The sequence below is a fragment of the Thalia democratica genome, chromosome 2 (assembly GCF_965202585.1).
Source record: "Thalia democratica chromosome 2, ktThaDemo2.hap1.1, whole genome shotgun sequence".
In the NCBI taxonomy this organism is placed as follows: domain Eukaryota; kingdom Metazoa; phylum Chordata; class Thaliacea; order Salpida; family Salpidae; genus Thalia; species Thalia democratica.
The window spans coordinates 1,277,066-1,421,244 of NC_139166.1; the positions used below are offsets into that span (position 1 = coordinate 1,277,066).

The 144,179-nt window shown below is 23.5% G+C and overlaps 3 protein-coding genes across 5 annotated transcripts in view; 1 reads left to right on the forward strand and 2 right to left on the reverse strand.

The window, feature by feature from the left end:
- LOC145829759 (uncharacterized) overlaps positions 1–2,242 on the forward strand; it is a 9,696-nt gene extending 7,454 nt beyond the window's left edge. Inside the window, exon 4 of the mRNA XM_082937628.1 lies at positions 2,045–2,242. Coding sequence (XP_082793754.1) covers positions 2,045–2,178 — 134 coding nt within the window. The 3' untranslated portion in view covers positions 2,179–2,242. The remainder of the gene's footprint in view (positions 1–2,044) is intronic.
- Positions 2,243–9,390: 7,148 nt separating this feature from the next.
- On the reverse strand, positions 9,391–24,945 carry LOC145829377 (uncharacterized). The gene is made up of 19 exons (XM_082937146.1): positions 24,814–24,945; positions 24,451–24,545; positions 23,967–24,175; positions 22,484–22,568; positions 22,106–22,214; positions 20,947–21,043; positions 19,720–19,856; positions 19,154–19,282; positions 18,261–18,372; positions 17,068–17,537; positions 15,992–16,375; positions 15,633–15,746; positions 13,630–13,737; positions 12,883–12,959; positions 12,442–12,672; positions 11,953–12,055; positions 11,085–11,307; positions 10,574–10,701; positions 9,391–9,715 (listed from the first exon to the last, which is right to left on the reverse strand). The coding sequence occupies exons 1-19, from the start codon at positions 24,835–24,837 to the stop codon at positions 9,614–9,616; spliced, it is 2,937 nt and encodes a 978-aa protein (XP_082793272.1). The 5' UTR covers positions 24,838–24,945; the 3' UTR covers positions 9,391–9,613.
- A 27,081-nt stretch (positions 24,946–52,026) lies between these two features.
- On the reverse strand, positions 52,027–111,542 carry LOC145830209 (uncharacterized). 3 transcript variants are annotated; one of them, XM_082938133.1, is made up of 46 exons: positions 111,405–111,542; positions 106,700–106,777; positions 103,477–103,542; positions 98,808–98,956; positions 94,619–94,727; positions 91,733–91,945; positions 89,798–89,905; positions 86,813–86,892; positions 84,522–84,582; positions 84,180–84,257; positions 81,542–81,637; positions 80,120–80,248; positions 78,723–78,812; positions 77,821–77,946; positions 77,114–77,226; positions 76,053–76,154; positions 75,383–75,452; positions 74,777–74,836; positions 72,869–73,024; positions 72,233–72,295; positions 71,303–71,416; positions 70,356–70,510; positions 68,912–69,041; positions 68,538–68,600; positions 66,957–67,076; positions 66,597–66,679; positions 65,591–65,876; positions 64,340–64,627; positions 63,911–64,081; positions 60,114–60,304; positions 59,489–59,587; positions 59,115–59,256; positions 58,730–58,864; positions 58,131–58,255; positions 57,758–57,866; positions 56,994–57,120; positions 56,726–56,823; positions 56,502–56,582; positions 56,062–56,259; positions 55,410–55,580; positions 54,012–54,158; positions 53,552–53,629; positions 53,418–53,495; positions 52,918–52,981; positions 52,628–52,692; positions 52,027–52,297 (listed from the first exon to the last, which is right to left on the reverse strand). In XM_082938133.1, exons 1-45 carry the CDS (start codon positions 111,510–111,512, stop codon positions 52,637–52,639), a joined length of 5,364 nt encoding a protein of 1,787 aa, XP_082794259.1. In that variant the 5' UTR covers positions 111,513–111,542; the 3' UTR covers positions 52,027–52,297; positions 52,628–52,636. The 3 variants fall into 3 exon arrangements, with proteins under 3 accessions (XP_082794259.1, XP_082794258.1, XP_082794260.1); XM_082938132.1 differs by having other exon boundaries at positions 66,957–67,082; XM_082938134.1 differs by lacking the exon at positions 91,733–91,945 and having other exon boundaries at positions 66,957–67,082.
- Between the last annotated feature and the right edge of the window lie 32,637 nt (positions 111,543–144,179).

The following is a 144,179-nucleotide window of genomic DNA, read 5'->3' on the forward strand; positions in this document are numbered from 1 at the left end:
ATTGAAAATTTAGGCAAAAAAAACTGGAATTTCTTATAAGTTCTAGTATAACATCCTTTACTTTGTCTTTATGGATAAGTGCGTACTTAAGGCGTGATGCGTACCAAAAAAAGTGCGTACTTAAGTGGTAGTATACTGTATATTGTTTGTGACAGTTTGTGCTTGTGAAAATTGATAAATGTAATTAATGACTTGAACTTTGATTTTAATTAAATTCAACAGCCAACATTGAATTTGCGAAAACTTCGATGTTGTACGGATTTATTAATTTTAATTAAATTCAACAGCCAACATTGAATTTGCGAAAACCTCGATGTTGTACGGATTTATTAATTTTAATTAAATTCAACAGCCAACATTGAATTTGCGAAAACCTCGATGTTGTACGGATTTATTAATTTTAATTAAATTCAACAGCCAACATTGAATTTGCGAAAACCTCGATGTTGTACGGATTTATTAATTTTAATTAAATTCAACAGCCAACATTGAATTTGCGAAAACGTCGATGTTGTACGGATTTATTAATTTTAATTAAATTCAACAGCCAACATTGAATTTGCGAAAACTTCGATGTTGTACGGATTTATTAATTTTAATTAAATTCAACAGCCAACATTGAATTTGCGAAAACCTCGATGTTGTACGGATTTATTAATTTTAATTAAATTCAACAGCCAACATTGAATTTACGAAAACCTCGATGTTGTACGGATTTATTAATTTTAATTAAATTCAACAGCCAACATTGAATTTGCGAAAACCTCCATGTTGTACGGATTTATTAATTTTAATTAAATTCAACAGCCAACATTGAATTTGCGAAAACCTCGATGTTGTACGGATTTATTAATTTTAATTAAATTCAACAGCCAACATTGAATTTGCGAAAACCTCGATGTTGTACGGATTTATTAATTTTAATTAAATTCAACAGCCAACATTGAATTTGCGAAAACTTCGATGTTGTACGGATTTATTAATTTTAATTAAATATTCAACAGCCAACATTGAATTTGCGAAAACCTCGATGTTGTACGGATTTATTAATTTTAATTAAATTCAACAGCCAACATTGAATTTGCGAAAACCTCGATGTTGTACGGATTTATTAATTTTAATTAAATTCAACAGCCAACATTGAATTTGCGAAAACGTCGATGTTGTACGGATTTATTAATTTTAATTAAATTCAACAGCCAACATTGAATTTGCGAAAACCTCGATGTTGTACGGATTTATTAATTTTAATTAAATTCAACAGCCAACATTGAATTTGCGAAAACCTCGATGTTGTACGGATTTATTAATTTTAATTAAATTCAACAGCCAACATTGAATTTGCGAAAACCTCGATGTTGTACGGATTTATTAATTTTAATTAAATTCAACAGCCAACATTGAATTTGCGAAAACCTCGATGTTGTACGGATTTATTAATTTTAATTAAATTCAACAGCCAACATTGAATTTGCGAAAACTTCGATGTTGTACGGATTTATTAATTTTAATTAAATTCAACAGCCAACATTGAATTTGCGAAAACCTCGATGTTGTACGGATTTATTAATTTTAATTAAATTCAACAGCCAACATTGAATTTGCGAAAACCTCGATGTTGTACGGATTTATTAATTTTAATTAAATTCAACAGCCAACATTGAATTTGCGAAAACGTCGATGTTGTACGGATTTATTAATTTTAATTAAATTCAACAGCCAACATTGAATTTGCGAAAACTTCGATGTTGTACGGATTTATTAATTTTAATTAAATTCAACAGCCAACATTGAATTTGCGAAAACCTCGATGTTGTACGGATTTATTAATTTTAATTAAATTCAACAGCCAACATTGAATTTACGAAAACCTCGATGTTGTACGGATTTATTAATTTTAATTAAATTCAACAGCCAACATTGAATTTGCGAAAACCTCGATGTTGTACGGATTTATTAATTTTAATTAAATTCAACAGCCAACATTGAATTTGCGAAAACCTCGATGTTGTACGGATTTATTAATTTTAATTAAATTCAACAGCCAACATTGAATTTGCGAAAACCTCGATGTTGTACGGATTCAGTGAGGAGAACCCCGGAGTTGTGGTCGACGGAAAAGTGGTCAGCCAAGAAGAAGCGGCCAAATTGCAAGCATCCGCAGCAGAATGTGAATAAATATATTTTTCAATTAACGTGTTTTTCGATAAATCTTCTAGTTCAATAAATTAAATTAAAACGTTTCAAGTTGATTACCAAGTAAATAAAGTGTTTAATTTATGTTTCGTGAATAAATTTCACTTTTAATAACACTTATTGCTTAAATTTGCCTTAAATATCTTTCGGGTTGTTTTTAATAAAAAATCAAGTTTTTTCAGTAAAAGTAACTTTTTTTTTAAATACTAACTCTTTAGACGAGTAAGAAATTATAAGAGTAAATAAGTGTATACAACTGAAATTTTTAATTCCCTAGCTGTATGGTTGTAGTCTGCTTTAGCTTATTATTTTATATCTGAAATTATTCTGTTAAATGTTAAAATTTCTCTTAATAACGAGGATTATAATCACTATATACTTACAAATACAGTAGTGGAGCTTATACAGCTTAAGAGTAATGAAATCCAGTATTTTTTTTAGAAAACAAACTTTTAAAAAGCTTTTAATATTTCGAAGTTAATAGAAAATCTAGCTTTTAGCATTAAACAGGGTTGCCACTTAACCTGGAATTTGACAATTTATGCTAAAATAACCTGGAAAAACCTGGAATTTGAGAAATTTTGAAAAAAACCTGGAAATTTGAATAATTTTAACATTTTCAGTTGTAAATTTTGATTTGACACAAAAAATCTATCATATAGTTAAGATTTTTTGTCATCATCAAAAAATTTATTTATTAAAAAACACATTTAAAGTAACTCTACAGTATCTTTTCAATGCTTTTATTCTATTTAACACAGTTTCTTTTATAGAAATTAACTTAAAACTAAAAATAGACCAAAAATGTGTACTTTTAAAAACCTGGAAGAAATTTGGAAAACCTGGAAAAAAATTTGAAAAAATTAGTGGCAACCCTGATTAAAGCTATTAGCAGGGTTCATAAGTGGTAGGCCAAACTTTTTTTTAGCAAAATTCTAGTTTTTCTAAAATATTTTTTCTATAAAAAGTTGAGGTCGAGGATAAGTTTTTTTGATCGGATGATTAAGTTGTGAATTTCCTTAATGCATGAAGTTAGTTTTTTATAGCTTAAATTTTTATAAAAAATCAGTGCCACCAAAATAAAACCTGGAATTTAAAACAATTTGTTCAAGTAAAATGATGAAATTTTGATTAGACAAAAAAATCCCATCATATACAATAGTTGTTTTTTAGTATTTATAATTTTATAAAAAGAATAAGTAGCATTTTAGTGTCCCTATAATATTTATATATCATTTAATACTTACAGTTTTCTTCACCTTATATTTAAATTTATACTAAAACTTACATAAAAGTTTGTTCTTTCAAAAAGTCTGGAAATTATAAAGAAAAACCTTTGATGATAGAAACATTAGTTTTTATCAGTACAAATACCTGAAAGTTTCTAAAAGCTAGTTGGATAACATGTTTTTTTTTCAGTAAATTTTGAACTTATGTTCAATAAGAATTCGGGTTTGTAGGCAATATGTTAGTACAAATGCTTGAAAACTTCTAAAAGTTTGTGAATATTTTTGTTTTTAGTAGATTTAGATAACTTTTTCACACCGGGGTTGCCACATGGTCAGGAAAAGTTCGGAAATATTAAAAAAAAAAAAGACAAAAGTCAGGATAAAATGGGGGTTTTGACAATAAGTCAGTAAATTTGTTAAAAATTAAAAAAAAAAAACAGATTTTGTCAGTTTAAGTTCACAAAATTCCTTATTTTCAAAAGCTTACAAATGTTTAAAATTCTTTCAAGTCAGAAAAAAACTCCAAAACTTTCCTAGAAAACAACAAAACTATTTAATACCAATGCCTTCATCTGGTATGAATTAGTAAAATATCCTTTAGAAAACTTCAAAATTAATCTATTAACATATTTAACAAGTACCCTACTTGAACAAGCAGATTTTGTATGCTTTTTAGTATTGATGATCTGTAGCAAGGACACTTCCATAGTGAAACTGTGATATAAACACAACAGTTTATCTAGCATAATTTTAGAATTAAAGTGTTTTTTGTTTAAGTAAATAATTGAGTTCTTTATAATTAAGCAGTTAGTTGAGTATTTTATGTAACAAACAGATGTGTACAGTTTGTTATTAGTTTAAGGTTTTAATTACAAAAGTTTGTTATTTGTGGTTTTGTTTATTTAGATACATTTATGTAAGGAAATTCTAAAAAATTGTGTTCTTTATTGTTTTAAGGTAGGGGTCGGCAAACTGCGGCCCTCATAGCCAAAATCTGCGGCCCGCGAGGTACTTTTTAGCTTAAAACAATTTTTTATAAAGCATTAAAAGCAAAATGTTTTGCTATAAAAACTTACAATTGGGCTCTTAATTTGATAGTAATTTTTAATTGGTGCTATTTTACTATTTGTTTTGTAATACATTGGTCTAAAAATTTATTTTTTTACTAACTACAATGATAATTTTTAAAAAATTGCGGCCCTCGAAAACTTTAATTGTAAAAAGTGCGGCCCGCGAGTTACAAAATGCTGCCGACCCATGTTTTAATGTTTCAACTGTAGAAGTTCGTTATTGTTTTAAGATTTTAGTTGTAAAAGTTCATACTAATTGAAGAATTTAATTTTAAAAGTTCCTTATATGTCGTTTCGTTTATTTAGATACATTAGCGCTAGGAATGCTAAAACAGTTATGTCTTTTTTCAGACAAGCTGTGTTTATAAGGTATAATACAAGTATTTTGCTGATAGAGCTGTTTATTGCAAATACATCAATCATACACAGATGGTTCAAGTGATGTAATGAAAGTTTGATGATTAAATTCAGCAAAAAAACTGTTGTTTTAACCTGTATTAAGATTAGATTGAAAGTTTTATATAGTTTCAGGTGTTAGATTATGTATTTTAGAATAAGTTTAAATTAAGAGTTTGATTTAGAAAAGTCAGGAAAACTTTGGTACAAAGTCAGGAAATTTTTTCTCAGCTTGGTCTGTGCCAACCATGCTCACAAGCCATGTACTTTAAACTGACGCGTTCGAAATTTTTGCTCATAGGTAAATATATTTGTTAGTGAAAGGGAATTATAACTAAGTTGATAGTTGAAGATATTTGAAAAATTTGAGCTTCAACTCTGGAAATAAAATATTTCTGAGACAGTTACATAACAATTCAAGTTCCAATATATTTTCTAGGGCACATATTTAATTAAACATAATTAACAGAAAAATTTACGAAAACGTTTTGTTATTAGTAGACTACACAGTTACAGCTAGTAACTTTATTTTGTTTTGTTAAAATATAAACTGGGCGTCGACCAATAAAGGCAGATAAGTTGCATTCTAAAATTTTGCATACGAATCCTCTGCTATAAATCTAAATTTGATGTTCAATATTCGGTATTGTTAACATCCTTTCAAAAAATTTGTTTTCATCGAATTCGAGAAACTTTTGTTTAATTAGATTAAAGTAGAAGGTGTTAATCATATGCTCGATGTACATATAAAAAATAATACACCAAGAACCTCTTAAAAGCTACAAAAGCAGTAAGTATTATTTTAATAGTAAATCAAAGCGAGTGTGTTTAGCAAACCTATTAAATGTAAAAATAGAACAGAATATATTAAATCTACACAATCAAAACAGTTATAATATGAATATTAGCAAAGTTGTAACTATTAATAGAAATAGTAACTAATTATAAAAACTGTGGAAGTATTAAAGACAATAAACTGTCGATACTAAGTAAACCAAACCTACATTAAAAATGAGTTTGAAATACATCACCGAAAGAATAGTTTTAACCGAAGCTAACGAACACAAGTCTTTAAGTCATGTGTCCGCAAATGATCTTAGTTGCAACTTGAAGCCTCCGATTTACTTCTATAATTAAATGTAATTTGTTAATAAGGAAACAGTTATTAAAAAAAAAGTTTACAAAAAGTGCTCTTTTTTTTTTTGCTTGGGAATAAACTGTGTTTTTAATGTTTGTTTTATTAAATCATCTCTTATATAAAATTTAATTAAAGTTTAAGTAATCATGCAGAACTTCAAAAAATTATAATTGTAAACCTTCTTGTTTGTTTCTCATTAAAAACTTTGACTGCTGCCTTACATTTTTGAAATACAACTATTTGTCCCAACTAAAAGTATACTTAAGTTGGTTTATAATATCTTAATACTTATATAGTTTTTATACGCTTAATATAAAATGAACACGGATTTTAATGTTATGTATATTGGAAGAACTTTAAATGTGCTAAAAACTTAACCTTGAAATAAATAGGTTCTACCGTTTAGTTTGAGCAATGCTTTCAAAACTAACTAAATACCTTAAAGTTTAAACAAATCAGTCGAAGCAGAAAAACAAGATTTACTTTAATTTACTTTAATTTACTTCTTTTGTTTTACTTTTTTACCGTCTGTAACTTCAAAATCTTTTAAATCTGTCCTGGACAGGACGTTAAAAGGTATCCAAGTGGTGTGCGACTCGATAACCGGAAGGTTTTTTCGTGCAGCAGGTTTTAGGACCAAAAATTTTGAGCGCTTTTATTTGTCGTTCAATAAACAATATACTATAGCAAATACTTAAACTATTTCAAAATCCACAAGTTCTTTAACTAATAACTAAATGAAAAGCAGCATATATACAAGTTTAACTTGCTGCACAAAAATATTCAACATTATTACTACGTCGCAAAATATATAAAATTTTCAATTCTAAATATCTGCTAAAAATTTCTAATAAATTAAAGCTTTTCTGAGGGTTATATGAAAAAAGAAATGTCTCATATATAAAACAGCTGTAAAAAACTGTCGTTTGTTATATAATTATACACATATATTGGCTTAAAATCAAAATTCGGTAGGTTTGTAACAAAAGCTCGTTATATATATATGCAGTTAAATAAGCTTGTTATAAATTAATATAGCTTTAAGTATTAAATTATTATTGTTTGTTGAACGATAAAAAAGCGCTCAAAAAGTTTAGTCTAAGGACCTGGTGTACAAAGGAACCTTTCGGTTATCGAGTCGTACACCATATGAATGTAAAAAGTTGTAGTTTATTCACCAAAACTATTATACATTCACGTATAACTTTATAATTTATTATATTACAATTGTTACTAAAATATTTATTACAGCTAGTTTCAAATTGTTTTAAGATCAAATGTGATTTAGTGGTTTTTTAAGTTAAAAAGCTTTATAAGCTACAATAAAAAGCAGGTAGGCAAGTTACTACTATCACATAAGAGATTACCTAAATAAAAAAGATATGAATACTAGCAAGTTAAAATAAATTATAATACAATAACCTTGAAATGATAGTTTCTTTTAAAAAGATTAAAATACAAAAAAAAAACTCTACTTTTGTACTGATAACTTACAGAAGTTAAAAATGAATCACAACTGGTGACTTATCTGTACCTAGTTAATGTTCTACCTACAAAACATATTTATAATAAACTAATAATTTACAATAGTAGTTAGTTTAGATAAAAATTACCAGTTATAAACGAATTACTTTCATTATCTAAAAAAATACAGCTATAGAGTTGCTTGAATATTTATTTTTATACTAACAAGCAGTATAAAAAATAGTTTAAAAAAAAAACTATCAGTAACAAATAACTATTGTTTACAGTTTTCTGTGTATTGGTAAAATTTAAGTTACACAAATTAATAAAATATTGTTTTTTAAACTTATGAAATAAAGAACAATATAAGAAGAATCATTTATAAACAAAGAGTTATTGTGTTGTGTTTTTTATAATTGTTGTTTTTAGTAAGTGTTAAGAAACTAATTTATTAATTCTTTAACTATAAACTAAAGAAGGTTACATGACAATTCAAATTCGGACAACTCAAGTTCCGACGATTCAAATTAAAAAAAAAAATTTAAAATCTATATCTCAATAAGTATTACAAGTTTGAAAAAAATAAAAAATACGTATGTAGATCTTATTAATATCTACAAGCTACTTTTTTTTTTGCAAAATTTAAAACATTTTCAAGATATTTAAAAAATAACTATGTTTTTTACTTTATTTAAACCATATCTCAAAAATTATTTAATGTTTTGCAAAAAGAAAAAAATGGCTTGTAGATATTAATATGATCTACATAGGTATTTTTAATATTTGACATATATAAATTATTTTTTTATTTGTCACTGTTTCAATTTTTTTTTAAGAATTCGAATTGTCCGAGTTTGAATAGTCGTGCACCCACTATAGAAAGAAGGCAAAATTTCTATGAAAATAATCTATAATTATGAAAATTACCCAAACCTATTATAAGCTGAATTTTATAACAACACACTCAAAAATAATAGTATAAATAGAGTTTTAGTTAGTAATAAATAATAATTTTATGTGCTATGATAAATTTTCATCTATAGAATTTATCAGTTTTCAATGTTTTATGACAAATAACAGAAAAAATTTTAAGATTAGCACCATGTGTAAATTGTTCAATTATTATTTTCTTCATTTTTATTTAGTCAATTGCTAAATTATTAAGTCAACTTACTAAATAGCTTGTATTTAAGATTATTTGTTATAAAACTTTATTTAACTAATGCTTGCAAATTGTTATAACGTATAAAAAACTTTATTTAACTAATGCTTGCAAATTTTTATAACGTAGAAAAAAACTTTGTTTATTTCAGCATAATGAGTTTTTTTTTTATTCAAAACTTATTACTATGTAGAAATCTGACAGCAAAATGGCTAATTAAAAATTTAGTTAATCGAAAACCCTATTATTAGTTGTACAAGAAAATTTTAAAACTAGTTTAGATAAAGTTCGTAAAAAATTATATTTTTTCATGCTAGAATGTTGTGTTAAAAAATAACTAATACATTAAAATAAGCTTGAAAACTTTTGTTTCTTATAATATTTTCTTTATGTTTTTTCATTAAATGTAATATTTATATACCAATGACAATAAATACCTACAATTATATTTGTAATTTTATGACAATTAAAATCTTTATTCAAAAAGTGTTGCGATATCTTTTACACAAATTAGTTTCTTACGTAAAAAAAATACATACAATTATAAATTAAAAATGTATAAACAAACAAGACTTAATTTAAAAAGTTATTTACTCAAAAAGTAACAACAAAATGACACGTAAGATTTATTTCAAAACAATAAGTTTTCATGTTTGTTAAAATAACAGTGATTACGAAAATATAAAACTTATATTCATACTTTATCACAAGTGATATTTTTAAAACAGTCTACAATTTAATACTTTAAGCTACATAAAATCACAGCTCTTACAAATATGCAATAAAAACTTTAAAACAAAAGTACATTGTTTTCAAACTTTAAGTAATTTGTTACTAAAAAACTTTTAGGACGAAAAATTAAAAGCATACCTAAAAAATTGAGTATTTTTGCATAGATTGTCCTAAAATATACAAAAGTAAAACATTTTATTTAAACTGATTGTAATCTAGATTAGTTTTACATGTAAATTCTATTGTTCATTCGCATATTATTTATTTTTAAATTTTTCTTTTTGTAACTTCTCTCTGCATAAGGAGATTCTGGTTTCGTGTAATTTACCTGAAAAAAGTATTTTATTTAAACTAATTTTTACAAGTTTAACCGTTGACAGTAAAGTTTGTTTTTAAAGTAACAATTTTTGTTTAACTTAATGAATTAACTTTATTAAATCAGTGTAACACTTTTAAAATTAGTTTATTTTTACAAAACTATAATTTTGTATAGATGCTTTTAATTCAATTGCGCCTTTGGGTTTTTTATAAAATGTTTGATAACATTGTTACTTAAAAGCTCTGAAGATCATTTTATTAAAAACAGTGTCAGCCAAAGTAAAAATAGTTGAATAAAATTTTGATAATTAAGCACTTATGTATTGAGGACTCTAACTCATACAGTTTTCTAAATTATGTAAGCTTTTATGACTATACTATAAATTGAAGTTATATAACAAAGCTAAATAGGAAAAACAAAATAAAAGTAAATCACAAGTTTTATACAAACACTACCAACAAAATAATTCTTTTTGTAAGTATGAACTAAATAAAACAAACTAGTTTTTTTAAAAATTACTGTTGACATTGTTTATCATATTTTTGGAACTTAAAAGTAAAACAAAAAAAAATATTAGACTTTCTTTTTTAAGCTGTAAAAAAGTTTTGAAATTCAATGTAATGTAGAAGTGTTTCATATAATGTGCGTACAAAACTTTATTTATTTCAATTATTTATTTCAGATATAAAAAGAAATTATGTAAAAGTTGCACATAACCCTCTAATTCATAAGTTATGAAAATTTATTTCTATTTACATAAAAGCTTTTTTTTTAAATCATAACATTTGTGTTGTACTCAAACTTATATAGTTTGAAAAACAATGCATTATACAACACAAAGTTAGTAAAATCATTAAAATTTCAAACTTTATTATTTTGGGGTACGTAGCTTGGGTTCCCATCCAAATTATTTTCTATTTGCTGTAATCTTGAGTTCAAGTTCTCCAAAGACTTCAAAAGTTTTTGTTCTTCTATCGAAAGAGCCGACGGATTCACTATTAAAAAAATACTGCTTAAAAACTTGCTTTAGTCTTTTTATTTAAATATACTACTTAAAAAACAACTTTTTAGTTATTCTTAGACAAAATTTCATTAATAAAAAAAAAAAAAAAAACTTTTACAATATTTAGAATTTAGCAATAAAACTTGATGAAATCATTTTGTTGTGGTTTGAATTAATCTAAAGGTAAAATAGTTTAGATTTATTGCGTCTAAAACTAGAAGTTTTGAAAAAAAATGCAGCATCTGAAATTTTAGCTGGAATTGTTAGCATAAGAAGCAATTCTTTTTTTATACAATCGTTCAAATGCAAATATTACTGATACGTTTCACCATGTAAAACTCACACGTGGTGCATATGAGTAAAACTAAAACTCACACGTGGTGCCCATCTTTTTTGCGTGGTGGGATTTTTGCTGGATTGATTTGAGAACTTGCAAAATTTCATCCTCATTCAAATCCTCCTCTGCCAGTTGCTCAGCCAATAGAAACGACTGATTGGCGGACACTTGGTTGGTGTCTTGGCTGAACGTCCTGGGACTAGGGGTGGGCATGGTATGACTTGACTTTACTCCTGGGTAAGTTTTGAAACTTGGGGCCATCTTAAATATAAATATAATGATAGATTAACACTGTTATTGTTATTAAGTTAAAAAACTTGATTAATATGTGTTAAACTTTATATTTATAAATAACTACATAAGCTAAACTTAAATCTGCAAAACAATATTTTGAATTTTGTTTGTATAGTAAATGTACTATCAATTAAATCATGAATGGTTTTCTATACAGATTGATTTCGATATAAAAGCTTTATTAATTTTATTAAAGTGCTAAAGTGATTTTACCAGTTTGTAACAATAAAACCATTCTATAATTTAAAGCAGGGTTTCCCAAAGTGGGCCATTACAAAAATTTAGGGGTCCATGAGCAGTAAAGGGGCCACAGGGAAGCCAAAAAGCTATAATTTCAAACTTACGCTTGATATTCTGGAGTTGATGATGAAGAGCAAAAAAAAAGGTCGTAAGAATTTTTAATGGTAGCTTTTTGAGAAATCTTGTTGGAGGAGGCCATAGGTTTTTTAATTTCTTTAAAGGGGGCCTTTTGAAAAAAAGTTTGGGAAACCCTGCTTTAAAGTATAAAATGGTTTTATTGTTATAAACTAGTTACAGATAAATATGCTGACAGTATTTTTTTAGATACACAAACTCTTTTTACTGTAATTAATTAATATTGTTAAAACTTACATGGTCATTATTGTATGCAGTAGAAATAAATTTTCTATGTTTTCTTTGTTGCAAAAGTGCCTGATGTCTCAAGTAAAAATTTGAAGATGAATCTGATTGTCTTCTGTTTATTGATTAAAAAGTTTAAGATTAAATAAAAATAAGTAACTTTAGATAACTTTGTGCACAATACTTGTAGAAAAAACTATTTTCAAGTATCTCAGATACAAGTTTATTCATATATGAGTTTATAAATATCAAGAATACTAAATACAGCTGAGTTCAAAAACTAATTGATATCGCTGCTTTTTATTTTTGCTAACTAAACACCCTTATATAATTGGGATGGGTAATTTCTACATTGGGAGAAATTCATTTAAAGTTTCTCCTTAAACCAGCCAATCGCAGTTCAAAATAAATTCAAAATAATTAAATGTTTTTTACGCAAAATTTTTGCTTAGATAGAATTAAACTATATATAAGTGGAAACAACACATTAAACAAACCCACCTGACATTCATGGGGGCTGAATTGAAAGCGGCACTCTGAGGCCTCATGACAATCCTGCGGCCCCTGTGGACTGGTCTCTGGTACGTGCCCCTGTCGCTGTTTGGTGGACCAACTGGTTTAGACAGCAATCCTCCATCTATGGACACTATGGAAGGTTTGGACTGGGCTGATGTCCAAGCTCCATTGTACCTCGGGACGCGACTGACCCGGGCCGAAGGTTGTATGCTTGATCTGGACAAATATTTCAGATAAATAAATTATCTCATGTTTATAACTATTTAGATTTTGTCCACAAACTAAACATTCCATTAAAGTAACTTGAGCAAAGATACTTCAAAAAATAATCTTAATTTGATTCTGGAAACATATAACTAATAAACTATGCTATACCATTCTAAAGAAATTTATACACATTTCACACAGATTCTCATACAAACTCACTTGTAATTATCATTGTAATTTTTAGTTGGTTTTCGTTCTTCATTCTTTTTAGGTCTTCTCTGTATAACTGCTCTGACCTAAAAAAATCGGGTAAAAGTAGTTTGTGTTAAAAAAATACATTAAATTTTTCTTATTTTGTTATTGAATGTACAATACACACTGAAAGCATACAAGCATTCTAAACATTGGACTCTTTTCAAGACTGTTAGTGATAAGAACAAAAATATATTAAAAGAAAAATCAGATCACATAATAAATTAAACAAAGCGTAAAAATGAAAAGTTAACGGTCAATAGCTTTTTAATTAAAAAAGAAAGTTATAGTAAACTAAAAAATTCTTTTAATAAAGCAAAGTTTATAAAAAAGGACAATTTTTTTAATGGACAGCTATTTGACTGGGTACTAATTTTCGACTAGTTTTTTAGTTTACTTTGGTTTTAATATATTAAAAAAATTATGTGTTTAGAATGTTACTTTTATTATTTGTGTATGTTTTTCATATGAAATTAAATTATAATCTATTTGTTTTAAAAAATTTTTAATTTTAGTTTTTGTACTACTTTAAACGTTTTATTACAGTTTTTTTAACTAATAAATCTCAAAAAGCATTAAAAATATTTATCAAATTAGTAGCTTTCATCTGATAATTTTTTAATTTCATTTTAAATAAACTTGTATTTTATTTTGGCTAAAAACAAAGTTTCTTTTATGTTGTTAAATTTTTAAAAATCGCAATTGAATTCTAACATTTTCCCAGAGCTGGTTAATTTCCTGATCTGTTGGAGTTCTTGTTAGAATGTTTTCTGAAATTTTTTCAGGTCTTTTCTCTTCAGATGAAACAACAGTAACAGTTGTCTGTTCAAATAATTTAGTTTTATTATTTAAAAATGTCAGAATAAAACATTATTTATGTGATATAAAACGTTCGACTCTAAAACTTGAAGAAAATCAAATCTTTTTTAGTTAGTAATTATTAATTATTAAACTTTCCACTATGAATAAAAGTAATTTATTCAGGGTTCGTGCGCGAATTTTTTTTTCATTTAGCCTGACTGAGACCAATTTAGCCTGACATTTTTTTAAAGTAAGAAAAACCTCTTTTAGAAGTCATTTTAGGTTTTGGGAGGTCTTGATAAGTACTATTGTGATCTCCGACTTCAACCAGCTTTATCTCAAAAATAGTTTGAGCTTTAAAAATCTGCAAAAAGCAACTCATAGCTTAATTACAACTCAATAAAATAAGACTAAATTGTGAAAAAGGTGATTAACCCCCCTGTGCCATTTACATAACAAATTAAGTGATAAGTTTTAAAATAAGTGTTATATCTAATCGATTACTAGTGTAAAAATTTAATATAAATTACTAAACACATTTGTTCAACTTAATTTAGCACCAAGTAAAAACATTATAACCAGAAGATTTATAATAAAACAATATGCATTGTCGTGTTTTATTAAAATTTAAAATGAAACGCTTACACGAGTATAAAATAAGTAAAAAATGTTTATTATAGTATTTTGACTAATACTTAACATTGATACATAATTATAAATCTTAAACTCTAAATAAATACAGTGATTGTTAATGTCGTATCAGATTTAAAAAGCTTTCACTTAAATTAAAATGAAACTTTAATATTTTGTTCTTGCAAAGAAAATTGAATTTTACCTAATATTTGTACTCCCACATAACTTAGTACTTATATCTTAAAGCTAAGTTTTAGTGTTGTGAATATCTCTGATAACTTTAAATAAACAGTAAAATATATGAATAAACTGCTAAGAGTTTTAATTTGAAAAGTATATGGTATAAATCCTTTAAATTAGAAATTAAAATAGTTCAACCAACTAAGCTCTGAAAAACATAGCTGATGTAAACAAATTCAAACAAACAGCTAAGTTGTTGAACTAAACTGTAATGTTTAAACTGTATTTGTTTTATGAATTTTCATAATTATGATGTATATAATCTACTCAAAACCAAATAATGAAGATTCTGAAATATTTTTAAAGATTTAACAAAAGGTTTCAAGCATTTATTTTTACAAATACTGACTGATTTTGTCTTTAATAACTTAATCTATATTTAGAAATATTCTCACATCTCCATTTGATCTTAAAAGATTTCTCAATTTCTTTTATCAAAAGTTTTTAAGCATTTGAACTGAGAAAAACTGAGGTTCTCAAGTTTTTAAATAAAAAAACAGATTTAGCCTGACGTTTTTCAATTTTTTTCAAAAAAACTGATTTAGCCTGACTTAGCCTGATTTAGCCTGACGCGCATGAACCCTGTTTATTTAAGCATAAGATATAATTTGTAGAAAGTTGTTTAAAGTATTAAATATATGTTAATTCGTACATAATAAGTAGTATAATAGTTTTTTGCAAAATTAAAAAAATTGAACAATAATCAGTTTTCCATCACAATGCTACTTTTACAAAACTAAATAACAAATAAAATTATTGTTCAATGACATTAAAATACATTATGATCGCATTTCAAATCTAAAACAATACATTTATGTACTAATAAAATGATAAATTGTACGTATCGTAAAATATTATTTATTTAATTTATAAATACTTTCCAATTCTTTCTTAAACAAAACTGACTATTAATTGTACCTGGAAGTAAAAACGATGAAAGTATTTAAATACTTTCAAAGTTTATCAAAAGTAGAACAAGTCTGTTCGAATGCTACTGCTTCGATTTTTTTGAAGTCAAAAAAAATACAAGTAATAAAACAAACATGATTTCCACTTTTTTCTAGAGTGACAACATCTTGATTTCCATTTGATTTTAAATTTTCCAAACCAACTTTTTCGCTATTTGAATTTGATGACCACGCAATTTTTATGTCATCCTAAAAAGTGAAATTCAACAAAGTTATACTAAAAGTATTTTATTTTTGATAAGTTAATACAATTTAAGTAATAATCAATAAATTTGGATACCAAAAAGCTCAATAACAATAAAAAATATATATTACGAGTCTGTGTAAATTATTTTATCAAAGTTTTTCAATAAAACTATAAATCTTCAAAACATACGTAAACTTTTAACTCGTAGTTTTATTTAAAAACTTAACATATTTTTCCAACAACAAACCTTGACGGGGTTGTCGATTGAGTAGTGAACTGCTTCAGACGACGAAAGTTTCGATGACAAAACGCTATGCTGTGCCATTTCAACTTTCGTGTTCGACTCTTTTGTCGTCACGCCGCCGCCCCTGCTGTTCTGAAACTTCTTGTTTTTTGTGCTGGCTCTCTTCAAAGGGGAATTACCCTTCTTCCTGCCACCTTTCCCGTCCTTCAGGTCCTGGGGCTTGCTGTCTGGCGCCTGCGGCCCGTTCAGGTTGACCGCCGACTTGTTTTTGTTGAGGTCCAGCCTCGTTCCGTCGTCATACTGAATTTCGTTCCACTTGACAGATTTCGATGACGTCATGTCCCCGCAACTTTGCTCCACCATCCCAATTCCGTCCTTCCAACGCGGCTATTTCGTGTCAAGTTAGGACATTAAAAAACACTTATTACATCACAAACAGTTGTTGTACGTAAAAAGTATTAATTTATAAAATACATTATACAACTAGTTTTAGTGAAGTAGTTACTTCGAAAGTTATTATTTACTAACGCTGTACTAATTCTAAATCAATTGTTTCAATTTTGACAAATGACTTACTTTTTATATTAATATTAAGATAAGTCTCATAGTCAGTTAACAAACTTGGTATAATAACTTTAGTTACTGATATACTTAAATTTAGGGTAACAGTTTTTCAATTGATTATTTTTTTTGGGTTGTAAAATATAATGTTAATATCAATTAATTGCTTATGTATATTGTATAGATAAATTTTTTTCTGTGAAAATTAAAATTAGGTTAATGTTTAATTTTTTTTTGCAACTTCATAAAATATAAAGAGTTCATTCGTAGTAGTCTTAAAATGCTTAAAAGTTAAATTAATAAAATAACTGAAGTATCCAAGGGGTTAAAGATTTTGTTTAAAAATAATTTAATATTCAAATAAAAGGAGCTTGAGATATATATACATATATAAATTTAAAAAAGGTTTTATCATCTACATATTTTATTAAACAAACTATTTTGTACATGTTATTAACAGCTTTCTCAATAAAAAAAATCAAGTATTTACAAACTAAGACAAGTATTAATTTAAAAACTTGAGATCTAGGTTCCGAGTTGTGTCTTCCGAACCTTCCTACTTGGACCTGTTTTATCGGGTACTTCGAAACTTTCTTCAGGATTCCTTTTATTTTCCTTACAGGTTCCACCTGATTTTCTTCTGGATTTGCGATACCGGCCGAGGGAACCAACATACTTTTGGGAGGGTCCAGAATATTTTCCACCCAGCTCTTTTCAGGTATTTTCATCGCCCACGGTTCGAGAATTTTTATTTTGGTGGCCTGGGTCGAGTTGGGTCTCGGTGTTGTTTTTATGGCGCTTCTGGGGCGGTAAGACTTGAAGTGGACCTGGTTGTCGAAGGTGACTTTTTTCTCAGTTGAAGTATCACTTGTTGAAACGTCGCTTGTCAGTTGCTTGTTGTTGTTATTGTTGGTAGTTTCAGAAGGTTGAAAATTTTCAGGAGACCTGAAAGATGTGGTGCTTCCATGCAATGAATCTTCCTCAAAACCTAAAAATACACCAAAATGACTTTAAATATAGTTTCAGACCCTGATTTTAGTTAAGAAATTAATTATAACTTACCTAATTTAATTATAATTTCACTTACTGTCACTTTATTTAGATAATAATTGGGGACTTACTTCAATATAAATATATAGTATACACCAGGGTTTCCTAAAGTGGGCCATTACAGAAATTTAGGGGGCCAGCGGTTATAAATTGAAACTTACTAAATACTCTGGAGTTGATGATGAAGAGCAAAAAGAAAAGTTTTTAGGAGGCGTTAAGAGCAGTTGTATGAGAAATTTTGTTGGAGGAGCGGGTCATAGCTTTTTAATTTCTTTAAAGGAGGCCTTTTTAAAAAATTTTTGGGAAACCCTGGTATACATTAACAATTTTAGATTTTATTTCGTTATTTAAAAGAATTATAACTTTTATATAACTTGTATTTATTCTTAAACTTGATTTTTCAAATACTATTTTTAATACTTAACAGAAATAACTTAAACATGTTTATGCCTATAGTTTTAATTAATTTTATTGCTAATATACGAACTGAGCTATTTGACTTAAACTAATTTATCTTCAAAAAATATTTAAGTTCATTCGTCAGCCTTACAATTTTTTTTGAAAAAAATCTCTATAGTTAGTGTTCAACAAACTATTTACAACAAGAGTAAGCATTTTAAATAGGTTAAAAAAATTACATATTTGTATAGTGCATATTTACCTGCACTAGAATCAGTTGCATATGAATTAGGTTGGCAGCCGTCGATAGAATCACATAATTCTATTTTGTTTTGAGAAAATGAGTCACTTTGTAACTCCTTTACTGTTGACTCCTGCAAATAAGTATTTTTAGAATACTTATCATATATTTTGAAGAGTGTTTATAAATTAGCAATGTGTATAACTTGAAGATGTAACTTTGAAAGTATGAAACTACACAGAATTTTTATCTTAGGTTTAAAAATATTAAATAACTTATTTAAAAACTTAAAACAACTTTTGCAACATTTGATGATTACCTATGCTGTTTTAAAAAACAACTTAATGTAAAATCAGTTTTTTAAAACTAAATTTTTAAGCTAAAACTACTCAGAATTCATGGTAAGAAATAAAATGTTATTACCAATAAAAGGTATATGAAATAAATTGTGTAACTTATACAAACTTTAATTTAAACAATGACTTAAAGACTTTTAATGTTCCTGTATACCATTTAAATAAATAATTTAATTTTTTTTCTATCAAAAAACACAATGGATTTGGATAAAAATCTAAGTATTAAAAAAGTAAGTCTAATACACAATTTTTATGAAGATTGATTTCAATACGTAATACAAATGAGTATTTTTTGAATAAAATTAAAACAATTTTTTACAGCAGATAACTTTACAAGCAACAATCATTGATATCATAATTGTATATTTGTAAAAAAACTAATATCATTTTGTTTCATGCATTTTTTTTACTTTAAGTTCTAAATTTTAAACAAACGAAATATCAAATTTAATAAAAATTACTAACTAGAGCTGTAAAAAATTTTCAGATTATAATTATTTTTTGTTATACAAACATTTTTTACAGTTATAAATCAATTTACAATAATGTTTATCTAACCTCGCTTATAGTAGTACTTTGAGTACTTGAAATTTGAAAGCTATTATCAGGTGATACGTTTTCAGTGGATATTGTACTGTTATCATTCTGACTTATTCTATTTCCAGTCGGAATACTTCTTTGTATTGTCTGATAAATAGAACTTATACTATGGATAAAATGTTACTATTCAAGCATTAGAGTTATTCAAAAAAAAACTAAAAGATTTTTACATTGATTTTTTGTTCATTTAATTTTATTTAATTAGATTTTAAAAAGGAAAAAAAAACTGTTATAAATAAATACTAAACATAGTGTGTTAAACAAATATATAATATTTTTAGTATGCGAACAAAAACTTGAAAAATATACAAAAGGCTACAAATTTTTATATTCTGTCATAAAAAGGGTACATTTTTGATGAATTGAAAAATATAATTTTTCATTAACTTAATGAACTTTTTTTGTTATGCTAAAACTAATTTATGTGTACTCAATTTAAAATACTGTAGTAATAACTGTCATGTTCACTTATATTGATTAAAATAATTTCCAATGAAAGTAAAATTTACACCACAAAAACAAACATTGTTTTGGTTTCTGATAAATAATTGTCCATTCTGAAGGAGCATTTGATTTCTTCTGTTTACATTTGGTGATGAAAACTCATTTTTTGTTGGTTGTGTTTCAACCTGCTCTTTATTTGAAGTTAGAACTCTCTGGTCTGTAAAAATAGTTTAAATTAAAATCTATATAAGCATATTTACAAAAAACACTCATATATTACAGTTTACTTTTTAGTGGTACATTTATTGATTCAAGTTTTAAGGACATAGGAGGGTCCAACTTATTTTTACAAGTTGGTATTATTTTGTAGATTTTTACCTAATTACAAGATAAAGTTCAAAAATTAAAAAAAAAATTAACATTTCAAAATAAAAGAATCAAATTTGATGAATTCAAAAGGTTTTGTATGGAAGGTGCAAACTATAAACAATAAAGACTATTTATTTAAACAAATTTTCTTCTTATTTTTAAACCAATTTTCCAAGTTTTACAGTTTTGTTTCAATTAACTATTAAAAATATTAATTGTATAAATTTAAAAAAAAGAGGATATTTGTTTTGAAGCATTAGTCAATAGATTCAATTTATTTAAATTTAGCACTTGAATGCCAAGTATACTGTTAAGGAACTTTAAGTGTCCAGGTAAAAAGCAAAAAAGTACGTAGAGTTTTAGTAAATTTTTAATTCCTAAAAATTTTTTAAAACACACGTCCATACATTTGTATTGTAAAATTTTAACAAAACTCACTATATCTTAAAAAAGTTTATTTGAATTATTATAATCTATAAAAGCATACTATTTAATCATGTCAGCTTTTATATAAGAGTCAGTGATAACTCCTATTAAAAAACCCTACCTCCCCTAAGGTCTTAAGTTCAAACATTCATAGATGCTTGATACTAAATTTATATTTTAGTCATTTGTAAAATATTTTTCAAAACTGACTCCGGCTTTGATCGGCTATATCTCAAAAATTATTTAGAATTTTTTAAATCTGTAAAAAGTATCTGTAAATCGGTAACATGTAGCTTAGTAAAACTATATAAAATAAGATCAAACTGTGAAAAAAGATTTCCCCCCTATGCCCTTAATTTAAGTTATTTAAAAACTTCATAGCTGATACTCAAATGTAAGCATTTAAAGTTAGCTTTAAGATATTAACCACTATAACAACTAAAAACATAACAAACAAAATAAGCAGTAACATATTTAAAGATGTAAATATTATATTAGTATATTAGACTAACGATAATCTCTCAAGTTCTGATTTATTCCATTGAATGGGTAGCTAATTGTTTCAAACTTATTTTTACTTTCATTTCTCTTTAGTTCATTTTTGAATTCCTAAAAGATGTTTGAATTTATTACAAACGAACTATCAAATAACAGTTTAAAATCAATTTTTTTAGAACCAAATATGTTTCATAAGGCTAAAAATTCAATTTAGCCATAAGTTTAAATATACAGAAAAATGTGAATATATTTAATATTTGATTTTAAAACAATAAAAATCAAAAATGTAGGAGGTACAAACACTTATTTTAAAAACTAGCAATCGATTTCATAGTACTTGTATAAAAATAAACGAAATATAGTTTCTCTGATAATAACATAAAGTTTTCAATCAGTTTTTGAAACTTAAAAAGTATTTTATATAAATATATGAAAGAATTTTTTTTTACACCAATTTAGGAAATTAAAAACATTTGTATTTTTTCACTAAGTTTTCATGGCTTAAATGAATTTTTGTAAATATTATTTAAAAAGTTAATTAAAAATTTTAAAACATATATATAATATTAATCTGCTTTTTTACCCAAAAACATATATATAATACCAAAAGTAAAATAGGTTTAAAAATGTAGTAACTTAACAAAAATAAAACAACTTTTTTTAATTTTTGCTACTTACAAAAGACTCCATTCAAAAATATTTAACTCTACGTTCAAAAGATTCTACCACAACGTTTGCTTAAAAATAGTAGAAGATTTATTTTTAACTATTTAGTTTATTACTACTATATGTGTTACTATATAACAGAACATAAAATAGGAATATTTACTAATATTTCAGGAACTTTTTCGAGATTTTTTTCAAGCTATTAAAGTATATGGCAGCTAAAATATATTAAATTTACAAAACACGTTAACATTCTGTAAATATAAGATGTACCTCCTATGGCTTAAAATTCTAGCTTAGACTAACAAAAATTATGTGTAACCATCAACTACAGAAAAACTTACTGAATTATTGTGCTATAACAATTTAGTGTGCTTAGAAAACATTATTAGATACAATTTAAATTTTCTCTATAGCTCTCCTATTAAACTTGTAAGCAATTACAATAAATTAAAGTCTACCGAAACTAACAGTTAAAACTATAATTACAAAACAAAATAAACGAACTTGTTTAGTTTTTAGTTTATGTTGTTCAAGTAACATCATTTGTTGTCGTTTTAATTTTATTCCTTCTGGCTTATTTTTTGTATTTTTAATTGCGGAATACTTATTTGTTCTGCAATTAATAAAAATGTTTCACTAAATTCAAATAAAAAAGTTATTAAGAATTTTTTTTTCAATTTCGATTTAACCTAACCAATTATAAAATTGTAGTAAGTGAGACTGATTGTTTTATTCAAAAATTAAACAAAATATATATTCTATAGGTTTTGTAGAGGTCATAGTTGTTGTTTTAATCTATACTACAAACAACAATATTTTTAAAGTATATTTTTCAAAGTATTGTTTTATAACTAAACATGATTATTTATGTTAATAACAAACTTTGATGGCAGCCCGTAATTAATATTTGTGTTTCCGCTTCTAAGTTGGGATAAAATATTGTCCAAAGAAGGCATTCCATGAGCACCTTTGAATACATACTAGTTAGAAAATTATTGACAAATAACAAGTATAATGATATATTTTGTAGCTTTAAGAACTAACTTAATGATAATAATTGTAATATTTTAAGTTTAGTGATGTAATTAATTGTTTTTGGATAGTTTGATTTTGGTACTGGTTTTAACTAAAAAAATTAAACATAAGTCACGTCAGGCGAGAGCAACATGTCACGAAAGACTAAAAAGGTTTATTTTTAATGACGACGTTAAGCCGAAAGGTGATCAGTCATCTATCCAAAAGCACCTCCTCAACAACCCTGTTTGTGCTGAGAACTACCTGGATAGTAAGTTCGAAAATCTATCCCAAGCTAGAAACACCTACCATCTCTCAGTTCTAGAATCTTTGTTTATTAGAACTTGCGAGCCAAAAATTTGCAAACCAAGAGATTTTTACAATTTAAAACTTTATAAAAAGCGTGTTTTTAGTAGTATTATTGTTGTCGTTTTTGTCGTATTTTGTAATGTGCTTTTTATTTAATTTAGTTGCAGGTAAAAATTCTACAATTTTAAATGTTTTTGTTTTCGCAATTTTGTCTTATTAATTACTTCAAATTAGCTTAGTAGAACTCAATTCTAATTTAAACTTTTAAAAAAGACTTTTATACTTTATGACATAACTATTTTTAGCTATACTTTTCAAATTCATTATATATAATTAAAATTACACTATAATATTAATAGTTTTTAGCAATATTATTCTGAGGATGCGCTAAACAAAATTAATTAATAAACTTTTTTTTGAAAATGAGTGACTTATGTTTAAATTTTTTAATTAATTGTTTGTACTACATTTATGTAGAGTTTCTTACAATGAAAAATAGTAGCAAAAAAATCATTTAAGTTTATACATTTATTATATTTAAACCGTTTTACACATAACTTACAATACAATTGCATTTCTTTTATGTTTAACATTAGTTAACGTATTGGGTTATAAGCAATTAATAGATATTATTAACAAATTCGAAATACAAAACAGTGTTTTGTTCTTTATGGCCCTTCAGTTGTAATTTAAAAGTTATTTAATTAGAATAAAAATATATTTTTCTATTCAATATACTCTACTTAAATAAGGTTTGATTTCTACAAGGAAAATCTGTTAATAAAATCTTAATAATTTGTCTCCTTATAAATTGAGAACTTTTATTGTTTTTTTAGAACTCAGAATGTAATGTCATAAAACAATTTACCAAACAAATTGATTTAAAATAATTAAAAAAACTAGTACAAAATATTGAAAGTTTTTATTGATTAATATAATTTTTAATTATAAAGTCAAGTATGTTTTAAACATAAACCTAATTTAAATATTTCTAAAACTAAATATTTGTTATACTGAATTTGAACTTGTAACTGTTACAAACTTAATGATCTTGTGTTTCTCTTTATGTTTGGAGAAGAATTTCTTGAAGAGGTGTTTCTGGGAGACGAGCTTCTTGTTCTAGATGGGGAGAGATGAGCTCTCTGGTATTTCTCTGTTGCTTCCGATTGCTTCTGTCTTCTCCTGCTCAGTTCCATGCTTATTTTTCTCTGCTCCCTCTCAGCTGCTTGCTTCTTTCTAGCTTCCAATGCTCTGAATTAATAAGTTTTAAAAACCTAAACACATAAAATATTAATGATATATATAAATAAAACTAAACCAATATTATTTATCATTTTAAACTTTTATATTAACAACTGGGTTTTCTAATCATAAAACTTAATAATCTATTCAAATAACTTAAAATTAATAAGTACTCTTAAACTTAAATACTATTTAAAACTTGGTAATGAAATAACTTAGTGTTTATTTTTTGTATTTAATAATTTGAACATCTTAAAAATTAAAAAATGTAAATGAAAACAAACTTTCTTCTTTTGTTAGTTTCAGCAGACAACTTTCTTGCCCTATCCCTCTCTTTACGACGCTTTTCCACATCATCTTGAGTTACGTACTTTTTAGCCTTTATTTTTAAAATATACTTTTATAAAAGAAATTAAGAATGTTTAGGAAGGAATAAAAAAAAATTTAATTGTTCAGGTTAAAAAAAAACATATAAAAAGTATCATTTTTACATCTTAAAACATTTCCATTTCATAAATAACATGTTTAAGATTACTCTTTAAATTTATACAAAATTAAACTTTTCTAATTTAATTTTTCAGTAATTAAAAACTATTCTAGAGTATTCATTAGTTGGAGTTTTTTATGTAAAAAATAAAATTACAAACCTGATATATATCATTTATAGTCATTATTATTCACCAGGTCAACTCTTCTGAGCTGTTAGCATGTAATTGCCAGGCTTGTTGAATAAAAAAAACCCTACAAGGTAGACATTACATTTCTCAAACATAAAACATCTGCTAAACACAGAAAGCTTAAAACTTATCTGTTTTAAAATTAGTACTTGCAGTTATGCAAATTTTATCAAATTACTTTACTTAATGGTACAAAACTGTTAAAGCTGTTTTGTAAGAGCTTAAAGAATTAATTAATTTTAACATTTCTAAATTACTCATAATTCATATTTTACAGTATTAGCATAAAACTATACATTAATTAATAACTTAGACCCTAAATTTAAAAAAAAAAACATAATTGAAAAACATAGAAAAAATATCTCATGTTTTTGTAAAATCAATACTTTATCAAATCTACAAGACATGACTTCAAAAACATAAAAAGGAATACATAATGTAAAAACTACACAAATTTAAATCAACATTTTAATAACATAAAGGGGTTATCACCTTTTAGTCTTATTTTATTGAATTTTAACTAAGCTACAAGTTGCTTTTACAAAATAGTTTTTGAGATATAGCAGGTCAAAGTTGGAGACTACAATAGGTTCTTTATAGGGGGCAAAAACTAAAACGGCAAATAACTAGAAATCACTAAAAATTTATCTTATCCTACGTTTTTTGAGATAACTTCCTCAAACCTTTAGGAAATGTTCCTTGCAATATTTAGAAAATTCTGTCAGAACAAAATTTAGAACAATATTAAAAATATGAATTTTATAAAAAAAAACAAAAAAAAAAGACAGTTGTTTTGTTCATTTTTTTATAATTTTTTTCTATAACATTATTAACACTTCCTGCAAATTTGAGGTAGTTAACTCAAAAAACGTAAGAGAAGATAGATTTTTAGTGAAATAGTTTTTTTTTGCCGTTTTAGTTTGTGCACCCCATAAGGAACCTACTGTTGCCTCCGACTTTGACTTTCTACATCTCAAAAAATATCATTTATATAAAGACTAACTTTTGCTCCTTTTTATATGAACTTTTTAGAATAAAATATTATATATTTTAAAATACAAATTTCATATATTTTTCAAATGGTAAAAAAAAACATTATTCTCATACAATACTCTTTGCAACAATAAACATATTTAGGGCAATAGAAAGCTTTTTAAATACTACATAAATTTTACCTGCAACATCTAAAAAAAAACTCTCTTTTAAATAAACAAAAATCTCAAGTGTCATTCCGTTTGGAGAACTTTCATAAGGTTAAAATCTTGTCATTAAAAAACCACAAAGCATGAGAAAATCATGTAGCTCAAATCCCAAAGCAAGTTTTCACAGGAGCTACAAATAAAAATTCACACTAACAATCCAACAATGTGATTACAAATTGTTGTTTGTTTAAAAAAGATCTTTCTGAAAAATAAAAAAGTAGCCTGGATTTATAAGAAACTTTTAAAATAAAGTATAAACAGCCAAAAACTTTTAAAAGTTGTATTAAATTAAGATTTAAAACTAAAAATAGTCATAATGATTACAAATCCGTTATGTCCTGGACAAGAAGTTCTGCGGTGTGAGATTTTTTTGTGCACCAGGTCCTAGGACCAAACATTTTGAGTGTTTTTGTCATTTAATAATCATTATATATATATAAAATATAAATTGAAATGATATCCAAAAGGAAAATACAATTTCAAAAATAATGTTGGTTTTAGAGTAATAAAAATTAGTCTGATATTTTTAGGAAAATTAAGTCTAATCGTAGTTGTGCATATATCTTCACAAAAGCCTAAGTTTTTCAAAAACAATTAAAACAAATTAAGTTAGCTTGTATTTTCCTAAAATTTAACACTAGCCCTAGTTAGTCTGAAAGTATGGCAACCTTATACAGAGATTAAATGCAATAGAGGTATAATTTTTAAATAGTTTATAAAACAAATTAAAATATAACTAAATATATAAGGAAAATAAAGATAAAAATTAGTAAGCAGGAAAAATATAAATGCTCATAAATATGGTAAATGGATTGGTGTGGAGAAAGCCTCACACCATATAGAAAGTAAACAATTTTGATCATTTTTAAATTAAAGCAGTAATAAAAATGAAACTTTAGGATCACTAAAAAATTAAACTGTTTTTTTAAAATAATAAAATTTGTTCCACAAGAAAAAAAGGTATGCACTATTTTTAAACCCATTTCTGCCAAAGTTAGTCATGGAAACCATAGGCACCACACAATATCCCTTAGATTTTGATTTTTACGATCATGTGCAATCACAACTTTCTTGTTGCCCTTTCTAGAATCACAAAATCTATATAGTCTAGTGAAATAGAACAACAATAATAATAATAAATAATTAGAAATAAGTAGCATTAGATACTTAAAACTATTATATATTATTATAATAAAATAATTATAAAATTTTTGTTCATAGCAAAACTTAGGATTTCTAAAATTAACATCAACAAAACAAAAACAAAGAACTAAAATGTGTTCACTCACAACTATGGTTGATGGACTGGTGTGTAGTCAACCTTTTGGTCATTAATCTATACACCAATTGCTTATTTTATTTTTGTATATATGTCAACCATTGGGTTTTGATCTTGCAACACTCAACTCATAAAGTTTTTAAATCAATCATTAGATTACACCATTTAACAAATTCAATGTTAAAAACCAAATAATAAAAAACTTGAAGATTTTTTTTATATCTTAACAAACAGAATACACACAATTTTTTGAAAAAAGTAAGTATAAACTTTTTAAAATCTTTTTTAAAAGAAAATATTAATACTTTTTTATTTTTGCTTTAACTTTTCAAAAGTAGCTTTTTAATCAATGTAACAGTTATATTGATAATTATGAAAAAAAAAGTAATGTTAAACTACCAACTACTAACTACTAACTTCTATCACCAAACAACACCACTTTATTTGTTTTAATTGACTTGTGTAAATAATATTAAAATAATATTATTAAATTTTATTTAAGTCAGCTGTTGAGTGTAACTTAAGTAAACAAGCTTTCCTAGCAACACACTTGTTCAAAAATCTCAAGTGTAGTTTTCTACAAGATGAGCTATTGTAGTGCACAAGCAGCTTGTAAACTTTCTTAATTTTTTAACCAAAGTCCGAAATAAAGTTATTCAAGCATAAATGTATTTTAAAATTTCTCTTTCCCATAATTTAATTTTAAGTTTTTTTATCATTTAACGTATCATACATTTAAAAAATATAAAATATGTAAAATATTATAAATAAGACTTTATTAGTATTTTAATGCTAAAGTTTTCAACCTTTTCGCAAAAAGTAAATTTTAGTTTTTATACATTAGTTTACAGCTATAAAATTTGCAGTTTATCAAAAAAAAAACAATAAAAGTTTTTAATTATTAAATACTTTTAATTTTTTTTCCTTGAGAAAATAGTTTTCAACTGTTAAAATCTATAATTTACCTGTTTTTAAAAAAACTATTAAAAGTTAACAAGACTTAGGTTCTACTTTTCGACTAGTTTTTAGTAAGAGTGATTTACAATGGTAATTTAATAAATTTAAGTATTCGCACTTGTTAGTTTCTTATATATTTTTTCGTTAAAACTTATTGTGAGTTTTCATTTCTATAGAACTTAAGTTATGACCGTTTAATTTTGTTTTGCTCATTAAAATTTTTAATCAAGTGTGGTGTACGACTGGATGATCGAGGTCTGAGAGGTCTTTTCGTACAGTACACTTTGGTTATTAGACCAAAAAGGTTTTAAGCTTTTTCGTTATTTCACCCAATGAATTTAATTTAGTTACACTAACTTTTTATAACATCTGTTTTATATATTTTCAATTTTTTACAAACGTTTTATTGAAACTTAACAAATTTACTAATCTATTTTAAAAAACAAAAAGAAGTCATACTTACATTTCAAGTGTTTTTAAATTAATATAAAAAGTTTTAAAAAAATTACATAAATAATATAAATACAAGATAATTATAAGACTGGTTAAAAAATCAAGGATGTACATTGTAAACAATATAAAATTAATTTTAAGTTTAAATCAAAGTATATAGTTTATTAACTTACAAAAATAGAATAAAATATTTAGTCCTAGGACCTGGTGCACGAAAAAACTTCTGCCTCTGCAGTTCTGCTTATTAGGTCGCAAACCAATAGGATACCTTATAATGTCTTGTTTAGGACATATGCAATTAATACTTGAAGCTTATTTTGTCTTTATCAACATTAAAGTAAATGTTTAACGTTATAGAGATTGTTTTAGTTATAGTAATGCCAATTTTTATTGTTATTATAAATATATGTTATTATTTATTTCTCGTTATCACAAATATTTAGTACTAGAAAAGTAATAATTGAATTAAAATTTATTTTTTGACAAAAAAAAAAGATTTGGTCCAAGGACCTGATATACAAAAAATCTTTCGTTAATCCATTCAAAAACCACAGATCGAGCTTAATGTCTTGTCAAGGAACTAATCAAGGAACTAAATCAAGGACTAATGTTTTTAAATTGTTAAAGTAACTTTGATCTCGTAAACTTTAAGATTGAATTTATGTAAAAACTAATATAACAAAAAGACGTCTAAAAGTATTTTGTTCCGTCTTAAAAAAATTCGATAAATAATTGTATGTCATTGCTATGGTAAATCTTAGGTAGAGCTTAATTCTACGAGTTAGTTAAAATTTTAACATATTTACTTTATGTAATGAATACATGTTAAGCTAAACATAAACTGAAGTACTAATTTTATATTTAAAAATCATTTGTACATGTTTTTGCGTTGGTAATTTAGGTAGATAAGTATTATTTTTAATTTTAACAGCATTATTTTATTTTAGCAAAGAAATATTTTAAAGTAAAAAAATGAAATAAAAACATTTGGTTTTCGTTTAACTTTATGTCCAAAACTTTGCATACAAAAATTACAACACTGTTAAGTTTTATAGTTTCTCTCTTGTAGGATATTCAGTTTTTTAATTTAGTTAGTTAGTTTACGTGTCTACTTCGTATTAAAAGTTTAATTATTAATATTAATGTATAGGTCAAATTAGTATTATTTTTTACGTTAATGATATTTTTTTTTCTCGAATCTTTTTGACCAATTAATAAAGTTTAAAAACTTTACAATGTTTTATATATTTTCGATATTCTAAGACTTATTTTTAAAACTGTACTGTCCTGGACAAGACGTTAAAAGGTATCATTGGTGTGCGAATCGGTAACCAAAAGGTTCTTTCTTCACAAGGTATCAGGAGTAAGGTTAAGAGTACACAAAAATTTTATGTGTCTTTTTGTAATTCAATAAACTATAACTATTAATACCAGACAAAAGTTCAATAAAACAAACTCTACAATGTAAAAACAAACTAGCACTAAACAAATTTACTTTCTACTTCTTTGAAAACTATAGCAAACCAAAATTAAAATAGATGAACAATTGTAATTAATTTTATAGTGCATTTATAAATAACATAAGTAGCTGATACTATTTAAAACGATTCCTAAACATCTTTATTTATATACAAAATTGTTTTAACTTTCTTGAAGTAGAGTTTATACTTGTTGTTTTAGTTACAGATCTTTATTTAACTAAATAAGTAATCTTTTATTTTGTTTGTTTTAACGTTTTTAATTAATCCATCAATGCCTTTGGAAAATATATAAAATGTAAAAAAAAAATTTTGGTTTAATAATTGTTTACAAAATTTAATTCGTTAAGTCCTTTATCAATTATTATTTAATGTTTACAAAAAAAAAACTAAAACATTCAAATTTATAGTTTGATCTTTAAACTAATAAGTTTATACCTAAAATAAGTTTAAATGTCTTGAAGTTGAAAAAGTAACTTGTTTGTTTTTTAAATATCCTATGTGATTATTTTTTAGTTGAATTTGTTGTAATGATAATTTAGTTTAAGAGATATTTAATTCAATACTAAACTTTTTTAAACTTCAAGTTTCAAGCTTTAAAGTGTAATGTGTAACTGAAAAATAAACTTAATTATTTCTTTGTAAATGAATATATTACATTTTGTACCAGGGTTGCTACATGCTAAAGTTGCTATGACACTTGAACACTGTATACTTAGAAAACGTTAGTTTTTGTAAACTTTAACAGTTTAGATCCAGAAATTTTTATTCAGACTTTAATATAAAATGGCGATCTGTTCCGTTTAACAACGCATTTTTATTAAAAATATCTCGGATGCTATTGTTGTTGATCTTGCGGTAAAGTTCATTGTTTATTATTAACATATTATATAAAAAAGCTATTTATGTGTTGTTAAATACCACACACTTGTTTAATTTTTTTTTCTTTTCAAAAATTTTTTAAAAGTTTAATCTACATCTTATTATAGAAACTATTTATTTAAAACTGATATTAAAGAACTTTAAAACACATAATTTTATTGCTTAAAAATTAAGCAGCTAAGACTAAAAGTTTAACTAAAAATATTAAAGTTATAACGGAAGACTTTTTTTTACTAAAAATTAAAAGGCTTATGAAGTAGTAAAGATAGTCAAACAAAAATTAGGTTGTGTTCTAGAATTTAAAAAACTATATTTTCACTGTATTGAGTATCGACTTAAAAAAATCATACTAAATATGCCTATTAATAAAAACAACTATGAAGAAGTCTTTATAACCAGCTGTATTATATTATCAAAATAAAATAAGTTTAACAAACTTAAAAAAAAATAAATTTACATTTTAAGGTCGTTAAGTTAACTTTGTATGTTTAAAATAACAACTAATATCAAATAAGATTAACTTTATATTGAATAAAAAATAATTAGTATAAAGATGTAATATAGTTGTGTAGTTTCCAGATAAGCGTATTTGTTAAATTGTTTATTGAACGACAAAAAGCGCTTAAAAGATTTAGTTCTATGAGCTGGTGTACAAAAAACCCCTGTAAATATAAACCTTGTGCATGCTATAAAATTTTGAGTTTTTTATCTTTTATGACTTTGATATAGTTTTATGTATTAATTTAGTTTTACTGGTTAGATATCTATTAAATATACAAGTTTTAAGAATTTTTTAATAATAAAAAGAAATCCAGTCTCAACTCAAACTCTACCCCCTGCAAAGATAATCGATAAAATTTACAAAAAAAAAAATATTACGAGTTTAGACAGTAACTAAGTTTAACCACTGAACGAAATATCAAAATGTGATTCATAAAAAACAGAATCTAATCTATTGAATATAAATCGCAATTTGAAAATCTGTATAGCAGTTAAACTTAATATTTCTCTGAATTTATAATAAATACGTTTTAGTATATGAACATTTAGAGTGAATCAATTTATTTATAATTTTTTTATGTATGTTATTAATTTTCGTTCATTAGAAAGGTACAGTAGGTCCTTAGACCAACCTCTTCGAACGCTTTTCTTTTATTTTTAAATAACCAATGGTAATCTCTGATTAAAGTAAGCCCTGGTTGTTAGTTTTACGTAAGAATATGGTTTAAAACAAATACTGTTTTTGAGTATTTTTGAATTTAAATTTTCATAACAATCACCTCATAGTGATGACAGTAGTAGCTTGGTCTTTGGGCCTCAATGATGGTTATCAAATGTACTACAATTGTAATTGAACTATTTAACTAAATAAAAAACAAGTTGTTCAATTATCTATTTAACTTTAAATTTTCTATAGAACTATTATAGTAATACAAAGTTTAATCACCTAAATTAAACCATAACCAAAGTTAGACAAAATAAATTCTATTGTGATGTTCAAGTAAATTAAAAGTATGTATGATGATAACTATGTTCATATTAATTTGTAAAACTTTTTTATAAAGCTAATATTTTGCTTTCTATAAAGTTGCTCTTGTTTTTTAGGGCATACATGGTAAAGTGGTAGAGTATTTTTTTACAAAGATTTACAATTGCTCTGTTATGAAAGCTTGAAGTGTAAATTGTAAACTGGATATTATAGAACAAAAATTTTTTTAAACGTTTGAGATTAAGTTAATTTTATAAATATTTTTGATACTAACCTTAAATGGATTGCAAATATTTACTTTTTAGTTGCTAATTTTCTCAGAAATGGGAAAAAATTACTTAAAATATATCTTCATTATTTTTGAGCATTTGGTCTCAAATTTTCAGGAAATGTTTGTTTTAAATCGAAAAAACAATTAATTCATACTGTAAAAGTTTGAAAATAAATTCTTAAAACTATAGAACTTTTTCTTTGCCTTTTTGAGGCTATAAGGGGGCAAGGCACAGTTTTTACATGTTAATTTTATATTAAATATCTTTAACTTAACTACCATTTGCTTTTGACCTTTTTATAAAGTTAGAATTATTTTTAAGGATATGAGGGTACAAAGTCAAAGAGTTCAATAGGTTCATTATAAAAGGACCAAAGTAAAAGGCAAAAAAAAACTGTTTCATTAAAAATCTATCTTCTACAGTTTTAAAGCAATAGTTCTGAAACTTTCTCAGTTTAATTTTAACTTAGAATAAATTAAATCATAATTTAAACTTAGAATTAAGAATAAACAATTCTAATGAAGGAATTTAAAAATTTTTGAGTAAAGCTTTAAAAACTCTCTGAGTTTAGCAATGTAACATCAAAACCCAGGGCTGACTCATATACAAAACAAAAACAAATTCTATTTTGGTCCTAAGGCTCTTAAACTTAAGTGTTTGTAGTCTTTACATTAGGATTTTTTTATTATGCAAGAAACATTTCTTAGAAAATTGAGATTAGTTGATTGAAAAATTAGGAAAATATATTTTTAGTAAATTTTTCAAAATTCCAAGATGGGTAATGAAAAATTACCCTATCATACAATTTATAGGAAACTTCTTATACAACTGACTATATCTCAAAAATTATTTATTTTATATTCTGTAAAAAGTATCTTATAACATATAATTTAAGCTTTCATCTAATGGCAAGTATCAAAGAGTTGTCAAAAACCTCAAATGAGCTGTAATTTCAGAAATACCAAAAAAAAAAAACCTTGAATTTTGAACACAATTTACTAAAAAGCCTCAAATTTCAAACAATTTATTTATGAAAAATAATGAAGTTTAGATAAGATAAGAAAAATATACCATAAACAATATTTTTCTTCTCTTATTTTTTGATTTTATTTATTACAAAACACATTTAAAATAACAGTACAGTATCCATTAAATATTTTTATCTTTATATAGGGCATAGGGGGTGGGGGGTCCTGCATTCTTTTTACAAAAATTAACAATAGAATTAAAAAAATCACTTTAAATAAGTTTAAAAATCACTAAAAATCTATCTTCTCCTTCATTTTTAAGATATTGACCATAAATTTTCAAGAAATGTTCCTTGCATTAAAAGAAAAAATCCAATTGTAACAATATAGAATAAATTTTTTATAACCAAAATAATTAAAAAAAATTATTATTTATTTTTGTAAAGGAAAAAATATTTTTACTTGAAATTAAAAAAAATCCTACAATAGTGTCGTTTATTTTGAAGTTAAGAACAAACTGAGATTAGAAAGATTGCTTAACAATTGTGAGAAGAATTATATTTTTAATAAAGTAGTCTTTATTTGCTGTTTTAACTTTGCCTTACCATAAGGATCCTAGTAAGCTCTCCTACTTTGTCTCCTCATATCTCAAAAACTAGTTTTCAATAAAAGAATCAGTAAAAAGTATCTGTTAGCTAAGTTAAAGATCTTTAAAACAAGATCAACATGTAAAAAAAGTTCCTTGTTCCCCTATGCCCTTTACCTAGTTTTATACCTTAAACTTAATGTTTTACTGAAAATTGACGAAAGAAACTTGTACTTTCAAAAACCTGGAAGAAATTCAGAAAACCTGGAAAATATTTCCAAACAATCTTTGGCAACACTGATATTAGTTTCAGTAAAAATGATGTTGAACCCTCTTTGGCCATAATTTTTTCCTTTCATGAAAACCTATTAACACTCCAATATTTTACCCTTGCATCTTAAAAACTATTTATCTTTGAAAAGGTGATAAAACTGCTAGCTAGCTAAGTACATCTTTTAAATGAGCTCAACTACTAAAATTGTGCCTTACCCCTTATTTATACCCTCAAGTTTCTGAGCTTTGCTATAAATAAGTAACATGTAATAAGGAACTGAAAAACTTTGTAAATAGAGATATACACCTCACTAACAAGATTTAAATCAATTTATATAAAAAAAAGTAAGCTAGTAATGTTGTTGTACAGACATCCACTAAAAAACAAATAAAGAAATATTGAAACTTTTGATAACTATAGTTTTTTTTGCACATTAAAAAATTTCTAATGTATTTAAATAATGTAATAAAAAAGTCTAATACTTATAAAAAACTACAGAATTAAAGTACATTAGTAATATTTTATGGAGGCAGTAGTCTTTTAGGTTTGTCAAAACCTTAGCTAGTTTTATCTATGTTTTTTTTTGTGGTTTAACATAGTTTTAAATGCATAACACTTAGAAACAGCTTCTGTATGTTGTTACAACAAATATTTTGTTCTGTATCTCAAGTTAGGGAGGTTCAAAATTAAATGTGATTTGTAATTTACAATTTTGACAAATTTCTTTGCAAAACAACACTAAAATATTATTCAATATTTGAAGAAAGTTGATTATTTATCTTGAAGTTTTTTTTGTTTCTTGCTAACTTAACTTTGGTATTGTATAATAAAGCTTTTGGACAAGCTAGTGTTAAGGGCATAGGGGGGGGGGTAAACACCCTTTTTTGGTTTTTGATCTTATTTTATATAGTTTTTACTAAGCTACAAGATGCCTTTTACAGATTTAAAAAAATCAAAATAGTTTTTGAGATATAGCCGGTCAAAGTCAAAGCCGACAATAGGATCCTTATTGGAGGCGCAAACTAAAACGGCAAAAATAGACTATTTCACTAAAAATCTATCTTCTCCTACGTTTTTTGAGATAACTACCTCAAACTTTCAGGAAATGTTCCTTGATATATTTAGAAAATTCTGTTGGAAGGAATTTTTAAAAAAAGAAAAAACAAAAATTTTATATAAAAAATAAACAAAAAAAACAGTTTTTTTTTTGTTATAAAATTTTTATTTTTTAATTTTTTTAAATTCTGTTCCGACAGAATTTTCTAAATACTGCAAGGAACATATCCTGAAAATTTGAGGTAGTTATCTCAAAAAACGTAGGAGGAGATAGATTTTTAGTGATTTCTAGTTATTTGGCGTTTTAGTTTGCGCCTCCCATAAGGATTCTATTGTTGCCTCTGACTTTGACCGGCTATATCTTAAAAATTATTTTGAATTTTTCAAATCTGTAAAAAGCATCTTGTAGCTTAGTAAAAACTATATAAAATAAGATCAAAAACCAAAAAAGGGTGTTTACCCCCCCCCATGCCCTTAAATTGATTATGAAGCTTTAAAATTAAACTAGATAATAAACAGTCATTTAAAAAGCTAATGATCTTAAATCAAGAAACATAGGTGTGAAATATGCTTAAAATAGTTTTTATGCACTGATAATGAAGATTTTTAATTCTGACCCTAGTTGCAACTTATTAATTCATGTTTAATTTTCAGTGTACTAATTTAACATAGTTCATTCTAGAACTTGGACAAATATTTAATTTTGTTTGACAAAAGTTTTAAGCTTTGTGTATTTACAGAGCATTTTTAAAATCCAAAATAAGTGCCTAATAATAGAAAAAAAATATTGTATTTTATCTATTTTGAAATCTTAGTTTTAAAAAGATTTCTAAATCTGTACATATCTTAAAACCAAGTCAAGGTTGTTATCAATTTTTTTTATTAAGGTTATGTGTTAAAAAAATAGTATTTTAATTTTTATGTTTTATTATAATCAAAAGTTTTTGATTTTTAACTGTTAATTTTACAATAGTTCTAAAATTTTAAAACTTTTAAAGATCTTAACTCATTGACAAGGAAGATAATATCACTTCAAATACTTAAGATTTAATTTTCATTACAATGTTTCACTCAAAAAACAAGAAATCATTATTTAATAATAAAATCAATTCAAATAGAGTCATACAGTAAAAGTATATAAATTAAAATGATTAGAATTTTACAGAAATCTTATTGATTAATATCAACTAAATTGATAAATGTAGTCAAAAGAGGAGAAATGTGAGAAGATTTTATTATACACTGCTGATAAGATGAGCTGAAAATAATACCAAAGAGAACTGATGATCAACAACTTACTACTATACTACAGGTTAAAATTTTTAGTGTGATTTACCATTATGACTAGTTTTAATTATAACTATCGTAAAAAAGTTTACACTTTTAGCAACTTCCTAACAGCATTTTTATGATCATTTTTCATGTATAATTACTAACATTATAAATTATTTCCAATTGTGTAAATTGATTCTTATAATTTTGGTGCTACTTGTTGTAGCACTGATATTGACAGCATTTTATAAGTTGTTTGCAGACCAAGTTGTTATAAATAATTGTTGTCATCAATATTATAATCACTACTATTTTGTTTATTTAAATCAAAAGTGTGATAAAATAAATTATAAAAATCAATAGTAATAACTAATTTTTAAATTAAGAGTCTCAAAACTAGAAGTATTTTTAAATCTTTTACAGGAATTTTACAGTTTTTAAAATTTTATTTATTAAGGGCTGAGGGGGTAAGCCATGTTTTTTACAAACTGATCTTATTTATAGAGTTTTTACTAAGCTTCAAGTTGCTTTTTACTGTTTAAAAAAATTGAATTAGTTTTTGAGATATGACCAGTAAAAGTTGGGCCGCAAAATAGGTATTAATGGTAAAAGAAAACTAAAGCAGCAAAAGCACTGAATTTTATTTAAAATTTGTCTCCTCCTACATTTTTCAAGCAATCTTCTTTAAACTTTCACAGTCTAACCCTTATACAATAATAAAAAGCATTACTTTAGACTAAAAATTTTTAAAAGAATAAATTTTATAATTTTAAATGTTATTAAAATTAATAAGTAGAATTTTTTTTCTTATAATAAAAGGTAAGTTTCCTGAAAATTTGAAGAAGATTGCTTGTAAAATAAAGAAGGAGATATCTTTTTACGGATTTTTTGAATTCCTAAAAATACTGACCCCAAATTTGCGGTCCATACGCTTGTATCACAAACTTTTTTCAAAGTATCAGGGTTGCCACACACTCAGGGAACTCAGGGAACTCAGGGAATTTTCAAACTGTAGAAAATCTCAGGGAAACTCAGGGAATCTCAGGGAAACTCAGGGAATTTTGGCATTTTTCTTTTAACTCAGGGAAACTCAGGGAAGTTTTGATTTTTTCTCTAAATTTCAGGGAAGTTTTTGAAAATCTCAGGGAAATTTTTTTCTAGATCTAGAATGAGGTTTAGTTAATCCAGTTTCAAATATTTTGTTCAAAAGTAGTAATTTTTATTATTTAAGTGGTTATTTAGAATTATTTTAGCCTTGCCGCTAGTTCTTCAATATTCTTAGTATTAACATTGTAGTTTTTTTAAGTTTTAAATTTATATTTACTTAAGTAAAATCAAACAGTTTAGAGAAATGAAAGTTGTTGTTAACTATTCATTATTATATGTATGCATTTAAGTGAGTTCTTCATGTGAAATTATTATTATAGTATAATTTAATTTTGTCAATTAAAATGTCAAACAAATTAAACTTTATTCTTTTATGTAGAAAGTTAACTAACAAGTTTACACAAAGTTGTGCAAAAATTTAGTTTTTAATTTTTAATTGGTTTAAACCTTTAAAGATTGAGTTTTTGAAAACATATTATTCATAAATTTAATGCAGAAGCATACACATACAACCTTCCTTTTATTATTAAAGAAGAAAAATGAGAATGAGGTATTAATAACTTGTGTTAGAAAAGAAAATTTTTTTTTAAGATTTGAAAAATACTCAGGGAAATTTAAGGTTACTCAGGGAAATTTTTGGTCACTCAGGGAAGATTTTTTGGCTCAAAGAGTGGCAACCCTGAAGTATAAAATGTTACAAAAGGAAATGATATTTTTGAATTCTATAACAAATGACTTGTAGTTTGTACTTCTAAAAGCTTTCATTTAAAAGCTGAACTTATTTTTTATAAAATAAAGTGTTGGACTCCCTATGCCCTTAAACAAACCTTAACTATCAGGGTTACCCAAAATCTGTAAACCTGGAAAAGCCTGGAATTTTAGAAGTTTTGAAAAAAAAACTCAAATTTTAAACAAAATCACTGAAAAACCTAGAGTTTTTAACAATTTTAATATGTTCAGTTGTAAAAAATTGATTTAACTCAAAAAATCTATCATATAGATAATTTTTTTTTGTCATCATCAGAAATTTTTTTATTAAAAAACACATTTAAAGTAGCTTTACAGTATCTTTTCAATGTTTTTATACTATTTAACACAGTTTCTTACCTTAAACTTAACTTTAATAGACCCATAATTTAAACTTAAAATAGACCCAAAAATGTGTACTTTTAAAAACCCAGAGAAAATTATGAAAACCCGGAAAAAATTTGGCAAAAACATTTGGCAACCCTGAATTATGTAAAAATAAAGAATTATATTTCACTATAAGCTCATTTAGTTAAAATCATTAGTGTTAATTTGAAATTTATTTTTGTTGATTATATTTGCTGGGTTGCCACAAAGTCAGGAAAAAAAGGGGGGTTTTTGCAAAAAAGTCAGGAAAAATCAGGAAATTTGATATGAACATGCTCTTGATAAGAAAGTTTATTATCACTAAAATGCATCTTGAAAAATTTTATTTCCTAAAAAATTTTGCTTATGTAGTTCATCTTTTTTTCAGGGTCTAATTGAATTTTTAAATTATATTATATTTTTCAAGTCTATGATCATGTATTTTTGAATTGATTTTAGTTAAAAATTTGATTTAGAAAAGTCAGGAATTTTTTTTCAGCTCAATCTGTGCAGGGTAGCCATAAAACCTGGAATTTGACTATTTAGTTAAAGTTTTATATTAAAGCTATAAGTTGCTTTTTAGATCTTTTTGATATTCAAACTAACTTATATGATACAGCTACATACTGACATCAACAATCACTGTATTTATTTAGAGTTTAGGATTTATAATTATGTATCAGTTTTAGGTATAAGTCAAAATACTATAACAAACATTTTTTACTTATTTTTATACTTGTGTAAGCCTTTCATTTTAAATGTTAATAAAACACGACAATGCACGTTGTTTCACTATGAATTTTCTGCTTATAATGTTTTTATTTAGTTCTTAATTAAATTGAACAATTGTTTAGTAATATATATTAATTCTTTACACTTGTAATAGGTTAGATATAACACTTATTTTATAACTTATCACTGAAATTGTTATGTTAAGGGCATAGGGGGTAAATCACCCCTATTCACAATTTAGTCTTATTTTATTGAGTAACTGAGCTATGAGTTGCTTTTTGCAGATTTTTAAAGCTCAAAATATTTTTTGAGATAAAGCCGGTTGAAGTTGGAGACTACAATACAACTAATCAAGACCCCCCAATGCCCAAAATGACTTCTAAAGGGATTTTCCTTACTTTGAAAAAATGTCAGGCTAAATCGGTCTCAATCAGGCTAAATGAAAAAACTTCCGCGCACGAACCATGTTTTATGTGCATTGAAAATTTGTAGATTTTTTGAACAATATTTTGACCACTTTTAGATATTATAAGATACTTTCCGAAAATTTAGGTTATTTATCTGAGAAAACGTAGGAGATTGAAATTTAGTGAAATTATTTATTTTTTGCCTTTTAAGTTTGTGCCTTCCATAAAGAGCCTATTGAAATTTCTAAGTTAAATTGCTTATGCTATGATAGTTTCTTTAAAATTTTTAAAAGTTAAAAAATAACCGGTAGCTTTGTTATTTTTTTTAAATAAAAGATATTTTATCTCTCCTATACCCCTAAAACGTTTTCCTTAGGCTAAATTAAACTATAGTATTAATTTATAGAATTAAACTTTTGTAAATTTATTTTATTTAGTTTGAAATCTTTTTGTTTATTTTTTTATATAAATTAGAGTTGGTAATAAATTAAAAAAAAATCATTGCTTAAATACGTAAATTCAAGTTGTAGTTGTCATTAATAAACAGTTTCTATGCTTTAAACAAAAGTAAATATGTTTAAAAATTTAAATGATAACAAATTCTACTTATTACATATTTAAAATATCAAAATTATTTTTATGTATATAAAAATTATTATCTAATTTAAAACACAATCAGAATTTTTAGGCATTTTACATATATCATGTATAACTCAAATTATTTAATATAAAACAAGCAGGAACTAAATGCTAGATGATATTTAGTTGTTTGGCTCAATATATAAAATATAATAAAATATGTTAAATGATAAAAATTTCAATGAATTAACAAATAATTTACTGGTAACTTAGTTATGATAGTTAATTATAAATATATTTTATGTGTTTAGTTTTTTATTTTAATACAACTTATACAAACAAATTTATTCACAGAAGTCAAAAAATACTCTGAAGACAACTCCCCAAACACAACTAGCAGTTTGAAAAAGTTCAACAATTGATGATTTCTTCAAGTTTTAGTAAATTACTTTTATTGTTGACTTCTTATGTTTAACAACTAATAGCTAATTGTAGTTAATGTTTTGTGTTTTATTGTTTATATGTACTGTTATTGTTTGTTGTTATTGTTTGTTTTGTCTTGTTAACCTTATTGTGTGATGTCTGTATTATTAGTTTATCTTAAATATTTGTGTACTTTAGGAAAGCAATCAGTCAATACATAGTATTTACTAACTTTTAACAAAACTTAAATATTATTATATACAATCATCACTTTGTAGATGATGTTGTATGAAAAGTAAAGCTTTATCAAGAAGATTATTCGATTTTAATGAAAAATTTAAAATAAAATGCTGAGTAAAGATAATTTAACTTTAGATTTAAAGTAAGAGTTTAATTTAGTTTAGTATTATTTATATGACATATTAAATAACTTCGTTTTAAATTTATTTCTATCTTTTTCATTGCATACTGTTATATAAAATAATAAGTTGAAAAATACAATACTAACTTGGTTATATACTTTTGTGAAAATTTATTTTTATAACAATAGTTTTGTAATAGAATGTGTACTTTTAAGCTTTTAATTAGTAAAATGATTAAATTCTCAAAAGGATATGTACTACTAGAAAAATGTATAAACTTGCCAGATAAATTTCCTTATTGCTTTTAAATTGCTTATTTTGAAGAGTTTTGTTCTACTGCTTATTGAAATCCTTGTGTAGATTTAGTCTATGTTTATTATCACAAGGATAACTATTTGTTATCGTATTCATACGTACAAGACAGAATGAAATACTAATAATGATAAATTTCTTTAAATAAAAAATCCCATTTACAAACCAACAATTCCATTGCATTTTAATTTATTTTGTTAAATTTTTCATCTATTATAAAACATAATTTCAGGTATAACCCACCAACTTCATCAAATGTATAAAACAGTACACACATGATCTTAAATTTCTTGTAATTTCTATTTAAACATAGTTAAAAAACTTAATTAGCCATTTAAACCAATTTATGTAGTTCCTAATTAGTTTGTCTAAAAACTTTATAAAATGAAATTAATTTGCAAAACCAAGTTATCTAAAAGTAATAATCTAATACTTTTAAATATGACAACTATATAAAGGGTGTCTTCAGTAAAATGAAACTTAAAATTTCGTACTTTAAAGAGTTAAATCTTATTAAACAATTTTAAATTTTGTTTGTATTTCTATATGCAGCTTAGAAACATTTAATAAGTTTCTAATTAGTGAGCAAAGTATAGTACATTAATTTTTAAATAATAATTTTTATAATTTGTTGCAAAATAAATAGATTAAATAGAAATAACAAGTTTTCAGATATTTAAATATTAATCATAATTATTTTAAGACAATGTTAATAATTTAGCAAAACAATTAGGTTTAATGCAAACTTTTTATTTTAGTTATGATTAATATTGCAGTTAGTGGATAGCAGTCCAGAGTAATAATAATCATGACAAAAATATCAAGTTTTCAAACATATAAATGTTAATAATAATTAATTTAAGAAAATGTTTATAAATAAATTAGTTGCAAAACAATTAGGTTTAATGCAAACTTTTTATTTTAGTTATGATTAATATTGCAGTTAGTGGATAGCAGTCCAGAGTAATAATAATCATGACAAAAATATCAAGTTTTCAAACATATAAATGTTAATAATAATTAATTTAAGAAAATGTTTATAAATAAATTAGTTGCGAAACAATTAGATTTAATGCAAACTTTTTATTTTAGTTATGATTAATATTGCAGTTAGTGGATAGCAGTCCAGAGTAATAATAATCATGACAAAAATGTCAAGTTTTCAAACATATAAATGTTAATAATAATTAATTTAAGAAAATGTTTATAAATAAATTAGTTGCGAAACAATTAGATTTAATGCAAACTTTTTATTTTAGTTATGATTAATATTGCAGTTAGTGGATAGCAGTCCAGAGTAATAATAATCATGACAAAAATGTCAAGTTTTCAAACATATAAATGTTAATAATAATTAATTTAAGAAAATGTTTATAAATAAATTAGTTGCAAAACAATTAGGTTTAATGCAAACTTTTTATTTTAGTTATGATTAATATTGCAGTTAGTGGATAGCAGTCCAGAGTAATAATAATCATGACAAAAATATCAAGTTTTATTGTTTATAAAATGTTCATAGCTCAGAAATGTAATTTTGAAACAAAATTAAGGCATTGTTATGAATCTAAAGGTTAAGGATATGTAAATTAATTAAAAGTCATAATCTTTAAAAAAATATTGAAGTTTGGCAATAATAATAGTTTCAATGTCAATTCATTAAATATTGGTATGTTAGGCAATGAATTATTTCGAAAATTAAGTATAAATTAATCTATTGCTGTTTTATTTTTTGAAAAAAATGTTGTAAGCTTATATTAGAATCTAATATTTTCTTCTTAATTTATTACACCCTTTGTAATATAACTAGATTATAGTCTCAAATTAGGATTATCTGCTAGTAATTTAGTTACACTTTAGTCATTCATTCTGATCAAGTACATTTGATTATCAGCTTTATTTTTTTGCAAATTTTCATTGTATATTTTTACTTTTGTAGTTATACTAGTAAATAACTAGCTAATTTTTAACTGTTGTTAAAAGTCATTATTTAAAAATAGTTATGTAACAGAGTGTGTAGTTAAAAATTATAAATGTATTTAGTAAAGCTTCTAATTAAAAAAAAAATCCTCAACAGAATATACTTTTGCACTTAAGTAGGGAAAAGTATATACTTGTCAGATAATTTAACTTTCAAATGATTGAGAATAGTTTTAATAAGTATTAACTGGTTGAAAAAGAGATGCTTTTTTTATGCTGAATGTTCTAAGGCTGCAAATGGAAATATTTAACAAAATTAAATTATTTTGTTAATGCTTTCAAGTATGAAGATTCGAATTATCCGTTTACTGGAGACACCCTTAAAAAAGTAAAACTTTCAATTTTCATGCTTGAATGTATTAGCTAGTACTAAAAAATATTTTAACAAAATATTTTCATGTGCAATCTTGAAAATTTAGTGTTGTAAACACTGTTTTTTAACCATTGTTTTAAAAAAACTTTTTGTTTTAGTTTAAATGTGTTTTGTTGCAAAACTAGCTGATTACAACAAAAACTTGATACTGAAACATAATAAGATTGCAGTCCAAAGTCATAACAATTAAACTAAAATATCAAGTTTTACTGTAATCAACTGTTTATAGCTTAGAATAATAGATGTTTCGAAGCTAAATGTAAAAAATCTTAAGGTTAAGATTTGTTGTTGAGAAGCTGAAATTCATGATCTTTAAAGACAGAAAATTTTAGTTTTGTCTCGCCTTATGTTCTGTTAGTGAAGCTATTTTAAGATTAATCGACAAAACTTTGATGTATAGTTAATAATATACACTAAAAAACTATTTTTCTTATCAAGAAAAACAAATTGAAGCCGTCGCAGTTTTTTGATGCAAGCTTGTATTAGCCTATAATATTTTCTAAATTGTGCGTGAAGTTTTTCTCAATAAGTATAATAGTTTCTGTGAATTCACAAGATAAAAGTCTCAGCCTTACGATTATCTACTAGAAATATAATTAAACTTCATCATTAATTCTATTCAATGTACATTTGATTATCAGCTTTACAAGCATTGTAAGTTTTCATGGGATTGTAATATCATTGTAGTTTGAAATCTGAATAAATTGTCATACAACAAAGTTGACAAACGTTATTATAAAAATAATTAATGTGTAAAAATATAAAAATAGCTTAACTTAAAACTTATTAGCTTACATTTTATTAATTTCTTGTTGTGATAAATACAAAAAGAAAATTTAGCTACATGGAAGCTTTATGTATACAAGTTTTAATGATACGTTCAGTCATACCTGTCAAAACTCCTAACTTCTGCTTGACTGGATTAAAAGATGTCCACAGTACATTTAGTTCGGGTATGATGGGCGTTTTAACAGACTTAGTATACATAAAGCTTCCATGTAGATGAAAAAGCTTCAGATTGCATTAAAATTTAAAATTTTTTATCCTTAAAGTTACTAGTACATTCATGATTTGCCGAGTAAGTGTTGACAAGAAAATATTTATTCTGATAACTTGATCCAGCTTATGAGTATTTCTGACACATTCTGATCAACCCGCAAGCGGAACCATTGAGACGTCTTTCCACCTAATCACTACCACTTATAGGTGATATTAGTTTTTTCTTTAGTAGAAGAAAAGTCTTGTTAAATCCACTTAGGGGTCGATTACACTAAATCATTCTTAAACACACAGAGCAAAAACCTGTTATACTTCCCAGAAGATTTCTTACAATAATCATTAGAAACATTACCAAGGTAAGGAAGTTTTAGGAACAATTAAGAGCCAATGACTTTTAACGCTATTTAAGTCCTTTTTATCGTTTTTATTTTTGATATTAATATACCTGGATAACCAACAGAAAATGTTTTGAAATATTTACAAAATTAAATTTTCTACTCGTCATCAAGATAGCAGGTAGAACATAGAATGGTGAAACGCCAAACCATACAATATTTTCCCTGCTATCTTGAAAAATACTTAATAAAACTTTCCTTTCTCTTAGTCATCCAGGTAACTTGATAATACAATTATTACGAGAACAAGAATTCAAACAGCATAACAATGATTGGCTCTCAAACTAATCAGTTTAACTAAAACTTCCTTGTTATTAAGTTTTTTAAGAAAATTCCTGAGAAGTGAACCAGGTTTTTGCTCTGTACTCTAAAGAACTATTTTGTACACTTCCTATATGATTTTATGCTCTAGGTGTCACCTTGTTATAGTAATGATAAATATTTCTTAAACTAAACTACTACTAACATGTGGTATTTGTTACTTTTCTAAACTAATGTTGCTAGACGGCTTTTAGTGTTAGAATTATCTTAATTTGTTTATTTAACTGAAGCAATTTAAAAATCTTTGCTTATTAGTTAGCCAAGAAACTGAAATATGCCTTAGATCGTAGTTTATGAACATTTTTAAGATAAACTGCTAGCTATTACATCTAAGTAAAAATAAATCTCTAAAGTGTGTTCATTCTTATTTACAGCCTTGTTCTAATATCTAAAAAGAAAACAAATTTTTAGATTCAATACTTGTTTGTTGGGTTAAAGCTATTTTAGTATAATTACAAAATTCGATAACTTGGGTAATTTGATAAAAAAGTTGGCTAAACATATTTCCACTATTTGTACAAAAGGTAGTTAGTTCTATTGAAATAAAACTTAAGTATACATATAATTAACTTGCTACAGTGCTCAAAGTTTCATGTTATGAATTACAGTTCCATAGTTTAAAGAAGCGCTTACTTATTTTTTATAACGTTTAAAAATAATATTCGGTGCAATCATTTCATAAGACAGGGTTGTCACTTTACCTGGAATCCTGAAAAAATCTGGAATTTGACAATTTAGGCAAAAAAACCTGGAATTTATAAATTTTGAAAAAAAATCTGAAAATTTTAAGAATATTAACATGTTCAGTAGTAAAATTTTGGTTTGAATCAAAACATTTATCATATAGATAAAAAGATTTTGTCATCACCAAAAAATTTTTTATTAAAAAAAGTAGCTTCACAGTATCTTTTCAATCTTTTTATACTGTTGAACACAGTTTTTTACCTAAAATTTAACTTTACACTAAAAATAGACATAACAATGTGAACTTTTAAAAACCTGGAAGAAAATTTCAAAAACCTGGAAAAGTTTTTGAAAAAATGTGTGGCAGCCCTGATAAGATTATCCATGTATAAAGATTCAAACTTTACTAAACTTCATTTTTTATTAAAAAGTTTTATAAATAACATTTACTTAAAATTTTGATTAACTTAATATTGCTGACAGTAGCAGCTTAAAATTCTAAATAAAAGTTTATAAGAATTATATCTTTATAATTAAAGTTATATGATAATACAGTAAACTACTTTTCTAAAAGAGTTAGCACTCTTTTCAGTTATTACTCTACAGCATAGTTTCCCAAACTTTTTTGCAAATGACCCCTATTTAAAGAAAATAAAACTAAACTTCATTAACTACCATAAAAAACACCCCAGACCTTTTTTTGCTCTCCATCTGCAACTCAAGAATATCTAAAGTAAGTTTCAAATTATGACCTCATGGCCCCCTGTGGCTCCTTTACTGCTCGTGAACCCCTGAGTATCTTTTATGGCCCCCAAAGGGGCCACTTGTCCCACAGATTTAAGTTATAAAACATTTATTAAAATAATGAACATAAAATATTTATTATTACTTTTACCAGAATTAAAAAGCCTCGAGTTTTGATCAAAAATCACTAAAAAACTTGAAATTTAAAACGAAAATCACTAAAAAACTTAAAAAATTCCTGGTAGTTTAAATAATTTTTACATGTAAGATGATTAAATATTAATTAGATTTAAAACATCTGCTCTAATAATAACTCCTAACAATAACTTTTTGTTGTAAATTTTAGAGTCTTAATTATATTAAAACACATTTAAAGTCACACTGCAGTGTCTTTTAATGTTGTTGCACTATTTTAGACAATTTTTTTATTTTAAATTAAACTTGAACTAAAAATATAAAATAAATTTGTAGCTTTAAAACCTGTAAAATTTTTAAAATAAGTTTTAGCAACCTTGTTTTATGTTAAATGTAGTTATACGCTAAGTTAGAATTAAAGTAACTAAAATTAAGGCCGTTAAACAAAATAATAGAAAGGTTAATATTGTTTGTAATTTATCTGCATATTACATTTAGACTTTAATTGATTAACGATTAAATTTGTTTTATTAAACTATGTAGAAGATCCTCAATTACAATAAATCTTTTATTCAGATATTATAACTAGTACTAATCTTGAAACACAGTGTAAGTTTAATTTTACTTTTTTTTTTGAATATTTGATACATTGAAAGTTATGAAACAGTATAAACTTGTTCATAATTTCAAATAATAAAACATAACAATCTAAATTAAAGAAATTAAGCAGAACCCTAAGAAAGACCTATAATGGTTTTAGCTAAATTATTTTATAAAATAACAGTGTTTAAAAAGATAGAAAAGTTCTAAATAAAGAATTGGCCTGTTTAGTGAATTTGAAATATTATTAGTATTTTAAATTATTAAAAAGATTTAATTAGCAAATAAATAGTTGTGCAGAAAGAAATCCATTATAAATTATCATTCAGTTATGAAATCGTTAAAAATCTAAAACATTTACCTTCTAAAATTATAAGGAGCTATAACGGAAGAATTTACTTAAGTTTTTCATCATAAACTTGACAATTTTATTTTCAATAAGTTAGCTGCAATATAACAAAAGCTGTAAAACCTACTTTTGTTATTTATGCAGTTTGTTTTGAATTTGTATATATTACATCTAAAAAGTATACTCGAGCATACTTAGTTATAAGCTAAAAAGTTTGACTTAAATATTTATCAAAATAATTGATCTTAGAACTCGGTGTACGAAAAAACCTTCGAGTTATCACAACATACACAGTTTAATGTTTTGTCCAGTACGAAATGATTTAATAATTGTTTTGATAAAATCTTTAAAAAAAAAAATTGTGTGGTATGTAAATTGTTTAGTAGTACTAACCATCAATTGTTAAAAAAAGTATTTGTGCCAGTATTTATAAAGGGACTTAAATAATCGTTTCTACAGAAAAATTATATGCTTAACAACTTTTTCGTGCTAATCTCTTAAAAACTTAATGCTGTAAAAATGTTAACCATAACTGTCTGATTTACTCTTGTGATATCTTAAGTTAGAAGTTTTTTTTATATAAAATGACAATATATAAAGTGACAATGTTTTATTTAAATAAACTATATTTTACTCTTAATGTTATAGCAAACAAAACAATGTTTCACTATTATACCAAATTATAAGAAACCATCAGTTGTTGAAATAATTCTGAAAAAATTGAATACATAAATGAATTTTGCCTTATAAAAAAATTAAATGACAAAGAGTGAAACCCTGTTTTGTGTGTAATAATCTATGAGAATAAAGTCTTATTCGTCTCCTTAGAGATACTTAAGTTGAGAACTTTAATGTTTTTTAGTTTAAGAAATTATAAATGTGTCGTGAATTTGTATCTATTTTCAAAATGTAGTAACATTTAGCAAGATAGTTTACCATACGCATAATGAATCAAATTTTGACCAAACTAAATTTTAAACAATATATAGTTTTTTTTTAAATAGAATTATTGAACGACAAAAATACGGTCAAAATATTTGGTCCTAGGACCTGGTGCACGAAAAATCTTTCGGTTATCAAGTCGCACACCACTTGGATACCTTTTAACGTAATTAGGACAAGTAAACTAGTCTTCTTATTTTTGTGTCTTAGAGTTTTTAATGCACTAAAAAAGGTGTGCTTACTGTGAAAGTCTTCAGAGTTTTAATAATAACTCCTTCATTTTAAAATAATATATCTGACAATTTCCTTAAACAAATATTTTGCAATCTTGAAGAAACGATGATGGCATATAATATATTTAGACAAAGTTGAAATTTAAAAAAGACAAACACTTTTATTTTAGTTTTCGAACTCAAGATGTAACTATGACGAATTTCGGGCTTTTTGGTCATTAAAAAACATTCCTTGCGTTTGCTTTATTTAGTATTAAAGTTATATATTAAAAAAAGCCAAAGTATAATCTTAATAAACAAACTTTTATTTTTTTTAAAATTAAACAAATTTTGAAATAAATAATTATTAGATATATAATTTTGCTATTTAGTAGAAACATAATTCATACTTTGATTATACTGTTTAGATAGCATTTACAGTTGTTTAGTATTTATTCAACTTATATTAGTACAATTTAAGTAACAAAAGCAAATTTTATACTTGTTTTGCTTTTTAAAAGTTAATAGAAAATTAAAAAAAAACAAACTTAATGACAAAAATTATTTTCGTTATCTAATCAAGGCACTCGGGTCAAGTGAAACTTTTTTGAATTTAAGTAATTGCTCGTGCGCAAATTAAAAAAAATTTAGCATGATATTTTACAATTTTGACCGATTTAGCCTAATGTTCACGTTCCTCTCATGTATTTGTTTTGAGAACGCACTTATCATAAAATAGCAGTTTGAGTGCGCATTTCTAGTAAGCATGTTTTGAAAAGTACGCATTTATGTTATTTTAGTACGCATCTTTTGTTAGTTACAAGTTTTTGAACCGAGATAAAAAAAAATCTGCCAGTATTCTTTTTTATTAAGACTAAAAATTCTTAGTTACAAACTCTCTGTTAAGTAGCTGCTGTGTTCAGAATGTGTTAGTCTTGTAAATAACTTCAATAAATTTTAATAAACAGATAGTTAATAGTTGAACGGATTATTGATAATCTGCTATGATTTTTAGTCTATAGTGTATTTGGTATTGAGTTTCTAATTTAGGAAATGTAACAGTTAAACTATCTAAGCTTTAAAAAACATAGCTGATGTAAACAAATTCAAACCAACAGCTAAGTTGTTTTAACTCAACTGTTAGGTTACATGCCTATTCAAATTAGGTCAATTCAAATTCTTAAAGTTTGTTTAACTAAGATATATCTCTAAATTTAAACTTAAGTTGAGAAACATAAAAATAAGCACCTAGATCTGATTGAAAATAATATGATTATAAAAAAAAAAAAATACTCTTACAATAAAGGTTTTATTAAGAGAACACTAAGTTTTTATTTTGAAGTTATATATCTGGACAAATAGTTAGAACATGAAAAAAAAAATCAAGCTGAGGTCTGATTATTATAATCATGATGGAAAAAATATTCAAAAAGAAAAAAAAATAATTGAGTTTTGCTTTAAAAATAAGAATTTGAATAGTCGGGATTTAAACTGTCCGAATTTGAATCGTTGTGCTACCCAACTGTAATGTTTAAACTGTGTAATTCTTAATAAACTTTCATAATTATGACGTATACAATCTACTCAAAACAAGATTAAATACTTAAATTACTATTAGAAACTCAAATAGTTTCAAGCATTTGTTTTAACAAATACTGACTGATTTTGTCTTTAATAACTAAATTTATATTTAAAAATAAATTCACATCTCAATTTGATCTTAAAAAAAATATCTCAATTTTTTTTTCTCAAAAATTTTCTAGCATTTGAACTGAGATTCTCAAATTTTTAAATAAAAAAACTGATTTAGCCTGATGTTTTTCAACATTTTCCAAAAAAAAGATTTAGCCTGATGTTTTCCAACTTAAAAAAAAAAAACTGATTTAGCCTGATGCGCTCGAATCCTGGAATATTCTTAGTTATAAAAACTTTATTGTAAATTTACATTATTAGAAAAAAAAAAACTAACCATTTTAAAATATTATATTATTTGAGTAATTGCTTAGATACAAACACGAAAACTTAATTAAAGACAAAATAAAATAAAAATACTTTGTTATAAAGTAGTACTTTTAAAATACTTGAAAATTAATTTTGAAACTTGGGTCAACTATGTTCCAGTAAACTATTCATTCAGCATAGTATTAAAAAAAAAAAAAAACATATGTTTAACTTTTATTCACTTAAATAAACGATATGATTTGCTAAAAATCACATATAAAATAATAATATAAGTGTGTAGTAAAAAAAAGTGTCAGTTTATAAAATATTTTGAAAGTTGATGAACACAAACTAAATAAATGTACTGGTACAAAATAAAAACATTACTTGTAATGAAAATAATAAACAAGAAAGTTTAAGCACCGTAATATTACGTGTAAAAGTTTTTTTGAAGTATTAACAAAAATGATTAAATTTATTCATTGGAAGTTTTTAGCACAAAAATGTACCTGATTATTAAAAAAAGTAAAAAAAAAAATCCATAATTTGATAGAAGTTGTTTTCAAGCTCGTAATAGATCTGAAAAAATATTTTTAATATTTAAAAACATTGTGTCGTTGTTATAACAAACATAACTTAAAGATAAATAAGTTCTTTTTAATTATACGTTCATTTTAACTTTAATATGTGCATTAAAATCAAACTAAAGTATTTTGTTGCTTATCTATTGAAAAAAAATTCAAGCTTGTTAACTTTAACACAAAATAATTCAAACATTTATTGTTCTCTAAGCAATACATAATTTTTATACAATATGTTCAATGAAAATGCTTTCAATTTATTATTTTTTTCATGTATAAGTTACCAGATAGCAAACCTGTTTAGGAAAGTAAAATAAATAAAACAAACCAAACATAATTAAAGATTCATTTTAGAAGGTAAATTGTGATGACTTTTTGATTTCTGAAAATTTTCTGAAAAAAATATTTTTAAACAACCTACTTATTTTTTAAATAAACTTTTTAATGCAAATTTTCTTTAAAATTATTGTTGAGCTTAATACTGATGTTTTTTTTTCAAAAGTATTGTAAATTAAGTTCAAGAAAATTTTTAAGAAAACAAATATTCAAAACACTATGTAAGGTCATGATATTACGTTTAATGATATATATTTTCTAATTTATACAAATATATCTAACCAGACTTTTCAGCAGTTGAAACTTTATATTCAGAAATTCTTTGCTTCAATTTCATACTTGCTTCCTTTTAATTAAAAAAAACAATTATTTTAAATAAATGTTATTTAGTTGATTTAATCATTATTGTTGGTAGTACTGTACAGATCTCAATGCATAACTTTAAAAATTTAACTAAACTATTAAAAAATTAAGATTAAGTAAAGTTACACATCAAAATAAGTTAAATGGTTAAATGCAAAATGTTTAGATTAAACAATTACAACTTTTAAACACAAGTAATTAAAAAAAAACAAGCACTTATAGCTAATCTAAGTTTAAATCTGCTTTTAAAGTGAATTAATGGTATAGAAAAAGTGCTTATTTTGAATTAGAGTGGATTTTATCAATTGTTCAAAAACAAACTTTTCAAATTGTACTTATGCCTTTTAAACAAAACTAGTGTTAATTAATAGTAAATTTTTTAAATATAATTAATATTAAATTGACGTCTAAAAACGAACTTGGTTTAATTCTTTTTTCAGCATGGAATTTGTTTTTTCAAGAAATTTAACTTCACAATTCTTAACTCGTAGTTGCGACTGAAATAAAACAAAATTAAGTTATGTCAAATAAAAATAACTTAAATTAAACAAACTTGTAAATGGAAAATTTGATCTTGGGAATTTTTGTCATCAGAATTTTCATGCAAAGATTGTTCTACTGTTTCTTGATCCTATTATTAAATAAATTGTTTGAACATCTTGAAAATGTAGTTGAAGAATGATTTAATTATTTATTAAAAAAAAATATATATATAAGTAAAAACAATTAAAACATTAGACTGAGTTTTCTTTATGTAATAATTTATTGTTGTTTAAATTTCGTATGTTTTTTGGTTAGTATAATTTTTACTTTTATAAACTTAAGTATTTGATTAAAAATCTTTTTTTTCAAACTTTTTTACAACGGTTTTGTGTGTAATAACAAACTTTTAGAAACTAGAGAAAAATCAAGTTTAAAAAACTAGAAATAGTTAAAATCATTTTTATTATTCAAAAATACAGTTTGTGGTAGAAATACAAAGAAAATGTTAATAATTTGTATTTTGTAACAACCTTGTAAATGATATGTAGTTCGTTTATTCTGTTTTCAAGCGATTCAACTTGAGATTTGTAAGAGTTTAATTCAAAATTCAATTTTATTTCCTTTTCTTCGCGTTTGTTTATTTCAACAACTTTCTTTCGGAGTTGTTCAGATAAAACCTGTCATGAAAACACAGTAGATTTATTATTATATAGATACAATAAATATGAACGCGTTATTCAACTATATAGCAGAATGTAACATAAAGTAAACTTAACCAACACTCTGTTTAAAATATAATTAACAAACTATTCTGTGATACTAGTTATAGTTATAGTGTAAAACCATAAAAATATTTAACAGTTTGTATTTTACTTGTTCTGGACTTAGTCTGTAATAACAATTAAAATTATATTAAAATAAATACAAACTTCAATTTCATTGTTTTCTAATTCATCAGGTTTTTCAATTTATTTATTTTTATTTTATTGTGCAATGTTGGACTCAGGCATCAAAACCTGAGCCACTTGAACAGGACACACAAAAAGAGAAAAAGAAAATAAACTTACATTCAAAACTTTAAGATAAATTATATATATATATATATACAAACATAATTTAAATGAAAACACAAAGTTAAACACAATATGATAAACAAATGAACTAAATTAAAAATTCAATTCAAAAAATTCAAACTTATATATTACTTAGTACACACAGTAAAGAAGTTTGTCTAAAATCATCGCTTATAAAACAAAATTCATAACTACAAAATAAATAAGTAAACTAATAGTTTGTAGGGGGGAGGCGTAAGGAAACGAATATTTTTTCTTTTGTTTATAGTGGAAAATTAGTAAATTTTACTGGTAATTTTCCACTATAAACAATAGAAAAATATTAATTTATTGTAATAATAATAATTAAAATATTAGATACAAACTTCAATTTCACTGTTTTCTAATTCATCAGGTTTTTCAATTTATTGTAATAATAATAATTAAAATATTAGATACAAACTTCAATTTCACTGTTTTCTAATTCATCAGGTTTTTCAATTTATTGTAATAATAATAATTAAATTATATTAAAATAAATACAAACTTCAATTTCACTGTTTTCTAATTCATCAGGTTTTTCAATTTATTGTAATAATAATAATCAAATTATATTAAAATAAATACAAACTTCAATTTCACTGTTTTCTAATTCATCAGGTTTTTCAATTTATTGTAATAATAATAATTAAAATAATAATAAATAAATACAAACTTCAATTTCACTGTTTTCTAATTCATCAGGTTTTTCAATTTATTGTAATAATAATAATTAAAATAATAATAAATAAATACAAACTTCAATTTCACTGTTTTCTAATTCATCAGGTTTTTCAATTTATTGTATTAATAATAATTAAAATATTAGATACAAACTTCAATTTCACTGTTTTCCAATTCATCAGGTTTCCCAACTTTCGAGTCATAATGTTGCTTCATAATTTTCATTGCGACTTGCGTGTCTATTTTATCATTTTCTAAAATTTCTTCGTGCTCAAGATTCAGTTTGTTTATTGTTTCTTTGTGAATTCGCTCCAATTCTTCTATCTATTGAAAATATAAAAGTTTGGTAAAAATAAATTAAATGTGTTTTAAAAATAGACTGCTGACAATTTTGTACTTTTAAAATCTTAATAGTACCATCTGATACTCTTCCATCTGATATAAATAACCAGATTTTTATTGGTATTCAAGTAAATATAAAAGTTTTTACAGTATTTTATATTAATTTACATTTTTTGAAACTGTTTTTATAATAATTTCCTAACGAGTATACATATATGGAATGTTTATGAAAAATTTTAAAGAATAAAAGTAATTAATAATGCACATAACTAAGCGCTTTCATTTAGAAACAAATAATTTAAACAAATTTTTTAACGAATATTAAAAACAATTTAAAACACGTTTTCAATACTTAAGCAAAAATTTAAATGTTATTAGCTTTACAACAAAAATTGGTGTCTTAAACTAAGTATAACAGTTAACTTAGTAATACTTTGAAAAAAATCATCTAATAAATTTTAACTTGTTCCTGGTAATAGTTTTCAAGTTTCAAGTAGTTTTCATTCTCCATTTTTTCTATATTTTTCCAATCGTGTTTTTCCAGTTCTTTTTGTTTTTCATTTAATTTGCTGTTTAATTCTTCAACTTGCTTTTGTAATAACTCTTTTGTTTCTTTCTCTTTTTGTTGCTTCATTTTCAGTTTTGTATTTTCTTCCTCCAACTAAAAAACAAAATTAAAAATTATGAATTTTTATAAGTTTTTTTTCTCAATAAAATAGTACAAAACCAAATAAAGTTTTTACTTGTAGATAACAAACACTATAGTTTTTAATAAATCTTCGAAAAGCAATATCAGTTCATAAAAGTTAAATTTAAAAAATAAAACTTTAGGTTCAATTGTGTTTTATTTCATTTAACAAAAGCAAATTTGTACATTTTTATTAAAATAAATAAAATTTTTACCTGAGATTTCAAAGTGCTTGCTAGTTCTTGAATTTTACTTTTGTGAGAAGCTTCCAACTCTTTAATTTGTTGTTTCAATTTCTAAACAATTTAATGAAGTGTTGCTATTTCTTACTAACTAGTCATTAAAGTAAAATTAAACACTTTTGTTTATTTAATAAGATACTGGAAAATACAACAAATTGGAGAAACAAATAAAAAACAAAATTTATTCATTAACATACTTTTTCGAAATTTTCTTTTAATGTTTTTTCGTTTTTGTTTAATTGTTTTTGAAGGCAAGTCTTTTCCATTTTGATTTCATCTAATTCTTGAAGGTGACCTAAAATCAATTTAACTGAATAAAATTCCACAAAGCAATTAAAAAAAAATAGATATAAAATAAAAAATTTAAACTTTTAAAAACATTTAAACAAAATAATAAGATAAAAGACTCAGAAGATAAGTTTAACAAATATTTATTTAGTTATGGTTCAGAATAAAAAAACAAACTTTTGTTCAAAAGCTTAATTTCTTTCATATGTTGATCACTTAACAGTTGTTTTTGTTTATTTAATTCAATTGTCAGTTTTTTATTTTGTTCTTCTTCTTTTGACTTAAGCTTTTTGTCGCTTGATTTCTGTTTTGAAACATAAAAAAAATTCTAAATTTAAAATAAGAAACATTTTTTCAACTTAATAACTTTTATTTTTCATTATTATAAGCATTATTTATAATTATTCAAACTTTATATTTACAGGTTTGCCAAAAGGTTTTTTTAACTTTTTGTAGATTTTCTAAATTTTTCTCAGGTTTTTGAAAATACGAGTTTGTTTGTCCATTTTTAGCATAAAACATGGTTTAATGTAAAAAATTGTCTTAAAAAGTATAAAAGTGAAAAAATACAGTACTCTTTTATAAATGAGTTTTATGATAATAGTAATCTTAAAATCTAAAAGATACAAAAAAATCGTTTTTGATATAATTTTTGTAACTAATTAGAATTTTATCATTTTCTATGTAAAATTGGTTAAAATTCCAGATTTTTAGTGATTTTTATTTAAAACTACAATTCTTTTTTAATTTTTCAAACTCAAGGTATTTTGGCTACCCTGATAGAATAAAATAGAATTAATTGATCATGAAAGTTAAAAGTTAAATAATATCATACGTATTTTCTTTAAATTGGTCATTTGGATTTATTAATTTGCACTATCAAAAAACTTAAAATTTAAAAAATATAACAGGAAAACTTAACTTATTTTAATATTACTTACCTTAAGTTGTTCGATTTCATTTTTGTGTTTGTTAGTTAGTTTGTTCATTTGTGAATTTAATTTGTCAAATTTTCCTTTGTAACTTTTGTCTAGACCCAAACTATTTTTCCTGTTATTTTTTTTAAGTTGCACATAAAAATTCTAAAAATAGCCACAGTATAATTTTTTTCATATTTTTGTTAGCAAATAAAAGCTAATTATAAAGTAATATGGTTTAAAAATAAAATTCTATGTTTAATTAATTATAAAGTAAAAATGTTTAACTTAACTTTAAAAAATTATTAATCAAATTCATAGGTATATAAAATAAAACATGAATAAACTTGAATAATTGAAATAGTTGATCTATTAATTTTAATTATTTGCAACCAACTTATATTCGTCTATTTGAAGCTGAAGCCTTTTTTGCTCATCTAGTAAACATTTTTCTTTTTCGTTAAATTCATTTTCAGCAATTTCAATTGTTTCTTGTAGCTTCAGTTTAATTTCATTATCTTTCTGCAATTATTAAAAAGCATCGAGTTTTGTTTTGGATTAATAAATATTTAAATGTATTCAAACATTATTATAGCTTTATGAAAGATTTTAAACTTTAGAACAGCTATAATATAAAAATAAGTTTTAGCTATTTTAACAATAAATCTCAATAAAAAAATATTGAAGCTAGCAATGATTAAATTTATTTGTACCTTTACAAATCTTAAACAAAAAATTATAAACTTGAAAAATATTTTGAAAACTTGAAAAATAATACACTACAATGAATTAAAAGGTTTAATATATACTTTTCACTAAACTATTAGGTATTATACTAACTTTTTTCAAAATTACTCAAAAAAAAAATTCAATTATAACAAAATAAAACCACAAAAATAATACAAATAGTAAGATATTTATTCCAACATTAAATTTATAGCAAATATTCTAACAGATTAAATGGTATTATTAACAAAATTATATACAAAAACTAACTTTTGCTAGTAAATTTTTTAGTTCAAATTTTTCTTTTTTGATATCTTCAATATGAGATTGTAAATTTTTGTAATCCTCTAATATATTTGTTTTTTCAGTTTCACAATTATCTACCCTTTTCTTGTATGTTTCAATCTATTAATATGATAAATATTAAATCAAATTGTTATTAAGATACGTAAAGACAACAAATAAAAAAATGTATTCAAATAATCATTTTTTTCGCCAAAAAAGTTTTCAGATCAAACTAAAAAAAGTCATTTTTACGCCTTTTTTAATAATATATTCAATAAAAGGTATTTTAAATCGTTGGAAATACTATGTTTAAGATATTTTCATTAAAATATTAACCCTAATATTTTAAATTATAACAAAAAATAACAACTTCTTTAATTTTTTTCTCAATATTTTCTTCCAAAAGACTGCATTTAGTTTTTAGATTTTTATTTTCTTCAAAACTTTTTTCAAATTCTTTTCTCAAATCCAATTTGATTTCTGCCAGTCTTTTTTCGTAGTCTTGTTTTAAACTGAAAGTAATTAGAAATTAAAATACTAAATAAAACAAAGTTAATAAAAGCACCAAACAAAAAACTAAACAGTTAAACTAAAAAATAAAAGTAAAAATAACGTTAGCTGATTCTTATATGTTCTTAAGTAATTTTTTTCAAATGAAAATGCAATATGTGAAAATAATTATGTTAATACTTTATGAAGCTGAAAATTGTTTAAATTTATTTTATATATTTATTTAATATTTACCAATGCGATACATAAGAAATTTGTGATTGGAAAATAGTTTCCATGGAAATCGTCATCAGAAGTTCCTTGCTTATTACGTCATCATTTGTACGCGTCATCCTAAAATTTTATTTAATAGCTTAATAATATAAACTTTACAAACAACTTTAAATGTTTAAATTTTAACTAACTTGTTAAGTTAAAAAATACAATATTGTAACTCAATGGGTTAGCAAAAACTGCCCTTAATGTATCCTGATTTTTATGAAATCATTAAAAAAACTTTTACAAACTCAAATTCTTAAAAAAAAGGTTATAATACAAGAAAATTTTGAAACTAAATCTTATTCCAAATCTACTAAAAAACTGGTCTGAAACTTTTAGAATTCTTAAAACTATCATAATCAAAAAAAAAAAAAACTATCCTGAGTCAGCCTGAGTTCAAAAAACAAATTCAAAATATCTTAAGTTAAACTGAGTCATCAAGAGATTTTCAAAAGTTTAAAAATATCCTGAAAGTATGTTAACACAAAAAACTTTATTAAAACTATTATCTTTTACTTGTTTGCTTAAAATAAAGAATAAATAAACAAAATTACACTACAATAAACAAAAAATTTAAAGCGTTTATTAAAATAAAACATACAAATTAATCTGATTGAAGTCTTCAACTATCAACTGAGTATTTTTTTCAACTATTTCCTTCAAACTGATGTCACATTTCAAATCTTTTGATATGTTCAACAGAAACTCGGATTCTTTCAAAAGGTTTTCTTCAATTTTCGAGTTTTCATCTGAAATTGTCGATTGAGCTCCGTGCAGTGAACCGTAATCGACCTAAATAAATAATTATTATTAAAAATATAAATAAATTAATAAAAGTCATTTAATACGAGTTGATATATTACAGGTTGCCAAAAGTTTTCTGAATTCGTATCAGGTTATTGAAATTGCAAGAAGAAATAAAAGATACTGTTAAAGTACTCTAAATTTGTTTTGAAATAAATACAATTATAAATGAGACAAGAAAAACTATTTTATATGATATATTTCTGGTTTAAAATCAAAATTTTATTATTATAAACATTATTATTATTTTACATGTAAAAATTGTTTAAAATTTCTGTTTTTTTTTTTGCCTAAATTGTCAAATTCCAGGATTTTTACAAACCTGTCTATTATTTTTGCAACTCAATTAAACATTTAAGATCTCGTTGTCTATTTAAAATATTAGATATACACTTATTATGTATATTTTTATTTAAGTATATCAGGTAAACATTTTAAGCCAGTTTAGAAAATTGTTAGTTTGAATTCAATTTTAATTTTATATGTTATTTAATAAATAAATTATGTTAACAACTTTATAAATTACAAATAAATAAAATATCAAATATCAAATAATTAATTTGCACGTTTGATTAGTAAAATAAAGCAAACTGTAATTTGTTTTTAAACTGAAAAAAAAAACTTTCAGAACTTTTAAAAGCAAATATTTGATTAAAAAACGAGTTTTTCTATAACTAACTGGATAATCTAATAGAAAAGTATAGTTTTAAACTACTTTAAAGCACAAATATCATTAAATAAACAACTAATTTAGACTTAAGCAAAACTCATTAAACAAAGTAGCTAATTCCATTAATTACATAAACGTAAGTAGAATTATATGTAATATGTAATACTTAATGTAGTCTAAACTTAGACCTAAAACTATAAAATTCAATAGTTAATTACAAAAAATTCAACTTTAATTAAAAGTTTAATTAAATGATTATTATTAGTTTTGATATAACTTTTTCATTCCACTTTTGTAACGTCAATAACATAAAATAATAAAACGCAAGTTTATTTATTTATTATTTTAGATTTTATATCATTTTAATTTTATAGAAATTACTATATTACTAATTGTTTTGATTAAAAAAGTTTTTAGTACTTAAAAAAACTTAATACTAATTTGCACTGCTAAAAAACTTGTAAAAAATCCAATTTTTTAAAATCAGCTGTTTCAATTTAAAATAAACTTTATATATGCAATATTTGTTTAAACATTTTTTATTTATCTAAAAAGGGTAACTAAAATAAGAAAAAGATAAGCAGCTTTAAATAACTATTTGAAAATTAAAAAAAAAGTTTTATATACACGTTGAATATAAATGAATAAACAATTTAACAGAAAACTGGTTGTAAAAATATTAGTCAAAGTTTTTGTTAAGTTTAATATACTATACTTGTTAAAAAGTATATAAAAAAAAGAAAACATTAACGTAATAAAAAATAATTTAATTCCTATTGTTATAAAGTCTACTTACAGTAGACTGCAAATATGGTCTAAAAAACATGTACAATTTAATGAAAGAAAATAACCGATCTATGTCTGTAATATAAATACTAAACTTTTCAAAACAAAGTACAAACATTCATTGTGACGTCAGTAGAGCAGTTACATGCACAGATTATTTAACATTTGTTTTTTTTGCAAATTAAAAACTAGTTTATACTTTAACAAATTTAGTTTTAAGATATTTTATTACTTTGTTGCTTTTTTTTTAATTTACCTACAGTTTAGTAAGTTATTAAATTAATAACTAAAACCTTAATTTTTTGTAACTAGGATAGTTTTAAATTGAATTATTCCTTCAAAACAAACTACTATACATTATAAAAATAAAAACACAACAGTAAGTTACAAAATTTAATAATCAACTTGTGAATATTTAAAACTAGTAGTGTATCTCAATACTTTTTTAGAAATCGTTAATTTAAAGCTTTTAACTCTTAATTTAATTTTAATAAAATGTTTAACTAATATGCTCTTACAGAGCCTATTCTAAAAAAAATAATTTTTGGTTTTAATGGGTTTTATGAAACAATAAGCATCTTAATTTATAAAAAAAAATGTATTGTTTTCATTTTATATACAGTGCAATGATAAAAATGACAACTAAATAGTTAAGTTAGACAAAATTAAAGTGTTATAAAATAAAAGTTGATTTTGAACTAATAAACTTTAGACTTTAAAGAATTTACAACTAAAAATAAGTATTAACTAATTTGATGTAGATTATAATTTTTATAATGTTAAACCCTTTGTTTTGAACAATTTAATTTAAACTTATAAACAAAAGGAGTTATAACAAATATAAAAATATTAGTATACTACTTTGTACATCAGTTTGCATTTAAATACATCATCACTTGTTATTATCATGAAATTTTAATAAATATTAAATACTTAACTTTAATTAAGCAATTCAAAAGTTTAATAATATTAAAGTCTTGTTCAGATGGTAAATTAACAACACATGGTTTTATAAAAATAACAAATAAAAAACAGTTTCTTGGTGAAATGTACTTGCCGACAACAACTAGTATTTGTATTTATTTGTATGTTAAGAAAGTAACTGGTTTACATTTTATTAATATTTCTTTATTAACAATTGTTTTTTATTAAAAATTAACTTAATATAAATACTTCCACCAGTATTCACCTTACATTCATAATTATTACGTTTTAAATTTGTTTCAAGCATTTTGTATATATTTTTAATCAACTTTACTTTAGTATTGTGCTTATATATTTATTTGCACACCCAGGGTTGCCAATCTTTGAGTCAAAAAACTGCCCTGTGTGACCTAAAACTGACCTGAGTTATCCTGTGTTTTTTTTTGAAAAAAAAAAATTAAAAGGAATGTTGTATGTGTATGCTTCTGCATTAGATGTTCACTTAAATTATGAGAAATACTGTTTTCCAAGATTAGACAATAATAATCTAGACTAATATTATAGTTTTTTTTTACTGAAAAAGTACTTATAAGTTATAAAAAACAACCTTATCTATGATACAGGGACGTATAAAAAAGTATAATTTTACTAAACTATGTAAGTGAATAAAACTATAAAGTACATTGAAATTCACTAATAATGAATAGTAAAACTTTATTATCTCTATACTGTTTCTGTTTAATACAAACTCAAATAATGATAAATAATAATTTTAGATTAAAAAAAAAATTAAAATGTTATTTCCAAGAACAGTCAAGAATTAGCCGCCAGAATAAAAAAGTTAAATAAGAGTTTCAAAATATATAACAATAATGTTCTTGAACAAAATTGGTTAAATGAAATAACAAAATATTTAAACTAGATCAACTAAATCTCATTCCAGATTTAGAAAAAAAAAATTTCTAGGATTAATTTTTTTTAAATTATCTTGAGACTTTGAAAAAATCAACACAGACCTGAGTCATTCTGAGTTATAAAAAAAAGTCAAAATAGGCTGAGTTATTCTAAGAATTTCAAAATATCCTGAGTTTCCCTGAGTGTGTGGAAACCCTGCATACTACAATAAAAAAATATTTATATTTATTAAGTCAAACTGTTTTCAAATAAATGAACACATTACTAATTATTTTATAAAAATACATTTTATAACAAACATGATAATTGTTTTTCTTCTTGTAATTTTCAACATATTTGCAAACATCTCCAATATCTTGCGACTTCCTAATAAGGTCAACTAGTAAGTCGTATCTGTCTTCTGATTGGTTCAAACTTTCACGTGATTTTTTCAAATCTTCGTTCAACTGTTTGACTCGGTCGTTGTAAATCTGAAGTCAATTTTATTTACAACTAAATAAATAATTCAAAAACAAATGCTACTATCAAAAAAATGTGATAAATAGCAATTTATATCACATTTAACTCTATTTAATTTAACAATAGTTTTAATTTAAAAAAAAAGCTTAAACTTCTGAAACAACACCTCTTAAATTTTAAGCAATTATACAATGAGTATATAAATAATAATAACTAACATATTTTATTTGTTTAGTTTATTTTTCTATAAATCAAACAAATATTCAAACTTGCAAAATGTATGCGAGTTGAGATCTCACCGCCAACTTTTCGGCTATTTCGTCAAATTTCGAAATATTTTCACCGCTAGTAGGAGCCACCGAGCACTTGACGGATTCTAATTGGTTGGAAATGGAAGCAGACAGCCTCAACCTCGATGCTAATTGGTCGCATTTTCTCTTCAGCAAGTTGTCGTTTTTGTTGTTTTCTACCGGCAAAGTGGATGCAGGGTTCGTTTTGTTTTTGTTCGTTTTCAAACTTCTCGCCATTTCTTTGATTAAAACTGCCTGAGTGCTGATCTGAAAACATAATTTTGATTTAATTTGTTTTAATATTTGATTTAATATATTTTAATTTTGATTTAATATGATTTAATTTTGATTTAATATGTTTTAATTTTGATTTAATATGTTTTAATTTTGATTTAATATGTTTTAATATTTGATTTAATATATTTTAATTTAATATGTATTAATTTCAATTAGGTGTTTATTGAGTACTAATCTGGTGCAGGGAATTAAATTTTTGCTTTAATATGTTATTACAATTTGTTTTGTCATCAATAATATGTTAATAATTTAATCAAACATTAATATGTTGCAGGGAATTTAATTCAAAACAAATTGCCACTCTTTGAGTTAAAAACCTGCCCTGAGTGATCAAAACTGCCCTGAGTTTTTCAAAAAAAAAAAGGACTTTAGGGATTTTGAAAAAATCCGGGTTTTCCCAGTGTTTTAGTGATGTTGTCCGAAATTCTAGGTTTTTTGGTTGAACAAACTTTTTTGCAAATAGTTTTTGACTCAAAATCAAAAGTCCAAGAAAAAACAAATAGCTCTAAAAATACAAAATAATAAACAGGGTGGCCACTGGTTTTTCAGAAATTTCCTCCAGGTTTTTTAAAGTTATTGTTTTTGGGTCTATTTTTAGTATAAAATAAACTTTAAGGTTAAAACTATGTTAAATAGTACAAAAACATTAAAAAGATGTAAAGCTAATTAAAATGTGTTTTTTTATAAAAACATTTTTTGATGATAGCAAGAATTTTTAGTTATATGACATATTTTTTGTGTCGAATCAAAACTTTACTACTGAACATGTTAAAAGTTGTTTATAATTCTAGATTTTTTAGTGATTTTTTCTTAAAAATTCAAGTTTTTCCAGGATTCAGCGGCCACCCTGAATAGAACAAATAGTTATAAAAGTATAATAAAAAATATACAAACTTTTTTAGCAAATAATTTAATTATAAAAAATATACAAACTTTTTTAGCAAATAGTTTTTCACTCAAGCTCAATTTCCCATCTCCGTCATTTTCTTCGGTGAAAATTTCCCGGAAATTTTTCAAATCTACAAACTCGCCGACGTCGTCCGATAATGACGTCACAACGCCTTCCACGTCGTCGTGCTGCTGTGACGTCATAGTGACAAGTTTGCCGATGACGTCACCGACAATGCGAGCCTCCTCGCAGTTGTGACGTAATAATGGGGTTATTTTTGTGAGCAACGAAGCGTGGCAAGCTCGAAAAAATTCCCATTTGTCACGTGACCTTGAAATTGGAATATTGTGTTGATTTAATTTAAATTTTGTTCAACTTGTTGAAAAACTATTAATTTCCTTGTAATGTTATACTTGTTTGATAAAAAAAATTATAAATTTCAGTTTTTGAAACTTTGATGATTTTAGTATTTAAGCAACTATTCACGTTTTAGTAATCAATTTATTATCAACTTTCTGGTTTTAAATCTCAGATGCAATTTGTCTTTAATTTTTTTATTAGTTTATTTGTTCACTTATTGTTGGCATATTTTAATAATTTTATATTTTTTCATCTATTTATTTAGAATTTATTAATTTCAGCTTTTTTTGTGATCTAAAATATGGACTAAAAATATGTTTAGTAAAAATACAATTTATTTTATCGGGTGAGCTAGTTTTTTATTTATCTAAAATAAATGTTAATTGAGTTTAACACATTAATTTTTCTGTAAAAAACAAGTTATTTGATGTTAATAAAAAAAATAAATCAAAATATTATCTCACTGTGTGGTGAAAAGGTGGTAGGTCACAATAAATTAATAATATATATCAATACAATCTCATAAAACTTAACCCCAAACCCTATAAATATAATTTTCGATTCGTGAAGCCTTAACATAAAAACATTCGTTTATATAAACTTTCAAATATTCAAGTAATGATGTAAATGTATCAAGATAAAATTTAATTCAACCAAGTAAAAACAGTAATTTTGTTAAATATGACAAACTTTTTCTGATAATTTTTGAATTGATGCTTCACTTTAGCAATTGCTTCATTATTTCTTTCTATTTCTTTTTCGGCTTCAGAAATCTGAATAACACGTTTTAATTAAAATTTGTAAAGCTTTAATTAAAAAAAAAGAAAAAGTTGACTGTCAAAATACCTAATAAGTTCAAATAAATAAAAGTATTTTGTTTGAAGAGTACTTAAATTTGTTTAAAAAACTAAAAAAAATCTGTTACTATTACCCTATTTAGTTTTATAGTATTAAACACAAAAACTTTACCAAACAAACTGTTAAAAAACATTTAGAATAAACAATACAACATCAAAAAAATTATCAATTAAAAAAAAATAATAAACAAACTTTAGAAAATGCAGTTGTTTTTTCAATTTTTTTATCAGAACTGTCAGAAGCATTCCTTCTTGCGTTTATTATTATTTTTTCATTATTAGACATTTCTGCCTCTAACTCATTTAGTTGGTCCTGTAACTATTTTGATTAAAATTTATAATTTATTTAATTGTAAATATATTGATTAAAAGTTTAGTATAACTATTTTGTGACTTAAAATAAAAAGACAAAAAAAAAACAAATAAAACAGCGAATTTAGAAATTTCGATTGAAAAAAATCATTACAAACTCAAGGTTTTATTTTAAACAACTTTCATCTTTACTAAATATAAAGTTTTGTTTCAGTAGGTTATAAATGAAAATATTAAAAATCTTAAACTGCTTCTTCATAGTAACTACTTCAAAAAAAACAAGACAAAACTCATAACAGTGATTTTATAAAAACTTTTTATCAAAATACCAATAAAACAAAGCTTATCAAAAAAAAGTAAGTAATAGTTAAAATTTTAAAATTATTTAAGAAATTTTCAAATGCAGTCTTTCAAACATTAAACAAATAATTTTTTAGCCCAAAAAGTTTAAAGTTTGAGTATGTCTAAAAATATTGTTTCGTTTAAAGATAAAAACATTGTAACATTTTTAATTAAATATTTTTGAATTTACACCGAAGTGTTTCAACTGATTTAAAGATAATTGTTATTCAACTTAATAAAATAATAATACTTCAGAATAAACCATTATTAGCGTAAACATTTTGTGAAAATTCAATTAAAATAGTAACTATAATTTTGTTTTATAGCAATAATCTAACTCTAAAATATTAAAGATTAATTGTAAAATACACTACTTTTTATCTCAGCATAAAATAAACCTAATGCTAAAGTTAAACCGCATAGAATTAAAATTCAAACCGCATCAAATTGAAATTTATTATGTATCTTCCGAATTAAATTTATGAGAAAATATTTTGTGTTCTTATTTGGAATTGTTCAATATAAGGTGACCTAATTACAACTTGAACGAAAAATTTATTGTTTAAAATCTAAAATTATTAGACAGTATTTTAGACATACTTAAACTCATGTCTGAGCTTTAATTTGAGTTGTATTCTAACAAATAAAAGTTTTACTGCATTTAAAATATACATAAATTATTTTTAATTTACTTGTAGACAACTTATCTATTGTAGACATAAACAAAAAGTGTTATGAAGTATATTTATATTTAACTTTCATTTGAAGTCGGAAATTTTACAAATGTTATAAATTTATAATATTCAAGTCTTGTTTTATGCTAGTTTTATTATGATTACAATTTTTTTGATTAAATAAAGGAAAATAAATAATAAATTTGTATAAAGTTCAAAATTTAATATAAATTTAATCAATTGGCTTAGTCATAAGCATCATAACTTAAAGTTCTTCAAATATTTTTAAATTACAAGTTAATAATATTAAGTACAGATATAAACAAGAGTGTACTTTATGATAAAATAAGTTACATGTTATTTGTAGTAGAAGCATAAACCATATTAATATACATACAAATTTCATAAATATTAAAAATCAGTTTTAAATTAAATATAAAACCAACTTTGAACGTTGAATTAGTTTCCGGTTGGGTGGTTTTGTTGTTTTCTGAAGAAATCTTGCCTTGCTAAAAATAAATAATATAATGTAATTACAAAACTTTTAATTTAATTTGAACTAGTTTCATTAAAATGTTAAATGTTATATAGTCAAAAATGTTTTAATTTCATACACTGTTTTAATATATTTTGTAAAAACACACATTAAATATTTTATGATTCTTTTTTGTATTAAGACTGTTTGAAAAAATATGTTTGTTTCAAAAGTATTAGATTTTTGAAAGCAAAAAGTTTAATTAATCAAGATAAAAAAAAATTCTAGCTCTTAAAAAAAACACTAAATAAAAGTTATAATAGTTAGAATAAAAAAAAAAATAACTTGTATGATTTTATTTTTCAAAGATTTTATTTCTTGTTCATATTCCAATTTCATTATTTTGCTTTTATTTTCAGTTTCTTTTAATTTTTTGTTTTTCTCATCTAATTTCTTTTCCATTTGAAGTAAGTGACTAAAAAATTATTTATTAAAAATTACAAATAAATATTCAATAAATATTTATAATTTGTAAACATTAAACACTAAAAAATATTTTTCTAACTTCAAAAATTTTAATTTAAATTTACAGCAGTAATATTTATTATAAACATTAATAAAGAAAAAAACTGTTAAAAACAATTAGTTGTTTAATGGTAAAACATTGAACCGTATAGATAATTTTTCAAAACTATGATTAAAAACTTTATAACATCTGTTTATTAAGGGTATGGGGGTGAAGCACTTTTTTACATGTTGTTCTTACTTTATAAAAAGTAGATTATTTTTCAAATTTTGGTCATAAACTTCTTAAATTTAAATTTTACTTGAATTGTTACAAAAAGATTTTATGTATTAATGCAAGGAAAGCTTTCTGAATTTTGAGATTGGTTGACAAAAAATAAAGGGTAGAATCAACTTTTAGTACACAGATTTAGAATTTTTCAAAATTCGGAAAAAATCGGCAATAATAAATATTTTCTCAATAAGATTTATACAATTATTTAGCATATAGTAAGAAACATGACAACTGTAAATATAAAAATATTAACTTGTTGCTTTAAAACTTTGAAAAAATATTGAATTAGAAGAACTGTTAGTTTAAAAACACTAAAAATATAAAAACAACTTAACAAATATTCAACAATTTATATTTTTAAAACAAATACAAAAATTGACAAAATTTAAATTTTCAAAACTAAAAAAACTGCTACTTATAAGTTTATTAATTTATGTAAACTTAGCATGCTCAAATAAAAAATCAGGTATACTATCAAAATCAACCGCTTTCAAAATTCACCATATTTTATAAAATGTCAATTTTATTTTTTAATATACTTTATATATTTTTTGGATTAAAATTTTTTTTTTAATTTTCACTATCACTGAAACCCCTAACCTCGATCGGTAAGCTGATAAAAATATTGTATCAATTGATCGAATTTGACTGGGCGGATTTTGAACATGTCCCAAAAATTAAACCGTAAATAAACATTTTTAACTTGCAAAGATTATGTTTCAAAGTTAAAATGCTATAAATGCTTATAATGCTAACTAAAAACCACATTATTACATTCATATCAAAAAATATATACTGTACGTATATAACAGCTCAAAAAACATTTAGTTTTAATTTTCAACAAAAAAACAAATGTCGAAACTTTAATGTAATAATTTGTTAAAATATTCAAGAAGAATTACCAACAAAATTTGAAACAAACCAGAAAAGTTTAATTCACTATTATTTATTTCAATCTAAACCAGTTTACGAGTGTTCAAAATAACCAACTTATCTTGTTGATTTTCAAATGACCGCTTGCTGGCTTCTAATTGGTCGTAGGAATTGTAACTTGATGGTAATTGGTCGTTGGAATATTTACTTGATTGTGATTGGTCAAATTCTTTCTGCTGATTTCGAAAACTGATTGTCAGATCACTAATCTCCTGAAAAAAAAAGTATATATATTGTAATATCATCTATTTGAAATTATATGTTCTGTAAAATTACATTATGGAATAAAAAATAAAAATTACATATTTTTTAGTATTACTTATTGGATTAAAAACAAAAATTATACACTTTATAAGAAAACTGATGTCCTGAAATAATCAAATTTGAAAAAATCAGAGTTTTAAGTAAAAATAAATATTTTGTATTCTACTTTAAATCAGAAATTTGCACATACAAGATAATAAACTAATATTAAACGTAATGACAACTAATAAAAACAACAATATTAATTTATAAATATTACATAAAAAGTAATTAATAAAAACGATTAATATAACTACATACTTTAATTGAGATTATTATATTACTTCAGTTTCTGAGACAAAAAATAATTAGCGTGTATATATATCATTAATATTTTAATTTATTTAAGTTTCCTAATGTCATAATTTAACAACTTATAATAATTTTATAATATATTTATATCTTAAAAAATCGTACTTATATTATATACTGCAAAAATTATATAAGTATCAAAATTTATCATCAGAAAAATTTTTTTTTCTATACAACTTTTACACTACAAAATAGTAATATATAATTCAAAAAATAAAGTTTTTATAAAATTTTAAAACGTGTAAAAATACATATTAATAGTTTAACTTGTAATAAACAATATTGTTTTTATAATAAAAAAAATATACAATCTATAAATTTACCTTATTTAATTTAGAATTTCAACAAGTAAATTTACATAATATTTTATATATAATCTAACAATTTACCTTATTTAATTTAGAATTTTCAACAAGTAATTCATTATAATCAAGCAAATTTCCATTCATGGACTCTGTATAATCAGATCCAATAATTTCTTTCAAGTTTTCTTCGTCTGTAGACTACAATAATATATTTAGTAAATTAAATTACATATATAAGAAATATAAATTGTAACTATCAAAAAATAGCAATATTGTTAAAATTTCCAATAATAAGTCTCTCATAAATTATAGTCAACAATTTAGGTAAGTTAAAAAAAGTTTTAGGGCTAAAAAGTAGATAGTTTAGTTCAAGAAAAAAAAAAACTAAAAACACTTTATTTGATAATAATTATATAGATAGAAGTATATAATAATAAAATTTTTTATTTAAAAATTTAAAATAAATTTAAACCTAAATAAATAAATTTTATTCAATAAAATAGATAACTGAAATGTACTTTTAACTGGGTTGCCACTCGTTTTTTCAAAATTTTCTCCAGGTTTTTAAAAGTTCACATATTTGGGTCTATTTTTAGTTTAAGATAAAAACTGTGTTAAGTACTATAAAAAACATTAAAAAGATACTGTAAAGCTTCTTTAAATGTGTCTTTTAATAAAAATTTTTTGATTATGACAAAAATTTTTAGCTATATGATGGATTTTTTATGTCAAATCGAAATTTTACTACTGAACATGCTGAAATTGTTTTAAATTCCAGGTTTTTCTAGTGATTTTGTTCCAAATTCCAGTTTTTTTTTGCCTAAATTGTTAAATTCCAGGTTTTTCTAGGTTTCCAGGTAAAGTTGTAACCCTATTTAAAGTTTTAAAAACAATAAGTTAGTTCTACTTAAAAACAAGTTAAATAAAAACTTGTAGTAAAGGTTTAAATGTTGAATTTAAGTTTTATTTTAAATTTAACTAAACAATACTTTAAAAAAAATTATTTAAACTTACAGAGTAGATATCAAAAGAAGATTTTGAATTCGAATTTTCTATTTGCTCTTTCAATAAGTTTATCTGTAAAAAAATAAAATTTAAATTACAAAAATACTTTTTTGAAATAACATTTTAAAAAGTCAATGTAAAGAATAATATAAATTAAATTTTAAACTTGTTTTCAACACTATAACAAAACTTTATTTAGCTATTATATATTAAAAGTGTAAACATTTGATAAAAGTCCAAAAAAACTTTGATAATTTTTGTTAGAATTACTAATTAAATTAAAAACGGTTAAAAAAAATTAATTAAGGGATTAAAGTAGAAAGAGTTACTGTTTAGTATAAAAACTTATGAGCTTCAATAAAGTATGAGAAAACTAATTTTTTATACTAAAATTCATTATCTATAGTCAGACAGAAAAAAAAAAATTAGTTAAAAACAAATTAAAAAGTAAAACAACCAGCTAAATTAGTTATCAAATAAGTAGTTTTCTTTTAAAGAAAGTATCTAAATAAATATACTTAAATATAAATCAACACAACCCTTTGATAATATTTATAGTTAACAAAATTAATTTTATATAACTATAAAAAAAGTTATAGTACTTTGAATAAATTAAATCTAAAACACAAATAATTAAACACATACTTCTTGTTGAAGCGATGCAACAGAATACGATTCTCGTTTATCCGTTTGGATATTTTCGATTTTCCGCCAATTATTATCCAGATTGTCGAAGTTATCCGGAAAGTTTTCGGCCGATTTCATTAAATTTGACTGCCTACTTGACATTCGATTGTAAATCTGTTTATTTATTTTAATATATTTATTTATTTCATTAAATTTGACTGCCTACTTGACATTCGATTGTAAATCTGTTTATTTCTTTTAATTAATTTATTTATTTTACTAAATTGGAATTTTTACTCGACATTCAGTTATAAATACTTTTAATTAATTTAATTACTTTTAATATATATATGTAGACTGTATTGTGACATCATATTGTATATCTGTGAATGTTATGCTGGACTTTAACTTATGTACACCAAAAATAATGGAAGAAAAATTTAATTAGGTGTTTGTCTATTATGAAAAGAAGATTAGTATCTAAAGAACTTTAAAAAGATGAAATAATGAAAATAACAGAGCTTTTAGTAAAAAGTGCAAACCCAATGAAATTTATGGAGATTAAAAAAAAATGAAAAACCAATTTTTAAGAACAATCTGGCCTGCAGAAAATATAATTCAACTATCCTTTAAAATAAAAGAGTTTAAGAGAAACTGTTTCATATTGAAATAAAATGTTAACAAATACTTCGGCAGTTTATAAGTTTGTATACCCAAGTTATCTGAATACCAAATATATTGGAGAAACAGAGTGGCGACAGTTAGAACGAAATACTACACCAACAAATAGTACAGTATTTGCTCATATTTAAAACTGTAACTTTTGTCAAAATTGTGATAAAACTTTTAACTCTTTTGATGTAATAGAACTTGCTAAAAATCACAGTAACTTATTATCAATTGAAGCAACAATAAATAAAAGGTTTTAGCATATCTTAATTGCAAACTTAATCCTGATAAGGTTCAAAATTTACACTTAAAATTTTATAACAACCCAAATTTTCTTAAAATCATTCTTGCATCGTTATCCATAATTTATTGATTGTCAATTTTTTGTTTAATTTTTATGATTAATTAATCAATTTTGTGAGTATTTAGTATGTTTTGCAAAGAAGACTAGATTAATTTTGAAAATAGTGATCAATATAAGTTATGATATGAAAAAATGGTTTTATTTGCAATTAAAAGGTACCTTAACACATTTAAAAGTCTTCAAATACCTATGATTTTGGCATTCTAGTTAAATATTCATTAAATAAACTTTATTATCTTAAAAATTATTAAACTTAAACTGACATTATAACTTAACTCAAGTCAAAAGATTAAACTAACAAAATAAGATAACAAATTTGAAAAATTTATTTAAACTGATTAAACCTTTGATGAACTTAAGATTTTAAACAAACAAAAAATGTTTACTTTTCTGATACTTTGTAAAATATTCAATAACTTAATCTTTTCATGTTACTCGAATAAATATTTGCATTAATTACGGACATAAAAAGCGCTTAAGATCATTATGATTATTTTTAAATGGCAAACCACTTAAAATATCTTAACACTAAGGTTTTTGTAAACAGAAAAAAAACATCTTATCTGATACAATCAAATATTTTTTAATAAATAAACGTTAGTAGCTTCTAGTTAAGTGAGAAATAGTTTTTCTGTATGATTTTTGTAGACAATATTATTCAACTTACAAATTTATATCGTATATAATATTTTGTAATAAATATTCCTACTTAAAATAATTTAAGTAAATATGTTTCTAATTACAAATCTAAATCATATTTTAAGTTTAACATATAGAGAAATGTTAATAAACAAAAAACTTTGAATAAACACAAATTATACAAAAACAGATAAAAACTTTACAATTTTATTTTGTTTAAACTAATATGTTAATAAACAAACAAAATTTCTCACATTTTCTTCAGGCTCTACTGATTTATAATTTTCTTTTCTTTGGTTAACCTTTACTTCATTCTGTAAAACAATAATTATATATTTAACTAAGTACTTTTAGCTTCTTTTATAGAAATTCAATGCTTTTGAAAGTTATTTTAAAACAAAATATTTTTTTTAACTTAAAAAAATATATTGTCAACATAAACAAACTGTATAAACTTTTTTTTATTTTATCTTATAACAACAACTAAAATAAAAAACGAGTTTTTAAGTTAAACGAAAAAGTTTCACGTTTGTTTTTTTTAAACTTGAAACTTCTTAGTATTGTTTTTACTAATAATCAAATTTATTTTCTTTGAAATAAAAATAAGTTAATTAGAAATTAAAGTACAACATAATACATAATAAAGATTATCTAAAATATATAATATAATTAAATTATCTAAAGGAGCTTTTATAAATTTATTTAATTAATCAATTAACTAAAAAACTCTTACAAAAACTATTAAACTAAGTTTTATTAAAACGTTAGTTAAAACAGAAAAACTAACTTTATCATCAAATAATTTGTAATTTAATTATAACTTTATATTTTGTTGTAGTTATTAAAATGTATAAACTAACTTTATTGTCAAATATTTTATTGTTTTGATTTGACAATTTCTTCTTTTCATTTGCATCTCTAATCGGTTTTCTGTTGAAATTTTGTTTTTATTAAACTGCTTAATTACTGTATAAAATTGAAACTTACAACAAATTTGTTTTAAAATATACAAAAATAACATTAAGCTGAAAATTTATTTAAACTTGTTATTAAATATTCTTATCACATTTGTATTTTTAATTGTATATTACAGTTATATTAAAAGTTTAATTTAAGCGAGCAACTTTTTCTAAAAAACATCTGGCGACTTATAAAAAGATGGAGACCTAAGTTACAAAAAATGTTGTAGATAGAACATTAATTAAGCTTTAAAATTTCAATATTAAAAATGTATAACTTTTTTTTTTTCAAAATCCGTTCAAAAAGTATGTTATAGTTTGTATGAAACATATAAAATATTGATTCATATCTGTTTCAATTTTGATGCTTTATTATCTTCGAAGTATATTGTATTCGCGCGAAAAATAAGTATTTAAGAACTATGACGTAACAATCTACCGATCACGTAAGGTACAATCAACTTTATGACTTCATAAAACTATTCTGTTTCGAACATACAACTAATATCGCGTTTAAATACAAACAAACATTATGACGTCACATAAACCAATATTATGACGTCACACCCACCTGAGTTCAGAGAAGTCAAGAGTCCTGCTTCTCCCTTCCTTTCTCCTTTCTCTGATCCTCGCCTTTCTCCTCTGAGATCTTTCAGAAGTCGACATCTGATCTCTGAAAATATAATAATCAAATTAATTATTATAATAAAAATTTAACCAAATTAATTATTAGTTTAATTATTATATTAATAAATATTTAACCAAATTAATTATTATATAAATAAATATTTAACCAAATTAATTATTATATTAATAAATATTTATACAATTTAATTATTATATTAATAAATATTTAACCAAATTAATTATTATATTAATAAATATTTAACCAAATTAGTTATTATATTAATAAATATTTAACCAAATTAATTATTATATTAATACTCTCTGATCTAGAAACAGTTTATTCTCCAGAAAAAATATCAATTCCCTAAGAAAACAATACAAATGAACTAAATTGCTTTACTGATAATAATTTTACATTTAAAAATTATAGTAAGATTTTTCCCTGAGAATTTAATAAGTTGTATCAAGATTCAGTGATTAAAACAATATTGTCATTGTAAAATAAAAGTGTCTTCAAGTCTTCAAAATAAAAAGACTGTTCGTTTGATAACTAAAGTCTATACGGTTCTATCCGAACAATACAAGTTATTTCTTTAGATTAAAACAACTCTTTGTTTTTTATTCATCAAGCTTTTTAAACCATGTTATTATAATTAGCATTGTAAGAAAGTTTTTGTAACTATTGATAACCAATTGTAACATACAGTATACGTATACAGAAATTACTTTTTTCAATTTTATTTTACACAAACGTTTTCAAAATAACAACCACAAATTTTGAGTAACTTATTTTTGAAATACAAATATTTTGTTTTTCAAAAACTTTGTTTCCAGTCACTATTGAAGTTATATCTAATTTAAATAACTAATTACTTTTTATTTTATGGCTTTAAGACATATAAAAACTTTCGGTTGATAATAAAGTTTATATGGTCTGCTTATCAACTTGAAATAAATCTCACAATTTATTTCAACTCTAAACATACACAAATTTATTCCCCATACCTGCTATCTTCTTTTGTATTTGAATGATTGTTTTTATCTTCTTTTTTGTTATTCGGACTCGTAACTCTGCTCCTTCTAGACGATGTTGTCACTTCATCGGTGGACGAATCTTTCTGCATAATAATATAAAAAACATTTAAATAATTTTTTTTTATTTATGCTAAGATTCTGTTTTATTAAAAAAATAAATTTGTTACTTATATTTGTTTTCTCCGTTTTCTACTAAATTATAAAACAAAATTTAAATTTTTGTAAAAAATATATAAAAGAAAAAAACAAATATTTTTTAGACAGTTATTTGAATATTAGTAGGACATTTTTTACAAAAAGTGTACTATAAAAGTAGATATAACACTAAAAAAATATTCTAAAATTGGTTATTAAAAATTAAACTCATTAAGCATTCAATATCAAAGTCATATTTTTTAAGACTTCAAGTTGTTTTAAAACTTAAACAAATCCGTATGTTGCCCAGTTAGCTTATAAATTAGTATTTGATTAGTAAGTAAATCTATATTAAGTTAGTTATTTATATCAAATAAAAACCTAGCTTAATAGCGCGTATTGTAAAAGTTGACAAAGTAAAGGTTTGTTTTTAATTAAAAAATGGTATCTACAAAATGTGGAAATTGTTTATTAGTATTTACGTACTTAACAAAACAAGTATACATACTAATTTATAATTTATCAAACAACTGAAAACAAACTTTATTTTTAATTTCATCTTCAATATAAGAAGTCGTCATAATTTCGCAACTCCTCGATATAACGTTCATCCAGTTTTGACGGATAAAAGAGGTAGTTGCAATTAACTTGTAAGTTGCTTTCAATGTCTGGATAATTCGTTTTTTATTTTTTACTCAACTAATTTAAACTATTAACAAAATATATTGTTGCTTTAACTGCTGAGTTGCTTTTAATAAATTATATTTTTTGAAATATAACTATAAAATAAAACTAATAAAAAATAAACTACCAGTTACAAACAAGATAGTTAACTAAAAAGATAAATGTTTATAAATATTATAATATACTTTTGAAAAGTAATAAATTAAAGTATTCAGTTATGCATAATTACTGAAACCTTTTATTACTAAGTACTGTATAAGCTATTACAGTTAATTTGATATATTATATAAAAAAATATTCAAAATATTTTCGGTTTATATACAATTTATTAAACATTAATGAAAACTTATCTTAATTCAAATTCCTTATATTTAGATATTACAACATTTAATAAATAATAGGAATACTTACACTTAATTGAATGTGTTTATGTAATCTCAGTTTATCTAATGTCTAATAATTATAAATTTTACCTAAAACTAATTTGAATGTGTTATACTAAGTTTATTTAGTTTTTATTAACTATTAGTTTAAAACAAAACTTACGTTTTTTAAAATTAATGTCTTATATTAAATTTATGTAATATTCATCAAATTTTAATATAAAACAAACTAACATTTATTTGAAAACCATGTCTTATATTAAATTTATGTAATATTTATCAAATTTTAATTTAAACAAACTAACATTTATTTGAAAACCATGTCTTATATTAAACTTGTGTAATATTTATCAAATTTTAATTTAAAACAAACTAACATTTATTTGAAAACCGTGTCTTATAGCGACTTCTGTCTCCTCAACATTTTTAAACTCGGAAAGATCTATTTGCCCAACTGGGTTAGAGGGCTGAAAATATTTATTTCAAAATAACAAAGTGTTTATACAAAACATCAACTTGTTAATTGTTAAAGTTCGATATACATATTTGGCAATTTGTCTCGTATTTTTAATACAAACTTGAAATCTATCTAAAACTATAATGATAAAGGGAATCCATAACTTTATTTTTTACAGAAATAAAATTGGCTCTTGATTATAAGCTTTAAGTATGAATTACAAGTCGTTTTTATAGAATATTTAAAATCAATTAATTTTAAGAATATGGTAATTTTTGTTAAAAGTTTCCGAAACAAATGTATGGCTGCAATTTTTTTATTGTCAATTTTCTGAAAAATTTATTTAACTAAAAATATATCTACTTTTTTTTTGAGCTAGAAATCTCAAAATTTTAGGGAGTGTATTTGCAGTATTTAGAAAATGGTATCAGAATAAAAATAAAAAATCAAAATAACTAAAATACGAAAAAAAGTGTTTTATTTAAAAAGTAATAATTTAGTACAAAGTTCAATGATTCTATTTTTACAGATTTACTAGGTTTTATAAAGATTAGACTAAGAAAGCTTTAAAATTATTGCTTGAACAAATCTTGTAAGAAAGATAGACTTTAGTGAAATACTCTGTTTTTGCTTTTATAGTTTGTGCCTTAATAAGAAACCTAAAAAAACTCATAAACTTTGATTGTTTATATCTTTTAAGTGTTTAAAATAAAATAAAAACAAAAAAAAAGACTGATACTTTAGTACTTTATTAATATTAAAGACAAAAAAGGTGTCTTACCCCCTCTATGCCCTCAAGTTTTTGCAAAAAAGTTTAAAAACAAAACTAATACTCAATTATTTGTGTTTGTAACTAAATTTTTTTGAAGATATATTTTTTTTCTTATATATATCCCTATCATACATATAGACTTTATCCTAATATATTTATACATTATAGCTACATAGTCATAAAAGTAACATTACGTTCATTGTGTTATAACTTTAAAAAGTTTTAATATACTTAATTTTAAAACCATAAGCAACTTATTAAAGTTGTGAGTTTTCGTTTATTCTTTAAAACTTAATTATTCCATCACAAACATCAAAACTTAAGTCGCAAAAATTCAAACTGTACGACAAAACATTTAAATACTTTAACTGAACCAATTAAGCTAGTACAAAATTTTTATTTTATAAATAATTTTTCAAACATGTGGTTTACACGTTTTGTAATGTTGTGACAAATTAATTTCTACGTTTGAATTAAATATTTTAAACAAACATTATTTTTATGAAATGTCCTATTTAATAATTGCTAATATTATTCAAACTAACATCGTTTTCGCAGGAACTGAAATCTTTGTAATACTTCAAAATATTGTTTCCCAGCACAAACCAGTATTTTGTCAAATTATTTTCTTCAACCAAATAAAGTTGCCCGCTTTTCGTGCTTGTCAGTTCAGGCTGTTTGTACATTTATTATTTGAAGTAAAAGTGTATTTTATTTACAACTTCTTCTGATATTCTTCTAAATAAAATGTTAAGTTAAACTTTAAACCAGGGATTATAATTCTAAACTATTTTTAACATTGAATTATAGTTTTAAACTTTAAATATGCCCTGAATAAAATAAATATTACATTACAAAAATTACAACATTGTTAAAATGTTTTAAGGTAATGTTTTGTCGACAGGTAATTATTCAAAAACACTTTTATTTTGAAATATGGAAACAATTATTTTACGAGAATTCAACTATATTTTGAGGCTAAAAATATTTAAAAGTTCATCATAATTTTTAATCAAATCAGCTAAGGCAGTTAATATTTATAAGATTGAACAAATATAAGCTAAAAATTTGTTCGTCTATTAAGTTTAAAGTTTGTTTGAGCTAAAATCAGTACTTTAATTTCATCTAAATTATTTTATTATTTTCTAAGCAATTTATTTAGTTATAAATTAGTTTAAAGCTTAACATTGAAATATTAATCACTAAACTGTAAAATAATCTTATAAGTATCGAAGCAGCTAAATTCTATTCATACTTTTAAAGGGTGCTCGAAAAACTCAATACAATTGATAAGAGGTTCTTGTTACAAAAATTTACTGGTAGAAACAATTGCTACTGAATTTCGAAAAAAAAAAAATTTTTGTATGTATTTTTTTGACACAAATTATTTTAAGTACTTTATAACTTTTAATGCAAAAGAAACGTATAGTTTTTGTTTTCAATAATGCACTTAAAGATTAAACATAAATAAACATTAAAACACATATATTTTTTGTTACAAACACTTTACCAGATAAACTGTTTGCTATTGTAATAATTTTGTTTTGCAATGGAAAAAATCACAGAATAATAAGATCGATAATTCATTTATTACTTGATGTATTTATAATAAATTATTCATTAGAGTAAACTTATTAACTTAACTAACAAAGTTCATTTTAAAAGCTGAAGATTTCAAACTTTTTTATTAAAATAAAAAAATTAAAACTAACAAAGTTCATTTTAAAAGCTGAAGATTTCAAAGTTTTTTATTAAATTAAATAAATTAAAACTAACAAAATTCATTTTAAAAGCTGAAAATTTCAAACTTTTTTATTAAAATACATAAATTAAAACTAACAAAGTTCATTTTAAAAGCTGAAGATTTCAAAGTTTTTTATTAAAATAAATAAATTAAAACTAACAAAGTTTATTTTAAAAGCTGAAGAACTCAAACTTTTTTATTAAAATAAATAAACAAAACTAACAAAGTTCATTTTAAAAGCGGGGGGCTCCAAACTCTTAGCTCTTCTTGAAACTGCTGAATTTCTTCCGCGGTTCGACTTTCTTGTGGACTGCGTTCCCTTTAATATAACTTTAATAAAAATATAGAATAATAAATTATAAGAAAAATTCGTTTAGTAGTTTACATATTTAAGTAAAACAATCATTTATCAAGTTAAATTGTTTATTATTATCAGCTTAAAACTATATTTTTCCTTTTTAATATTATTTTAATATAAATAATTTATTTTGGATAGAATACTTAATTAAGAAAAAGTAAAAATATAATAAGTAAAGTATCTTTTGTTGGTTATAACTTGAAAAGATTTACTAAAGCCACCCTGAAATTGAAGTGCAAAAACTAGTATAGTTAGTTAATTTTTAATGATAGTAATTTATTTAATTAAATATAAAAGTTGGTTGTTACAAGAAATAAAAGAATAAATTTCATATTACAAGCAACTTTGAGAAATATTTATGTACTTTCATCTTCTAAAATTGAATGGCAACTTAATATTAAAAAAAAATAAATGGTTAAATAAACATGTTTATTAAAATAAATCCTAGTTTTATGTAAACTTAAACTTTTATAACTTTCAAATTTATATATAAAAGCAAAAATACTTTCTTTGTAACTATAATATTTAGATATTTTCTTTTATATACAAACACTTATTCTACAGTGCATCAATATAAGATAAAAGAAAGTCATTTTGAAATTAAAATGAACGCTGTAAATATCTCAAGATATTGTTTTTTATAAAATATTATTTATGAACATCGCTAGTGAAAAACAATAAGAAACTTCGACAATATTGCATATTAATATGTTCTATTATTTCATATTGGCGACTGTTTTGTTCATCAACTTGTAATAATTAAACATAAACAATATACTTTTAAGTAATAAACATTTACCAACATATCATATCTATTTAGGCTGTCTATAACTTTAGGACAGCGAAAATCAGTTAACTGAAAGTATCAGTGCACAAAAATAGTTGTTTTTACATTTATTTGTGTTATAGTTTTTCTAATTTATAATGAATGTGTTTTATATATTAGCAAAATTTTAATAAATACATTCAGAATACAAAAAAATGTTTCACTCTAGGTTCTTTATAGGTGGTCATTTAATAATTATACCTAAAAATATGCATTTAAACAAATAAATTGAAGATATTTTGAATCAAAAATAAAACAAAAGGCTATATTGTTATTATAATCTTGATGATTTGTCTTCTTATACGATTATAAGTTGAGAACTTACGGTTTGATTTAGAAGCAATTACAATACTATGTTTTTCTGTACAAGTTTTGTACTGTTGTTGAACTAAAAACTTGTATTTAAAATGTAACTAAAAGTTTTAACTACAGACGTATTTAAATTTAATGCTTACATGTTACAAAATTAAATAAATAATGAAAGCTTACTACCTTTTACGTACTTTTTAGCAAAAGAATAAATAGTTTACACTTACATCACTGTTAATATAAATTCTATATTATATTTAACAAATAATAATTCTAACCACTTGCTGAAATCTAGCGTTGTTTATAATTGATTTAAATTCTATTTATGTTTCCTGAAGAGATTTAAACTACATATGTACAGTTTTTGTAAAATAAATTATAACATGATGTTTTATTATTTGGTAGACATTATTTATTATGTTCATTAGATTGTAGTCAAGTTATTTTTTAGGAAAATTATTTAAGTTTTTTAATAAGGAAACTAAACTTTGGTATTCAAAATAAATCAAAAAACATATTCGAATTAAAGTTAAAACACTTTTACCTTTTATAAAGTTTATTTTACTCTTATGTCACACAAACATTTTAAATATGATAATACATCCTATACTTAAAGTGGAAATATAAGCTAACTTATTCAAAAAATATATATAAGACATCATTCCAATCATTATCAGCTTACATTTATTTTAATAAATTTTAATTAAATACTTTGTAAAAGAAGTTTATGTGCTTATATATTTTAAACACTGTATATTCTTATCTTCTAATTACAAATAGAAATTTTCTGTTTATATAAACTAAAGCATTCTACTTTATCTATTTTGATTCTGATAAAAATCTAAACTGTTTCCCTCTAGTAGCATGTTTTTTATGTGTATTTCAGTAGTTTACTATTTTTTTACATGTTTTCTACTAGTAGAATACCTTTATTCAATATAATTACTAGTATTGCCAAAGAAATTTAGTAAATTTTCTCCAAGTTTTCTGAAGTTTTTTCCAGGTATTTGAAAGTACAAGGTTTTAGTCAATTTTTAGTTTAAAATTGAATTCCAGGTATTAAAAAGCATAAAAACATTGAAAGAATACTGCAGTGTAACTTTAAATGTGTATAACAATTTAAAACATCTAAAAAACACAATTTTTTGTATGTATATGACATATTTTTTATATCTAGTCGAAGTTCTGTTTTTTTTTTGCATTTAAAAATAGTTTAAAACTTCAAGTTGTTCATGTTTTCTAAAAAATTTTCAAATTCCCAGTTTTTCCAGGTTTTAAGTCAGCCCTTTTAAATATAAATTTAATACTTTTTACCTGTTTTATACTCGTTAAACTCCTGTTTATTTAAAACAATATATTTTTTTCTACCTGTTTTCTGCTTGTAGAATTCCTGTTTATGTTTCTCCCTCTTTTTTGTTCTTCTTTATTAACATTATCGTTTTCTTTCTGTTTACATTTGTTTAACTATTAGTAAATAAAATACATTAAAAAGTTAAACACTAAACATTTGTATTGTTTTGCGAAAATAAAAACCGAAAAAAAAATTCTAACTCCATGACATAAAGTTTTGATTAATTCATATTTATTTGGTTCTTTAGAATTGATAATTTTCAAAAATTTATTTTTTAATGGTATTCTTAAATAAATTTACCAGTTTATTTTCTTCATTTATGTTAATTATTAAATAAATTTTATTTATTATTTTTATACCTGTTCATTTTCTTCGATTGTTTTAATTTTGTTCGTGGAATCGTTGAATGAATTGTTTGATCTGAAAGTTAAAAAAAGAATTGAAAATAAAATAATTTAATTATAAAAAAAAATGTTCTAATAACAAATGGGGTGAAAAAATATAAAAACAAACCAAAATTAAATTTTAATAAATGATGGTTATATTTATTTTAAAACTTAGATTAATATTTTTAAACATTTAGAAATGAAAAATAGCTAAAAATGAAAAGTTAAAAAATATTTTTTATTTAATTTTATCCATATGTATAGGTTGTAATTAAATAATCTTCAAACAATTTTTTTTTCAATATGTTTATACACTTTTATGTTTATATAATAAAAAATATATAACATTTATGTCATAAAACTGTGCTAATACCTATTTGGTCTAATTTTTTACAGAAATTCAATTAACTTTATAGGTTTGAGTGTATTGAACAATCTAAGCTAGTCTAAACGTTTTTTAAAGTAAAAATTTCAAACATAGTCCAAGTAATAAGCACGTTGAAAAAGATTTCTAAAACTAAAAACTTCTTAAGAATACATATAATATTAAAGACTTGAAATCTACTTAAATAAAAAAACTAATAGCAGAACTCTGCAACTAAATACTTGATTAATCAACTTCAAAGCCAACTAAACTAAAACAACAAATTATCTCTTTCAAAAACTTCAAAGAAACTTCGAAGATAATTTGTTTGCTTTCGTTAAAATATAAAAGAAGAGTAAAATAAAATTCAAACTTATCTTAAAGTGGGATTAAATTGAATAAATTTTTTTAAACAAATTCTTAATCAGCAATATAATTTCGATTTTATGCGTATATATAAAATTCCTTGAACTGTGTACGCAGTAATTTTTTATGTAACAAAATAAAACTTTATACACAGTAAAAAAAAATTGTTTTGAAAGTTTTTATTTTGTTTTGAAAATAAAAAACCAAATGTTCATGAAATTTTCCACAAAATATTTTTAAATCATATGTACGAATAAATTCCAAAGAATCTTTTTCTCATAAAACTTTTTTTTTTGATTTAAATAAGCTTGTAAAATAAAACAGTATTCTATTCAGTTTTAAGATCATATTTTATGTTTTAATAACTAGAAATGAATTGAAGTTGTACAATTATAAACGTTTTGTAAAAAAATATGCAAGTTATTTAAACATTGTTAAAAAATAAAAATAAATTATTACTTAAAACACATTCTACTAGTTTTTTTTTTAGTTTCGATTTAACTTTGATAAAATTTCAAATAAATACTGTTCTTATGATGAAATTTTTTGATAAATATTTTAAATAAATTTGTTTGTAGTTATGTTATATATATATATATTATTTACAATGTCTCTAAATACTTATTTTTTAACTTTTTATTATTTCTGTAAGTGTTAGTTTTGTTTAATTTATACAGACATTTTAAAAATAAATTATTTTATGTTTATTAATTTAATACAAACTATTCCTAAAGTTTGTTTTACTTTTAAATTGTTCAAATATTACTAATAATAAATAAAAAAAAATATTTTTAATAACAATTAAACCTGAAACTTCTTTTACTTTTTACTTGTTCAAATAATTTTTATAATAAATAAACAAATTAATAAATATTATTATACATTAATACCTGAAACTTCTTTTACTTTTAACTTGTTCAAATGATTTAAATAACAAATAAACAAATAAATATATATTATTAAACATTAATACCTGAATTTTTTTTTACTTTTAACTTGTTCGAATAATTTCAATAAAAAATAAATATATATTTTATTAAATTTAAAACCTGAAACATCTTCTACTTTTTACTTGTTAGAATAATTTCAATAACAAAAAAACAAATATATATATTTTATTAAATATTAAATCTGAAACTTCTTCTACTTTTAATTTGTTCAAATAATTTTAATAAATACATATTTTATTAAACATTAAAACCTGAAACTTTTTCTACTTTTAATTTGCTCAAATGATTATAATAACAAATAAACAAATAAATATATATTTTATGAAACATTAGTTCCTGAAACTTCTACTACTTTTTATTTGTTCGAATAATTTCAATAACAAATAAACAAATAAATATATTTTATTGAATTTTATACCTGAAACTTCTTCTACTTTTAATTTGTTCAAACGATTTCAATAACAAATAAACAAATATCTATATATTTTATTAAACATTAATACCTGAAACTTCTTCTACTTTTTACTTGTTCGAATAATTTTATAACAAACAAACAAATAAATATATTTATTAAATATTAAAACCTGAAACTTCTTCTACTTTTAATTTGATCAAACGAGCTTTCATTTAGTGAACTGCTGAAGACGGAAACTGGAGTGGAACTCTGCAAAAACAAAATATTTTATGTGCAAATAAATAATGTTATATAGTAAAATAAGTATTTTTTTAATATAATATGGCATGTATTCTTATCAATAACTGGAAACATGTTTGTAATTGTGTATTGAAAAAAATCTAGATATAAAGTATACCAATAAAACTATTTTTTTAAACTTAAGTTTACATATGTATTAAAAATAAATTAAAAACGTAGTTTATGGTAACTCAACGAATTATGACATAAAGTTGAAATTTTTGTTTCTAATTCATTTTTTACAGAAAGACAGATAAGCCCTACACCGGGGTCCAAAACAAATCCAATCAGCAACTGTTTCAGACAAAGCTATACTAAAAACTACAAATACAAAAAAGCTATAAAATAGCCTCAAAATAGTTGTCTAATGAAACAATGACCAAACATACTAATTGCAAAGCTTCGTCCTTTATTTAGAACATTTTCAATGCAAAAATACGGCTGTAAAAACAAAAATTAAAACAAAATAAATATATATAAACTTTTGATTTAGTAACAGATTTAGTAACAGTTACACAATTGTTTTTTTCAAAAATACTTATCTTTTGATAAAAAATTTTTAATTATACTAAAATACCATAATCACACATAGATATTTTATTGAAAAATTGTTAAGTAACACATTCTACTAAACTTCCTAAAGAACTGTTTATAAAACATCATATTTAATTTAAAACTAACACAAAAAATCGTTGTAAACATAGTAAAAAAAAAACCATAAAAGGAAACGAAATGAACTACTGAACCCAGTACAAATATAAATTAAATTTTGTGGCTTACATTGACAACTTTTTTAATTATATTTACAATGTTTAAACCACACAAGTTGATGTATTAAATTTACATGTGAAAATTGTAATTTCATTTGTGAATATTTAAATTTCATTTGTGAATACTGTTTTTTTTATTCGGATTATGGTTTGGGAAAAAGGTTTCAAATAAAACAATAAGTGTGTATATTTTGCTTTGTTTAGTTTAGGTTTTTAAGTTAAAATATTAACATCTTTGTTCAACTTAAACAAAACAAGTTTTAATTAGTTAAAATTAAATAAACAGAAATGTATTATTTAAACATACAAAATACACAAAAAACTTTAACATGTGAAAATTGTAACACTTATTAAGACAATACTTTATAAAAGTATTTTAATGCAATACAAAATTATAAAGTTGCTATAAAGTATTTGAAAAACCGAATTTTAAAGTTAATGTTTTTTTTATTCTAGTTTAATTTAGTCTAAATAAAATTATTATTTTTTTGCAACTTATAACTTATTTTTTAAATCTAATTGTATAAACAGAAAAAAGTCTATTAAAAAATATAATTATCAATCTCTGATCATTTAATTCTATGGTGAACTATAAAATAGGTAAAATTAAGAGATAACGTAAAATTTATTTAAGTTTTAAACTACTTGTGTATTTTACATCAAAAGTTCTGTTTTTTCTTTCAATAATTACACTAGTTAAAAAATTTTTAAAAAGAATATATTTTTTTATATGCCAAAAACAGTTTTGACCTTTAGTTTATTCTTAATTAGCCTTAATCCTTATTTTTAAAACAGTCTAATTGATTTTAAGGTAAATTAAACTTTTAAAAGTAACCTCTACAAATATTTTTAACAAAATTTCAAGCGTATACATTAAATATTTTTGAAATAATCGATTATGCCAAATTGCATCAATTATAAGTTTAATCCTGTTAAGCCAAGTTTAATTACCTTTTTTATTCACAAAACTTGAGTAACCTTATAAAGTGTTTTCAAAATTATGTAAAGTATAATCAGTTAACTTGAAACATTATTATAAATAATTTGAAGTTACATTAATTTTATACCAACAGAAACTAGAATATTAAAATAATGTGTAGTTTATTTTTATGCATAAAAAATAAGTTTTATATGGTTAAACTTTAAAACTAATAGATATATAATTAAAACTTTATAAGGTTATCTTTTTCTAATTGATCTGTAAAAAACTTTTAAACTTATAAAGTTACAGAAAAATTTAATATTTATTTAGAAAAAATTTACAAATCTTTTATTAAGTAAAAACAATTATTCCTTTTAAATCAGAACAAAATATAAAGTTTAATTTTCTTGGTATTATTTATAAACTATACTTTTTAAAATAAAAACTAATTTTTTTATTAATATTTAAAAATAGAACATTTTAATTAGCAATAATTACAAAGACAATTTTTATCAAGAAAACTTATATAAAAATAAAAAAACAAATGAATAGACATTTTGCTATAATAAATAATAAATTTCACAAATTACATTAACTATACAACGGTATAATGTTACAATTTATTAATGCTATAAATTGTAACCAAAATCTAACACACCATTAGATTATAAATATTATTTATTGAAAAAGTTATATTGTTTTTGGAACTCTACTACGAGTTGAAGCTTTTAAGAATCTGCAATGATCAGGGTTTTAACTGGTTTTTGGCAAATTTTCTCCAGGTTTTAAAAATTTCTTCCAGGTTTTTAAAAGTACTTGTTAATGGGTTCATTTTTAGTTTAAAACTAAGTTTAAGGTAAAAAACTGTTTTAAATGGTATATCAACATTGAAATAATACTGTTGAGCTACTTAAAACATGTTTTTTAATAAAAAAAATTGATGATGACAAATTGTTTAATCTATTTGAAAAATTTTTGTGTTGTAAAAAAGTTTAACTACTTAAAATGTTATCCAGGTTTAAATTTTTTTTTTCAAGTTTTTCAGTGATTTTATTTTCAAAATTCCAGGTTTTTCCAGGATATAGCCTAAATTGACAAATTTTAAGGTTTTTTTTTCTCAGGATTTCAGGTTTTGTGGCAACCCCGAATGATGTTTTAAGACTTTTAATCAACTAATATAAACCTTATTAGGAGTGCTGAAACTTTCTAGAAAGCTGCAATGGTTGGGAGTCGTGTTGAAACTCGATGTGTCCGACATCGTTCTGCTTCGTTCCCGCTTCGATTCGTCTACCTATGTGACGTCATAATAGATTTGTTATAAAAAAAGATGTCATAAAAGACTTTTACTTAATAAAAACTAAAATTGTTGTGTTTAACATAAGAAAAAAAAAACTTTTTAGTAATAAACTGTTCTGCTAAATTAGATCTTGTTATAACTTTAAAAACTTTTAGTGTCGCTAAAGGTTGCCTATAGACAGTACTTTATTTATAGTTATTTAAGGTAGTTAATAGGTCAAATAATATTTACGACCAGTATTATAAGATATAGTATGGTTTTTATTTGTTTTCAAATAGTTGCTATTTCATATGAGATAAATACTACTTTAAAGTAATAAAAAAACATTATTTAATAATATGTGCAACACACTGCAAGGAAAACGTTTTGTAAAATTTTTAATCTTACCCAACTTATAAAATATTAAAACGACTATAAACTTAATTAAACTTTACAAGTATTCATAAAAAAAATAGTTTATACAATTTTATAAATTACAACTTTTTGTAATGAGTCTTAAAAATAAAACAATTAAAATTTTACTCGCAAAATTATTTTATCAGCTGTTTTCAATTAAGTATTGCAGTAGAAAATTTTATTTTTAATGTGAATTTAATTGACGATATAAAACAAGTTTCCATCTTACAAAAAAAAATTGTTCCCACCAACATAAAATACTTAAAATTTTACGCATGTTTACAAGTTTTAAGTAAAAATATTTTTATCGACTTTAAGTACTCGAATCATACTTAAAACTTTTGTAATTTGTAAAAAAAATGCTCAAGTGCAAATACTTATTCAGATTTAAACTCTTTACTCTTTTCTGAGAATAAAAAAAAATTGTGTTTATATTGTATTTTAGATAAGATTAATTTTCATTCATAAATTCTTTTAACTTAAAATTAACAACTGTGTTGAAACTAAAAAAAAATTATATCTTTAAATCTTTACGAACTCTATAACAGTTATTGTTAATATCTACTTAATAAATATAAAAATTAACTTTAATGTTTGATTAAACACATACATAATTGTTTAAAAACTTAGTATTTTAATTACAGATTTATGCATAATAAACGAAATATAATCAACTTAAAGTTGGTAATTTTAGTAATAAAATCTACATTAGTTAAAACTTCTCTGCATTTCCATATAATACACAACATAACAAATATAAATAATACTTTTACAATTAAATATATTATGCTTTTAGTAAATGTAAGAATGTTTATTAGTTGAAGCAATGAATTTTAGTAATCATGCAAATACATACTCCATAGTGTAACTTTAAAGTGCTATTTATAAATTCAACTTAAAAAAAAATTAAAACTATTAATTAAACTTAATATTTGTACCTGCTGTAATTTTAAATAGTTAAATTTATCTTCATAAAAAAACCTAATAAAAAACCTACTAAAGTTATTTTAAAAAATATATACACAAATGTTATCTGTAATTTCAATTAAATACGAAAAGTAATTATAAAAAAATGTTAATACCTTCTAAACATTAAGAAAATTTTTTTTTTGGAATTGCTAAAAATTTATTTAATTTTTTCATACCTTTTCAACATTAACAACAACAACAAATTTTTTATTTGAAACTTAATTTAATTTTTTATACCTTTTTAACATTAACAATTTTTTTATTTTACAGTTAATTTATTTTTTTATACCATTTCAACAACAACAATTATTTTATTTTACAGATAATTAATTTTTAATACCTTCTCAACATTAGCAACAACAATTTTTTTATTTTAAACTTAATTTATTTTTTTATACCTTGTCAACATTAACAACAACAAATTTTTTATTTTACAGTTAATTTATTTTTCAATACCTTGTCAACATTAGCAAACGGCAAATTTTTATTGTCGGCCAAATTGTTGTTGTTCAAATTGACTTCCACGTCAATCAACTCCTGATTGGATACCAACTTCTCCTCAAACTTCTCCTGATTGGCCACCAGGTTCTCTGTCGACACCAAGTGGTGGGTGTGGCTCCTCTGGTGCTTTTTCTTGTCGTTGCTAAGGTACAGCGACTTGGTTTTTCCCTAAAGCGAGAAGCAAAAGCATGCGGTGAGAAGGTTTTAGTTTGCTAACTTGTTAGTTTTTATTTATCAGTTTGTTTCTTATTTATTTGCTTTTTATTTTGTTTGTTTATTTTAGTAATTCGTTTCTTAATACTTTTCTAATTATTACCTTTTTTTTATTGTTTTTTTTTTTTAAACATTTTTTCAAAGTTTTAAGTTTTTAATTAAATATTTTTACATTTAGTTTTAAGACCAAATCATTTGATTATTGTTGTATTATCATAAAATACCATTTTATTAGAGACATTATTGTGTATATGATGCTTTTTGATATATTTTGATAAACGACCCAGTTACAGATAAATTTAAAAGAATTTATTTTAAAATATGTAATTCTTGAACACTAAAAATATTTAGTATTTAAAATAAAATCGTATGGTTATTGCAGGATAAAAAGTACAACAGTAATTCAAAACAGTTTTATTAAAATACTTAAACGTTTTCAAAATGATTATTTATTAGTTTTTGTGTTGTTAAAATAATTTAAATTCAAACCTTATATCAAGCTTATGAATAATTAAATAAAAAAACTTGAACAAACTAAAACAATATCATATTTGCAATTAATTACATTATAGTATTTAAATATCTTTAAAAACTAAAAAGTAATTATTAGAAAGCACTAAAACTGAAAACGATTAACCAAATACCGTTCACCTTTGAAATTTTTGCAACTTTTTTAAAGTTTATCATAGTTTTAAGAATTTAAACAAAGGCGTGAAACCATTGATAAAAAACAAAAAGTTTTTGTGAAATTAAACACCGATTTAAAATAATTAGCATTTAAATTTCGGTGAAAGATCAAAGAAATTGAAAAATATCAAATTAAATTCTACGCGTGATTTTAGTAAATGATTGATTTGAAGATATTTTTATGACACCTTTTTATTTGCTTTGTACAAGTATTTCTCATTTTTTATGTTTTCGTTGGCAATTTTTTTCTTGTTTACAAGATTGCTTTTATAACCTTGAACAATTTGTAACGCTTATAAAACTTCTTAAGCTTTTATTATAATAAAAACTGGGATACTTTTATGAACTAAAATTTTTTAAAACTCAATTATTGTATTTAATCCATACCCCTTTTTAATAGAAACATGAATACAATTTAAAAATATATACTAATTTTATAACAGCTTGTATACAGACCTTATAGACCTTTGAGGGTTGACAAAAAAAAGGAAAGTTTATATTGTATATTGTTTTACTCATAAAATACTTTTTTTCTAAAAAACAACGGATTTCTTATTAACTATAATACTAATAACAATTAGGACAATTTTTTTACTATTGTTCCTTTACTATATTACTAAACCTTATATTTACTGTTTCGCATATAAACCAGGTAATTCTACTTTTTTAGAAAAAAATTTTCAATCTAATCACCTACATTACATAACTACACATAAACATTTGACTTTTAAATGTTAACACTAAAAAAATGGTAAGCATTTAAAGATTAAAATTTGTTTTTGTACAACAAAACTGATTATATAATTAAACGTTTAAAAGTGTTTTATGTTTTTTAGCTTAACTAGTATGAATTATAACTAAACTATAATTGCATTGAAAAAATTGAATCTTGTCAAGTTAACTTTATATACTTTTTATTTATTAAAATTAAAGTAGCTTTGAATAACAAACAAACAAACAACACATATTCATAATAAAACCAATAGTATTTTACACAAGGACAACACTTTTCAGTACAAACACTTATCTTTGTTTTGTTTAAAATATTGATAAAAACATTATTTGTTTAAATTATAAGGCAAAAAATTACACTAGTTCATTAAAAGTTGTAAACAAAAACATGTTGATTTCTTATCAGTAATTAAACTTTGATTTTTAGAAGAATTCGGTAGTTAAAAGTTTTTTAACTGGTTTGTTCAATTAAAACAAGTCAAAAATTTTTATACAAATTCAAACTTTTATTTATTTATTTTAAATTTATAACCAAGCTAGCATTAATCTTTTTTGTTTCAAATACGTTTTTTTTACTCACAAAAAGTTTAATATACAGAATTGATACTTTTCAAATATATCAAGTTACTTCAACTATTTTTAAAAAACTTACACTACTTTAATTAATCTTTCTATTTTAAAAACTTTATAATCTTTTTTTTATAACACTATCGGTTTTTGACAGATATAGACAGTAATATTTCCAGACAGTATTAATATTTCAAAGAAGACAAAATTAAATTTAGTGATTTACTGTCACTTTTTCGTCATAGAAGAAAATAATTTCAATTAATTCGATTTATTAACTAATTTACCGCTGGTATTCAACTTTTTTGTCGCAAAAAATAAATAAATGTGAAAACTTATATGATATCAGATTCCAGATATTTCATAAAAATTTTAGTATTATTTGAATTTTGCATTCTTAAAAAACTTTGAACACTGGCTTCATGGTTATAAGTTTGAAATTTTAATGTTCCAAATTGTTCAATGTTTTTTCAACCAAAATTTGTTTCATGCCAAAACATTAGAGTTATCAAAATTTTATCAACTTTATATTTTTCAATAAATTTTCACATGCGATATCACAGCATTTTCAAATGCTTTTTACAAAACATGCTTAATTAATTTAGATAATATATATGTATGTAAGCATGCCTGTATACCCACCTGTCTCGAATTGAGCAGGTTGGCATCAGACCTCCTTAACTTCAATTTCTTTTTTCTTTTGTTTTCTTCTTTTATCGTGTCCGGGAACACCACTAGTTTGTCCATCCAGCTAAAAAAATAAATAAAAATGAGCCACATTGTTTTTTAAAACTTTATAGTATATACAGCAATAAAATCATTGCTTACAAATAACAATTTCAGTGTTGTTATATTAAATCAATGTGAAGTTTTTGAGCTGTTTTTGGTTCTAATTTGTCATAAACTCATTTAATGGTTTTCAATTCAAATTTAAAATCTAATTCGTTCATTTAAATGTGTATTAGGTTTTATAACTCTTATTTATTTAAATATGTATACAAAGTTTAATATGATATTTGTTGATGTATATTTAACAACATTTTATAAGTAATTTAATTTCAAGTTAGTAAAACACCTTCAATTAAAGTTTAATTACAACTTAGTTCGTATTTTATTCTCATTTTTCAACTAATTTAAGTTTCAGTACAGTTTTTTTAGTAAAAATATCAGGATAATACTTGTTAAATACATCTAAATAAAAGTAAATATTAAAATAAGAAGATTTTACAAACTAAATATAATAATCAACCATCTGTTTTTAGAGTAAATTAAAAGGAGCTGTAAAAAACTACAAAAAATTTTGTTATAAAGTACAAATATTATTGTTTTATTGAAAGCTGCTAGAGTTTTAGAAAGTTAATATTCAAACTAGTTTCTTAATAAAAAGTTTTAAATTTTACATCTACTTTGTACGTTTAATAAACTTTTAAATGTTTTTAAAATAAGTATTGAGTATATAACAAATCAAGCTAATAAAACTTAGGTCACACTAAACTTAAAAGAATGTAAAATTCAGGTTATAATTGCTTTAATAACCTTGCCTACTAAAGTAAACTTGTAGGACAACAAATGTTTTGTACTACACTTATGTACAGTAATTATTAAGGTCAATTAAATGTTAATAATTCTTTGTTTTATACAAATAAATGTCAAGCAAATATAAATGTACTCTGTTAGACCAGCTGTGATATATTTACATTACTATTTATCACTTTGGTGATTTTTTATTGTTTGTTATGTTAAACATGAACTTCATACAACTTTATCTGAAAAAAAAACTTTAGCTTGTTATAGAGTGAACATAAAGCTTTATATTTATGCATGAATTAAATTTATGATAAATTAGAACTAAAATAGCTGTAAAACTTCACATTAATTTAAAATAATGAAACTTAAACTTTTGTTTATTAGGAATGATTTTATTGCTATTAGATCTTTATATTTTAATAACTAGAATTTAATTTATTTTAGTTATCAATTAAATTTATGCAAAGTTTAAAAAGTTCACTTAGCATTGACTTTACTACAATTGCTTTAAAATTAATAACATTTTTTGAAGTTAAATAGCAAAAATAACTTTATTTTCAATCATTTACAAAGTTCAAGAATGAATAAATATTAGATTATTTCAATTTTATTGCAAGTATTTATTTAGAAGGTTTTGTTTTTAAGAAATAACCATACAGACAAGTTATTTATCATAATATAATGTTTTTTTTAATACTTAAGGCAGATTTAAAATCAATCAACAAAACTTTCTACATAAAAACTAACTTTGGTTAATAAATTCAGTAATTTTGTAAACTTAAATTTTATTTTTAATATTTACTTGATGCAGTTTTTAATGATGCACTTTATATTTTAACAATTTAATAATTACTTTCAGTAAAGTAAAGTTAAAAAGTTTGTATAAATAATAAAAGATTTACTTAAACCAATCAGATAAAGTCACGTATTGAACTTGGATTAAATAACAAAAGGTTAAACTTCAAATTAATTTTCTGTAAAGTATTTCAAACTACTTTGTGCGTTTCACTGATATTTCAACACAAACAACGTTATCAGGATTAATTCTTTTACGCAACTTTTTTAAACCTTTTAAAATTCAGATTATCTATTTTATGTCCTAATGATTTTTTTTAAAAAGAACATAAAAACTGCTTTAATTCTTATTATAATTTAAAATTAGTAACCTTTTAAAAACTTACATAGAGACTTACATAAGACTATTTTTCTTTTGTAAAACTATTTTTACTAACTTATTTAATTTAAAGATATTGGCGTAGTTTATATTGGAATTTATTATACAACAAATCATGTTGTTTATAAGCAATTTAGTATGAATGAAAGGAAGCTATTGTAGTAATATTACCATCTGTATCTAGTTAAATAGTGACTTAAGATGGTTTTAATATTTCTTTGAAAGTTGGAAATAACATAAACAGGAATCTACAAAGATTTAACGCATATCCAGACTTTAGTTAAGCAAAGTAATACACAGTCCATTAATTTACAGTACAAATTAAAAGCCTTAAAGTTAACAATAATGTGCATTTGATATTTATTAAAAAGTAATAGCTAATAATCAACTATAGATAGTTTTAAAATTTTCTTTAAAAACTTGGAATTAACACAGAACTACAGATAGATTAGGGTTTTTCCTGTAATATTATTTATGTACTTTTAAAAAGTTATCACGACATATTTACAACCAGATATAACATTTAGAGTTTTTATTTTATTTATAACACATACAACACAATTTTTAACAGATAATAAAACTTACTTTTAGCAAAGTTTAAAACAGTACAAACTTCAAAACTGAAAACAAAAGTAGTAAACTTTCTTTGTGCTTTTTGCAAAAGATAACTTTTCAAGTTAACACAAAAGATAAAAAACACAAATGATTTTGTGAAAACTTAATCTTTACTGTGAGGCTTTCAAGCAACAAAGAGTATTATTACGTCACAATAAAGATGATTGTTTGTAGTAATAATCCGACATGTGAAAATTTATCAAATGTTTTTTGTTTACCTATTTCACTTCGAATTTAATTTTTAAGAAAAATCTCAATACCCTTAATGAAAACCTTTCATCTGTCTTACTGTAGATTACAATTTGTTAAAATTTTTCAATAAAAATTTTAATTTGTTTCTGTATTCTACAGGGTTACCAAGGTTTTTTGAAAGTTTTTTCAGTTTTTCTGAATTTCTTTCAGGTTTTTTAAAGAAGTATTTTGATACTTTTTTTAGTGTAGAATTTATTTTAAAGGTTGAAAACTGTGTTTAATACTTTAACAACATTGAAGAATTACTTAAGGCTACTTAAAATGTGTTTTTAAAGAAAAAATTGTCTATAGGAAAGATTTTTCGTACCTAAAGTAAATTTCATTACTTTCAGGGTTGCCACTCGTTTTTTCCAATTTTTTTCCAGGGTTTCCAAATTTTTTCCAGGTTTTTAAAAGTACACATTTTTGTGTCTATTTTTAGTTTAAAGTTAAGTTTAAAGTAAGAAACTGTGTCAAATAGTATAAAAACATTAAAAATGATACTGTGAAGCTACTTAAAATATGTTTTTTAATAAAAAAATATATGATGATGACAATAAATGTTTATTCATATGATAGAATTTTTGAGTCAAATCGAAATTTTACTACTAAACATGTGAAATTTGTTAAAATTCCAGGTTTTTTTAGTGATTTTTGTTCAAAATTCCAGGTTTTTTTCAAAATTTCCCAAATTCCAGGTTTTTCCAGGTCTTTTTTGCCTAAATTGTCAAATTCAAGGTTTTTCCAGGATTCCAGGTAAATAGGCAACCCTGTTACTTTATACGTGTAAATAATTTAAATATTTAGGTTTTTTCAAGTTTTTTAGTTGTTTTTGTTTCAAAGTTCCTGTTTTTTTCAGGTTTTTTTTTGCCAAGTTCCAGGTTTTTCCAAGATTTAAGGTTTTTTGGCAACTCTGATTCTACCAAACTAACTAATAAAATGTTTATTCTTACTTGTATTTGTTTGGACAAACTTAAAGAAACAGTTTCACAATATTTATATATTTGATATCAATATAATTACAATAAAATTTATTATACATAAAATATAAATTCATGAAAGTACTTTTAATTTATTTGATACTCAAATTAAATTTCTGTAAAATTTATAAACACATTTTTTAATTTTTTACACCATAATAATTTAACACATCAATATTATCAAAAAACACAATTTGATAAAATAACCAACTAACAAACTACAAAAAAAAATTGACAGCAACTTTAAAACAATTGAAAGATGTTTTGGGCAAATAAACAAAGTATAAAATTTAAAAACACTAACCCCATAATTTCTTCTCTATTTTCTCCTTTCAAGTAATACTTATCACTTGTATGAATAACTAGAGTGTGTTTTTGATCTGTAATATCATCTGAGTATAAAACATCAGTACAATTATTCATGTCTATAGTGGATTGTGCTACAGTGTTCATCTGTATTTTATTTATTTAATTAATACTTAAATAAAATATCAGTACAAATAATCATTTCTACTGTTGATAGTGCAACTGTATTGTATTCTGTTATTATTTAGTTGTTTTTATTAAAAAACGTATATTTTACTAAAAGTTTTATATGCTACAATAATATTTTACACTAATTGTTCAAAATTATTATCTATTAATTATTTTCGTTCATTAAATAGTTTAGTATACTAATACTGGTATACATAAGAAGTATTTAATTTCTCTTTGAGAATTACTATGACTTCATTACACTAGTAATTTTTAATTATCTTTACCATACGAGTTAAAAGTTTTGTGAATTTTTTAATTGCAAAAATTTAATTTGAAATAAAACTTGAATAATTAAAATATTTTTCATACAAGAATAGTTGCTACTTTAGACGTGATTTTTATCAATATGAAAAATAAAAATTAAAACACCAACAGATTATTTATTAACGTATATTTAATAATATTAAAGCTTATGTTTTACATTTTTCGTTACCAAAGCTATTGTTAATTAATAAAATACTTAAAAACAATCAGGGTTGCCACTCTTTGAGTCGAAAAATCTTCCCTGTGTTTCCCTGAGTTTTTTTCTAATCCTTAAAAATTTTATTATTTATTAAAAAATTAAAGTAAACTCTAAGAATATTAAAGAACTAGCCGCAAGGCTAAAAAATTTCTAAATAAGCAGTTAAAATAAAAAAAAACTTTTTTGAAGAAAGTGTTGAAACTGGATTAACTAAATCTCATTCTAGATCTATAAAAAATTTTCCCTGAGATTTTTTAAAAAATTTTAAAATTTCCCTGAAATTTTTAGAAAAAACCAAAACTGCCCTGAGTTGAAAAAAAGAATCAAAATTACCTGAGTTTCCCTGAATTCCCTGAGTGTGTGGAACCCTGAATAGTAATAAATTTGTAAAAAATATACAAAATTTGTTTTTATAAAGTTTTATTTATAAAATTGTGTTTAAAATTCAATTACCACAGTTAATAAACATTTCAATCCGTATATATTTCTTTTTATACTTTATAGTTTTATTATTTATGTGATGCTTTTAAATTGTTTATTTTTAATTTTACCATGAAATAAAAATAAATTGAGTCTTTGTAACTGCTAAACAGCGCATATATTTTAAATTTTAATGCTTAAATCAATTTTATTTTCGGATATTTTTATCTTTGATGTCAGTAAGATTTTTTATTTTAGTCGAAATAATGAAGTAATCTTACTTTTCAAAGTGAAAAAACTTCAATTGAAAATTTGCAATTATTTGATTTTTTTTTAAATAAAGTATCAATATTTATTATATATTTTCGTCTCAAAATAACTTTCATTTGTATCATTATATAAGTCTTAAATTAGTAACAGCTTTATAAATTTAACATAGTTTTGAAAAGGTAGTTAACTGACGCGAACTGTAAACTTAACTTGCTTTGATTTTTAAAGTATACAAAAAAGCTTCAAGCATATCAAAATAAATAATTATAAAATATTATTGTTTGAAGTGATAAAACTAAAATGCATCAAATCAATTATAATATTTTTAATGTATTTTTGTTCAACAATGCATGAAAATAATGTTTTGTTTGGACAGCTATAATTTTATCACAACAATCTTATCATTTATAATTGCTAGACTTTAATTGATATGCGTACTAATCAAGTTTCATTTTTGTTTCCTTGTTTAAAATAAAACATAAAACATTTAAAATACTATTTGTTTGAGTTAAAAGTAAACATTTTTAAAATCTATTTATGGTAGAAAATAGTTTTAATTGAAATAAGAAGTTATTTAAAATGATATGCGTATTAATCAGGCTTGTTTTAATTTTATAAACTTTATCTCTCTAAAATACAACATAAAAAATTTAAGTTTACTTTAAGTTAGCAGTACATAATTAAATCAAATTATTTTTAAAATAATTGTAACTGGATATCTGCTTTTTGAAAATGTAAAATTATAGTACATTAATAAAAAACTAAATATTTAAACTTTAGTATTAAAGTAAAAAAGCTTTTTCTTAACTAAGTTTAATATTTTTAACAAATATAATTCATAAAGTTTTTTATGAATAAAATTCAACTATACAACTCTATATTCACTGTACTAACTTATTTAAAAATCATTTTTCAATTCGACTTTGATTTTTACATTTCAAAATGTATTCAAATTTTTAATGCGTTTTAAACTTTTACTTGGAACAAACACAATTAAATTTGGTTGCATTTCAATTTCAAATCGAATTAAAAGCGACTTTTTATGGATTAAATCCAGAATTTTGTGGTTTACATCGTGATATGTTTATGTTTCAATAAATTTGTATGTTTGATGTTTAATGTTTGTGAAATTAAATTTAAGCTTTGTTTTAAATTTAGAAACTGTTTGATGAAAATATTTTAATACTTTTTTAAAGAATTTATATACCAACGTAATTTACAGTGAAAAAACTAAATTTTGTAGCAGAACACTTTAATTTAATTAGCTTTTTTTTCAATTATTCTACTTAAAAATTCAAGTATTAAAAAAAAATAATTTGCTAAATTAATAAATAACAGATATTTTTTTGTAAAACTTAAGTTTTTTAAATTTTTTATATAGTTTTCAAGCTAACTCAAAACAGTTTTAAGATTAGCCAACATTAAAGAACTTGTTAACAATAAAATCATTGAAACTTAAAAATTCAAAGCTTTTTAATATTTCAAAATTATTTGATCTATTAACCTACTGTAAATGTAGCATAATGGTCATAATAAACCTCTAATAACATAGATCATTTTTATAAGTTTAGTATTTACTTATTTAACTAACTTTAACAGTATTCTAGTAATAAAACTATACTATTCTTTAGTCCATAACAATGTGTTTAGCTCTATTTGGGTTAAGTTAGTTTAACTACAATAATAAATATTATAAAGTTATGTTTTGAATTTCATTCTCTTAAAATTAAATATAATAAATTAAGCAAAAATTTAATCAAAATACTAATACACTAGAAGTAATAAAAGTAAATGACTATATTCAAAGATTTTTTATATTAATATTTGAAAAAAATCTATGTTTTTAAACTATTTTTTATAAATATTCTAAACATCTGAATTTAATTACAGCTGGTAATTTATAAAAGCAAAATTTTAATATAAATGTTAATATATATTAGAGTAGTAAGTTTTAATATTTTCAAACTATCAAAATCTATACAAAAAACTACTAAATTAAAAGAAAATTTTAGCCGTTAAATATTAAACAATTTTAAAGTATAATATAGCCAACTTTATATTAAATTTCTGAAGAAATAATCGAGCTATTAAAATCAAAAACAATATTTCTAGATTTATGTAATATAAATTAATTTCTAGAGAATTATTTTAATACCGAACTAACTTAAGCCATGGTAACAGTATAAAAGTTAATTAAATCTTTACTATTAAACCAGACCTACTAAAAAATCAGTTTTGTTGAGTTAGTCAATAACTTAGAAATTTTAACTTATAAACTAATTGTGAAAAGTTAAAAGACCGAACTAATATCCGATCATCGAAATTTTTAAAATATATAAAACTGAAAATGTGAACACTAATGATAAAGTTTATTTGAACAGATCACAATTAATCCTTATGTTCCGGTTATAAGCATTTCAAAATTCATACAAGCGAACATATTATCCGAACAATAAGTAATATTATAATAATTTGAAATCACTGGACCGTGACCGATTTCAAACTTCAAAGATAAATTGCTCAAGAAAAATTGTTGCCCGCATAAAACTATTACTTTCTCATGTATATGTGAACTTTTTGTAGATAATATTTTATAATAAGTTTATTTTTGAGAAAATCTATAACAAAATAAGACATTTACTTTTCAAAATAAATTGTTTACTTTTCTTAGCTAAATAGTCGAAAAATATATGAATAACTGTGATTTCTGTTACATATATGTTGATATAATTTAAAGTACATCTTATAATATATATTTTTTTTGTAAATTGTAATAGAAAACTAGTTTACATCTTAAAAGTTATTGAAATGAAGTAAAAATAATAATATATTTTTTGCTACCATCCAGTATTTAACTTTTTAGCTAAAGGTTAAAATAAATTAAATCAATAAATTTATGTATAATTAATGATTTAAAAGCGACTTATTGCCAAGTTCAAGGAAAGTAATTTTGTACACGTTGAAATTGATCTGCTTAAAAGGTTTTTAATAAAAATTTTGTTTTGCTTATTGTTTTCAACAAAATTTGCTTTAACTTAACTATAAACGTTCTTAGCCATTTGATTCTAATTAAATTTTATAAGCTTTAATCTGAATAAAATAATTAAAACATAAGCTATAGTTCAAAAATTTAGAATTTGAATATTTTAATTATTTTTTTAAATGTTGCAGTATTTCACTTATACTATGCTTATTAAACAAAACAAATCTTAATGAAACTCACTTTTAATATTGTAAAAGACCAATTACAACAAATTAATTCATAAATTCAGTTAAAACTTACATTATCATCTAGAGAATATTGTAAAAGACCATGTTCAAATAAAATAAACCATCTTCTTTGCCATTTCTATAAAAAATATATTTGTTATTTATTACATATATTAGTTACATACATACTAAAATTAAAAAACAACATTTTGTTTGAAACTTTTGATTAAAAAAAACACTTTGTTATTACAAAAACTAAACTATAAATACCATATAAAGTTTGAAAAAGAATAGATTAACTAAACGAACCACTAAAGGTAGTTTTTGAATATTTTACTTTGGATAGAAACTGGACATAGATTAATATATGTACATAGAAAGTTAAAACAATAACTTTGATTTGTGTTTATTCTACTTTTGTTATTAAACCTTAACATAAAGATTTTATCTATTATAAATTTAACCCTAACGATTATAAAAATTAACCTATTAGTTTAAAGGGTTAAATTAATTAAATTTGCTGTGGTCAAAGGTAGAATTTTAGATATAAGTTTCTTGAACTCAAGATATCAATTATATTTAAATGTTAAAATAAATCATGTATTATATTTGAAAAGTTTTTAAACTTTTTGAAACGTTTATTTACTACATAAAAAAACAAAATACTATTTTACTTTTAGCTTTCTTTTTTATATTTAGGTCGTTTTAAATAAAAAAGTCTTTTTTAATTTACAAAAAAAATCTACAAATTTATAACTACTCGTTATATTGCCTAAAGTACTTTAAAAATTTCTTCTTCAGTAGGCAATAAAACTGAATTAATTCAAAATTTTCCTGCATATAAAAAGTTTAAAAAAGTATATTATGACGTAATTATAAACCAAGTTTTAAAATTTTTAAGTAAACTTTGTTTTGAAATGCCTGGCTTTGAAAATTTGAAAAGTTTTTTAAATAGTAAATCTTATTAGTATCTCTAGTTTAAACATTTTAAATTTAAAACTTTTAATACAGACTGTTAAGAACCGTCAAATAAAATCCACATAAAAATTCAGACTTAATAACAATAAAGATATGAAATATTCAAGTAGTTGTTCGATGATTCGCACTTCAAGTGTTTTATAAATTCAAATTATGTCAACACTTTAAAGTATGTGTTTGATGTTTAAATAATAAAACATAATTTGATACAAAATTGAACAAGACTTTGTAATTGATATTTTTTCATTATTTTTTATAATATACTTTTTTTTAATTTAAACAAATATTTTAATTAGTTGTTGACTTGATACTAAATTGTTTTTTAAAATACGCACAACAGTATAAAACTTTTTGAATACTTTAGTAATTAAAGCCAATCAAAAGTACTACTTAATACTTGTTATTTAATTTAACATTCAAAAAATTATAAAAGTGTAAATCAAAAACTTAATTTATTACCGTGTCTCAGTAGGTAAAAATCCAACCTTGTCAATTATTAATACCTTTTGTTCATATTAAATAACAATAATAAATTTGCACTTTTATTATTACTTAAATATTATCTTTACTTTTCAACAGGGTTTCCCGAACCTTTTTCAAACGGCCCCCTTTAAAGATAACAAAAAAGCTATGGCCCACCAACAAGATTTCTCAAAAACTACCATAAAAATCGCTTAAGACTTTTTTTTTTCTTTTTCGCTTTCAACCAGTTTAAAATTATGGATTGTGGCCCCTAAATCTCCGAATTTTTTTCATAATATCTAGTATAAGTTTCAAACCTACCACTGTAATCGCCAAAGACCTTTTATTTTGCTATATATATTTTGCCTCTAGAATATCTGGTGTAAGTTTCAAATTATGACCTCATGGCCCCCCTGTGGCCCCTTTACAGCTCATGCCCCCTAAATTTATGTAATGGCCGCATTTTATCTCATTTTGGGAAACTCTGCTTTACAGAAAAATAAGCAGCATTTTTTTATTTAAAATAAATCATAAAATATTAACCAAATTAAACTAACTCTTGGTTTGTGAATAATATTATATATTAAACAAGTTAAACTAAGTCTCGATTTGTGAATAATATTATATAATAAATAGTGATGTACCGGACTCACTATCCGGGTCCGGATCCGGCAGGATATTCCTATTTTTGTCCAATATCCGGATCCGGTTCCGGCCAGATCCTAATTTGTAAAAAAAAGTCCGGATCCGGCCGATTCGGATCTAGTTAGTAAAAAAGAGCATACAGAAAAGTATTTTTTCAAAAACAAACCCTTAGTAAATTAAAAAGAGTCGCAAGTTAAAATTAAACACCTACACTGATTGGCTCATTTTGAACACGTGACTAATTTACATTTGTTTACATTTAAACTATGAAATAAACATTTCAGAAATGCAACTCTTTACCTATGTTGTAAAATTAAAATCTATTACTACCAAATTGTTAGGCTAGTTTTAAGATTTTTTGAAAAATTCATGCTAGTTTTCTTTTAGATTTTGAATGAGTTTAAGCTGATCCAGTTTTCAATATTTTGTAATTTTCTAGTTAATTTTGTTCAAGAACTTGATTTTAATTGATTTTAGATTGGTAAGGCTATAGGAGGGTCCTCCTTGAATTTTACAAGTTGATCTTATTTAATAGACTTTAATCTTAGCTACCAGATATTGTTTCTGTGATGTACTTTATCTTTCTATCAATTTTCCATATACTAAATTTAAAGTTATTCATAGTTTTTTTTATCACAAAAGCTTTTATAGAAATGAAATTTTGAAACTACAAATGTAAGCTCTATTTTTTATGTGAAAACTAGTGATGTGACAGACTCACTATACGGGTCCAGATCCGGCGGAAATTGCAATTTTTGTCTGATATCCGGATCCGGCCGGATCCTAATTTGAAAAAAAAAGTCCGGATCCGGTTCTGGCTGGATCCTAATTTGAAAAAAAAAGTCCGGATCCGGTTCCGGCTGGATCCTAATTTGAAAAAAAAAGTCCGGATCCAAAATTGTGGGTCCGGTACATCACTAATAATAAATAAACCAAACTAACTCTTGATTTGTGAAGAATATTATACAATAAATAAACCAAACTAACTCTTGATTTGTGAAGAATATTATATATTAAATAAACCAAACTAACTCTTGATTTATGAAGAATGTTATATATTAACAAACTAAACTAACTCTCGATTTATGAACAATATTATATATTAAATAAACCAAACTAACTCTCGATTTGTGAATAATATTATATATTGAAAAAACTAAACTAACTCTTGATTTATGAACAATATTATATATTAAATAAACCAAACTAACTCTTGATTTATGAAGAATGTTATTGAAATCTGTTCCAATTGGGGCTAAAAGTAGCCATCCGGCGTATATAGGCTTTGCCTGGACAAAAAATATTTTATATAAAAATACATTTTATATAAAAAAATATATTGTATAAAAAAAAATATTTTGTATAAAAAAAATATTTTGTATAAAAAAAATATTTTGTATAAAAAACAACGAACAAGGATATAAATTGAACAAGTACATATATTCTGTAAAACAACTTTTTACTAATTTATTAAGTTTATTCAAATAATTATGGAACAATTCTGAATTTATTTTTTTAACACCATTTAAACATTTCCAGCTAAACAAAATAAAAACAGTTGAAAGTAAAACTGAAACCCACAGTTTTTGAGTACCAAAAGCCCAGCACTTTGTTATAATCTTCCATTAAAAAACTTTCACTCATCAGTAACTTTGTACATTAAAACAAAATTATATTAAAACTATAAATTATGTACATAAAGCGTTTTACTTCAGTTTATTTTCGAATATGTCAAAAATTATATCTGAATTATAATTGAAACAAGCAACTGATAGAACTAAATAATTAAAACTTTTCTTTTGTTACATTAAAATATTAAGTTAAAAATAACTTTATAAAATTCTAGTTCAGGCAAAATTCTAGTTATAAAAAGGTTATAAATCATTATTTTAAAGCAATTAATCGAAATAGACAACTAATTATTTTTACTAATACAACTAAGAATTTATTACTATGCTTATAAACTATATTTATCTAACAAATCCATTGTAGTACAAATCATTAAACAACTAAAAAGTAGATAAGAAAAAAATTAAAATTAATTGGCAAAAACTGTAGTTGAATTCTACAACTAATGTCTCACACAATAAAGTATACTACACTACTACTAAAACAAATTAAAACATTAATCAATACACATTTACAAAACACTAAACATATATTATAAGATAGTAATTAAGTATATGAAAATCTTAAACAGTGACATAAATAAAAGACACATGTTTAAATATAAAACTAATACAGTAGTTTCAAAGTATAATCTCATTTATGAACTTTAAACAATAACAACTGATCTACATATAAACTAAAGCAGATTTACTAAAAATAAAACGAATAAGAGATTAAAATAATAGTAGTTTAAAATACACTATTACTCATATGAAATTACAGTACCGTTATAAACAAAAACTTAATTTATATAAAAACAAAAGCTTTAATTATCTAAATGTTACGAATAAAGATAAGTTGGGTTTAAACTTAATTTGACATTAAAAAGTAATAATTGTTAAAGTATAATCAAATAAAAATTGTTACAATAAAACTTAATCTGCCCAACTGAACAATAAATACATTATAATGTTACAATTTTTTAAGTAAAAATATTATTTGTTTCCAAACAAAAACTCTTAGTACATAAACCTTTTTTTAAGTATTTTTTCATGTGTATTAAACAAAAGAAGTATAAAGCAAAAAAGCTTAAGTTTTTAGAAAAAAGAAGTAAACTTTTACGGAAGTTTATAAACGGAAAAGTAATGAGAAAGATTTTAAATTACTGTAATAAATAAGGTATTGTGCAGCTTGAATATCCATTTATACTATAAATAGTTTTCAACGACTTAACAAACTTATTGTTCTATTAGTTAATTATTTAATTCGCTTATAGCTTAATGTGTTAATAAAAAAACATATTTAACTTTTATAAAACATTATATGTTATCATATTATTTATTAGCTAACAAATCAAACTGTTTTACATTAACTTGTTACAAATTATAACGCATATGATAAAAAAAATCTAAGTTTTGAAGATATCAAAAGAATATAAATGAATAAAAAGAGATACAAAAGAAACATCTACGGTAAGTTTTTTGCTAACAACATGTTTAAAAAACAAATATTTTTGAAATTTTAATTAAATTAATTTTAGTTTCACTTGATCGAAATACACAATGGTCAATGAAAAAATAAACAGTTTAAGTTTTGTATATCTCAATTTTTTTATGTAGTACTTATAGTGACAGTTTTATTGTACTTGATGAATTGTTTTAACAGTGAAACAATAGTAATAAGTTAGATAAACATTGGCTGATTATTTTAGATGTGGACATCAGGATTTATATAAAATTCTTAAATCCGTCAAGGACACAGTCAACTTTTTATTTGTGATTTTTCTTCAGCATCAATAATTAGAAAAGTTCAAAAGACAGTTCAGAAAAATCTACAAATTTATTGCATATTTACTCAAGTTCAAACGTTTTGAGATAAAAATCAATCTTGAGTAAACTTATGATAAACTAAAAGAACTCTCTCTTTTAGTTATAATTGAACAAATATCCAAACAAAATATTAAAATGTACTTATTCAATAATAATAAAAAAGATATATAACAAAAAGTTGTTTGAAACAAAATAGCATTATAAATTATTTATTTAAACATAACTATTTTGATTTATTTTTTTAATAAAATAAGTGAAAAACAAACCTTATTGATGTCCTCACACAGATAGCAATAAATAAAATTAACTTAAAATTTTGTGGTCAAAAAATGTTTGTGTAATAGTTTTAACAAGTTTGAAACCAGAATATTTCAAAATTGATAATATTTATAACAAATGATAGAAACTTTAAATATCTAGTTTAACACTATTCACGGATATTGAGAGTAAATTAAAGTAAGTTTGTCTAAAAACATTTTTAAACAATTTTATAGGGGACAATTGTCAAAACATATTGTTTTACCTTGTAACATGGTGTTTTAATTCCAATTAATTTAAGGCCAATTTTTATAAAAATTGATCCCACTTCATGAAAAGTCTTAGTGGTTTTTAACTTTTAAACTAGCTTTTTGAGATATTAAGGTACAATGTTGAAAATTGAATAAATTTCTAGTGGTAAGATTAAACTTTTAGGGCAAAACAAAACCAATTCAATTAAAATCTAATTAACTTACATATTTTAAGCAATCATTCTAAAAACTTTATAAGTATCATTAAACTTATTATAATCAACCATATTGTAATGTGTTTTATAATTTTGAGTAAAAAAAATTATTTCAAAAAAAATATGTAGTTAGTTTTTTTTTTTCTCTTAATTACAAAATAATATAACTCAACCAACTTTTCTGAAAATTTGAGCTTAGATGCTTAAAAAATGAAACAGAAGATAATAGCATTTTTTATATGGCAAAAGCATAAAAGAAAATCAGTGGCTTTAAGTTATATCCTTTCTCAAACTATTTTCAAAATAATCATTGTATTAGTTTGATCTCACCCTATCAAGTTAGAAAAATTAAAAGCTCAAAAATTCAATATACTCAAAAGTATCTACTTTAATTCAATTAAGATTATGTTATATAGCTTATTTTAAGGAACTAAAGTTTCCTTAAAAACATAGAGGTCAAACATTTTTTTTACAAAAATTAACATTGATTCTTATTTGAAAGCTAAGAGTATATACTACAAGATACTTTTTATAGAACAAAAAACTTAATTAAGGCCATATATGGGGGCTTACATTTTTTTACAAAAATTAACTTTGGCTTTTATATGAAAGCTTTAAATACAAACTACAAGCTTGTTTTATAGAATTCAAAAAGATCATTTAAGTTTTGAGATATTTTATTTTTTGTAAAATGTTTCCAATACAAACGTATGGACCGCAATTTTTTTGAGTTTAATTTTCTCTGAAATTTTAAAATTCACTAAAAATCTATCTCTTCCTTCATTTTTCAAGCAATCTTCTTCAAATTTTCAGGAAATGTTCTTAATATTAAAAGGAAAAAAAGTTACTTTTGAATTTTAATGGTGAAAAAAAATAAAAATTTTATCAAAAAATAAAATAAAAAAGGGTTTTTTTTTTTTTTAAAAATTTTTTACAAATCTAATTTTTAATTCCAAAGTAACATTTTTTGTTATTGTATAAAGATTATACTGAAAAAGTTTGAAGAAGATTGCTTGAAAAATGAAAGAGCAGATAGATTTTAAATAAAATAGTCTTTTTATTATGATTTAGTTTTCCCTTCCCATAGGAAACCTATTATGCGGCCCGACTTTGACTAGTCATATCTCAAAATATAATTTGAATTTTTAAAACGATAAAAAGCATCTTCAAGCTTAGAAAAAACTCTAAATAAGATTAACGTGTAAAAAGTATGGCTTATCCCCCCCTATGGCCTTAACTTTTGAGATACAACTAGTTTTGTACAAAAATCAGATACAAAAATAGAATCAAAAATTTTCATGGCCAATTTTTTTTTTTTATAATCACTAAAAAGCTATCTGTTCTATGATGTTTAAAGTATTTTAATTTAAATTTACAGAGAATGTTTTATACAACTTTACAAACTTGTAGGAAGCAGATTTAAAACAAAAATTATGAATAAGATTTTTTTAAAGTTCATAGTTTTAGTATATTAAAAATTACTCTGGGTAAGTTTTAAAACAGTTGCACAAAATGAAGGAGTAAATATGTTTTCAGTGAAATAGTCTATTTTTGCCATTTTAGTTTGTGCCTCTCATAAAGTGCCTATATAACTCTATCTCAAAAGTTACTTCGAATTTCAAATAACTATTAAATGGTAGCTATATTAGTTATGTAAAAAATAAGACTAAGTTAAAAAAGGTGTTAAAAAAGAAGATCAAACTTTGTTTTTTTTTGTGATTCACATAAAAACTTCATATATTTAATCAAACAAACCTTCGTAAGATCTTTGGAGAGATGAACGTGAGTGTCTCTGGGTCTGAAACAGTTCTGGCATTTGTTTCTGTCAAACACATTTGGTGCAAAAGTCTTGCAGTTGTTCATTTTAATTTGTGCATTTTTAACATAGTTGAATATTCTGTTGAGTTTTAATATTATTAATTTGTGCATGTTATTTAAAATCAAATATTCTTTTTATTGAATTTTCTTCATTTATATTTGTGAATATCAGTTAATTATTATTAAATATTCAGTTTAGGTTGAATAACAGGACTTGTGTTTTTATTGGAAAGTTTTCTGAAGTTTAAAATTGTAAAAATGTTCCAATAAAAAGAAAAAGATAATTTCAAAAAAAATTGTGCAGTTTTTTGTTTTTGTTTGAGCATTTTTAATTAATGTGTATAACTTAATTAATTTTCAAATATAAAAAAGGTTGTTTTTTACACACAATTGATTTATGTTATTGTAAAATATTATATAAATATACTACTCTTTTTTTCTATTTTTCTAATATCTTTATTTCTATTTATGAATTAACTTTATTACTTAATCTTTGGTTTATTTGTTATTTTTCTAACATTTCTTCTTTATTAACTTAATTAATTATTAACAAAACTTAATCAATGTTCTATTTATATTTTACTTTAGCAAAGATTGTGATTAACCTTTATTAAAATAGATTCTGGTATTTTATTAGCCCTAATTGGCTTCTTTACTAAATTAACAAGTTGTTCAAAATATATAGCAAATAAAGTTTTAGTTGACTGTAGAGTATAAAGAAGTTTTAAACAATTTATAAGTTCTAAAACTTTTTTAAGATTGTTTAAAACTTTTAATTTCTGGCAATATGTTCAAATCTCTAAAAAACAAACAATTTATAACAATTTTACTGTCATAATCTTATTACAAAGTGCAGCCAGTTTAAATAAAACTTTGACAGAAGTTTTTAAGATACAACTGATTTAAAAAAGAATTACAACACACAAACAATAACGCAATAAGTTTTTTGCACTAACAACTTTACTTTAAACAAGAAAAGAATTTAAACTTAAATGAAAATTTATATAATTTTTTTATTTGTTGGTTTTAACTGTTGAGCTATAAAAAACTATGGGAAAATTCAATATTTTGTTTTCATAACCACAATTTTATTTAAAATATATAATATACTAACTTTGAGTAAAACTCTTTTTTTCTTTATAATGTCTTTAGTTTGTCATTAACTGTAAGATGTTTGTTTTTAATTGTTTGGCTTTATGGGTAAAGGCCCTAATGAGTGCTTAAACCGTCACAGGTTTTAAAAAACTTTCTTTCAAATTTTTATAATTAAAAATTATTATATTAGTTTTTAGTATACAAATTAATTTTAGAAAAAAAACTGTTACTATTAGTTCAAAAATATTGAAATGATACTGTAATACTACTTAAAATGTGATTTGTGACAATTATTTTTTTAATAACCCAACAAAAATTGTTGTATATATTACATTTTTTGTCTATTCTAAATTCCATAGTGTTACTTGTAAAAAGTTATTAAAACCTCAGATTTAAATGGCCTATTTGAAAGTTTTAAGTTTGCATGATGAAAACCCAGTTGTCAACACATATACATAAAAATAGATATAACTGATTTCTCAAATGTTTCTTTAAATTATATTCACCAATAACTAAAACTCATCCTCTTTTTTAGCAAATGTTAGCAATAATGTCTTGCAAGTTTCACCAACTTGAAAGTTTTTACTTTTGAAAAAAAGTTAACATATCCTTAACCTAAACTTTGCTTAAAAGTATACTGCAAAAATAAAAAATAAAAATCATATTAAACTTATAAAAAATATTTACCTATGGTTAAAATTTATTCACCAACTTTTTATATGTACTGTTTGTAATTATTGAATTATTATAATATCAATTGAGCTCTTTTTTAATTTAAAACTCAACAACCAAGTGGTTTTTTGTCCTTAAACCAATTTTTTTAGAACATTTTAATTTTAGGCTTGTATTTATTTTCTATATTTGGTAATTGCTTGAATTTTCAGTTGGAATATTTTCATCAATCCAACAAATGCTAAGTTTAGGGATTTCACCCTGTTAACATCTACAAAAATGTCCTTTTTACATCTTTTCTTTAGCTTGGTATCAAAAATTGTCAACAACAATTCTGTACTTTAAACTTTTTACAACAAAATTGTTTAAACTTTGTTGAAAAAAAAAATTGCAACAATTTTGTTGTTCATATTATTTTTATACTTTTATTGTTATAAGAAGTTGTATATTAAGTTTTTGAGACTACTATACTTATTATTTTACCTTTTGAATAATGACAATTTCACAGTTTAAACTCTAAACCAGACAATAAAGTTTAGTTAAATTTAGAACTTAAAAAGTAAATACGAAGACCAACAAAAACAATAAGATAATATTTTGTATATTGAATATTTTTATTTTATCTACATAAACAAAAAAAGCTCAAGTGAGTGCAAATACTTATACTGAAAAATGCTTGAATGTAAAATTAAACGCTTGATGATGTATTTTCAGAATATAAAATCTAAATGATACATTTTACTTTTAAACTTAAGTGGCATGATTTGAATAATCGGTGAGGTTGAATATTTATTAAAGATAATCATACTTATGAATGTTTGGAATATTTATTAAAAGTTGTTTATATGATATTTAAGATAACTAAAATTGAAAATAAAAAACATATGATGGTAATTTTCACACACAAGCTCTCCATTTTTTCTCGCCCATTATAAATTTTTTTATACAAAGATAATGAGAATATGCCTAACTTTGGAGTAATTTAAAAAGCAGTAACCCCCCTCCAACAAGATTTCTCAAAAACAAATTTTATGCTTTTTACCCTAAAACATTTTTTAAACCTCTGGATTATAATGTAAGTTTCAAATTATGGCCTTATGACTCGACTCCTTTACTAGTCACAGCTCCCTAACTTTCTGAAATGGCTCCCAATATAGACTACATTGGAAAATCTGGAGTCTGTTGGTGTTGATAAAGATACTAATTTGGTGTAATAAGAATAATTTAGTCTAAACTGTAAACTATTTAAATTGTTTACATGTGCCAGAGTTGTTGATTGTTTACTGGATACCGTAGTAAATTTAAATTAGTAAAACTGTTTCAAACCAAGTGTTGGAAATCAGTTCAAGAATCTATCAAGTTCATAAGGATTTTGAATAAAAAATAGGTATACATATTATAGCCTCATGGGGCTTATTTTAAATAGTCTTTTAAAACAAAATAAAACAAACACTAAAAGTTAAGCATCATTCAGACTTACACTATAATTTGCGTGAAATTCCTGGTATGTGGTAATTTTGTAAACTTTTCTAATGTTAATGTCATCAATAATTTAAGAAGATTATTTTGAACTTTGTCATGCATCAATAAAAAATATGAACATCAATAAAAAAAATCAACTGAAAAAATAAGCTTTCATCTTTGTCCGGCACAACTTAAGTTTTATAAGTGAAATCTAAGCTAGCTCCATATTTGAGGCACTGACTCTGTAGATCTGATAAATTTGAAATACTGTAATTTTTTTGCATGAAATTATAGTTATTTGTCTAAACTACAAAATATTATTCAATTTACTGTAAAGTAAAGAGCTTAATTGAATACAATAGTAAATGTGCAAATTAAATATTTTATTCACTACCTAAACTTTCAGCAAGAAAAAAAAACTTTTTGTTATACTTGAAAAGGCCAGTATTTTTTAGCACTGAAACTGGTAATGAATAAAATAGTTAATATTCACATTTATACTACATATTGGTACATGAGATTAGAATTCATAGAATACTTCTAGTTATTGTAATGTTAATGACATATTTTTTTGCAGTAGATGTTTTTAGCTGATTTTGCCTGTTACTAAAATTATTTAATCACCAACATAACATAGTAACCTTGGCTATATGAATAGGTTTGTAAAAAGGGACTTGAGTAAGGTTGTTGATGGTTGTTACTTAAGGACTTTTGTGGGCACTTTTAAGACAAAATTTTTTGCTTTTCAATGGATTTTTTTAAGTTTTGCCGAGTTCTGTCGTTATTGAAAAGAATGAAGTATAAAAGTTTAGGTAGCATTTTGGAAAACAAGTTAAGTTGTCTCTGTATATTTGGGTGGTTGTCACTTTTTCACGTAGGGTCACTTTAGTACAATGGGACACTTTTGCACTGTTAAATTTGCATGACAACATTTTTGCGCAATGATGTTTAGGGAAAAGTCTGTACAAAAGTGATGCTGTGCAAAAATACCACCTTGCAAAAGTAACTTCCGTTTGAAAGTGACCTAAATGCAAAAAAAAAATTTCAAAAATGATGCCTTGCCTTAGTGATGTTGCACAAGTGTCCTCAAGTGCTAAAAAGATGCTTGTGCAAAATTGTCCACTTGTGTGACCTGTTCCTGTAAATTTAGCTGTAATAAAGTTTATTGTTTGAGTTAAGATACTATTTAAATAATATTTGGAGCTTGTGTTCATAGAACTATTTTAAGTTTATTTTTTTGCTTCTTAATCAATATAAAAGTTTGTTGTACTAAATGGTGAACTAGTTTTCAATAAAAAGCTATCTTTGAGTTTTTTATACTTATATTATTAACTTGTAAACTATTGAATAGTTCAGCATTATCATTTTTACTACCTAAGTTACTTATTCAAATTTGACTGCTTATACAATTAACTGTTTTATACAATAGGATGTTTTCTAAGAACTATTTGATCCTTAGTTAGTTCAATTAAATTTATGTAATTGTGGCATTCACTTTAGTGGCAGTAATCAAACACTTTTTTGTGATTTTTTAGTTGCAGTAAACACTTTCTTAGGGGTTTGAGCTTTAAGATTTACCCACACTTAATGTTTTAGCCACCCTAGTTTAAAAAAACAAGTTTTTCTTACTTTAGTTTTAGCAAAATTATATATTTAATTTTAATGAGAATTTACTAATTTTAGTGTTCTATTTGCAAAGTAAATAAAATAAGAGTAATTAAATTTAAATTAAACTCTATTCATCATACACTGGTAAGCCAACTTCTTTTTGCTGGCCTTCTTTTTGGCTGCAAGTTCTCCTTTGGCCTTGGGCACAACTCGTTCCTCTTTGGTGAGGATCATTTCAATGTGGAAACTCATGTAGGGGTTGATGCAACCGTGGGATCTGCATGTCCTCCTGCGTTTTACCAGCTGCGTTGACTTGGATGTGAATTGACATTGAGTTCCTTAAGGTCAGCATCTCTTGAGTGTTTTTCAAAATATCAAAGAGGAAGGTTGCACTCTTCTTTCCTTCTTCTATCCTGAGTGGTTCCAAATTATTTTGCTTGAGCGTCCACATCCGTCATTGAACCTACAGAAGGGAACACAACACTCTTTGTTGATGACATCTTTCAAGTATTGTGAAGACCCTTGATGGCTCTTTCTGGTGTTTTGAAGTTGACACGGGGGTCTGATCCCCTTGCCTGGCAATACTTACTGGGGTTAGATGCCTGACAGCTATACCTAGTCATTTTTACCAAAAATATAAAAGCTGTAAGAACACAAGCTATATAATGACAGGCCCATAAAAAAACTTTTTGAAATTTGCTGAATTAGAATGTAAAACTTCTTGAAGTGGAGAACATAGAGTGTGAACTGAAACATACTTTTGCACAGCAACAAAAGTATTACAAATTATACATTTTTGCATAACTTTGCTAATGTGAAATAACAAGAGAGTCATTCTGCTTGGCAATTCTCTAGTTTTAAAAGTCAATTATTCTACATTACTACATTAAAAAAAATCATTAAATATAAACAAGTGACTTTGCAAGAATGGTTCTACTTTTTTTCTACACTTTTCACTGCAAGAAGATTTACATCCGAACTAAGGCCAAGTCATAAAAGTTGTTTTAGATAAGTTTATATCCTTATTTATTGTTTTTTAGTATAAACAAATTATAAAAAAACATAACAATTTTACAATCTGAATTAAAGTTTTATGACATTGATATTAGCAGACGGAGATATTGTGGTTGAGATCAATTTTGAGGCTAATTAGTACAGTTTATTGCCTGGACAACCAAATGGATCCAATATTCCACCTCATACTTTCTGGTCACAGCTAGATTATTTTTATTTTATGTTAGACTTTAATAAGTCAAAACATAATACATAATTAGTAACTATATATATATAGTTTATGAAACTGGAAAAATTAAGCAATAATGAGTGTGTTCAATATTAAATGTGATATCAAATACTGATGTTTTTGTTTTTTATTTTAGTTGACTTTTACAAATTTATTATGCCAATTTGTAAATATTAGGGAGTCCCCCAAAATAAGTTTAAAAACAACAAAATAACATTTTAATTGTAAACCACAGGACTAAATAATAAGGTAGCATAAAGACTTGAAAGTTTATTAATATAGTTAAGAAGTTATTACTCAGTCTTTAAGTTAAGTACTTTTGAAGTACTTTAGTAAAAATAAATAAAATTTAAGAACTGATATTAAAAATAACTCTGTTAGTTTGTTGAGCAATAATTAAAAAACGAAGATGCTTAAACAAAGTTTGGTCCAAGGACCTGGATACACAAAAAGATCTCTTTGCCATAAAGTGGTAGACCTCAGTTAGTTTGAAATTATAATGAAATATATTAAAATAAAAGTCGAAATTCAAATTCGAAACGCATATAACTCACAATAAACAAAAATAAGAAAAAACAAGATAATAAATTTTATGCTAAAACTAATTTATTTATAAGTTTACATGAGTTAAACAGTTCTAAACAAAAGCAAAAAAGAAATCTAAATCAATTTACGTTAAGTGCTTTAAACTAAAAAAATCAAAAGAACCAAAGTAAACATCATATAATTGAAAGCTATGTGCTCTAGAAAAAAACAAAAAAGAAAATCAACGATCACTATGAATAAACAGATTTTATCTCACTTCGTTTAAGTACTAAGTTTACTATGTCAAAGTCTACAAAAACTAAAAATATTCTACACACCACTTAACTAAAAATTTATTTCAAGTAAGTATAAAATAAACAACATTGAAATGTTCAAAGAACTTTAAAGTTTTTGAATTTATTTAAAAAAACTTAAGTTTAAATTTACATTTGTTTAAAAAAATAATTTTTGGTTTTAAGATTAATTAGTCTTGTGTAATCTGTAATCAATTCTGTTTAAATATGAGTTGTTTTGAAACCTATAAAGTCAGTAGTGGACAACATTTGTAGTCAGCAAGCCATATTTACTAAAAACTTGACTTGACTTGGAAAAACCTTGAAAAAACTAAACCTTAGTTTTAACAATTTTTTTTTCTTTATTTGAATTCAAAAAAATAAGTTTTAAAGGTTTTACAATTAATTCTGTGAACAGAAAGTAATCAATTAAAAAAACTTTTGATTAGGTTAAAATTTTGTTTTGTAACTGTAGCAGTCTTTTTGATGGCTTATTTAATTCTGTTTAATTATTTTTTTTTTTTAATATCAGCCTATAATAACTTAACAGATGAAAATGATAAAAAATTAAAAGATAGGGATGAACTATTAAAATTAACAACGCATTTTAATTGTCGGAATATTTTGAAGTAAGAAAAAACAAAAACAAAGTTGTACTAAAAACTTAAAATTGCTTAATATATAGATTTTTTAACAATAATAGATCAAGTTAGAAAATAAATTTGATTTTAAGAATTTTTAAAGTGAATAAATTGAAGCCATATTTTAATTGAGACCTCAAATCTATATTCTTTTAAAGCCAAAAAAATCTTTTTTGAAATAAACTTTTTAATTATTATCAAGATTTTTTTAATTATGCAGAAATTATTAACAACAAAATTCTGTCAAATAAATATTTTTCAAACAAATATTTTAATCACTATGCTATAAAAACTTTTAAAGCAATGTAAAACGACAAATATAAACTACAAAATTAACCAGGTCAAAACAAGACTTATAAAAACTTTAAAACATAAACCACTTGATAAAAACTTCCGCTTTAGTTCGCTCTTTGAACGATATCAAAGAGCTCGTCAAAAAATCATTTTTTATAAAATGGTACGTTTCAGTATGTTACAATGCAATAAAGTTATGAAAAAACATAAGACCCACTAAAACATAAAATAAACATTTATTAAAAAAATAGATATATATAAGCTATAATATGTCATAAGATTTTTGTTTTAACAAAATTTAATTGGGAATAAACTTTATGTAAGTTAAATTTAAGAAAATATAAATTTGCACGTTTTTCTGGGTAAAAAGTGCGAACTTAAGAGGAAGTGTACCGTAATTAATACTCATTCGGCATTAAGCAAACCTGTTGATGAATAAATAACTTAGTAAAATTGTTATTACAAAAGGGCTACTTAAAAACAATGCTAACCAAATTTAGTAAGAAATGTTTTTAAAACAAAATAAAATAAACTTTCATAAGATAATGTCTGCTACTGAAGTCTAATCTAATGTGAAGGATAAGCTTCATGACTACTTGCAAGTTTTACTATATCTGCTTCTAAATCAGTCAAAAAAAGCCTCAAGTCACCTCCTTTAAAAATATCTAGATTAATGTTTTTGCTCAAGATGTTGATAACTGAACTAAAAGATTTTATAACAACGTAGCTAGAAGTTCAGCCAATACTCTAAACAACAATCTAACTTCCTCCCAAATGATTGGATACTTTTGCCTTAGTTTTTGTTGAGTCCAAAAGTTTTCATATCTTTTTTTAGAAAATTTACTTTAAGTTCAAGGTTAGGTTGTAAGTCTAAGAAGGTTTCCTGTAAAGCAACGTTTACTTCAAAAAGATCTGCTTCGAAGGAATCCATAATCCACTTCGGGACGTTTTATAGAAAAACGTCAGTAAAAAGTTTATCAATATCACCTTTAAAATGTTCCAGATGAGATGAAAAAACTTCTATTTCACCTTCACTTATTTAAAGTTTTAAGTTTTCCAAAATTGCAAACTTTGAAAAATGATTATTTTCAAAAAATTTTCGATACAGTTAAAGTTAGTTTCTAAAACTGGTTATCTTACTTTTGACTTTCACAAGGTTGAAGTTTTTACCTTGTAAAGTTTTGTTCAGATCGTTGGTCTTACCCTTATCAGAAAAAAAATCAATAACTGAATTAAAAACAGCCAAAAACCTTTCTAGACAGTTTCCTTTGAATAACCATCGCGCTTCTGTATGTATTATCAAATTATCTAATACCTCATCATTGTTATTGCACAGCTGTTTAAACAAAATAGTTTGTAAACTTTACTGGGTTTTAGCAATTACAATGTAAAGCATGCCTTTTTATTTTGTTGATAGCTTTGACTAAGAAGTTTAATGAGTCGTTTCAACGGACGCTCAAATTTTTTGCAACTAAATTTAGGCGATGTATATCGCAATGAATAGTAAATGTAACAGGGTTTAACTCTTTGTAATATGTGATTTATTCACGATACTTTGCTATCATTGACGGAGCACCATCTGTTGCAATTCCTATAATATGTTTTGAAAGTATTTTATTTCAAATTAAAAAACAAATTTTAAACACAACCTTCCTGTGCTATGCGTGACTTTTAGTTGGGAGAACGCTAGTTTTTCGTATGTTGTATCATCAACTATTAAACGCATGCAAACAACAAGAAGACATCTAGGCTCTTATTATCATTTTTATTACCACTTTGATTTTAAAACTTAACTAAAACTTAAAACTTACCATAAACTCAAACTAAAAATTAAAGTTTAATTTGTTTTTTAAGTAATTTTTTTTTCAATTGTGCAAATACTATTTTTCATGGCTGTTAAATGTCTTTTTAGATTTTATATTAGCACTGACAAGGTCTGTAACCGAAACTAAGTTTACATAATAAAGTCTTGAAATAATAAAATATATTATTTTAATTCTCTTCTAATAGTTTAGATCTCTTTATTTATTTTTAATTATTAATACAAATAATATACTTTATTAAATAAACAGTAAAGTATAATATGTAAATCTGTTGTCTAACAAACTTTGATGTACAGACTTCTGCTATGAGGTATATGTTGAGAAGTATAGTTATTATTAGTGATGTACCGGACTCACTATCCGGGTCCGGGTCCGGCCGGATATTGCCATTTTTGTCTGATATCCGGATCCGGCCGGACTCTAATTTGAAAAAAAAGTCCGGATCCGGTTCCGGCCGGATTCTAATTTGAAAAAAAAGTCCGGGTCCGGTTCCGGCCGGATTCTAATTTGAAAATAAAGTCCGGATCCGGTTCCGGCCGGATCCTAACAGAGATCCGGCCGGACCCGGATCTAGTTAGTAAAAAAAACATACTGAAAAGTATTTTTTCAAAAAAAAACCCTGTGAAAATTATTAAGATTCATTTTCGCCAGTTAAAATTAAACACCTACCGTGATTGGCTCATTTTGTACACGTGACTAATTTACATTTGTTTACATTTAAACTATAAATACACATTTCATGAAATGCAATTCTTTACATATGTTGTAAAATTGAAAACTTTTGAATGACTACTTGCATTATTTATTGTTTAAAGTCGAGCTCAGAGAATATTTAGAGTTAATACGGTTGAATGTACGAGCCAATAAGAATCATATGACGAAATGTTTCAAACTAAACACTGATGCAACAAAACATCAGAACATGACAGGCAGTTTATATGTAAGCAGTTAGTTAGTTTGGTGTGTAGCTTGAAGCAACAAAGTATCTTGAACGTTTTTGTGAAAGCTTATTGTAAGTAGTGGTGTTTTGTCTTAAAAGTGAATATTTCAACAGGTGTTTAATTGTTTAAATATTTAAGCCAGGTTTATAGTTTAATAGTTTATTAAAAGTTTTACAGTTTCTTGTTTACTGAAAGTTTTATTTAATTTTTAGTTTTTTTTTTTTTAAGTCTTTTGATATAGATTTAAATAGCTTCCAGTTTTTAAAGTGTTACCAAAGTAGTTAATAATTTTGTATATGCTAGTATTTCTTGTTGTGTTTTATATAAAAGATTCATCACTCAAAACTGTCGTGTCTGATTATAGAAAGTAGTCTCAGTTAGAATTTAGTATTTGTTAGATATTAATTAAATAAGGTAGGATTTAATTATGATGGGTAGTACTAATAAGTTAAGTGTACCACAATCAGTCCACAACTTTACTACCAAATTGTCAACCTTTGCTAGCTGTTCTACTGATTATTAGATTAAAGTAATTTTTTAGTTTTTAAAAACCTCATTCTGACTCAGGCTTGTTTATACTCACTCTAGCTAGTTTTATTGACTTAAACAGTGACAACCCTGCTAGTTTAAAATTTTTTGGGAATTTTAGAAAATCTTTGACTGCCTTAGGCTAGTTTAGTTTTTTTATAAAAACTCAGGCTAGTTTTCTTTTAGATTTTGAATGAGTTTGAGCTGATCCAGTTTTCAATATTTTGTAATTTTCTAGTGTATTTTGTTCATGAACTTGATTTCAGATTTTTAATTGTAAATAACATCTAAATTTGTAAACCTTGTGGCTAGCTGTTCTACTTATTATTAGATTAAAGTTCTTTTTTTCAGTTTTTAAAAACCTCATTCTGACTCAGGCTAGTTTATTCTAGTGATGTACCGGACTCACTATCCGGGTCCGGCCGGATATAGCCATTTTTGTCTGATATCCGGATCCGGCCGGATTCTAATTTGAAAAAAAAGTCCGGATCCGGTTCCGGCCGGATTCTAGTTTGAAAAAAAAGTCCGGGTCCGGTTCCGGCCGGATTCTAATTTGAAAAAAAAGTCCGGGTCCGGTTCCGGCCGGATTCTAGTTTGAAAAAAAAGTCCGGATCCGGGTCCGGCCGGACCCGAAATTGTGGGTCCGGTACATCACTAGTTATTATACGGAAGTTTACACTTCCATGGTTGGTTTTGATGATATTTTGACATCTTACAGGTGATTAGCACCAAAAGTGGTTTCCACATAACAAAAGCACTTCGGGAGCAAATCAATGGCAAGAGGCAAATTCCAACCTTCTGTTTTTCAATCAGCCTTTTATTATATTTGAAATTTTTTTGTAAAAATTCTTGGTCTTGCTTTGTTACATAACAAAATGATATAGAACAAAATTAGTCAACCGTTAAAAATTTGAGAGACTTCAGACCATATTGCAGATATGTTTATATATAGTTATTTCTATAATTACTTTTAATTAACGTAAATCAAACTTGTAAGTAGAATTAAACACATCTTTTTGTATAACTTATAGTTGCTTTTAGATTTTTACAAATTAAATTGTTGCATTCAAATTTTAAACAGAAATATAGCCTTTTTTGCTCAATTTTTTTTTCCTTTCTCTAATAAACAATATATATACAAAAAAAACTTTAAAGTATATTCTCTAAAATTTCATTAGTTTGTTAATGTACTAAGGTAGCTGTAACCTTAGTTTTTAAATGGTTTTTTTTTCGTGATTTTACTTTAGCAACTGTATAAATTTGTACTTACATTAAGACCGTAGTTGCCATTATTTTCTTTCGGCTTATGTTTGTTGTTTTACATTGATAAACATACTAAACAGATATATGTAAAAAACTAAGTTTAAAACCATTATTAAAAGCAAAATTAGTTTTGTGCTTAATTGTCAAATATTTTTTAAATTAAAACAGAGTTGATAAAACATTTTTTGTCGAAGTATTACCAATAGAGCATCTAAAAAATATTTACAATTATGAAAAATCCAGCCTAAAGAAACACTAAATTTATACAGCTTATAATACTTTTGTTTTTTACTTGTGTTGAACAAAATTTTAAAACTAACAATTAACTTTTGAAACAAATGTAAATAAACAATTAGTATTTTTAAATACAACTCAAATACTTTACTGTTCTTAAACATCTCAAAGTTGCTTAGTTTTAGCTTACTTTAACTAAGTTTTTAATTAACATGTTTGAAGAACTATAAAGTTTTTGTAGGCTTTGAAAACAAAATCATTAAATATTTGTTATTTGATTTGTTTAGAAAACGTAGTAAATTATAGAAATGGGATAAAACCTCTGTTTTTATAGTAGTCGTTAGTTTTCTTACTTGGTATTTTTTCATATTTTTTTTTCTTGATCACATAGCTTTTAATTTTTACGATTTATATTTTATATATTTTTTAATTTATAAAAGTTAACATAAACTGCTTTTGATTTTTACATAGTTTTAACTTCAAACAATTTTACTTGTGTAAACTTAATTTAGTTGTACCATATAATTTATTTTCGTGTTTTTGTAATTTTTTTTTTATTGTGGGTTTTTTTTACAGATTGAATTTTGGCTCTTAATTTTTTAGTTCAATATGAAAATAAATCAACTAAAATAAATAAACAGTGGTCTACGACTTGATGACCGAGAGGTCTTTTCGTGTATCCAGGTCCTATGACAAATGTTAGTTTGAGCATCTTCGTTTTTTGTTCAATAAATTAAAAAAAAAAAATTTTCTGGTGTTTTAATTTGGTATTGTTTGTTTAAAAGTAAAAAAAAAAAACATTTAGCTCGATGAATGAGAAATAAATTTATTAATTAATAAATATTTTGTTCTTAATAAACTTTCAATGTTAGATATGGCTTGTTGTGCTGGGGAAGAGCAAAAAATGTATAAATGATATCAATGTTCTCATAAACAGGGCACTTAGATGCATACATTATAAGAAACATGATGATAGTGTAAGAGAATTAAAAACTCAGAAAAAAAATAATAGATGTTGAAATTCTGTATCTATATGAAATAGGTCTGTTTATGTTTAAGTTTAACAATAAGTTGTTACCAGATAACTTTAAAAGTTACTATAAAAGTGTAAAAAATGTCCATAGTTATCATACGGGGTCTTCAAAAAATTTTTTTTCTACCTAGGTTTAACAGTAAAATAAGTCAGTAAAATATTTTTACAAAGAAAGTAAGTTATGGATTAAGCTACCATTATGTTTGAAAAATATAAGACATTTTGGAAAATTCCAGGAAAAACTTAAAAGTTATCTTTTAAATAGTGGTTCCCAAGGTCACTAGTGATCATTCCTACTCGTCTGTTTACTTTTGTTTAATGAGTTAATAGTATTTGTCATTTAATATCCAAACTTTTTTTTATTACAGTAACCTCTCGCTTATTTACGCACATTGTGTCCAGAGAAAAAATGCGTAAATATACGAGAAATCGTAAAGATACGACAGGTACCATATATACTTACTATAATGGCCGTTTTTTGATATTGCTTCTATTTAAAGCAGACTTGGGACTTTCCTACTTTTAACAATTTGTTTACTTTATTTATATAAATTTAAATAAAAGATAAAACTATTAATTGTTTAAAAAAAAGGGTTTAAATTTATATAAAATAAAAACACTTGAAGAAAAATTTTACTAGTTTTATGTTTACTAAAATACAATTTAGATTTGTGTTAAATGTAAGCTTTTAATTTATTAAAAGTCACTGCTACTTTTTGCTAGGAAGTTTCATCAGATTTCTATTTTAGATGTTTATTCATTTATAGGGGAAGAGTTCTGTAGTAACTATTTGTGCTTTTAACTCTCATTATTTCATTATACTTTCATTGTTTAATGCAGTCATAATACTTTCAGAATTTTAAATTAATCTCTTATTGTCAACAAAGTTTTTGATATACTGAGGTATAACTAAATGTTTATCAATTAGTCAAGGAACATAAGTTTACAAAGTTTAAAGATATAAAGAGGTGAGTTTGAATTTAAAAACATATTTTAAATTAAAAATATACAATAAAATTAAATTGTGCAATGTCAAAATAATATTAAAACTTTATTTTTTTGAATTTTTTAGAATTCTAAAACGCGTAACTAAACGAGAGTGCGTAACGTCACGAGTGCGTAAAGATGCGAGAGGTTACTGTAGCGTTTAAGATATTTTTTTAATGATATTTTAAACATAGAACCACAGTAGTAAAACTATAATATTTAAAAAATGATTTTTAGCTTTGAAAATAGCTGTTCACAGAGTTTTAGTTTAAGAAAAACCTACTTTTAAAAAAACAGTTTCTGAATGCTATCTTATACTTCAACTACTAATTTTTATTGTGTAAAATTTTTACGAACATAACCGTATGTTATTTTCTCGCAAAAACATATCCAATTTAGAAAAACTACAAAGTTTTCTTGGCTAAAATTGCTTTAAACTTAGTTTAATATCAATCGTTAAAACTAATCTATACTTTTCTAAAATATTATGTAGTGTACTACTTATAAACAGTACATTTATTATTGCAATAGTTATAAGTTCATTTTATTAGTTTAAAAGTACTAACTTAAAACAAGCATATTGTTTTTAAATTTTTTAAGTAAAAAGTTTTAGAACCTAATTAAGAATACATTATAAAAAAATCTATAATAAAAACACTGATTTAAAGACTGTTTACGAAAATAAGCGCAAACTATTTAAAAATTGTGAATAATCCTTATGTTTCTACTCACATAAGCAACATATGTAACTTAGAAAAAATCGAGTTTTTTTTTTAATTTAATTACATCTTACTAACACTGCGGGAGTAAAAATTTAAAAGTTTCTCACTAAAAATTACCACTGAAATATTTTATTTCATTCCTTGTTTGAAGTGGTTTTTTATGTTTGATGTTAAAAAGTTTTTGATCCGTGTTTTAAATTTAACTTCAGCAAAATTTCTGTTTGAAATAAAATAAAGCTTTGTGGGTAAAATTAAACAAGTAGTTTTTAAGTTAATTTTCTAACATTTTCTTAATAGGTTCAAAATAAATCGTATGCTCTAGTTAAAGTTTTTGACAATTTATTAAAATCAAGTTATAAACAATTTGTAAAAAAAAAACTTACTTTAGTTATGTTTAGTAAAGTGTGAAACTTTTAAACGAGAACCTGCCTAGAACAAATACTTCTGTATAAGGATTTAAATTAAGTTTACTTATTTATAAAAGAAAAATAAACGTACCTCTTAATATTTTAGTAGCTTATTGATTTTTTTTGTTTTAATTTTCTACAATTTCATGAAATAAAATGCGATAGACTTTTGAGAATCAGTTTTCAAATTTGAAAATTTTAATAATTATTAACTGAGGTTAAAATTTTGACGTTATTTTAAATCGCTTGTAGTTGTAAATTATTGAAATTAAAATTTTAAAGTATGTTTTCCCATTTTGCACAGAAAGTCTTGTTTCTTTACTAGATATGAAATAAATAAAAACATATCTAAGCTTTTTATTTTTTAACAAACAAGTTGTTTTGATGTACTGTATTTAATACAAAGTAATTAAATTAAATAATAACTATTTTTTTAACAAACATGTGATTGGGTATTCTACGCGATGTGTACGTCGTTTTAATGAGATAAATAAAACGTTTGTAACTTTTAATAGAATGCATATAATAACTTTTTAATCCTTTCTTTAATGTAAAAGAAAATAATTTTTTAATCATATCTTTAAAGTAAAAGAAAATAATTTTTAGTTTTAGAATAAATAATTATATTTTTATGAAGGCGATTTGGTGTTTCACGTCGAAGCTTCAGACAAAGATTCGGGATCGAACGGGAAACTTGAATACAAATTAAAATGCGATTATGACGTAATAAGTAACAATTACGTCACTATGAGTTGTCCTTTCGTCATTCATCAGAACGGTGACGTAACGTTGACGTCACAATTGGACAGAGAAAATAAAGATCAGTACAAAGTTATTGTTACTGTCAGTTTTAAAAATGAAATTAATTTTATATTTGTATAAAGATGTTCTTACTGTTAGTTGTTTTCAAATGATAAGCAGCAAAATATATTTAAATTGATTATTTTAGAGTTGTTATTTATTTTATAATAATCTTGAAACATTTTAAACAATTTTCTAAAATTTAATTCTAAACTCATTCAAAACGTTGTTTCAGCTATTTAAAGTACGATCATTATATTGGTTCAATTGAAAAGTTAAAAGTCACTAATTCTGGTCGAATAATCGTTAAGTAAAAAACCAGTAAACTATTAAATGTGTTGTAATACTTTAAAACCAGATTTTTAAAATTAAAAAATATTCATTGATACATATATATATATATATATACACACATATAAGTTTCTAACTTAAAAATTTTAAACAATCGAGTTTTTCCGCAAAATAAAAAATTGCTGCAAATTTGCAAACAATTATCCGTTTTCAAAAGTATTTTGCTCTTTTTCGCCAATAAATAAACTGCATATTTGCTGCAATTTTCTAAGCTACGTGGTTAAGTTCAAAATATATTTCAGGTTACGGACGGAGTCGACGATAAGGAAAATGTAGTTGACAAAATGGACCAATCAGAGTTCAGTATTTTAAGTCAAGACGAAAATGATAATAGTCTATTATAGATTATTTTGATTGGAACCAACAAACTGTTCATGTTGAACAAAATACTAGTTAATTTATTTGTTTGTTTATAATATATTAAAATAGTAGTTAATATATGTGTTTGATTACTTTATATATTAAAATACTGGTTAGTAGAATAAGTGTTGTCGTTAGTATTAATAAACTTGTATAACTTATATTATGACATTGATAAAAAATAGAGTTAAAAATATTTTGCATGGTTATTTTCTATTTTTATCGATATACAACAGGGATTCATAAAGATACTTTCCTATCTGGGGCTATTTCAGAAGTTAAGGGGGTCTTTAGTTGCAAAGGCATCAAGGGTGGGAGCAAAAGGCCATTATCAAAAACTTACACTAGATATTTTTGATTTGGTGAGGAAGAGCAAAAAAAAGTCTTAGGGTAGTTTTTTGAGAAATCTTATTGAAGAGGGCCATTAACTTTTTAATTTTTTTAAAGGGGCCTTATTGAAAACACTAGTCTGCGACGAAAGTGAGTATCATTTTATAAGAAAAAAGTAAAAATGAAAACAATGGTTAGTAGAAGTGTGAACATGTAGAAACTGTATAATTAGTTAGACAACTTTTAAACTTACTGTAAACTAATTACTTCAACTAAAACCTTAGTTGTGTTTGAAAAAAATGATTTTCTAAATATGTGTGTCAGCGCAAAAAAAATTAAATGGCTTGTTTTGATAATATGCCACGAGAAAAAATTAACGATTTAGGCCTTGTCTAAAAGACTTTGTATTTTTAAACTAATTTTCATCGTATTTAATCAACTATTTTGTAAGTTCCTTAAGATGCAAATTTAATTATTTTTAGTGCAAATTAATGCAATTTTTCATTTTCTTCAGTAGATAAAAAAACTTATCTAAAAACAAACTTAATTTAAAAACTGTTGATAAAATAGTCTTTTTGTGTATCTACATGTCAAAAATTTCTTAAAATAATACACTATTGTCTTAATTGTTAAATTAAATTTTGATAGTATACCATTTTTTAAATTATTTACGAGCCAAATAAATAAATTTATTTCTACGAAGCCAGCTAATATTTTTGGTATTTAAAAAGTTTCCATTTTTTAAAAGTTGGACATAAAACAAAATATAAAATAAAAATTTTTAAAAATTATATAATTTTATATAACGTCATTAAAAAAACAAGGATTTTAATTTTGACGCAACATTTTTTTCATTGTTTAAATCAAACAATATTTCATTTTATTTATATTCTTTGCTAATAAAATGATCAACGTAACTATGAATTTAAAATTAACTTTATAAAGTTAAACATTCTAATAAGATTTTTTTGTTGTTAGAACCAAAAGCAATTAGTTTTTATTAAATTTTGAAATCAATAAAACAAAAAACTGTTTTTATTTGTATAAATACTAATGCACTTTTTTATGCTTTAACCTTTTAGATTTAAAAAAATCGTTTGTTTATTTTGGTCTAAAATTTATTTTTTAAAGTCCCTAAAACAAACTTTGACATTATGTAAAGAATTTGTCTTACAAAATTAATCAATTATAAAATCTACATTTAATATTACTATTACAGTATATTAAAAAGCTACATACATAATTATAAACGTATAACTTATTTGCTGCAATAATGAATGTTATAATTAGGAGGTATAAACTTGAGTCGATTTAGAGAAAAATGTTAAGTTATTACAAATAGAAAAGAATACAAATTATTAAAATTAGTGTTAAATACGACATATTGTAAAAAACATTGTTTCAAACTTGCGCTTATGATGCGTTTAAAAAAGAATAAATAGTTTAAGAGTTTTTAATAAAGTAAGTGTTGCTATTTTAACATAAAACTAAAAGCTAAATTACTATATGCGACTTATAGTAAATTATAAAATAGCATATGTATCAAAACTAAGCTATTATTTGTCTGGTTAAGCAATAAAATCTATAAATGTAATGTAAAAGTGAAAAAAGAGGTTTTCAAACATATAATTGAGAACTTTGAAGTTTTGAATAAAACAAAAAAACATAAATAAAAAAAACTTAGTAGAACTATAAAACTTATTAAAAATATAATTTGAGCTTAAAATGTTTGTCAAAATGTTTATATTTAAACAAAAATGACTAATTTTAGACCGAGTTTTATAAATAACTGACACAAAGTGTCAACATTTTAAGGTAAAATATCGATTAAAATAGGTGTTGAAAACAAGTTATAAATAATTCTGTAAACTTTGAGGTAGTTTTCAATAAATTTTATAGATTTGTAGATAAAATCAACAAAAACATATGCTAGTTTAAAATCTTCTCTTTAAATAATGTCAGTTTTGTTTTGGATTGCTTGAAATATATTGTTGATGTAAGATGATTGTTTAAACTCATTTGAATTTTATTTTTAAGCTGTTGTTTTAAAACTTGTTATAAATTCAAAACAAAACATTTAGTAAAATATATTTTACATTATATTAATTTATGTTTAAATATTCTTAACAGATAAATCACAATGGAACAATGAAAATACCGAAAAAGTTTTTGTACAAGTAATAGATGTAAATGTCAATACATTATAGCAACTTTTCAGCAAACTTTAAAAGTATAGAGCTTTTTTTCAATAAAGATTGTACATTAATATATACATTAATTTATGCATAGTTTATTGAACGACAAAAAATACGCTAAAAACATTTGGTCAAATATATACTTGCTTAGAAATTATTTATAATCTTAAATTAGAATTTTTTTAACTACAAAAAAACTAAGATTTGAATACTCATTCATAGAGTAAAAATAAAATATTTTTTAAGCTTTATTGTTTTCACTTCAAAAAAACAGTTTAAATCTTATGTTATTTAAGATGTTTTTAAGTAAACAAAAAAGGTTTAGAAAACATAGTTCCGTTTACTATTTTCATCTTAATTTAAAATATATTTTTTTACCGCAGACGTATTTCAATAAACTTAAACTAATGTCAACAATTTTAAAATTGAAAACAATAAAAATGATAAAAAGTGCATTGTCTTAAAAAACCTCATATTAATTTGGAAGTTTTTAATATCAAGTTGTAAACTTTAAAGGTTGTCCAAAAAAATAAATTAAACTCCCAGAATTTTACCTTCCTAAAAGTTTATAATATTTTAAGAAAATAAAAAGTTGATATTTTTTGAAAATGTTAGAACTTTATTAAATGTCAACGAATGTCATATAATATTTAATAAAAACTTTATGTACCTAAAAACTAAATAATCAAAACTATTTTAAATTAAATAAAACAATTTATTAAATAGGTTGTAATTTAAAGAAAAAAAACTGCGGTAAAAAAAAATTAATTTAATTAGAAAACCGTTAACTAATTTAAATTCCCTTGGCAACTAGTTTCTATAGAAGCGTTAACTTTCTGGTTTCAAGTTTGCTTAGCAACGAACTTGCTTAGTTACAAGCTCAATAGCTACTAAGGGCTACTTAAACACATAAACAATTTATTTTAATTAGCAGTACCGAACTTATTTGTTTGAAAAGTTCTAGACTTATTTATCATCGTCTGGTCAAGAAAAAATTAAACTTCTTTGATGTCAACTTACTAATTAAAAATGGTTTTTGTTTGATTCATGTTGATTTTTGGAATATTTTAAGCAACATTAAGATTAAATTTGGCTAGATCTTATTAAGATTTGACTTTGAAATTATTAAAATTTGTTTTGTTTGTAATTTTTGATAGAAATATGCTTTGTAGTCAAATTAATAAAATTAAGCCTTTGCATAAAGTTTTGTTAGACGATCAAGTTTTTTTTCAGTTTTCAACAGAGAACTTTAAAACGTTCAAAAATTTATTTTTAAGTATTACTGATATCTTAAATAAAAAATCATGCTAAAATTAAGTATAAAAACGTAAATTAAAGTTATGATTTTAAATTTATCGAAAAAAATTAGGGTTTTAAAGAATCTAAGGTGTCATTTTTACGAAAATAAATCGATTCAAACGTGTCATCAAAATACATTGGTGTGAAAAAATTCGATTTTTAAATGTAATCGATTATTTTGAGTCTTGCAAAGTATTTGTTTAATTATAACTTATATTGATTTGTTTTTGTTTCAAAAATTTCTCGGTTTAAACATTTTTACACGGTTTCAATTCTGGTGTTTTTTAAATATATGTTTCGCTTTGATAAAAGTTTTAATTGAAGTTTGGTCTTGATTATATAGTAGGTATTTTTAAAGAGACGCTTTAATATTTGTTTACAAAATAGATATGACAATTTTAATGTAAAAATATTGATTTTAAAGCTAATTCATTACTATAGAAGTTTTTATACTGAACTTTTTTTTTTAAGTTTGTATCCAAACTAACATTTATTATAAAATAAAGCATTGTTTCATATAGATTTTTGTATATACTTTTTATATAAATGAAAATAATTATTTTTCAACTGTGTGCAATTGGTCAAAATTAAAGTTATAATTGTTTTATTTTAAATAATTTTAAACATTTGTAAAAATTTAATTTTATCAAATCAACTGCGCTTACACTTTTTAATAGAACATCACATAGTATGTATATACTTATCTGTTTATATGTTTTGGTAAAATAAAAGTTTTAAAAATTTTAACAATTACTAAGTTTTAAAACTGCAAAATTTTAGATAAAAGTGATGAGGTTAATATTGTTTAAGCTACCTTTTTAATTTTTGAGTTGATATAGTTTAATGAAAATATATTATTGTACTTATTTTATTTAATTATTTTAGATATTAAAAGGAGCATTAAAAGCGTCTGATGAGGATAGTTTAGAAGTAAATGGAAATTTTTTCACTTTTTCACAAGATTCAACTGATCAAACTTATAATGGAAATTTCGAATTATTTAATAAAAATGGTTAGAAAAACATTTTATCAACATTTGTTTTAAACATAGTATTGTTAGTATGAGAATTAAAAATAAACTTAAATTCAGTTTTTTTAATTATATTTGAACCTTAATAACAACTTAATTAAAAAAAATTTCCTTTAAGTAAACAATTTAATAACTTACATAATATATATTATAATTTTTTTACAGGTCAAGGATATATAAGAACTTTGAGAGGAGATTTTGATAAATCAGTTACTGATAAATATATTCTGAGTTATATTATTTCCGATAACGGAAACCCTAAACTACAAGCGACTTATAATGTAGAAGGTTAATTATTTAAATATTTTTACTGATAAATATACACTGAGTTGTGTTATTAAAGTTTTTTTTTAATAATAGTTTGTAAGAAACCTGTACTGTGCAACAAAGCTTCCAAAACTTACACTCATAATAGTCATTTTATATTAATTTAAATCTAATCGTCCCCCTAGTAGTTATTACCACTTGATAGCCAAAATCGCTACTGAAGGGCAATATTTTAATAAGACGATAATTTGGGAAATCCTGCTGTAAAAATATTTATTTTATTGTTTTAATTCAGAGCAGTGTTTCTTAAAACCTACTTGTGCACACTTTTTTGAAGTAGGTGTAACATGCTGTGCACACTTTTTTAAAGCAAGTATACTATACTGTGCACACCAATTTTCGATGTGCGCAACTTGGCAATCACTGCCTCAAAGCATATAGTATTTTATAAAAACAAATTTACACTTTTAGTTACTTACGGTTTGTTAAGTATTAACTATTTTGGAATATTTGTGTAAACTATCTATCTAAGTTATTTTTTCTACAGTTAATGTTTGCGAATGTGGTAAAAATGGAAAGTGTAAGACTTCAGAATTTTATAAAAACAAGGAAGGTTCCTTGAACACGATTATTGTTGTATCCCTTAGTAGCTGTAATATTAAGTAAGTTTTAATTCAAATATATATAGTTTAGTATAAATAAATTCGAATTCAATTAGTTTCTAGTAAATAAATAATTGTACTTTTTATAACAATTTTTAGATAATATACTATTACAATAACCTAGTACATAGATACATATGTATTTAATTTCTTAAGAAATAAGAAAACATCTAAACTTAAACCTCGCCTTTTTGCTTCCCCAGAAATTGAGTTTGAAATAAAACTAAAATGCAAATTACAGTAAGTGCGAGTTATGTTAATGCATCAATTTTAAAAATTAGTTGCGTAAAAAAGTTTAATAGAAGTGTAACTGTTTATTTTGTTTGTATTTTATAAACAAACTAAATGGATAAAGAATTTTCAGTAAATGTTAACCAGCTCTAATATACTTCAGTACAAAATTTACTAACTAGTACAAGAATTTGAATATATGTAAAATGTATTAAAATTATTCTTTTTGAAAATTTATGGTTGAACTAGTTTCTGTCAAGAAATAAAAATGTTTATTGATTATCATTTACATTAAAGTTAACTAACTTGATAACCTAAGAATAATCTTATTTATAAACAAACTTTAACAAAAATACGTCTTTAGAGTTTTTGTTTATACTTATAAGTATTATTTTATTGAACGAAAAAGTTTTTTTTTAATTTAAATGCTTCCGTAAAATTTCAAATAATCTGTCAAAGATAGAATTTTGTTTTTATTAGTCCTTATACTGTTGATAAAATAACTTTTATTATTATTTAGTTTTCTTACCTTATAAACTTGACAAGTTAGAACTCTTATGTTTAAAGTTTTAATTATATTTTACTTAATAAAAAAGTTTATGCCAATAAATAATATTTTGTAGATTTTGTTTATTTATTACACTTTTAAGTTGTAAAATAATATAAATTATTTTACTTATCTAAAAATTTGAAATACACGATTTTAGCACGAGTTGGTTGTGAAAATCGGGACATTTTGTTATTTTTACAAGTCTTTTTTTGATTCAATCTGGTTTATTAAATAAAAATTACAGGGTTTAGATTTAACGACTCAGTATAAAACAATAAACTACTCACAACAAAATATTTTAATTGCTTTAACCTTAGAAAACTGACAAATATAAACATGTTTTTTATACTGCATGTATAAAATATATTTTATTAGAAGTAAAAAACTTTTCTCAAACTTAGAAAAATTTATAGACTAGTACAGTGTTATACTAATACTAAATAAAACTGATTTGAATCTAATTCACATATTTACTTTATAAGTGCTAATTAATGTTTGGCAACATCCAAATACTTCTATAAATCGAATTAAAACAATTTTTTTTTCAGTTCAAAAAAAATAATTGTTATATATTATTCAAACAAAATGTTTTTTTTATACTTCATACAAAAAAGTACTAAATACAATTAATTTATACTCTCATTTTGAAAATTGTTTAAACTAATTACATTTAGTAATTTAATAGAGAAATTAAATAGTTTAGTTTTTTATTTTTTATTAGTAAAAAAATCTACCTTTTGTGTTTGATTAAATTATATGTGCAATCTGCATTTATCGTGGTCTTATAACTAGTATATGGTAATAAAAAAAAATTTATATGATAAGTTTATTTTAGTTTTTAGTTGTTTTTTCTGCACTTTTTACCGAAGAAACAAAAACTTAACTTATCCATGTTAAAATTTTTAGATTACTTAAAAAAAATAAAAAAATCATACCAATTCGATCATCAGACCTTGAAAGATCACGAGATCTCAGTCTACCGAAAGCTTGTGGTCTGATAATCGAATTGGTATGATCTAACCTTGTAAAGTTGATTAAACAAAGGTATAATCAACAAAAGTAAATTTCAAATTAACATCAAGTTTTTTGTTACACATTTTAAAAAACAATTTCGAATTCTTTTTTATTTAGTAAAAGAAAAATCAAAAATGTATTTAATTATTGTAAAAGTTTTTATTCTAATGTCAATTTATTTATGGTATCTTTGTAAAAGTTCAACCAGTTTGTAATTTTAATTGCTTTAGGAAACTCTTAAACTAGAGTTGTCACTCAGTTAGGATTCTTAAAATCAAATTAATTAATGCCAACAGTTTAATTAAAAACTACCAATAAGATGTACTTAACTGGGTTAGTTAAGTCTATTTCAATTATTAAAGTTAAACTATGTACAGCAGTAACTATAAAAAGTCACTTAATTCATTATTTTAATTTTAAAACCAAACGTGTAACTGTTCTATTAAAATCTCAAAACTTAAATTTAAACTAAAGTTTAAAAATAATTTGAAACTATTTTATTAGTTAAATTTTATTTGAATAAGATATTAAACAACTGAAGATCTCGTTTTTTTTTTAAACGAGTGAAACATTGTATTGTAATAAAATTTTAAAAATTTATCATTGAAAGTCTAAGTATGACATTTTGAAAAAAGTTTCACTTAATACTATACACAACTTACCATTTGTATGTTAGAAGTACTAAACTCTTATATTTGAACAAAACAATAAAATATCTTCATTTAAAATTTACCAAAAAGTTTAATGATATTTTAAATAAACTCACACTTATGTATGACAGCGTAAAGAATAAAATAATTAAAAAATTTTAATTTTAAAATTTCAAATATATGAAGGGCTGTTTTATAATTATAGTTTATCTAAAAACATACAGCTTATTTTGAAAACTTTAAATTAAATTTTGTTAACTTTTTTTTAATAAAAAGCAAATAAATCTAAAATTACAAAAATTAAAAGTTCTTTAAAAAGTCAGGCAGCTAATCTGTTGAAGATTGATTTAAATTGATGTCGACAATTAAATTATAAATTTACAGCTGTCTAAATGCAAGTTTTTTAATTAAGTACAACTGTCTAAATATTTTGTTGATTTCACAATTTTCTGTCTTCAAAATAATATTAGCAAACTTTTTTTTTCTGAAAAAGGTTTTGAATGGTAAACAACTGTTTTTATTGTTATTTAGTATTCACTTTTTTGAATAAAATTAAAAAACTTGTTATAGTTTTGTTAATAATTAAAATTTCAATTTTTATTTTTTAAAAAGAGCATTTAGAATAAAACATTTCACCCAATTTATTGTTTCTAAATTTTTTAGTTTAAAACTAAAGAGGTTTTGAGATAAAATACGATCGCTTTACACTTTAAAGATTTTGACAATTTAATTGATTATACACTATCAAAATATATAGTTTACAATCAATTTGTATAAACCAAATAATCAAATAAAAATTCTTGTTTCTATTTCTAAGGCAATGAAAAAAATGATTAAGCCATTACTATGGTGAGCAACTCATTTTAAGTTTCAACTTTAAAAATGGTTTTAATACACAAAAAAATAATAATCAAAACGTTACCACGTGTAAAATAAACATGTAAGCTGTGTTTTAATCTATTTATTGTTTATTGTTTACAATAATCAAGCATTCGCTATTCAACATTCAAAAATTCTCACGTGCACGAAACATTCCCCTGTATACGAATATAAAATACACAGCTCTAAATTCACACCTCTTTGATAAATGTATAACTAGCAAGACTGTTTATTTACATTTATCCAACATTCAAAATTCACAAGTTCTCAGGTATACGAATATAAAGGTAATAGATCGATAATTGGGTCTATGTAATATTAGTAATAAAAAAATAAATATTATTCAACATAATATTAAGTATTACAAATTATCAGGTATACAAATATGAAGGTTTATATCGATAATTGGGTCTTTGTAATAATAGTAATAAACAATATAAATATTATTCAACATATTATTAAGTATTACAAATTATCAGGTATACGAATATGAAGGTAATAGATCGATAATTGGGTCTTTGTAATATTAGTAATAAACAATATAAATATTATTCAACATATTATTAAGTATTACAAATTATCAGGTATACGAATATGAAAGTGATAGATCGATAATTGGGTCTTTGTAATATTAGTAATAAACAATATAAATATTATTCAACATATTATTAAGTATTACAAATTATCAGGTATACGAATATGAAAGTGATAGATCGATAATTGGGTCTTTGTAATATTAGTAATATACAATATAAATATTGTTCAACATATTATTAAGTATTACAAATTATCAGGTATACGAATATGAAAGTGATAGATCGATAATTGGGTCTTTGTAATATTAGTAATAAACAATATAAATATTATTCAACATATTATTAAGTATTACAAATTATCAGGTATACGAATATGAAAGTGATAGATCGATAATTGGGTCTTTGTAATATTAGTAATATACAATATAAATATTGTTCAACATATTATTAAGTATTACAAATTATCAGGTATACGAATATGAAGGTTTATATCGATAATTGGGTCTTTGTAATATTAGTAATATACAATATAAATATTATTCAACATATTATTAAGTATTACAAATTATCAGGTATACGAATATGAAGGTAATAGATTGATAATTGGGTCTTTGTAATATTAGTAATAAACAATATAAATATCATTCAACATAATATTAAGTATTACAAATTATCAGGTATACGAATATGAAGGTAATAGATCGATAATTGGGTCTTTGTAATATTAGTAATAAACAATATAAATATTATTCAACATAATATTAAGTATTACAAATTATCAGGTATACGAATATGAAGGTTTATATCGATAATTGGGTCTTTGTAATATTAGTAATAAACAATATAAATATTATTCAACATATTATTAAGTATTACAAATAATCAGGTATACAAATATGAAGGTAATAGATCGATAATAGGGTCTTTGTAATATTAGTAATAAACAATATAAATATTATTCAACATATTATTAAGTATTACAAATAATCAGGGATACGAATATAAAAGTGAAAGATCGATAATTGGGTCTTTGTAATATTAGTAATAAACAATATAAATATTATTCAACATATTATTTACAAATTATCAGGTATACGAATATGAAGGTTATAGATCGATAATTGGTTTTTGTAATATTAGTAATAAACAATATAAATATTATTCAACATAATATTAAGTATTACAAATTGTCAGGTATACGAATATGAAGGTTTATATCAATAATTGGGTCTTTGTAATATTAGCAATAAACAATAAAAATATTATTCAACATAATATTAAGTATTACAAATTATCAGGTATACGAATATGAAGGTAATAGATTGATAATTGGTTTTTGTAATATTAGTAATAAACAATATAATCATTATTCAACATAATATTAAGTATTACAAATTATCAGGTATACGAATATGAAGGTGATAGATCGATAATTGGGTCTTTGTAATATTAGTAATAAACAGTATAAATGTTATTTAACATATTATTAAGTATTACAAGTTATCAGGTATACGAATATGAAGGTGATAGATCGATAATTGGGTCTTTGTAATATTAGTAATAAACAGTATAAATGTTATTTAACATATTATTAAGTATTACAAGTTATCAGGTATACGAATATGAAGGTGATAGATCGATAATTGGGTCTTTGTAATATTAGTAATAAACAATATAAATATTATTCAACATATTATTAAGTATTACAAATTACCAGGTATACGAATATGAAGGTTTATATCAATAATTGGGTCTTTGTAATATTAGCAATAAACAATATAAATATTATTCAACATATTATTAAGTATTACAAATTGTCAGGTATACGAATATGGAGGTAATAGATCGATAATTGGGTCTTTGTAATATTAGTAATAAACTATATAAATATTATTCAACATATTATTAAGTATTACAAATTGTCAGGTATACGAATATGGAGGTAATAGATCGATAATTGGGTCTTTGTAATATTAGTAATAAACTATATAAATATTATTCAACATATTATTAAGTATTACAAGTTATCAGGTATACGAATATGAAGGTTATAGATCGATAATTGGGTCTTTGTAATATTAGTAATAAACAATATAAATATTATTTAACATATTATTAAGTATTACAAATTATCAGGTATACGAATATGAAGGTAATAGATCGATAATTGGGTCTTTGTAATATTAGTAATAAACAATATAAATATTATTCAACATATTATTAAGTATTACAAATTATCAGGTATACGAATATGAAGGTGATAGATCGATAATTGGGTCTTTGTAATATTAGTAATAAACAATATAAATATTATTCAACATATTATTAAGTATTACAAATTATCAGGTATACGAATATGAAAGTGATAGATCGATAATTGGGTCTTTGTAATATTAGTAATAAATAATATAAATATTATTCAACATATTATCAAGTATTACAAATTATCAGGTATACGAATATGAAGGTTATATATCGATAACTGGGTCTTTGTAATATTAGTAATAAACAATATAAATATTACCAGGTTAGATATAGGTAATAGAATATTAAAAATAACAAGTTTTCATGTAAATTTGAAATATATACATATGCTGTTTTAAAATATTTTCATTATTTAAAACTAATAGATATTCAAAATTCGAAATATACTTCTCAGGTATACGAATATGAAGGAGATAGATCGAGGGTCGGAAGTTTGTCGTCGTTGGACGAAAGCGTCAAATCCGATGATAAGGATTACGATTATCTCAACGAGTGGGGACCCAAGTTCAAGAAAGTCAAGAACATTTATGTGTGACGTCATAATGAAGTGGATAATTTGTAGCGACGTCACAGTACGATGAATTCATGTCGATATTGATTGTGACGGTTTATGACGTCATAAAATGTTAGATGGTGTTTGCCGGAACTATTTATAACAGTGTTGAGAAACTTATTACTTTATTAATGAAAATAATTGTGTTATTTACAGTTAAATTCTTGAAGTGAATTTGTGAAATAGATTTAGATAACAATAATTTCAATCACCAATAAATTTTCATTATTACAAAAAATTCGTTCTGTTATTTTTGTTTTGATTGGCTTTTTAAATTTTCAGTCTTTTCCACGTTTTAAAATCTTCTTTTAAAATTATTTTAAAATAATTTCTGTGTAAAACTGCATTCGAGTTAACTAATGTATGTACTAGTTTTAAAATTAATTGTGATAAAAGAAACCTCTAAAGGTGTTTTTATAAGTTTTGTTAAACAAGCCTCAAAGCCTTTAATTTTCTTATCTTTAAGTTAAGTAGTAAATTTGATTTGAAAAATGGTTTAATTTAAGATATATCTTTTTATCTTAAGTAATGTTTTCAACAAAAATCTTTTAGCAAAAATTTTATATAAAAGCGTACTAAAGCTAAATAAAAAATATCTTGTTTTTATAATTAGCGTAATAAATTGATTTATTTTCTACAAGTTTTTTTATAAAACGAAAACAAGTTTTGTTCGTTCAAGTTCATTTGAACTAAAAAATATTATCATGTTTTTTATTCAATCCTTTTTCGCTATAATAAATCATGTGAAAAGATATAAAATATTTTTTTTTCTGTAATCAACTTTAAGCAAGTAAAGTAAGCATTTTTAAATATAAATCAAATTTTGAATTCAATAATGAAAGAATATTGCAGATAAAGCTGTACTTACTTTTTTTGAGTTTTTTGATGAATGTATTAAAAATTTACTTTAATAATTTTTAATATTTGTAGTTAGTAACTCTATGATATATTCTTGTAATATAGTTTGGACTAAATGTTTTGCTTGAAGATTTTTAATTCACATAACTTATCCTAAAGTGCACTAATTATAAGTTCTTTAATGAATTAATTAATATATTCACTGTGGTGAATTTATTCTTTCAAGAATATATTTTACAAACTAAGTTTAAAATGGATTTATTTGTTTTCTTAAAACCAAAACATATAATATTCACTATAGTTTAAACTTTATAATTTGTTACGTGTATATATAGATTGTGCATTCGGTTGTTTAATTTTACTTGTTTAATAAAATACCATAGGTTTTTTTAAGTTTTGATTCTACTAATTTTTTATATTAAGTTCTAACTTTGCGCAGGTGCGTACTTCCTAAACTGCGTACCTTATCAACGTCTATACTGTACTCAAAACTTTTAAAACTATAAGTTTTTAAATATTTATTTTGTATTATTTATAGTTTTTAAGATGATTTGGCGTAAAAACAACAAATAAAAACTATAAAAATATATCTATGCATATATTTAGTTTTTAAAACTTTCACTGTCTTATTTCACATTTAAGTTCTATTTTTAAAGATTAATACTAAAACTAAAATCTGATTATTTTATTATAAGCTTTTTTAAATAAATATTTTTATATGATGACAATTGATCAATACATTAATATTGATGAAATTTTTTTCTTATTACCAAAGTATTCAAAACAAGTTCATATATTAATATATTAAGTACTTGATTTCAATAAAACAAATAAACAGTCATATTTGTCATGAAAGTCACGTAAAATTTCGTTTATGACGTAATAATAATGTACTTGAGTTACAAAAAGCATTACAGATGACATCAAATTCAATATCAAAATATTTCTTTTTCTTTAATGAAATGATAAGTTTGAAGCACTAAGTAACTTATAAAATATTCGTCTTGATAAACAGAGATTTATAAAAAATATTTTCTTGATAAAATATTAAAAATAACTCTGCTCATCTAAAAAAAGTACTAAATAAGATGTAATATAAACATATTTAAAAAACATTGGTAACAGCAATAAATATTAATTCTTTTGTTTAGAATATGTTTAATTAACTACATAAAAGTTAAGCAAAGTTAACACACATAAACTTTAGATAATAATAAGGAAATTTGAAAGTTTATAATTAAAACGAAGCTTAACAAAAGTATAACAATTTGTAAGCATGTATATGTTAATTCATTATTCGACTAAAATGGTGTAAGAATCAATAATCGAAAGATTTTTTCGTACACCAGGTCATTAGACCAAACTTTTTAAGCATTTTTTTTTAATGTTTTATAAACAATATATATATTCCATCGAATATTGTTTTTGTATAAAATGACTTTTACGTTTTTTATTAAAGTTTTGTTTACCTCAATAATATAAATCTTTAAATTGTTTTTATGACCTAAAGTTTTAAAGTAAGTATTGTTTTTAAGTTAAACAAAGTTTTGTATGTATTTAGTTTCTAGAAACTTTGAAAAAGAATCAACGGTTTTAAAAACTACTTTAGTATTTAACAAAAAAGTTTAATTGTTTAACATAATTACTTTTATGTTTTTTTTTATAGGATCACTAACCTGTTTTAGCAGCATAGTCAAACAGTTTACAAACTTCAGTTATTTAATTGTTAGACTCTATTTTGTGCTCATAACACACTGAATGCATACTTTTTAGTTTTAAAATTTGTAAAAATAACTGATTTTGCACAGCTTATTATTTTATTTGGCTGACAACGTTTCGCTGCCCATAGAAATAAAAAATTCTATAAAAGTTTTTAAAAATGAACTTACATTAAAGATAGTTATACAAAAACTGTGTGGAAATGTGTTTATCTGTAGAGTATATACTTAATGTTTCCCAAAAAACACTAAATGTTAAACCTTTAACATAGAATACTAACATACTCAAGTTTAAAATATTATTTTTAAGTTTAAAAAAAATAATTCAATTTAATCCTTTCAATTGTTTTGACTCAGGTTATAAAACTTCAAATTAGTCCAAAGCAAACT

Excerpts from the sequence above, each read along its gene's own strand:
- LOC145829377 (XM_082937146.1), bottom strand. The coding sequence starts at position 24,837 with ATGACTATAAATGATATATATCAG. Across the intron at positions 24,546-24,813 it reads CTATAAATGATATATATCAG|GCTAAAAAGTACGTAACTCA; the intron begins GTTTGTAATTTT and ends TTAAAAATAAAG. Across the intron at positions 24,176-24,450 it reads GAAACTAACAAAAGAAGAAA|AGCATTGGAAGCTAGAAAGA; the intron begins GTTTGTTTTCAT and ends TTATTAATTCAG.
- LOC145830209 (XM_082938132.1), bottom strand. The coding sequence starts at position 111,512 with ATGAACAACTGCAAGACTTTTGCACCAAATGTGTTTGACAGAAACAAA. Across the intron at positions 81,638-84,179 it reads ATTCTACAAGCAGAAAACAG|GGAACGCAGTCCACAAGAAA; the intron begins GTAGAAAAAAAT and ends GTTATATTAAAG. Across the intron at positions 57,121-57,757 it reads ATGAAATCGAACAACTTAAG|AAATCAAGCGACAAAAAGCT; the intron begins GTAAGTAATATT and ends GTTTCAAAACAG.